At 46.5% G+C, this 117,145-nt stretch overlaps 1 protein-coding gene and 1 pseudogene across 2 annotated transcripts; both read left to right on the forward strand.

The window, feature by feature from the left end:
• The first annotated feature begins 4,998 nt into the window (after positions 1-4,998).
• LOC113981009 (ATP synthase subunit alpha, mitochondrial-like) lies at positions 4,999-13,119 on the forward strand. Of its 2 annotated transcripts, none has more exons than XM_027708242.1 (12): positions 4,999-5,146; positions 6,156-6,234; positions 7,334-7,503; positions 8,306-8,479; positions 8,561-8,727; positions 8,873-9,021; positions 9,959-10,110; positions 10,242-10,466; positions 10,573-10,680; positions 12,140-12,284; positions 12,512-12,662; positions 13,035-13,119. In XM_027708242.1, exons 1-12 carry the CDS (start codon positions 5,087-5,089, stop codon positions 13,114-13,116), a joined length of 1,662 nt encoding a protein of 553 aa, XP_027564043.1. In that variant the 5' UTR covers positions 4,999-5,086; the 3' UTR covers positions 13,117-13,119. The 2 variants fall into 2 exon arrangements, with proteins under 2 accessions (XP_027564043.1, XP_027564044.1); XM_027708243.1 differs by having other exon boundaries at positions 5,087-5,146; positions 8,306-8,413.
• An 11,131-nt stretch (positions 13,120-24,250) lies between these two features.
• LOC113981010 lies at positions 24,251-79,398 on the forward strand (annotated as a pseudogene).
• Positions 79,399-117,145: the final 37,747 nt, after the last annotated feature.

The following is a 117,145-nucleotide window of genomic DNA, read 5'->3' on the forward strand; positions in this document are numbered from 1 at the left end:
CAAAGGAAACGTAGAAAGTTCATGGTGATGAAGAGGAGCAGAGACTCTAGACTCATGGGAGTAAGACCTAAAACCCCTACCAGAATTGAGTGCCAAGAGAAGCTCCGCCTGCACTCTGCCTATACTCTGCCTGTTATTAATATGTATAGATAGATGTTGTAATCATATGAATATGCATTTAATCATATATGAAAAATGTATAAAACCCCTGATTTTGTGTGAAGCCTAGGAGCAAGTTCTCTGTGACGTGAACCCCGCTTGCTCCCGATGTCAGCAAATAAATACCTTTGCTGCTCAAAAGATCCAAAAGTCTCTGAGCAGTTCTTTAAACCAGATTTTTCAGATTCAATGCAAAAGACTTAAATGGGTTATTTAAATCACTGTTTTTTTCAGGCAGTTTCACAGAGTTTGAAGTGATTACTGAAATAATCAGCATAAGAAACATTGCTGAAGCATCATGTTTGATACAACACATGCCAAAATGGTTGAGGTTTTTTCACTTAACCTTTCGGTTTCCAGAAATGTCTGCTGGGATCTGTCTTTACCAACCTGTCTGGATTACCAAGGAGACACCATCACACTGTAACTGCCTGAGTTTTGGCACTTTCTCCCTGGCAGACTGTAAGTGTAGAAGACCCTTCTGGAAGATTTTACTATGAGGAGATTAGGGTTTTTTGCTTAAGGAAGCTTTCCTGCCTGGAAAAAGACATCTTTCCCAGAGACAGTTTTAGATGTTTTCTCCTCCTGCATTCCAGAGGAGCTGGCTCCCAGGTAGGAGAGAAGATAAGTACTTTCAGACATCTGAAGGCCCCACAGTGTGTGTGTGTGGGGGCTCAGAGACAATAAAAGCCCTGAGATGAACATGGGGCATGTCTTTTTTAGGCCAGGTGAAGCTTTGTACTGAGAGAAGTGTTTTTGACTCTTGGAAATAAATTCTTCTAAATCCTTCCACTGCCTGGTATTTTGGGGGTACCTGTGTGCATTTGACCCTTACACAGACTAAATCCTGAGTCTCCCATATGAGACTCATTGCTGAGCGCACTGTTCCCACCAGGTTAGGCCTTGGCAGACAGCTCATGAGAACGGAGAGATCCCCATGGACTGTAAGCAGGTCAGCCTCTTGCAATGACTTTCTCCTCAGCTTGTGATGCTGCTGTCCTGTCACCATCACCTCTGATGGCACTGGTAAGGCCAACTTTCAAGTTTCACTTATTATCAGTAGCCTGGTTAAGAAGTTTAAGCTCCTCTGTAGCAACAATAGGAAAGCCAACAAGGTGCTGCACAGCATGTCCTTTTGAAACAGGAGCCAGGCCTAAAAGAGTTAACTATCTTGGCCTGCTAAGAAACCCCAATACCTGTTTTGCTAGAAGAACATTTTAGGAGCACTGGTTAATATCATGTTCTGTTCTGCTCACTGGATTAAGGCCTTATTATAGAAAGAATAGGAGTAGACACTAATAAATTAGGTAAACTAGATGTCTGAAGACAACCTGGATGCACCCCAGGTCTAAGCATTGGCACCTCATTGATTATGTCTTGGTGCAACGGAGAGATGTCTGCGATGTCCTCCACACCCGCGTGATGCCCAGCGCAGAATGCCAAACAGACCATCGGCTTGTGCGCTGTAAACTCAACTTCATTCTCAAATTCAAACCCAAAAGGGGCAGTATCCCAAGGAGAAGACTTCAAGTTAACGATCTCCAATCAGCCACAGTAAGAGAAAGATTCCAGACAAATCTTCAAACCAGGCTCGAAAACCATCCCACAAATCCTGCAGATTCCTCTCCTGAAACAATTTGGCATCATATTAAAAGCTGCATCCTGCAATCCTCTGAAGAATCCTTAGGGTTCTCCCTCAAGAAGAACAAGGACTGGTTTGATGAAAACAATCAAGAAATCCAGGACTTGTTGAGGAAGAAGAGAACTGCCCACCAAGCACACCTTGCACTGCCATCCTGTCACGCAAGAAAAATAGCCTTTCGTCTTGCATGCAGCAAGCTTCAGCAGAAACTCCGTGACATCCAGAACAAGTGGTGGACCGATCTAGCTGCAAAAACTCAACTATGTGCAGATACAGGGGATCACAAAGGATTCTATGAGGGCCTGAAAACAGCATATGGGCCTACGTACCAAGTCCAAAGCCCACTACTCAGTGCAGATGGTCAAACGCTTCTGACAGATAAAACCTCCATTCTGAATCGATGGTCTGAACACTTTCAGACTCTTTTCAGTACCAACCGTGTAGTACAAGACTCAGCAATTCAATCCATCACACAACAACCAGTGAAATTCGAATTGGATACTGCCCCCACTTTAGGAGAAACCCTCAAGGCCATACAGCAGGTGAAAATCGGCAAGGCAGCTGGGGTTGATGGAATTCCACCCGAAGTCTGGAAACATGGGGGCCTTGCACTCCATGCTAAATTTCATGAGCTTGTGGTGCGCTGTTGGGAACTAGGCGAACTACCTTCAGACCTTCGTGATGCAGTCATCATCACCTTGTATAAGAAGAAAGGCACTAAATCAGACTGCTCAAATTACCGTGGTATTACTCTGCTCTCCATTGCTGGCAAAATCTTGGCAAGAATACTCCTGAACAGACTAATACCCGCTATAGCAGAAGAAATTCTACCTGAAAGTCAGTGTGGCTTCAGAGCCAACAGGAGCACCACAGACATGATATTTGTTCTCAGACAACTGCAAGAGAAGTGTAGGGAACAGAACAAAGGTCTCTATGTAACCTTTGTCGACCTCACCAAGGCTTTCGATACTGTGAGCAGAAAAGGTCTTTGGCAGATTTTGGAACGTTTAGGTTGTCCCCCCAAGTTCCTTAAAATGATCATCTCACTTCATGAGGATCAGCACGGTCAAGTCAGATATGGCAACACACTTTCTGAGCCCTTTCTAATAAAGAATGGTGTGAAACAAGGCTGCGTTCTCGCTCCTACCTTATTCACAGTCTTTTTCAGCATGATGCTCCAAAGGGCCACGGCAGACCTCGATGATCAGGACGGTATTTACATTCGATATCGTACTGATGGAAGCCTATTCAACCTAAGGCGACTGAAGGCCCACACTAAGACCCTAAACCATCTTGTCCGGGAGCTACTTTACGCTGATGACGCTGCCCTTGTTGCCCACACTGAAGCAGCCCTGCAGCGTTTAACATCCTGCTTTGCAGATGCTGCTGAGCTCTTTGGGCTGGAAGTCAGCTTAAAGAAGACAGAAGTTCTCCATCAACCTGCACCTCAGGAAGTCCTCCATCATCCCCACATCACCATCGGCCAGTCAGAACTCAAATCAGTCCAACAGTTTAATTACTTAGGCAGCCTCATCTCCTCAGATGGTAAGATCGACGGGGAGATAGACAATAGGTTAGCGAAGGCATATAGTGCCTTTGGAAAACTCCATAAAAGAGTATGGCGTAATAAACACTTGAAGAAAAGTACCAAGATCAGTGTTTACAGAGCCATAGTGCTGTCTACTCTTTTATATGGTTCCGAATCATGGGTCATCTACCGCCACCACCTGCGTCTCCTAGAACGCTTCCATCAACGCTGCCTCCGTACAATCCTGAACATCCACTGGTCAGATTATGTGACCAATACATCTGTTCTTGAACAGGCAGCAATCACAAGTATTGAGGCCATGTTACTGAGAACACAGCTGCGTTGGGCAGGGCACGTCTCCAGGATGAAGGACCACCGCCTCCCTAAGATCCTGCTTTATGGTGAACTTGCCTCCGGCTGCCGCAAGAGAGGAGCTCCGAAGAGAAGATACAAGGACTCCCTGAAGCAACAACAGCCTCGGGCATATTGATCACCATAACTGGTCTACTCTGGCCTCCAATCGGGAGGCCTGGAGACAGACCATTTATAACGCTGCTGATGCTTTTGAGAAGGCACGCAGGATCACTCTTGAGGAGAAAAGACAACGCAGAAAGAATCGAGCCTTGCAGAACATACCATCTAAGGAGTCTTTCTGCTGTGTCTTTTGCAACCGGACGTGTCTATCTCGTATTGGCCTTTTTAGCCACCAATGCGCTTGCAAAAAACGTGGGTAGAGCCCTTCCCAAATCTTCGTTCGCGAAGCCTAGCCATGATGATGTTTGAATAAGATCTAGAAGGCCCAGAGCCAGGATTTTGCAAGCTTAAAGAATTCAGGTCACCTAATTGAAGAGGTCAAATTGAGGAAGATGTTCATGGCGACCACCAGAGGGATGAAGGCTTGAGGAGAAGACCCCCACAGTAGAAGACTGCGCATGTCTGGAAAGACTCCGCCCAGAGACTAGCCTACTTATTAATATATATGTTAGATGATGTAACCAAGTATCCAAAGTGTATAAAATGGTTTAGTTTTGCACTTTGAGGTCGAGCAAGTTTCTCCAGCGTGAGCTGGCTTGCTCCCAAAGTTGAATAAACAAATACCTTGCTGCTTAAAGATAAAAAAGTCTCTGAGCAGTTCTTCATACCAGATTTTTCGGATTCACTTTTTACCCATTTCCAGAGCACAGGTGAGATGCCAGCACTTCTCTGCCACCCTTTTTTTCTGCCATTTAGCTGCTACATCGAGACAGGGTGACCAGAAGTGCAAGCACTCACAGCTCCCAGAAAGCAGGGGGTCACTCCTCAACTACCCTCTGCCCCACACCACCACTCTCTGCCTCACAGCCCCTCACATTCCTGCCCTGTACACCGGCCCCTGCCCTTCTCATGTCTTCCTGTCCCCAGCCCCACCCCACCACCACTCTCCCCCTTTTCCGCCCACCGAGGGCCATTTCAAGGGTACATACCACAACAGGGTATTTTTCTAAAAACACCGTTTAGCTTCTTTTTATTTTTACATATATATAAATATGTATCTATTCCCCCATCGCTCAGAGGTGCAGAAGGGGGAAGGTACCACGACGCCTGAGGGAATCGGCGGGGGAAGCACTTCCGGACCGCGCATCACCCAACCCCGCCTCCTAGGGGCGGCCTCGTCGTAAAAATAGGCGGAGCGAGCTGCCGCCATTTCGTGGAGAAAGCGGAGGGTCGGTAGCTGCTTCCTGTCTGCTTCAGCCTTCCCCGAAGGAGCCGCCATCGCCATGCTCTCCGCCCGTGTGGCTGCCGCCCTCGCCCGCTCTCTGCCGCGGCAGGCCGGCCTGGTGAGCGTGCTCTTTCCTCCCTGAAGTGAGCGGAGGTGGTGGTGGGAGGCGGTCGCCGCCGCCATCTTTGGGGCCGCAGTGACATTGATGGGCTGCGGCATCCCGCTCTCAGGAGTTTGGGGGGGGGGGGGGGCGCTCACCTCAGCGCTGGGTGTCAGCGGGGTCAGACCTACTGCTGAAGGGAGCGGGGGTGCCCTCACTTGGGAGATGGGTGGGAGGAGGTCTAGGGGACGGCCTGTCCTGCCCCGGTAATGCTGCTTGACGCTGGGGGTTCAGGTTAATGTCTGAAAGCTGCCAGATCCCAGTCAAGGTGAGGGATTTAAGCTGTGAAGCTTTTCTAGGTAGTGGGGGTTTTTTCCCCGTGTTTGTAGGGAGAGCGAGGGTGTGAAGATCTGTCCCGACCCGTTCCCACTGGTGTCCCTTGGGAAGGTGAACGGAGGAGAGGCCTGCCCAGGCGTTCAGAGAAAGAGCATTAACGGTGCATGGAATTGCACTGGCAGCTTTACTTAGGACGTAGGATTACAACCTTTTATTACATTCATTATCACAGATTTTTTTTTTTGGTCGTCGTTGTTTCTGCTATTGTATATGTTCTAGCCGTACCAGACTTTTTTTTTAGGAAGGCCAACCCTTAGAAGACAATCTCATTTCTCCCTTGTGGAGAACAATGAGGGGTGCGGTGATGTTCAACACAAAGGTGGCAAACGAGAGGAGGTGTTGCTTTGGGATCAGCTGCACTGCTGTGATGGTGACATCAGTGCAATGCAGAAAAATGCAGCGAGTAATTCAGAGCAATCTTTTACCATCTGTCCTTGCTTAGTAGTGCTGGATTTAGTTCTATAACTACAACTTGTGAATGGAGTGCTGTGGGGCTAAACTCAAAACTGAGACACATTAAATGTATAAGCTAATGATAAAAAATGTCAGTGTGTTGTCTCTTAATGGGTTTTTTTTGAATGATTGAATGAGGAAATTTCACTGTTTCTGAAATAATTACTTCTTATTTTAGATTTCCAGAAACACCCTAGGTGCAGCACTTGTTTCTACAAGAAACCTCCATGCCTCCAAAATGTGCTTTCAGAAAACTGGTGAGTCTGAGAAAGGTCTTCATATAACAGTGTGGTTTAAGAACTTGCTCTATCAGACAAAAGGGAATTTGAATATGGTGTGTGTGTCAGTTGACAGAACACTTGAGGACATTTATGTACTTACAGTATTTAACAGTGAACTGTTACATGGTCACATCCAGCAGACTTCACTTTAATAACTATTCAAATAATGCCCAAACCAAGGAGTGGTCACATGTCAGCTTGCACAGCTTACCTGCTTCATGAGGATTCGATTCAGAATTATCTTATTCTGATATTTAGAACTCTTGCAGAATTATTTGAAAAAAAATGCTTCTAATTCTAGTTTCCTGTCTTGTTTGTAACAGTATGAAGGAACAGATGGCTTTCCCAGGCCTGCCAGGGTTTGACCTTGTATCCTTGAGCATAACTTCTTTGCTGCCAGCATTTTGGTGTTTAGAGAAAACAGCAGCACTGCATAGCTGTGTTTTTGATAGTGGTTCACATAAAATTTTTGAAGTGGTTTAGGGTTATTAAAGGTATTATTAGGAAATAGAAGTTTCACAATTTTTTCTCAGCTAGGAAATAGTAAATAATAAAGGATTGTTGGAGGTACCCTGACAAATAAATTTGAGGAATATGGAGAATACATTTTTACAGCTTATATTGAACAACTTGCTTCTTAAATGTATTGAGTTCCTTTAAATGTATTTGGATCTTGGATTACAAATCAGTTGACAGGGTGTTTTGATGCCTCCTGTCTAAGTAACTGCTCTGCAAGTGGAGAGAGCATGTCTGTTACTGAGCTTAAGACTAATTATTTAATCTAATTGCTTTCTACGGGGAGAGATTGCTAATAGTGTAGGACATAACGAAGGAAACTAGTAACTAAACAGCCATCAATGTTTTAATTGAAGCTGTCTTGTAATGATGTGTTGAAGCTGCTTTTATTAGCTGAGAATACAGAAGCTGTTATTTATCTTATACATCTAGCACGTTGCTTGCTAGACCTTGTGGCATACCAGAGAAAGGGCACCTTGGCCTGTGAATTCAAGACAAGATTACTAAATTTATATCATGCCTTAATGTGCTAAATCTGGTGCGAAACATCTCTTTCCAGGTTCTGCTGAGGTATCCTCTATTCTTGAGGAACATATTTTGGGAGCTGACACCTCTGCTGAACTTGAGGAGACTGGCCGTGTGCTCTCAATTGGTGATGGTATTGCCCGTGTGTATGGCCTAAGAAATGTCCAAGCAGAAGAAATGGTTGAATTCTCTTCTGGACTGAAGGTAAGCTTTCACTAAAGCACTTTTTTTATCTTAGAAATATATTTTAAAAAAGACTTTTAAAGGAGAATGAGACTATGCTTGGAGGTACCCATGTGGACCTCTTGCAAACTTCATTGCAACTTTAATAAGTAGTAACTAGTTGAAATAATACTGCAAAAAGCAAATATTCTTTGAATTCATAACACTTTGCTTTCAGGATCTGGTTCTTGGCTAACATTTGAGTTCTATATGTCTTTGTCTAGGAAGTAGAAGAACTAATCTGGCACTGGATTTTTTCTTTGTTTTCAGGCTGGCTTTTATGTTTACTGTTGAGTAATAGTCTCTCTGCTTCAATAATGTGCAGTTTGCTGACTTCTTGTAGGTCTAAGAGTAGACTAGAATTAAAAAGCTGTCTGACTGTTCTGAGAGTACTGCAATAGCTTTTCCAATATTTTAATGACCTAACTCAGCTTGGGCAGAGAACAAGCTAGTGCTTTTCCCTCATCCAATTCCTAGGCAAGAGATAAATGTTGTATTTGAACCCTGCTTATCCTTTCTGATCTGTTTAGAGAGATAAATGACAATGCTAGATTGCTTCAGTACAATTATGTGGTAAGTTGAAGGCTTAGGCAGGTTTTCTAACCAATATGGAAGAAAATAGATGCACTGTTCATAAATGCAGACCATTGACTATTGTTACAAATAAGATTGAGGTAATTATGTTGCATATTCTACACTGTAAAACGATCACATTGGTATTAAACTGACAGTTTTTGTAGACATCTGTATGTGTTTTCTCAGGATAATGTGATCTTTGTCCTAGGGTATGTCATTGAATTTGGAGCCCGACAATGTTGGTGTTGTCGTGTTTGGGAATGACAGACTGATCAAGGAGGGGGATGTTGTGAAGAGGACTGGTGCCATTGTGGATGTTCCGGTTGGGGAAGAGCTGCTGGGCCGTGTTGTAGATGCCTTGGGCAATCCAATTGATGGGAAGGTAAGTGTAACTAGATGTTTACTACCTCTGCTATGTATCTATGTGATACAGACTGCAACAGTTTCTTTCCTCTTTTTTAAGGGTTCTATTGCACCTAAGACACGTAGGAGAGTTGGCTTAAAGGCCCCTGGGATCATTCCCAGAATCTCTGTGCGTGAACCTATGCAGACTGGTATTAAGGCTGTAGACAGCTTGGTGCCAATTGGTCGTGGCCAGCGTGAACTGATAATTGGTGACAGGCAGACCGGGTAAGTTAAATGTCCAAGACAAAAAATGTTTCCTTAAACAAAGACTTGAGTGCAGTGTGCACCAATGTACAGAGCTGAACACAAAACTGTATAGAGGTTGGGAGAACTGTAGGCAGCTTAACTTATCAACCTCTGTGTTACCCAGGAAAACTTCAATTGCAATTGATACAATAATCAACCAAAAACGATTTAATGATGGAACAGATGAGAAGAAGAAGCTGTACTGTATCTATGTTGCAATTGGCCAGAAGAGATCTACTGTTGCTCAGCTGGTGAAGAGGCTCACTGATGCAGGTACAGATTTTTGAAAATGGTTGAACCTGACAACTAGTGACATCCTGTTCTCATTATAATGCTGAATAGTGCTGTGACCTCTCCTAGTTGCAACTATAGACAGAATTATTTTTTTATTAAATGAGTGAACTACTTGCTTTTGTGGACGAGAACCTTTCTAGTTATCGGGGGGGAGGGGAAACCCCTCATTTTTGCTACATCGCATTAGAAGATTATTTTGAGGTCTCAAAACTGCTGAATTGCTTCTGGAAAAGTCAGGGCCTTTTTTTTTCTTAGCAGAGTTGAGAGCTTCCTCTTGGTAGTCACACAGGCCTGGTGACAAGCTATGGCCTACAAGTATTTATGGACTTGATGTGTTTCATATGCATGTAAGTCAGTGTGAATGGCAGTTACAAATTTAAGTAGAGAGACTTTACTGCCCAAACATAAGGGATTAAATGATAGTGCCTTTTCAGAAACAATGATCTCATTGACCAAGGCTGCATATGTAACAGAGCTTGCAAGAGATCAGGCACCTTACCTCTTTGCCTGCTGGTCAAGCAGAGTCATATGTAGCAGGAAAAAAAACCACATTTTAGGACTATAATTTGTTTGGGACTGTGAAACAAAGGGTAGTATTGCCTTGCAGCAGCCAGAAAACCATGGACTTTCAGGCTGAGTTAGTTCTAGAACAAAATTGTGTCTTAGTTAAAGTTTAAACTTCATTTTAAATGGGAAAGTCTGCGAGTGTTAGACACTGGCTGCCATGGACTTGCTCTTGAAACTTCTTGAGTTAGTTGAGCTAACAGGCATGTTACAGTGGGCTTTCCTGTAACAATGTAATGATGCACTCTGGGCTTGCTTCAGCAACTTAGTATTTCTCATGTGTGTTGTATTTGCTGATTACAGGCATGATGAGGTAATATACTCAGTGGTGTGTGTCTCCAATTCTTTCCAGATGCCATGAAATACACTATTGTAGTGTCTGCCACAGCATCCGATGCAGCACCCCTTCAGTATCTGGCTCCCTATTCGGGCTGCTCCATGGGAGAATACTTCAGAGACAATGGAAAACACGCATTAATCATCTATGATGACTTGTCCAAGCAGGTCAGGAAACATTGTTTATAGGCCTCATAGTCTTAACGTTGGTGTTTGTAGCTGTAAGATCACCTCAAGTTTAGAAATTCAAAATGTTAAATGAGCTACTGAGGTCTGAAAGCTTTCTTGATACCGTGCAGGCTGTTGCCTATCGTCAGATGTCTCTGCTGCTGCGTCGTCCACCTGGTCGTGAAGCCTACCCAGGTGATGTGTTCTACCTGCACTCTCGCCTGCTGGAGAGAGCAGCCAAAATGAATGATTCCTTTGGAGGTGGCTCTCTGACCGCCTTGCCTGTCATTGAAACTCAGGCTGGTGATGTGTCCGCTTACATTCCAACCAATGTCATCTCCATCACTGATGGACAGGTAGGACTTCTTCACATCCCAGTGTACTTCTGTGTAATTTATTGGCATGTCTCTGAGGAGGCTTCCAGGCTTCTGATCAAGATAATAAAACAATTCTCTCTTACAGATTTTCTTGGAAACTGAGTTGTTCTACAAAGGTATCCGTCCAGCCATCAATGTTGGTCTGTCTGTGTCCCGTGTAGGTTCTGCTGCTCAGACCAGGGCTATGAAGCAGGTAAGCATAAAACTGCTGCTCCTCCTCTTGCTAGAGATGAGCAGTGCATAGGCCTTCCAACCCATTTCACTCTAAAGAGCTGTGAATAGAGAGGGAATAATAAAGCTTGGGTTCATTAGTGTTATGAAACTATAAAAGAACAAACTGGGGGTCTCTTTGATATTTCCATTGTATGTTGAGAGAGGTGGGGGAGAAAGGAAAATGGTATCTGCATAAAGATGTAGGATAAAGTTTCAGTATGCTGAGCTGGGTACTGATCTAACTGGAAATAGAGAATGCTCTCTTAACCCCATACTTTTACTCCATATATGGAATTAAAGAGGTTTAATATCAGTGGTCACGGTTTTGGGGGGGGCATGCTTATATTAAAAGGTGGGATTTTTAGAAATGCATATAATCACAGAATATGCTGAGTTGGAAGGCACCCAGAAGGATCATCGAGTCCAACTCCCAACCCTGCACAGGGCCATCCCCAAGAGTCCCACCACGTCCCTGAGAGTATCATCCAAACGCTTCTTCAACTCAGGCAGGCTTGGTGCTGTGACCGCTTCCCTGGGGAGCCTGTTCCAGTGCCCAACCACCCTCTGGGAGAAGGACCTCTTTCTAATATCCAACCTAAACTTCCACTGACACAACTTCAGGCCATTCCCTTGGGTTCTGTCACTGGTAACCACGGAGAAGAGATCAGTGCCTGCCCCTGCTCTTCCCTTCGTGAGGAAGTTGTAGACTGCAATGAGGTCTCCTCTGTCTCCTCCAGGCTGAACAGACCAAGGGACCTCAGCCACTTCTCATACAGCTTTCCCTTAAGGCCTTTGACCATCTCTATTACCCTCCTTTGGATGCTCCCTAATAGCTTAATATCTTTCTTATATTGCAGTGACCAAAACTGCACACAATATTCAAAGTGAGGCTGCACCAGTGCAGAGTAGAGCAGGACAATCACCTCCCTCGACCGGCTGGCGATGCTTTGCCTGATGCACCCCAGGACACAGTTGGCCCTCCTTGCTGCCAGGGCACTGCTGACTCATTCAACTTGCCATCAACCAGGATCCCCAGGTCCCTTACCACAGTGCTGCTTTCCAGCCTCTCATTCCCCAGTCTGTATGTACATCCAGGGTTGTCCCATTCCAGGTGCAGAATCCAGCACTTCCCCTTGTTGAACTTCATATGGTTGGTGATTGCCCAGTCCTCTCATTTGTCAAGATCTCTCTGCAGGGCCTCCCTGCCTTCGAGGGAGTCAACAGCTCCTCCCAGTTTTGTGTCATCTGTAAACTTGCTTAGTATCCCCTCCAGTCCTGTGTCCAAGTCATTTAATCATCTCTTAGAATACTGAGATTCACTTGTCTGGTGTGGAAGGCAAAGCTGACTTGTGACAGCTGTCACCTGAAGATAACCTGCAAACTCCTAGACACATTTAAAAGGTGATCAAACTCAGTCTGATCTGTATCTTGTGTTGTAGGTGGCAGGTACCATGAAGCTGGAATTGGCTCAGTATCGTGAAGTAGCTGCCTTTGCCCAGTTTGGCTCTGATCTGGATGCTGCCACACAACAGCTGCTGAACCGCGGTGTACGTCTGACAGAGCTTCTCAAACAAGGACAGTATGGTGAGTGTCTTGAATTTAACAAGTTTGCATTTCATATAAGTCTCTTCTGCTAACGAGATTTGTCTTTGTGGCAGCACTTACTATGTCCATTCTGTGCACATGGTAAATGCAGACTTACTTGAATCATGTTGTATATGTGCAGTTGATTTTCAAAGAAAGGACTGTGTAGTACTGATGTGTCCTGATGTGAGAGTTACTTGATGGCATGAGTGCTCTCTTTTCTGCAGTTCCCATGGCTATCGAGGAACAGGTTGCAGTCATCTATGCTGGTGTAAGAGGTCACTTGGACAAGCTGGAGCCCAGCAAAATCACTAAATTTGAGAGCGCTTTCCTAGCTCATGTACTGAGCCAGCACCAGGCCCTCCTCTCCACAATCAGGTATGATGATTTATCTTGCTTCATTCCAAGGGTATTGACTTGACGACTGGAGTGCAGATAATGGTCACTGAACTGTTAATTTAGTGTATCCCAGAACATCAGGCCTGTACCAGAACTGGAAGTTAAATGAGCCTTCCTGCTGTCTAGAGCTCAGCTTCATGACTTTAGTTCTTAGGAAGTCCAGCTGATGCTTAAAAAGGAGAAGGGGTGTTATGTTAGTGGTACAATTTCATGCATCAAACAGAAATGCTTTAATTCATCTGCTAATTTTGTTAGAAATGGGAAGGTTTGTTGGGAAGCTATTTTCTTTGTCTTAGGGATTGACTACATATCTACTTCTGCATCAGAAGTTTAACTAAATTCTTTCAACAGGACTGAAGGGAAGATCTCTGACCAGACAGAAGCTAAGTTGAAGGAAATAGTCACAAGTTTCCTGGCTACTTTTGAGGCATAAACTTAAAACTGTTCAAACAGACCAGGCTCTTGTGCTCCAGTGCTCCAGCTCCATCAAAGATTTAAAAGTATGTGTGACTTGAGTGTACAGATGTCAATGAGAATAAAAGTTCCCATGTAAAAAGGCTCGTATAATTCTGATTGCCTTCTGGTTGGCTGCTTGCACCTTTAAAACCACAGAGGACTCCCAGTGGCACACACTTGCTTAAAGGAACTCTGAAAAATCAGGGACATCTTAACTCCTCAGGTGGATCAAACTCCCCTTACATGAACAAGGAGGGGTAGTAGTTGGGTTCTGTGGCTATGACTGCAGTTCCCATCATGACAAAGCTGAGGGTTACTCTTCCAGTGTTCATACTTTTTGCCAGGCAGCTGATCTCTGAGAAAGGCATGCAGCTGGGGAAGCAGTTTAGGCTTTCTTGTCATGGGTGGTAACTAGTTGGACCTCACAGGAATCTCTAACAGCCTGATACTGTGACAGAGTATTTCTTAGAATTGCTGTCTAACCCATCCTGGTGCCTGGCTTTTGGAAGATGGGTTCTCTTGGAACTGAGGTCCTTGTGTCTCAGGACAACTGCACGTTTAGCTGCTAAAGCAGTAACTGCTAGAGGATTTAAAGGCTACCATCATCTGTAGTTTACTCTAGTTCTGTCAGTAAACTGTCAGCAAGCGTTTAGTGAGTTGGAGGGAGGGAGGTTATATACCAGAGTATTGCTTTTATTTCCCAACTTCTGCACGCCATGTGTTAGATCTATCTGGGATGTGGGAAAGTTCAAAGTTGCTCTGCTTTGTGTGGTGTATTCAACTTCACCTGGTACACTGGAGCTCAGTCCTTAATCCTTGGTGAGTTTTTATACCGCAGTTAGCTGTGATCAGGACTGTTCTTGAGGCTGTTCACTCTGTCCCCAGTTAACTTCCTTCACAGGAGCATCCTGCCTCCCCGTTCAAACCTGCTGTGTTACAAGCAGTTGGAAGCATTCTCACACAGTTCCAGGCTAACAAGCTTCTCTGTTAATGGCCTGAGTGCTTTGAGAGTGTGAGCTCTGCAGTACAGAAAAAAAAATAAACACTTTTAGTCCAGGAGTCTCAGACATCTTTCTGGGAAGAGTTGGCATGTTAGAGTAGGGAGGCCTGGGAAGGTCATCTGTTCCTTCATACTGTTAAAAACAAGACAGGAAACTGGAATTTGAGGCAATTTTTTTCAAATAATTCTGTAATAGTTTAAGTCTTCCAGGGTAGATCCTTTGGTCTTTCACCCTCTTGTTTCTTCTAAGCACAGTTCCAGAAGAGGTGATTGGGGGGATGCTTCACAGGTGTGAAGGAATACAGTCATGGAGCATTTTTACTCTGGCTGCCCAACATCACTTGTCCCTTCCAGGAGAGCTTTTACAGCTTGTGACTTTGTTCTTGCACAGTAACTAAACCTCAGTTACTAGTTGGTGTTGCTGTGCCATGTTTACTTACATGCTGTTGTAGTTTAAAAGTGTGAAGTTCAGGTGTGTCTATGCAGTTTTGGACTGAGATGTATTTCTAGTAACATAAGAGATTAAATATGCTTAAGTTCTGATTTCTGCCTTGTTGCTGCTGTGATGTAGGAAGGTGATAAATTCCTCATTAAAGCACCATGTGGTAAATGCATCCAGTCTGGTCAGAGTGAAGGTCAGTGGGACTGGTTTTGGAGGATGGGTCATGGGTCCTGAGCAGTGCCATGGGCTCCCTTGGCTGTGGGGGATGGGGTTAGAAAGCTAAGAAATACTGAGTGGAATCACAGAATGGTTTGGGTTGAAAGGGACCTTAAAGACCCATTTAAGTTCCAAGACACCTTCCTCTAGACCAGGTTCCTCCAAGCTCTATCCAACCTGGCCTTGAAGACTTTCAGGGATATAGGGCATCTACAGCTTCTCTGAGTAACCTGTGCCAGTGCCTCACCACCCTCACAGTCAAGAATTTCTTCCTAATACCAAATCTAAACCTGTCCTCTGTCATTATGAAGCCATTCACCCTTGTCCTGTCACTCCATGCTATTGATGGAGGGGCATAAACATAAGGCACACAGGCCAATGTGGTCAGCCATATGTTCCATTTATTATTTAATTAAGTAAACTTTTATACAGTTTAGTTTGTTTTGGGCACATGCTTACAACAAGGTGATTGGATAGCTCAGTCTGTACACGCGCCTCATGTCTCCAGTTCATTGGACCTGATGTTCTGTCCACGCGATCTGAAGTCATACTTGGAATGTAGAGGCCTTCATAATTAGGAACTTTCTGAAATCTGCAGGTGCACCCTTATCTATACTTTCTCAAGGCTTTCTTGCTCTAAACATACTATGTTCTCAAACCTTATAATTAGACACACAGCTAACAAGTATAAACATTGCACATTTTCACACAGTCTATAAGCATAAACATTACAGCTTACAGCTTCTAGTCATGTCAAGCAAGGCCTACAGAAATGCAATGGAAATTGTTCACAATTTGAATCCTGCAACACCATGCCCCTGTAAAAAATCTTTCTCTGACTTGTAGCCCCTTTAGGCCATTGATGCCTCGGAGATTTTTGGATTTTTTAACTTTTGTAGATTTTAGAAGTAGTCGTGTAGTAAACGTAGATTTTAATGTAGCTGTGTTATATCCCTTACCCTTAACATAGCAGTTTAGACATACCCAACCCTATTACCCCATTTCATATCAATCCCTCTAAATTCCGTTAGTGTGTTTAGTTTTCCTTTCAAGGTAGAATTGTAGAAAAACACCTGTTTAAGAACATCGCACCCTAGGCCTGGACCAGAAGATATCATGCAGGCACAGCAACCTTCAAGCCCAGAACTTTGGAGGAGCTCCAAGGACTGTACGTGCTGTGAAGAAGATGAAGATGAGGAAGAAGGGGTCCCAAAGACCCCAAATCCAATTCCTGAGGGGGCATACTGGAGCAGAACTGGGCAGAACCGGGGACTGGATAGATCTGGGATTGGATGGACCTTATTATAAAATAATAGAACCACTGTCTGGGTACGTGCGTGTCGTATATATTCCCCTGGGCCTGAGGCCTGATTAAAGGACCCCCTCCTTTTATCTTATACACTAAATTGGCCTGGAGTCTTTTTCTCTGCAATCTCTTTAGGCAACACCATGATGGTGTGGATTTGTAATGAGGGTTTGTGCCCTCTTGGGAATGGGCACAGGGTTAGTCTGGCTAAATCAACCTCAGGTAAAAAATAAACAGATTTGTTTCTGTAAGTGGAAAATGCTTGTTTTTATGTTACTGTTTTAGCTGTCTGTATTAGGGAGGGGTTCGAACATACTGAAATCTTGAAACCATGACACCATTGCAAGCTCAACAAAACTGATATTTATTACCAAGAGGTGGCCAACAAAACGAACAAACCCAAAAGGGAGGAAGGAGGACAGAAATAAGCCCCCAGCATGACCTCCCCAGTTACCCAACTGTTGCCCATAAAGTTATCTTACCGACCTAGAATGCCTATAATTACCCATAGCAGAAGCTGCATCCTTGAAGAGTCAGTAAGTTCACAAACTGGCAGGCGTCCCCACCAAAGGCAGCGTTGTCCTTGAGGTGAAGCTATCTCCCTTCCAAGAAAGCGTCATTTGCTTTTATATAATTAACTGAGTGACCTCAACCTAGGCAGGAGTGGTCATCACCGCCAAGCCAGAGGCCCTCCGTCCCACCCCCTTGGTTATATAAGTGCATCTCTTCTGCGCATGCGTGGCTTTCCCTGCGCCTGCGTACTGCACTCGGGGGTCTTTTCCAAATGAGTCTGGGGGCACTACTTCATCCTCTCTTCTTCAGTGTCTCCTTCAAGCGACCTTGGAGGGCGATTAGCCAATCACAGAACACCAATTAAAACAGTTTATACAAGAAGCTCTCTTTCCAAGGACGAGGTACCCGTTTATCAGTACGTGTTTTCTCAAAACTTGGCAGGGAAAGAACAAAACTTTTCTGGTTGTCTGGGCCAGATACAGACCAAAAGTATCACCATAAATTCACCCTGATACACTGTCCTTGTGTTAAAAGCAGAGACAGCAGGTCAGGGCAGCAGGTGTGATTCAGGCTTTCCAGCACAGTGTCCTATCTCAACTGCTTTCATCTTTAAGCACTGCTCAGAGATTGCTTACCTGGCATCTCCTCTTGGGCAGTGGCCCGTGATAAGCTATGAGTAAGAACAGGATGTGTATCATGAAGGAGGGTTGTGTCTTATGAGAAGTGGCAGAGGGAGCTGGGGGTGTTTAGCCTGGAGAAAAGGAGGCTTAGAGGGGCCTTTTTGCGCTCTACAACTACCTGAAAGGAGGTTGTAGCCAGATGGGAGTCAGTCTCTTCTCACAAGTAATAAGTGATAGGATGAGAGGAAATGGCCTCCAGTTGCACCAGGGAAGGTTTATATTGGATATTCTTCACTGAAAAAGTGGTCAGGCATTGGAACAATCTGCCCAGGGAAGTGGTAGAGTCACCATCCCTGGAGGGCTTTAAAGGATGTATAGATGTGGTGCTTAGGGATGTGGTTTAGTGGTGGACTTGGCAGTGCTGGGTTAATGGTTGGACTCAATGATCCTAGAGGTCTTTTCCAACCTAAATAATTCTGTGATTCTATGAAACCTTCCCAAGATACTCTGGCAACCCCTGTCCAAGCCAGCTGGGGAAGGCACTGCAGGTTGCATGGGCATGGCTGTGTAGCCACTGGCTGTGTTGCTAACCCTCTGCTTCCTCTTTCCTTTGTGAAACCATGTGAATCAATTGGGTTTGGCCATCAGTAGTGGGTTTCTCCCATGGCGTGGTGATGCCATACCTTGTGCTCCCCCGATCTCACCTATCTACAGCAGTGTGCCCTGCTCCCCCAACCTATGGAGACCCAGGAGTGCACAGTGAAGACCCATGTGGCAAGTGGGGTGGATGTAACCATGTGTGGGTGGAGACACTGTGCTGCAGAGTGGGACCTGCCGGGCAGGCTGGCAGCAGAGTGCAGTGGCAGGATGCGGGAGGCATGGTTCAGGGACCACTTCTGGATGAGGGGGTGCACAGAGAGATGGGGGCAGCAGGGTCAGAGCCAGCCAGAGGCAGGGGTCACCCCTCTGGTCAGAGTTGGTTCCAAAGCTGCCTACATTTGTGGTCCTGGGGTGCCATTGCTGAAGGCTGAACATCCTGGGGCAGTGAAATGCTGGCACAGGTTGCCCAGAGTGGTGGTGGATGTTCCATCCCTAGAAACATTCAAGACCAGATTGGATGGGGCTCTGAGCAACCTGATCTAGTTGAAGATATCCCTGCTCGTGACAATGGGGGTTGGACTAGATGGTCTTTAAAGGTCCCTTCCAACCCAAACCGTTTGATGATTCTACGATGCCCCAGCAGGCACTGCCCATCCACACGTCCTGCAAGCTGTGGCTTTGCAACCTGCCCTGTGCAGCCAAAATACATCCTGGCAAGTGGCTGTTGCTGTGCTGGAGAAAGTCAGTGCCAAGCTGAGAGTTTGATAATATTAATTGACGGATGGTGAACTCCTTGGAGACACCATGGCCAAAAAGGGTTCTTTGATATTAAACTAATTCCAGACTAGGAGCAAGTCGCTTGGTGTGCTGCTGCCATCTGCTGAGCTGCAGAGAAAAAGCCACTGTTCGGGGCAGTTTATTCTTTTGAATCTGAGTTGGGCTTTTGGAAATGGAGAAGCGCTGAAAAGCCACATATCTGCTGCAGAGCATCATTGCTGTGGCTGCTCAGTTCCTCTTGGTGTGCGGGCCTTCATTTCAGGTACTGAATAAACAACAACCCCCTGCAGCACTACAGGCTGGGCACAAAGTAGCTGGAGAGCAGCCAGGCAGAAAGGGAGCTGGGAGTGTGGATTGACAGGAAGCCGAACATGAGCCAGCAGTGTGCCCAGGTGGCCAAGAAGGCCAATGGCATCCTGACCTGGATCAGGTCCAGGGTGGCCAGCAGGACCAGGGAAGTGAGTCTTCCCCTGTACTCAGCACTGGTGAGGCTGCACCTCGAGTGCTGTGTCCAGTTCTGGGCCCCTCAGTTCAGGAAGGATATTGAGGTGCTGGAGCAGGTCCAGAGAAGAGCAAAGAGGCTGGTGAAGGGACTCGAACACAAGTCCTATGAGGAGAGACTGAGGGAGCTGGGGTTGTTCAGCCTGGAGAAGAGGAGGCTCAGGGGAGACCTCATCACTCTCTACAACTCCCTGACAGGAGGTTGTAGCCAGGTGGGGGTTGGTCTCTTCTCCCAGGCAACTAAGACAAGAAGGCATGGTCTTAAGCTCTGCCAGGGGAGGTTTAGGTTGGATATTAGGAAGAAATTCTTTACAGAGAGGGTAATCAGGCATTGTAATGGACTGCCCAGGGAAGTGGTGGATTCTCCATCCCTGGAGGTTTTTAAGATGAGACTGGATGTGGCACTTAGTGCCATGCTCTAGTAACCACCGTGGTAGTGGATCAAGGGTTGGACTTGATGATCTTGGAGGTCCTTTCCAACCTGGCTGATTCTATGATTCTGTGACAACCAGGAAATAAATTACAAAATTTTGTCTTTTGGGGCTGAAAATCCCCATCTGTGAATGGCACTTGGGTTTTCCCAGATGATGCCTGGGAAGCAGCTCCCATCTTGCAGGATGGGGGAAAGGTGTGTGGGCCCTGGGAGGAGCAGGCTTCAGGTTTGGGGCATCTGCATGTTATGGAGTGAGTGGGGTAAAGTGCAGAGCACCAGGCTCACTCAGCATCATTAGTGTGTTATCTGTCATAGTGCTGTCAAATATGTAAATCTCACATTGGTATCAAACCTGGCTTGGAAAATAAAGCCAGCTTTGCATCTGGCAGCTGCTTCTCAGCTATTTGTTACCAAGAAATTTTCCACAGAGCTCCCTTTGCTTTGCAAATGTACATGGGGGGAGGAATGTGAGGATGGTGGTAGCATCCCCTAGGCTGGGTGGAATAACTGTGATGCTAGGAGAGCTGAGTAGACATCGTTTGTTGTGCTTCAGTGGTGCATTGGATTGAAGAATAGGTCCTCATCACAGGGCTGACTTCAGCTATCTCTGGTGGGCTTGTTCCTCTCCTGCTGCGATGTGGTGCTTTTTGAAGGAGAGGGCTTGGTGGGAGAAAATACTGGGGCAAGAGCAGCCCCAAGGTGAGGAGGAGCTCTTTTAGTTAAAACCCATTACCTCTTGTCCTATTGCTACAAAGAGCATGGGTGAGGCACAACTTTCATCTTGGGTAGTTTCTTCACCTGTCAAGCAAGACAAGGTCAAGATAGTCATCATGAACCTGGGCAGGTGGCAGATGCTTCCACATGTACCCCTCTCTTTATTGGTGATGCAGAAACATCTCTGCTGGCTCAGTTTCAGATCTGCTGGTCCAACAAAGTAGTCAGGTCTTTTTTCCTAAAATTAATTCTTCATATCACCCTGCCTGCAGAATCCCTAAATACTGATGAAAATCTACGTTACTATGGTGGGGGCAAATTTTGCAGTGGTCAGGACAGTCCAATGAGAAAGGGGAAACTTTGGGAGGGCTCCAGAGGAGGGATGCTCCAACTGATGGGACAAAACCTAAAAAATAACCAAACCCCCCCAAAAGCTGAAATAGTTTTGGTATTGCATCTTCCAGCTTTGAAATGCAACTGGTCGTGAATGGCGACTGCTGAATTTCTTTGTGTAGATAAGCTGCAGTCCTCCCTTGCTCTGCTGGGGTGATGGGGCTGTGCCTCAAGCTTTATCTGGGGACTGATTTAGCTTTAAAACCCAGCAGTTCTGTTCTTTTCAGTGGGCGTGTCTGCCCCTGCACTGGAACCTGGTCCCTGCCAAAGTTGATGGCATGATGCTTATGATGGGCTGCATTGGTAAAGCATGGGGCAACTTTGCTCTCTGCATTCAGGTTTGCTTATGCTCTTGGGTCTCAGCACAAGATGATAAATTTCCTTAAATAAAGAGGTTTGCTCTTTTGCACCCTGCTGCAGCTCCTGTTCACCCAGGGACCGAAGACTGGAGATGCCCAAACCTGCACATGCATTGCCCTGAATGCCCCCTCTTGTGTGTCACTACCTCCCACAGCCCATGCTACCTGCAGCTGCCTGCAAAAGAGCTGTGTAAAAACAAAAATATGCCAAAGATCATGTTTGTTTCCCCTTGCCCTTCCTGTAGTGATTGCCACGAGTTGAACAAATGTGGGATTTTGTTTTCATATGCTTTTGCAACCTGCTGTTCTTTCACTATATGTGGTGTCTTCTTTCACTTTATTCATTTTTCTTGGTATGTGCCTGGTTCTCTCCAGGCCTGCTCTTGCAGAGTATTTTGGATAACCCAACAGCAAAGCTTTGGGTCTCATCAGAGCACTTTGGTCCTGTAAAACTACATGGGAAAAATAGAAATTATGATAATGCTAAAAACACTTTAGATCTGATCTATGGGCTAACAGCATGCAACTGGGAGAGTGGATTTTTGGTCATTTTGCTTTTAATGAGACAAAACCAATGCTCTTCTCTCTGCAGTGTATTTAGCAATGCTGCTAAAACAATCCATGGCTCAAGCAAGTCATCTGCAGTAAAAGCTACCCTGGCATATTAAATTTTCTAACAAAGCATGTAGCAAAGTATCTGAAAACACTTTACCCCCCCAATGCATAGGAAAGAGCTGTTGCATCTCTTTTTGCAATTGCACAAATGGAGTGTGAGGGAAAATAAATGCTTTGCCCCTCACTGCAGAGCAAGGGAATGCTGGTATCTGCAAAGGAACTGGCGGTTCCTCCCTGCTGGCCCCTCTACCATGGGTTACAGGTGATATTTTGTCAGTGCTGCGACTGGCTGTAATTCTTCATTGCCATGATGCTTTTTTAGGCTCGTGTGGAGGGATAAACTCCTTTTCTTCTGTGTTCCTGCTGTTGGGGGACAGAGGGGGCTGCCAGTCCTGGGCTCCTGGGTTCATTCACTGTCTGATGACTAATAATGTGATATTGGCTTGGCAGTTTCACTTCCCCTTACCTCTGCTTGTCTTCTAAATGAGGACTGGCTTGGTAGAGTGTGGAGTATTTACAAGATAATGGACACCTTGTGAACAATCCATACTGCCAGCTCTGAGGAGCAGTAGGCCTCGCTTGACATAACTTTGGAGGTTATTAAAAGAATAGTTTATAGTTGCAAACTGTGTGAAAACTGTGTGTTTATAGTTGAAAGTTGTGGGAAACTGGAGATAAAGAGAAAACTGGAAAGTCCCTGGAAAGTCCCTAAGGTGGATCGATAGGAGGGACTTCAGGCAGCACAAATGACATCAGGACACGTGGACAGAGCATCGGGACCAATGAGCTAAAGGCATGAAACGCGTGCACAGACTGAGCTATCCAATTGCTTTGTTGTAATCACGTACCCGGAAAGAGCTAACTGTATAAAAGCTAACTCATTTAAATAATAAATTGAACATTGTTTGATCATATTGATCGTCTGTGCGGTGTTTCCTGAACTCTTGCCATCCATAGCAGAGTTTATTGGCAGCATTATGAAATCCTCAGGTTGTCGTTTGAAAGGAACAAGGTGGGGTTTGTGGGAAGAAGTAATTGAATTGAGGCAGGATGGTCCGTTGCTTTTGGTGTCTCTGGGATGAGCAGGGTAGCTGCATTGGTGTAGGGGACGAAAACTTCAAATGGAAAATTATTAATCAAAAAGCTGCTTTTTATAGGATGCCAGTCTCAGGTGGGTGAATTTGCAGTGTATCCTTTTCCTCCCTGCCATGAGTTTTGTCTGTCCTGTTGTACCCACCTGATTATGGGATGGGGAGGAACTGCAGCCTCTTGCAACATCTCCTGCTCTCCTCACCCTGCTCCCTGCAGGCACCAGCATAAGCATTTTTCTTCATCTCAACAACCTCTGCAGGACCGTGAGTGATTTTGAAGCTGTACTGACTGTGAGCAAGGATAGCACAGCCATTTATTGTTGCACAGTGTTTCTGACTACTAAAATAGTCATCCAGCTTTGCTGTGTTTCTCCAAGTGGATAAGGCTGAGGAGAGATACTAAGAGCTCTGAATAAATAAAGGTCTTTGAAGTGGTGGTCCATGAGTAGTGCAAGTGCCCCAAACCTTTAATTTTTGGGAAGGTTGGGACAGACTGCTGGAGAGTAGGAAGGCTCTGCCGAGGGATATGGACAGGCTGGATTGATGGGCTGAGGACAACTGCATGAGGCTCAACAAAGCAAAGTGCCAAGTCCTGCACTTGGGTCACAACAACCCCATGCAGCATTATAGGCTTGGGGGAAGAGTGGCTTGAGAGCTGCTTAGCTGAAAGGGACCTGGGGGTGCTGTTTGACAGTGGCTGAACAAGAGCCAGCAGTGTGCCCAGGTTGCCAAGAAGACCAATGGTATCCTGGCCTTTATCAAAAATAGTGTGGCCAGCAGGACCAGGGAAGTGGCTGTCCCACTGTACTTGGCACTGGTGAGGTCACACCTCAAGTTCTGTGTTCAGTTTTGGGCCCCTCACTCCAAGAAAGACATTGAGGTGCTGGAGTGTGTCCAGAGAAGGGCAACAAAGCTGGTGAAGGGTCTGGAGCACAAGTCTGATGCAGAGCAGCTGAGGGACCTGGGGTTCTTTAGCCTGGAGAAAAGGAGGCTCAGGGGAGACACTGCTCTCTGCAACTCCCTGAAAGGAGGCTGTAACCAGGTGGGGGTCAGTCTCTTCTCCCAAGTAACAAATGACAGGGCAAGAGGAAATGGCCCCAGGTTGCACCAGGGAGGTTTAGATTAGCTATTGGGAAAACATTTTTCACAGAAAGGTAACGGATCTGAGTGTGGACTCTCCGCTTGAGGTTTCCCGGAGAAGAATTCAGTCACACGGTCCCCCTTTGGCAGGAGGAGAGAGTGACCAAGTTTCCTCTCGGTGTTCCGTGGCGAGAAGACCTTTATTTCGAAACTCCCGCGGTTTATATGGGCTCGGGGGGAGGGCAAGAAGAAGGGCCGTGACTGAGTTGAGGTCCGGGGGGAAGGGAGTGGCTTGAGGGCTCCACTGACCAATGGGAGATACAGGAGGATCGCATTCCAGTAACAGAACCAGGGACTTGGGGAAAGGCGGGCGAGACAGCCTCTCCTGTTTGTGCAGGGGAGGAGTCCGCGATCGGGGAGGGGAGACAATATGGCTCCGAGTGGGGGGGCCATGCGGGTCGGGGGAAAATACACAGCTCAGGGAGAGAACCCGTACAATAAAAATCGCAAGTAGCCGTTGTTTTTCTGCTTCGCTCGATCCCGGGAAGTTGCCGCTGCCACGGACCTGCTACTGAAGCTGCTCTTTCCAAGCTTCATAGTCCTGATGTTCGCCTACAGAAAGGGTTGTCAAGCATTGGGACAGGCTACCCAGGGCAGTGGTGGAGTCACCATCCCAGTGACAGGACCCGAGGGAGTGACCTGAAGTTGTGTCAGTGGAAGTTTAGGTTGGATATTAGAAAGACGTTCTTCACCCAGAGGGTGGTCGGGTGCTGGAACAGGCTCCCTAGGGAAGTGGTCACAGCACCAAGCCTGCCTGAGTTCACGACAGGGACATGGTGTGACTCTTGGGGATGGCCCTGTGCAGGGCCAGGAGCTGGACTCGATCCTTGTGGGTCCCTTCCAACTCAGCATATTCTGAGATTCTGTGATTTCTTGCACCAGGTATGAAGTCCTGAGAAATCCCCCCTTCTGCTGCCCACACTTTCACGCCAGTTCTCTGCATACTCATATCCTGGTTTCAAACTATTTCCCAAATCTCTCCATTCTGCCATTATTGCTCCTCAAGTTTCTAAAGTTTCTCATTTTTTTGTCCTAAGGTGTTTCTGGGCATGGGAATGAGGAAAGAATGGGGTAGAGTTAATCAACCTTCATCCTAGCTCACCTACACATTGTAGCATGTATCTTTTTCTTTTTTTAATAAGCATCAGTACAATATATGTTTTTAAGAAGTAATTTGCATGAAAGCAAATTTTCCTTCAGAAAGTCTATGGGAAGTATGAGTAGCATTGCAGAGCTAAGAGCCCTGGGTTGGAAGATGGGACTTGGCCCCATGGGTGGTGGAAGCAGGACTTCTCCATGGGGGTGATGTTTTGTGGGGAGTGAAGAAGCTAGCCCTGTGCGATGTGTTGGAGGGCATACAGTGGTAGTGAAGGAGGACCTGGTACTGAGGGAAATGATCTTTGCAGTAGTGTTTTGAATTGATGTGTGGGACAGTGTTGCTTTTTGCAAGGCCAAAACAAAGGCTGTTGCAGCAGTGGTTATTGGATGCATCCATCCATTACTGTGAGAGCAGGGATTGAAGCCCATAGCTCAGCAGTCCTGTGTGCAGAAATGTCTGATAAATTCACTTCCAGCCCAAGTGTAGGCTCCTATAGCTATATGTGAGGGTGATGCCCAGAATAGTGCAAGCCAATGCTAACCAAGATCCATCTCTATGTCTGCAGAAACTGGGAGTAAGCATCTAAAAGGGGCTACAAGGGAGCTGGAGAGGGACTTAATGCAAGGACATGTAGTGATAGGAAAAGAGGGAATGGCTTCAAACTGACAGAGGGGAGGGTTAGATTAGATATTAGACAGGAATTCTTGACTGTGAAGGTGGTGAGGCACAGGCACCGGTTGTCCAAATAAGTTATGAATGCCCCATCCCTGGAAGTGTTCAAGGCTGGGTTGGATGGTGCTTTGAGCAACCTGATCTAATGGAAGGTGTCCCTGCCCATGACAGTGGGGTTGGAACTAGATGGTCTTTAAGGTCCCTTCCAATCCAAGCCATTCTATGATTCTATGGGAGAAGCAGTAGTAAGATGGGCTCTATCTAGAGACTTGGAGGGTTTTTAGTGTTTGATTTCATGAAGTTAGAGCTGACAGCTAAGCTCTTAGGAGGAGATGCCATGTGGTGGGGGGCCAGCTGTGCTTAGGCCAGTGGGAAGCAATAGAATGTGGTAGGACTGAACTCTTCTGTGAACTCTTTTCTCTGAAAATCTTGTCCCAAATTGCCACCATTGTTCGCATTCTGGAGCCTCTTACACCTCTAAAAGAAAAAGATCTTATTTCATAAAGAGGCACTTACACACGTGCTCCTAGCTGAACCATTGCTTGTCCAAATGCTACTGGAAATGGCACTAGCTGTGGACTGCACTCATGAGGATGTGACTCCTGTTCTTGTGTTTTCAGAGTATAGATCTGATGAGCATAGTTGGCTATGACAGCATCATTCAACATCTGAATTATGGCAGGAAGAACTGCAAAGAGTTTGAAGACTTTTTGAAGGAAAGGTAGGGAGCTGCCCCAAACCAGGTTGGGTTGAGCCTGGGAAGTAAGGTGGTGGCACTACTTCTACTCCTTGTATTCCTATTTTAGTTTCTGTCATGTCCAACTGTTTGCTATGTTAAAACACCTTTGATTTCTGATTGATGAGGAACTTGTTTTCTTACACTGTCCTTTCCTTGAGTGGCTGGTGCTGTGGTATGAAGTCCATGCCCGGGAATCCTCAGCTGTGAGGCAGCAATGGAGCCCAGGGCTCGATGCTCACATTTTGAACTCTGTTACAAAGAAAGAGGAATCAGGAACAGTTTAATAATTCAGTCTTATATGTTGTCAGACATCTGTAACGATGCATTTGCCGCTGTTGGTGGCCTGCCCAGGCCACATGCTCTCCCATAAAATTCACCTTGCAATTCAGCTTGCAGAAGATCAGGTGAAGGCCTTGGCATAGGAGAGGCATGACTTTGTCCTGAATTGGTACATTATTGTCGCGGTTTGAGACCTCCAAATATCCAATTTCCAAATTTCCAATCCTCCTCCCACAATTTGCTTCAGTGTGAGAGGGTTTTTCTAGACATAACACATCTACTAGCATGGCGAAATTATATCAAAATTTATTGCTACACAATAAATACTATAATACATTATATACAACAATTCTAACTATCTCTCCTATGGTAAAGCAATATATTTGCATAAGATCAAGTCCTTCCTCTCCTTCCAATAAAAGTTCAGAAGGAAAGAAGGTCTTTTCCACTTTCAGGGCAGCAGTGTCTCTCCTCTTCAAGGCAGCAGTCATAGATGGAGTTGTTGTAGCTGGAAAATATCTCTCTCTCTCTCTTTATTACAGTGCAGGGGTTTTTGCTCACCCCTCTTGGCCCTTCGGCTCCAACCAAAGGTCTCATCTATGGGCTTCAAGGGAAACAGCTCATTATCACCATAGTCAACATTCACGAGATACAGGGGTTAAAGCTCAAAGTCTTTAATCCTCCGCTCCATGAAAGGTTTCCAGCCCCCAGGGACAGACTCTCGGGAGACTCCTCTGGGGATTTCCACCCCTCCTCCCCGGAGTCAGAACGTTTAGTTTTTGCCCCAAGAGTTCTACCAGAACTCCTTTGCTCTGTCTCAAACTGCCAACGTGGCAAAGGGCGGGGGGGAAGGAAGACCACTTCCCCCGCATTCCTTCTGGCTGTCCTGGTCCAGCTCCAGGACATCTCTGCATTTTAGGACTCCCTTCAAATGGAAGTCCACCCCCTTCTTCCAAAGGGGTCTCAAGGGTTTGGGGAAATAAAGCCAAGTCTCACCCCAAACAGTCTCTACTGAGCTTGGTCCTCTCTCTCTCCGTCGGACAGCTCTGTGTCTCTCAGCTTGGCTTCATGCCGTCTTTGCTGCTTCCCTCTTATCTTCTTGGCTTTCAACCACAGCTCTCTACTCAGTGCTGCTTATGCTGCTGCTTCAGTGTCTCTGGCTGTCCATTCACAGCGAAGAAACTTCCCCCAGCTCTTGGCCACAGTACTCGGCCCAGTTTAACACTGTTCCGAGTTTCTGCAGCCCCAGCCGGGGGCTGGGGGGCCTTGGCCCCCAGCGGGGCTCCCTGGCCCCTCTCTCCTCGTGGTCTCAAAATATGGCTGCCTCTCTTCCCAGCTACGTAATCTCTTCTTTTCCGGCCTGTTGTGATATGTTTAATTTTGCAGGGGCGCTGATTGGGTCAACACCAAGAACACCATCCCCTGGGATTAACCACTTTCCAACTCCAGGGGAAACCCCTTTTTAACCCACGACAATTATGGACAGCCCACAGATTTTATGTTAAAACAAGTAGTAGCATTAGATACCGCATTTATTAATCAGAGGATATGACCTAAGTAGAGGTTCTGTGGCTAAAAAGGCACAACTGAGATGGTCTGGCCATGTATTTTGACTTTATGGTTCACCTGGTTAGCAATGGCTAAATATGAAGAGCACTGTAGAACAACCCTGAATTAATGTAATTTTGGTATTGAGAACTGGAGAAAACCAACGTCTGACTACATGACTTGGTACAGAACAGCCTGGAACAAATGTAATGGGGATGAAGAGGAGGAGAACCTGCAGTTAAAAGTGTCTAATACACCTACATCTGTCTAGGCTGTAATCCCGTGTTCCAGGAAAATTTGGGCTTTTCAGCTGCCTGAGGAACCATCCACTGAACCCTGAGAACCTTTACCCTTCCTGTATTGGGTCTGGCTGAGCTGGAGTTCATTTCCCCACAGTAGCCCTCACAGTGCTGTGCTTTGTGTATGTTATCATAGAGGCATTACTATTACTCCTAATTGGCTTGACCTTGGCCAGTGGCAGGAAGTTCGTCCTGGAGCTGGCTGGCATTGGCTGCATGGGACAGGGGAAGCTTCTAGCAGCTTCTAACAGAAGCCACTCCTGTAGCCCCCCCCCGCTACCAAAACCCAGCCACAGAAACCCACTACATTCCACCCCTTGCCTCTGTGAATCACATATTTAAGAATTTTAAATTCCACATTCATCACATAACCTTCCCTTACATAAACAAAAATAACAACCTACCAAAACAGAATATAACGAAAATTCCCCCCACCAAAAATCAACATCACCATAACACCAAACTTAAGTGGACAATTTACACAAAATCCACCCCTTGTACCTTTAGCACAATTACAGCAAAAATTCCCCACGATCATTTCATTCTCTAACATTGTTCAGTACTTGTTTTGCCCGTTACCTCTCCCAGTTATTATCCTTATCTCAAAATCCTCATGACTTCCCCATACAGGCCACCAAAAGGACTGTAGTGGGTTGACCCTGCCCAGATACCAGGTACCCACTAAAGCTGCTCTCTCACTCTCCCTCTGCAACTGGACAGAGGAGAGAGAAAAAAAAGCAGCTAAGAATTCATGAGTAGAGATAAGAGCTGGGAGAGGTCAGTGACTGATTACCTTCAGGGGCAAAACAGACTCCAAGTGGGGATAGTACTTAAATTTATTACTAACAGGATCAGAGCCAAAGAGTGAGAAATAAAACAGTCTTAAAAACACCTTCCCCCCACCCCTCCTTCCTTCCATGTTCTCCCTCCTCCCCCCCAGCAGTGCAGGGGGACGGAGAATGGGGGTTATGGTCAGTTGTTGTTTCTATCACTGCTCAGAGAGAGGAGTCCTTCCCCTGCTCCCATGGGGTCCCTCCCATGGGAGACAGTCCTTGATGGACCTCTCCAGCGTGAGTCCACCCCTCGGGCAGCAGTTCTTCCCAAACTGCTGTCCCATGGGTCACTCCTCCATGGGGTTCAGTCCTTCACAAATGAGCTGTACTGACATGGGTCCCCCACAGGGGCCACAAGTCCTACCTGGGAAAAACCTGCTCCAGTGTGGGCCTCCCTCTCCACGGGCTGCAGGTCTCTGGCAGGACCCTGCCCCATCCTGGGCCTCCCACGGGGTCACAGCCACCTTCATGCATCCACCTGCTCCAGCATGGGCTCCTCCATGGGCTGCAGGTGGGTCTCTGCACCCCAGTGGTCCTCCATGGGCTGCAGGGGGACAGTCTGCTTCACCATGGTCTTCACCACGGGCCGCAGGGGCCACAGCTCTGGTGCCTGGAGCACCTCCTCCCCCTCCTTCTGCACTGACCTTGGTGTCTATGTTGTTATTCCCATGTTCTCACTCTGCTCTTCCCTGGCTGGAATTTCTTCTGCGCAACAATCTTCTGTTCTTAAATATGTTATCACAGAGGCATTACTATTACTCCTGATTGTCTTGGCCTTGGCCAGCAGCAGGAAGTCCGTCCTGGAACCGGCTGGCATTGGCTCCACGGGACAGGGGAAGCTTCTAGCAGCTTCTAACAAGCCACCTCTGTAGCCCCCCCTGTTGAGAGTATTTTAGACAATACAGGACATAACATGTTGCTTCAGGCCTGCCTGCACAATCCAGCCTACATGCAGATTGGTGAGAACCGTGTGCCTTGAGCAGATGTGAGTCCTTGAGCAGCAGATATGAGAAAGCTGCATGGAGGTAAACAAGAAGAAAGAATGTTATCCAGGGTGTTAGAAACCAGAGGATGGGAGGGCCTGGAAATGTCGGTGTGTACCTTGGATAGGTGAGCCAATAAAGTTATAGCTATAGTGTGTGAAAACGGATGTAACCAAAGGAGAGTTAGGATAGAGTGTGTGAACCCTGTAGGACCCTATATACTGTGTGTGATTTTTGCAATAAACAAAGCATTGACTATACCTCCGTGAGGAAGTGTCTTTGACTCTGGAGCTCCTTTTTTGAATCTTCTCGCTAAACCCCCCTGTCGCTGTTGGAACAGACGTGCGACACAAAAAACGGTTCCAGCAAAGTTTATTCCCAGGAAAAGACAGCACACTGGGGCTGCTTCGCAGTCCCTTAAGTACAGTTTTTGGGCACACGTAATCCACACGGATAGGACAGTTCAAACTCTCACACCAGAATTCTTACTGCTAATAGGTGCATTTTCTAAACTCTACTTTCTCACAACAACTTTGCTCTTTCTCAAAACAGCCCTGTGAGGTTCCCACAACAGTCCCGAGCACCTGCTCTTATTTTTCTCTCATGTTGATGTTTTTCCCGACCACTCTCGTTCAAAACACGTCTCTGTTCTCATGAGACAATGTTCCTGTTCTCATGAGACAGTGTTCTCTGTTCCCACGGGACAGCTTCTTCAGGATGCGTCAGTATGTTGTCGGGATCAGGGGCTTCATTTTCAGTCCTCTCTTTCAGTCCATCTCAGGGGTATACTTTGATCTGGTCAACATCGACTGCTTCGTCGATAAGTGCCAGGCTGCTGACAGGTTCTCTGTCAACCCCGACAATTCCCCCTTTTTTTTTATTTTATGCCGCAAAGATGGCTTTGACAGTCTGTTGCAGGGCCCTTTGCAACAGGCTTATCAAACAAGGCAGCAACATTGGCAACCCCTGATCCAAAGCCAAAAAGAAACACAGCATTCTGCAATAAGGATAGACAACAACATTTCACCAAGAAAGAATCCAGAGAGCTCGTCCACCATTCAGAACAAGGATTCATTATAGTCCGAGAGGTCCATGTAATACATTCCCCCAAAGTCTCAACACTCCAATACAAAGGCATTGTTAAGTTCGCACACACATATATTGTAACATATGTATATCTACACAGTCTCTTTCTCTCATACAATCTCTCTTCAGTCATTCATTGGTGGCCACCTCAGTCACTCTTCACTCACGCATAGCTGGAATACCTATTATACTTTTACATTTTAATTGACACAGTTTACATTTTTAAGTAGTTATTGGCTGTGTACTTCTCAGTTTGTCATTTTTGATAGTCACATCTAACAACTGTATATAAGGCCTAAAAAATTTAAATGAGATCTATTCTGATTTAGCATCTGTTTATGTGCCTTCATAGTCTCTTTCCCCCCTTTTTATATTTTAAAATGTTCATTTGATGTGTAAAATGTTTTCTTGACAACAATTTGTTTTATGAGTGAGTTAGGAATTTCTGCATATTCGTATCCTGCAGTAATTTGATTTTTCTATGCAGCACAACAAAAACAATGTCATGTGAGTTAAAAGAATATAAGAAAGTAATACCCGTACACCTTCAATTTCCAACTGAAATGTACCCAATTTGTTTCACAACTCAAGTTCCACTGTTATAACCATTATTTGTTATTGATGCTATTTCATTGTGGGTACTAACTTCCAGTTAAGTCAAAGTTAAGAAGACAGTATTACATACAGAGCATCTTAAAGGAGATGATTAAGGAACATCAAGAGAAATCACACATCATGCATTACATACACTACTTGATCCTATTTTTAGTTCCACTTGTCCTGTGGGCTTATTTGCATAGGTGTTTAAGTCAGTTCACTGTGGAGACAACGTAGTTCCGATACTCAGGCCACACAGCTAATCTAGTTATGCAAAAAAAAAATCTTATCATTTGGCTGAATAGACTTCCTCAATGAGTTTGCTGCAGGAAGACACCGGACTGCAGTAACCTGGATTAGGATGAAATTTTCTGAATTACTCTTAATTATTCTTTTAGTAAGCAGACATATAGGAGGGCAAAAAGAAAAAAAAAATCAACAATTTAAACCTTTGAATTTAACTGCAACGAGTTAAAGAACTGTTTGAATAATAAAAATCTCAGGAGTTTTTAAACATCAATAATTTAAGCAGAAACTTTCTATTCATGTGTAAAATTCAGGGTTATGTCATTCTATTAGCACATCATCTAATTCTATATTTTTGTTCATCTTTTAGCAACATGCTGTAAGAGCTGTAAAGTAATACAAATGGTACTTCACTTCGTGAATTTAGTTACTCGTAATTCGCATCGTGATTGAACTGAAGGAATATTGTATCAAATATGGATTAATTAGCCTGTACAATACGTTATCATGGGATCATCTACTCAACAGTGTTAACACTGAAAAAGAATTTCTGAATGTTTACATTAGGTATATTAAAAGAAGCTTCACAGCAGTAGTCACTAAAGGAAAATAAAACAGTTATTAGAATTCATGCAGTACATTGCAAATAATTCTGTTAAAGAGGTTCATGCCCCCTCACACTGAGTATAATGTAACTTTTAGAGATTTATGCTGGATGTCTGCAGTGTGACATGCACTTCAACCTGCAAGAATTGTTTTAGCTGTGGAAAATTAGCAAATTACAACATTACTTGTCCTTACAGTTTTTTCAAAACTTCCCAAATCGTGGAGAAGTTAAAACCAATGTCTGAGCTACGTGAGTAATGTGTGATTGGCAGCAACACATGATTTTTTTTTATAGCCGGCACCTAGAACAATGAATAGATAAGTCACTATTACAGTCTACTAAACAGCTTGAAATTCAGGGTCCTCTGTGAGAAGTCAGTCCAAGTTGTATCTGATGTCTGGGATGTAGTTAACTCTCAGCCCTTGTTCATCTGCTTCTTTTAGTTGTTCTTCACCTTTAATAAAAAACTCACAAATTTGTTATTAATAGTTCAGTCAGTTTTAAGTGGGTATCATGGGTAATTTTGCAGTTTTTCTTTGAAGCTGAAGGCCTAGTGATGATTCTTTGCAGTGTAATTCTCTCTGTTGGAGATAGGTTCCATGGCTTGGTTCTTTGAATTTTTCCTGGAGCATTCTTCAATCCTGCTTCTCAAATAACATTGGTTAGAACAATCACATTTAGTTTTAACTCATCTTTTTAGGTCTCTAACTTCTGTATTTTCTTTTACTTGTTTTTATCGTTTTGAGCAGCATTTTATCATGTTGTACTGCAGAACAATTCTCTCCTATCGTGAAGTAAAACACACTGAATCACTGTAACTTCGATAAAAGCAAGTAACAACTTTCATTAAGAAGAAACGATTGGCTGTTCAAAATCCCAGCATATGGAAATCTTTCAGAGGATGGGATTACGAATTTTGATAAGGATTTTAGTTGCATAATTGGATTAAATATAGTTTTGCACTTTTTACTTTTCTATTATCAAGCCACACATGGCTTGGGATTTGAACAGGATTCACAAATTCATAGAGCAGATCCCTGTCCCTCTGAATGTAAAAAATGAAACTGGAGAACAGTCACGTCTTTTTTTTTTTTTTTAAATTGAAGCAGTCTCACCCAGCTTCTGAAACTATATGATCAGCTAGGATTTATAAACAGCCAATTCTGAATTTTTGCTGATATTTATATATTTTTCTGGAATATGTGTGAAAACTTTAAACATCTTATTTAAACAAAATAGGTGTAACAGTTTAACTTACATCAATGTATGTAAGAAGTTAACACTCGTAAAGTAGCTTTCAACTTTAGCAATTTACATAAAGTCACAGTAAAACTCACTCAGGTTGCTTTAAACTAGGGTTTTGCTCATAAGAGTATACCGGGGGATCCAGGATGCACACCTGGCAAAGCAGCAACAGTTCTGGTTTAAGTTTGTCACCTGATAACAGGGACAAAACCTCTGCTGCCTAGCACAGAGACTAGGATAGATGCAGTTTAAACTTGAAACACTCTCTGTTGTTAGGCAATTTCCTGTATTATATCTTTAGATTTTATCTCTCTTTTCACAAAGGTGGAAACTTCCAGTTAGAAACAGTTAATTTATTTTTCCTTTTTTCTCTGGCAAAAACTGCCCCTGTCAAATAAGATATTTTTGAGCTAGGTATTCCACCAAATAAGTCTACCTTAAAGCTTCCCCAACAATCTCAAAAAGCCTATCTGTAAAATAGAGAAGCAACGAAAAAATGTTTACAGAGCTGTTTGAGCAGGGGGGCGGGGAGAGGGAAGGTAGAGCAGCTGTAGTTAGCAGCTCTGTCGGAGAATCACTCCCCCACATGCCTTGGAATTTTCTTATCACAGGCAAGTGTCAATAGTTACTTTAGAAACTCTATTTCTCCGTTACATTTATATATGTATTTTAAAACAATTTTGGTTATTTTAATGAACGACTTCAGAAAACAGTTAGTAAGACTATGTTATGAAATTGTAAGACAATTTCTCTCTCCAATCAGAAGGTTACAAAGTTGCAATTTTACAAAGTAGGAGAGCTTCACTCCTGCTTAGTTGCTAAGCAACAGACCGTCTTTATCAGGCGAAATACACTCTGCCTCTCTCCCTGGCAAGGGAGGGCTTTTTACTTTTCTTTTTCCTTTTTCTCCTGGCAAAGAACTTTGTTTCTTCACATACACACACACAGTAACAATAATATTGTGAGCTCACAAAAACACATTTGACAGACACTAGAGTTGACACGAGAACCAACAGAAGCGGGAGAAGGCAGTTTCTGCCCCCCCTTTTCCTCCCCCGTGGTAAGGGTAGTCTTCTTTAGGCTTACACGACATTAAACTTAATCTGTTGCATATCTCCTGTGTTTAGAAAAGTGCCCTGGCTTTCCACATCGGCTACAAGTAACTTCTGCCTCTGTTGTTTTATTTTTCTGCTTGTTCCCCTTTTGCTTGACTGGGCATTCAGCCTTAAAATGTCCTTGCTTTCCACACCCATGGCATTTGGGATTAGGTCGAAGGACAGCAGCTAATGCAGTCATTTTATGAGCCACCGATCCCACCTTAGAGCATGCTGCCACCATTTCAGGGATGGATGGATTCCCAGGCATTGCCTCGATTATTCTTTGGCAATCCTCGTTAGCATTATCCTTGGCTAACTCCAGGCAGAGCCTTTGTCTGAGATCTTCATCATCTACCTGCTTTTCCAGTGAGGTGGCTATGCGTTCTACAAATTGCAGGAACGGTTCCTTAACCCCCTGTTTCACTGTGGTGTACTTAGACTTTGGAGCTGCCAGCTCCATTGTTTGTATGAGTGCTGACATTCCCATACGTTGGCATTGCTCTAGCAATGCAGGGGACCACTGAGCTTGAATTTGAGAGTTTGAAAAAACTGGACCCATTCCCATCAATGCATCAACGCCAGCCCCTCTTCTCGGGTCTCCTTGAGGCAGCTGCATGTTATCTAGTGCTGCTCTCTCAGTGAGCTTTCTCCAATTTGCTAGAAATACTTGATACTGAATCGGTTGAAACAGAATTTGTGCAAGATGTGAAATATCACAGGGTGCTAATAGATCTGTATTTGCCACCCTTATCAGTCTCATTACCTCTGCGGAATTTATCCCGTATTTAGAGGCACACATCTGCAAATCTTGTACCACTTTCCACGCAAATGGAGTGTACTCATCCTGTCTTCCCGAGCCTGGCACTGCCTTGAAAACTGGGAAAACCTCAAGACCTGTAGATGCAACTGCATCACACGTCTCAGAGGGATAACCAATCCTGTCCAGCAGATTCCAGTCCCCTATTTCTGCTGCCTTTTGTTTTACTTGATTCCAAAATTTGCCTGGATGTCTAGGCAGCACAGTAACAGTTACAGGGGGCAGAGTCCACGGCTCTGCTGCTTTCCGAAGGGGCCGAGAGGCAGTTCTTTTCTTCTGATCAGTGACAGGGGACTGGCAAGTAGCTCTCTCCGTGTTATCAGTGACAGGATGACTAACTACGGCCTCCTCATCCTCATCACTACTGGGCAATGCAGTATGAAGTGGATCATCCTGAGCAATATGAGAAGCAGAGGGCTCCGGGCATTTGTCCTGAGCTTCAAACTCTGCAAGCTGCTGCACAGGGGTCCTATAGGGAGACGGAGCGATATCTATAGGGGACGTCCAATGCTGAGGCATTTTTACTTGCTCGTTAGGCGTAAGATATTTACAGCTCGGCTTAGACTGATGTTTACTGTCAGCTACTTGCTTGTTAGGTGTAGAATATTTACGACTTGGCCCAGTGCCAGTTTCGTTATTAGTCAAGCCTTCTTCCAAGCACTGCGAAGCCTGCAAATGGCCTGGACCGCTGCCAACTGAGTCTCTATCTGAACTTTTCAAGGACTCCGACTGTTCTTTTATAGCATCAGTTGAGCTCCCTTCCTTGAAACCCGAAGCATTCCGCACTGGAGCTGACCCAGCCTCACTTTCTCCTGTCTGCTGCTCTGCCTGCCACTCTTTCAGAGTATCAAACAGCAAACACCAGGTGACTGCTAGATCATTCGCGTCTTTCGATCCCTTAGATATTTCATCCCATAGCTTATCACCGACTTTTTGCCATGCAGATATACTAAACGCGGTACTAGATGTGGCCTCAAAGCCCTGCTTCCTGCACCATAATAGCACGCGTCGCAAAGCAAAGTCAGTAACCTTGACATTCTTTCGGTTAAGGAGGGATTTCCACGTAGATAGAACTACACTTTCCTCCTTCGTTATATGCTGTCCCATTGTTAAAATATTGTTCCCGGTGGCACCCCCGTTAGCTTACCTAATCAGGGGTCAATAAAGTTCAGGTCCGGACCAGGCGGGAACCATCCCCGCTCTCAAGCTTCACCGGGCTCCGTTCCCCCTATGCCTCATCCCGCAGGTCCCTTCTCCCTCTTGGAGAGAAAAATCTCTGCTCTTTCCCCCTCTCAGGAGGGAAGTCACGGCAACTCCCTCGGAGTCTTCTTCAACACTGTAATCACGTCGGCGTCTCCAGATGTCGCTGTTGGAACGGACGTGCGACACAAAAAAAGGTTCCAGCAAAGTTTATTCCCAGGAAAAAGACAGCACCCCGGGGCTACTTCGCAGTCCCTTAAGTACAGTTTTTGGACACATGTAATCCACACGGATAGGACAGTTCAAACTCTCACACCAGAATTCTTACTGCTAATAGGTGCATTTTCTAAACTCTACTTTCTCACAACAACTTTGCTCTTTCTCAAAACAGCCCTGTGAGGTTCCCACAACAGTCCCGAGCACCTGCTCTTATTTTTCTCTCATGTTGATGTTTTTCCCGACCACTCTCGTTCAAAACACGTCTCTGTTCTCATGAGGCAATGTTCCTGTTCTCATGAGACAGTGTTCTCTGTTCCCACGGGACAGTTTCTTCAGGATGCATCAGTATGTTGTCGGGATCAGGGCCTTCATTTTCAGTCCTCTCTTTCAGTCCATCTCAGGGGTATACTTTGATCTGGTCAACATTGACTGCTTCGTTGATAAGTGCCAGGCTGCTGACAGGTTCTCTGTCAACCCCGACACCCCCCCACTACCAAAACCCAGCCACAGAAACCCACTACATTTCCTTACATTTCTGCTCAGCCTGACATTGTTCCATGCATTCCACAATTTTACCTTTCCGAAACCTTTGAACCCACTGCTTCCCAGCCTGGGAAGGGGCACATTTGTATTTTTGCAGCAGATTATCCATGACAAGCCTGGTCGCTGCACCAATTTTAATGTCACCTGAAAACAGGGGGGCTTGTCCAACCCTTAGAGAGGGGAGATTTTCTCGACCCTCAGTAATTTATTTGTCTGTCAGTGCCCCAGGGAAGCTGGAACCCTGATGTCCAACCAGTCTGTCCGCATCCCGTAAGGGGTACCCTTCACCAAACATATTCACAAGATTGGAGGGTGATTTGATTGCCCTTTTTGGGGGGACTAAGCCAACAGTGTAAGGGAGACCACTTAGCAGGCCTTCCCAACGTGTTATCCATCACTGGTAACTGTTAGCACCTTATAAAGGACTCACTCTAACAGTTTACGGAATAACACTCTTTATTAATACAAATTGTGACAAGTTAATAAGGTTTGTAGGTAGTTGGTGAGTGTCTGACTGCAAAAACATATTTAAAGCAATCTACTAATCAAACACTAGCTCTAATACAAAGCAGTCTACTAATATACTATAGAGCAAGCAGAAGCTCTAGTCCTAAAAGCAGCATTTAATGCATGTAGAATATGATTCTTACCCAATAGGCATCCCTATGGGGGGGAGACAGATTCAGCCCATTGACTGATCCCAGCAGTTTCGGTGGAGTCTTCATCCAATTTCCCCCTATTCTCAACTTACTTTTTTACTATCTTTTTAGGTTTAGGTGGAACTTGAGTGACTTTAGTCATAGGTACTTCATTGGGTAGTTGTCCTTGGCATCTATCTCCCTTGGTGGACAGATACTGTATGGTCTTTGAACTACAAAGTATCACCATGTTCCCCTCCCTGCAAGGATGTCTATGAAGGGAGGCTGCGGCACCTCCATGCTACTCCCCCCTCTGTTCCATCCTCCATAGCAGGTGTTTATCATTGTTTAGGGACCACGTTCCATCCGGGGAGCAGCAGCTCCATTTTACCCTGTAATTCTTAGTCTCCTCTAATTTTTAACCCTATACATCATTCCACAAAGGCGAAGTGCCAAGTCCTGCACTTGAGTCATAACGGCCCCATGCAGCACTACAGGCTTGGGGAAGAGTGGTTTGAGATCTGCCTGGCAGAAAAGGACCTGGGGTTGACAGCTGTCTGAACATGAGCCAGCAGTGTGCCCAGGTGGCCAAGAAGGCCAATGGCATCCTGGCTTGTATCAGAAATAGTATGGCCAGCAGGACCAGGGAAGTCATTGTCTTGCTGTACTCAGCACTGGCATTTTGCCAGGGGACAAGGGTCAGCACAATAAACACAGACACCAACTTTAAAGAATAAGTGTATAAATTTACTATTGTGCAAACCAGCAAAGAATTACAAAAGAAGCAAAGAATTATAAAAGGATAAGCTTAGCAATGCACCTAATCATTACGACAAAGAGTGTCTATAGTGATTAAGAAAGATACATCACCAGTTACCGCTTTTAATACATTACTATATGCATAATCCAGACCCACGCATCAGCTGGGGAGCCCCTGATCACAGTGAAGGGTTGTAGAACCACTCCTGGTAACTGGGAAATCCTATGCAGTGCGTCCACTCATAGGTGAGGTCTCTGTCTTTGCTGAGAAAAGGGTCCAGCTTTTATATTGTTAAACAAACAATCGTACATCACTTATTTAGTGTGGAAAGTATCTGGCTTTCTTCTCTCTTCGATTTTCACCCAAAGCCTGGCCAGGGCTCAGAAGAAAATCAAGGCAGTCAATTGGGACCATCTACTATCAAACAAGGCCAGTCATCTACTTCCATGGCCTTGACTAGTCTCTAAATACAGAAAGATGGATACATCCATATCTCATTAATGAACAGATACAAATCTTTACTAATAAGCGAATACCAATATATCTTACAAACAAAGCATACATGTTTACATAGGTGTAGTCTTACGTATTTTACTGATGATTATACAGAACTTTGGCTAATAAGCAGATACATGGTTAAATATAACACTGGGTTGGAAGGTTCTCTAGAGGTCATCTCTGGCTCAGGGCCTGATGTTCAGGCCTCAGCACTTCAACCGGTGAGGCTGAATCTTGAGTCCTGTGTTCAGTTTTGGGCCCCTCACTCCAAGAAAGACATTGAGGTGCTGGAGTGTGTCCAGAGAAGGGCAACAAAGCTGGTGAAGGGTCTGGAGCACAAGTCTGATGAGGAGCAGCTGAGGGACCTGGGATTCTTTAGCCTGGTGTAGCGGGGAAGGATGCTGAAACTGAAACCATACACTGTTGAAAGCTCAACACAAAAAATATTTATTACCAAGAGGTGGCCAACAAAACGAAAAACCTGAGAGAGAGGAAGGAGGAGAAAAATAAGCCCTCAGTATGACTCCCCAGTCAGCCAGGTGTTGCTTATGAAGTCATCTTACCGACCCAGAATGCCTAGAATTCCCCATAGCAGAAGCTGAATTCTCGGAGAGTCAGCAGGCTCACAAGATGGTGGACGTCCCCACGAAAGGCAACGTTGTCCTTTGATGTGAAGCTTGCGTTTCCCCCAGCATGAGCCATCTGCTTTTTATCCAATTTGCTGGTGACATCGACCTGGGCAGGTGTGGCCAGCACCGCCCAGCTAGAGGCCTTCGGTCCCTCCCCCCGTTATGCAAGTGGCATCTCTTCTGCACGTGCGTGGGTACTTTGGAATTTCCCCACACTTGCGCGCTATACTTCAGGGGGTCTTTCCTAAATGAGTCTGGGGGCGTACATCATCATCCTCCTCTTCACTTTCTCCTTCAAATGCCCTTGGAGGGCCATCAACCAATAGTAAGATACCAATTAAGTAGTTTATACAGGATGCTCCCTTCAAGGACGAAGTTCTAGTTTATCAGTGCTTGTTTTCTCATAACTTGGCAGGAAAAGAATAAACTTTCACAAGTGGCTGGGCCAACCAAAGCCCAAAAAAATAGCAGCATCTAATTAAGCACGAATACACCTGGAGAAAAGGAGGCTCAGGGGAGACATTGCTCTCTGCAACTCCCTGAAAGGAGGCTGTAACCAGGTGGGGGTCAGTCTCTTCTCCCAAGTAACAAGTGACAGGACAAGAGGAAATGGCCCCAGGTTGCACCAGGGAGGTTTAGATTAGATATTAGGAAAAATTTCTTTACAGAAAGGGTTGTCAAGCATTGAGACAGGATGCCCAGGGCAGTGGTAGAGTCGTCATCCCTGGAAGTGTTCAAAAAACATGTGAATATGGCACTTCAGGATGGTTTAATGGTGAACACGGTAGTGGTGCTCAGTTGGTGGTTGGACTTGATCTTAAAGGTCTCTTCCAACCTTAACAATTCTATGATTCTATGATCATGCGACCTTGGGTTCACTCATGACTGGTTTTGTGGCCAGAGGGAAGTACAGGTACTTCCTTGAATCAAAGCCATGCAAATCTTCAAAGCCCAGTGTGTTACCACCCCACAGAAGTGCTGTGAGTGCTGAGGCCGCTGTGGTTGGCTCCCTGAGTGCATCTGCATTTCCCAGTGTAAAGAAAGATATATGCAGGTATCCCCCAAAAATGCGAAGGCAGTGGAAAGAAGTCAAAAAGGTTTATTTCTAAGTCCAGAACACAAAAAAACTTACAAAGGAAACCTGCACCAGGTTGCGAAGCAGTGCTGGGCCTGGAAGAGACAGAGAGCAAGAGCGAGACGCCTCCTCCTTCTTCTTCCATTTTATTATCTCTGACACCCCCCACTGTGGGGGTCTTCAGACATGTCTGCAAGAACTTATCTTCTCTTGTACCCAGGGAGTCAACTTCTCTGGAATCCAGGAAGAGAAACAACTAAAACTGTCTCTGGGAAAGATGCCTTGTTCCAGGCAGGAAAGCTTCCTTAAGTGAAAAACAAGTTCTACCTTCTCGTTACAAATTCTTCCAAAAGGATATTTACTCCTACACCCAGTGACCCATGGCACCTTCTGCTTCCTGCTTTGTTTCTATACTTTATACGTGCCCGGTCTGATATTCTCTGGTCATTTATTTACAGTTTTATATTGATGTGTCATATAAAATGTTTCTGAAATCTTTATCATACAATACTAATAGGGAGAAAAGTTGTCAACATTTCCAACCACTGGCCAACATACCATGTAGATGTTCGTATGTCCCAAATGATACTTTTAGAAGGTTGCCTGAAACATTTATCATGAAACTCTGAATTTTTAATAACATAACATCCAGTGTTCCAGAAGATGTAATGTAGATCTCAGATCAAGTGAGCTGTGTTATATTTGCTGAGAGGAAAAAAGCTGGAGGTGTTGTTGTGGTTTAGGAATGGTACTCCTCAATTTAGTGTTCCCACTGAAACACTCCAAACCATGCGCCACTCACTCTCTCCCCCTCCCCCTTCCTCTGTGGCAGGATGGAGAGGAGAATTCAAGGCACAAAAGGGTAAATATCACAGGTTAAGAACAATTTACTAGAAACAGCAATGAAATAAGAAAATGAACAGTAACAACAACAATATTAATAACAGAGTGTACAAGATAGGTGAACGATTCACATGTGAGTGCTCACCACACAGAACTCAGTGCTACTCTGACCGCTCACTCTGCCACCAGCCCGACCAGAAGGGACCCATCCCCCTCTGCCCCCTGCATATGGCCTGAGGTGGTATAGAATAACCTCAGGGTCCTGGCCATGCTCCTCCTGGCTACTGCAAAAATTAACCCTGTCCTGGCTGGAACCAGGACAGGTGTAAAGAAGGTAAATAAACCTATTTTGAGCCACTTTGTCTAACACTGAGTAAGGAACTTGCTATCTGGTTTGGGAGAGGTGCTCTACTGATGCCTGTGCCTGGCTGTGCTTTCTCACTGTTTTTAATGCTCTGATTGTGTTTTTCAGTGCACTGAAGAGTTCCCTGGATGTTTTCAAGCAATGTAAGTCATTCTTCATGTTTGTCAGGACACTTGGCAGCACCAAAGCTTTCAGGCAACTGCTTGGGAGGAAAATAGCAGAGAAACCTCTAAACCTGTGTGGTGCTGGGGTCAGGCGTAGGCTGTACTCCTGGTTTGGCTCATCCCAGTCTGTGGGGTTTGGGACCAAGTGCTCCAGGGCATGTGTGGGAGAGGGGACCCACAGGATGTCCTTTTGGGGATCTCTTGGGCTTTCAGGGCTGGCTGCAGCTCAGAAGTCATGTTTGTGTTGTACATCAGAAGCTGTGCATGGGAAGCTCATCTGGAGTTTGCTGGATCTTGCCCTCTGCACATGCATACACAGTAAGTAGCACCTCAAATCCTGTGTTTGATTTTGGGCCCCTAACTCCAAGAAAAACATTGAGGTGCTGGAGTGTGTCCAGAGAAGGGCAATGGAGCTGGGGAAGGGTCTGGAGCACAAGTCTGATGAGGAGCAGCTGAGGGAGCTGGGGGTGCTTAGCCTGGAGAAAAGGAGGCTGGGGGGGGCTTATTGCTCTCTACAACTACCTGAAAGCAGGTTGTAGCAATGTGGGGTTGGTCTACCAATTAACAAGTGACAGGACAAGAGGAAATGGCCTCAGGTTGCACCAGGAGAAGTTTAGATTGGATATTAGGAAAAATTTCTTTACAGAAAGGGTGGTCATGCACTGGAACAGGCTGCCCAGGGCAGTGGTAGAGTCATCATCCCTGGAGGGATTTAAAGGATGTATAAATGTGGCACTTGGGGACCTGGTTTAGTGGTGGGCTTAGCAGTGCTGGGTTAATAGTCAGACTCAATGATCTTAGAGGTCTTTTCCAACTTTAACAATTCTGTGATTCTAATTTGAGCATCTAAAAGATGATGCTTTGGCAACCTTACATTGCATGTTTGTTGACATGTGTCACAGCCTGCTGGGGTACCTGCAGCCCGCACCCATACATTCTGCTGTCTTGTGCAGAGTCCACCCTCTGTCCTAGCCAGGTTTGTCTGCTGTCCCATCCCTTGGTGGACCTCCCTAAGGTCTGCCCTCACAGCAGCTGACTATTCATAGCTCTGTGTTTGAAACAGCTCTGGGGGTTGAATCATGACCTACAATTCGGCTCAGCTCCCTTCATGAGTTTTCTAGGGTGGTGTTTCACGGTATGGCCGCTCGCCTTCAGCAACATGAGCCTGAGATTTTTTTAGCATTAGTTTTTCTGTGCCCAGCTAGCAGCCTGGGGCAATGCTTCCTTCGGACAGCCACTTCGGGGTGCAATGTGTTGAAATATGTTTGAATTCACCTGGGTGAGGGGGAGATGTGACTGTTCCTGTTTGAATAACTTCTCTTGATAGGATTTTTCTTAAACTAGAGGGGAGGTCCCAGCAAGACTGATCCTTACATAGGCAAGCACTGCTTGGAGGCTGCTTTAAAAGTGCTGCTGCTTTTATATGTTTCTGCAAGGGGATGTATGATGTGGGGTCAGTTTGGTGTCAGCTACAGCAATTGACTTGAGCAACAAAGTCTTTTTAGGAATATATATTTATTTTTTTCTTTGCAGAGATAGACAGTGTGGGACAAGGTCACATCCAGCTTGCGCAAACCCTTCTGGAGGAAGCAAAGGAAATGGAGGATTTCAGGAAAAAGCAAAAACTGCATTGGAAAAAGGTCAGGTGTCGCAGGAGCATGCATCTTTGCCACAGGGTGTTGATCCTGCCCCAGCAATGGGCTGCTTCCAGACGATGTCTCCCACCATGCCTCAGTTCCCTCCATTCCCCTGGTGCCTGCTGTTGCCAGGAAGTCCTGAGCTCCTTCCTATGTGTTCCAATCGTGTTAGCAAACTGTGCAGCAAGCTCTGACTTCCTTCTTCTCACTGTCCCATCTTCTCCTTTGGGTGCTTTTTGGGGCCAGCCATAGCAGGGGCTCAGCTCCAGGGACACCAGCCTCAACCAGGAATGTTTTTAAAGCATATCTATAGTGTTGTATTGTCGCTGTTGGAACGGACGTGCGACATAAAAAAGGTTCCAGCAAAGTTTATTTCCAGGAAAAAGACAGCATCCCGGGGCTGCTTCGCAGTCCCTATAAGTATAGTTTTTGAACACACATAATCCACACGGATAGGACAGTTCAAACTCTCACACCAGAATTCTTACAGCTAATAGGTGCATTTTCTAAACTCTACTTTCTCACAACAACTTTGCTCTTTCTCAAAACAGCCCTGTGAGGTTCCCACAACAGTCCCGAGCACCTGCTCTTATTTTTCTCTCATGTTGATGTTTTTCCCGACCACTCTCGTTCAAAACACGTCTCTGTTCTCATGAGACAATGTTCTCTGTTCCCACGGGACAGCTTCTTCAGGATGCATCAGTATATTGTCAGGATCAGGGCCTCAGTCCTCTCTTTCAGTCCATCTCAGGGGTATACTTTGATCTGGTCAACATCAACTGCTTCGTCGATAAGTGCCAGGCTGCTGACAGGTTCTCTGTCAACCCCGACAATTCCCCATCTTTTTTTTTTTTTTATTTTATGCCGCAAAGATGGCTTTGACAGTCTGTTGCAGGGCCCTTTGCAACAGGCTTATCAAACAAAGCAGCAGCATTGGCAACCCCTGATCCAAAGCTAAAAAGAAAACACAGCATTCTGCAATAAGGATAGACAACAACATTTCACCAAGAAAGAATCCAGAGAGCTCGTCCACCATTCAAAACAAGGATTCACTATAGTTCGAGAGGTCCATGTAATACATTCCCCCAAAGTCTCAACACTCCAATACAAAGGCATTGTTAAGTTCGCACACACATATATTGTAACATATGTATATCTACACAGTCTCTTTCTCTCATACAATCTCTCTTCAGTCATTCATTGGTGGCCACCTCAGTCACTCTTCACTCACGCATAGCTGGAATACCTATTGTACTTTTACATTTTAATTGACACAGTTTACATTTTAAGTAGTTATTGGCTGTGTACTTCTCAGTTTGTCATTTTTGATAGTCACATCTAACAACTGTATATAAGGTCTAAAAAATTTAAATGAGATCTATTCTGATTTAGCATCTGTTTATGTGCCTTCATAGTCTCTTTCCCCCCTTCTTATATATTAAAATGTTCATTTGATGTGTAAAATGTGTTCTTGACAACAACGTGTTTTATGAGTGAGGTAGGAAGGAGATGATTAAGGAACATCAAGAGAAATCACACTAAGTTAGTTCACTGTGGAGACAACGTAGTTCCGATACTCAGGCCACACAGCTAATCTAGTTATGCAAAAAAAAATCTTATCATTTGGCTGAATCAACTTCCCCAATGAGTTTGCTGCAGGAAGACACCGGACTGCAGTAACCTGGATTAGGACGAAATTTTCTGAATTACTCTTAATTATTCTTTTAGTAAGCAGACATATAGGAGGGCAAAAGAAAAAAAAATCAACAATTTAAACCTTTGAATTTAACTGCAACGAGTTAAAGAACTGTTTGAATAATAAAAATTTCAGGAGTTTTTAAACATCAATAATTTAAGCAGAAACTTTCTATTCATGTGTAAAATTCAGGGTTATGTCATTCTATTAGCACATCATCTAATGCTATATTTTTGTTCATCTTTTAGCAACATGCTGTAAGAGCTGTAAAGTAATACAAATGGTACGTCACTTCTTGAGTTTAGTTACTCATAATTCGCATCTTGATTGAACTGAAGGAATATTGTATCAAATATGGATTAATTAGCCTGTACAATACGTTATCATGGGATCATCTACTCAACAGTGTTAACACTGAAAAGGAATTTCTGAATGTTTACATTAGGTATATTAAAAGAAGCTTCACAGCAGTAGTCACTAAAGGAAAATAAAACAGTTATTAGAATTCATGCAGTACATTGCAAATAATTCTGTTAAAGAGGTTCATGCCCCCTCACACTGAGTATAATGTAACTTTTAGAGATTTATGCTGGATGTCTGCAGTGTGACATGCACTTCAACCTGCAAGAATTGTTTTAGCTGTGGAAAATTAGCAAATTACAACATTACTCGTCCTTACAGTTTTTTCAAAACTTCGCAAATCGTGGAGAAGTTAAAACCAATGTCTGAGCTACATGAGTAATGTGTGATTGGCAGCAACACATGATTTTTGTTTATAGCCGGCACCTAGAAAAATGAATAGATAAGTCACTATTACAGTCTGCTAATACAGCTTGAAATTCAGTGTCTTCTGTGAGAAGTCAGTCCAAGTTGTCTCTGATGTGTGGGAAGTAGTTAACTCTCAGCCCTTGTTCATCTGCTTCTTTTAGTTGTTCTTCACCTTTAATAAAAAACTCACAAATTTGTTATTAATAGTTCAGTCAGTTTTAAGTGGGTATCGTGGGTAATTTTGCAGTTTTTCTTTGAAGTTGAAGGCCTAGTGATGATTCTTTGCAGTGTAATTCTCTCTGTTGGAGATAGGTTCCATGGCTTGGTTCTTTGAATTTTTCCTGAAGCATCCTTCAACCCTGCTTCTCAAATAACATTGGTTAGAACAATCACATTTAGTTTTAACTCATCTTTTTAGGTCTCTAACTTCTGTATTTTCTTTTACTTGTTTTTATCGTTTTGAGCAGCATTTTATCATGTTGTACTGCAGAACAATTCTCTCCTATCATAAAGTAAAACACACTGAATCACTGTAACTTCGATAAAAGCAAGTAACAACTTTCATTAAGAAGAAACAATTGGCTGTTCAAAATCCCAGCATATGGAAATCTTTCAGAGGATGGGATTACGAATTTTGATAAGGATTTTAGTTGCATAATTGGATTAAATACAGTTTTGCATTTTTTACTTTTCTATTATCAAGCCACACATGGCTTGGGATTTGAACAAAATTCACAAATTCATAGAGCAGATCCCTGTCCCTCTGAATGTAAAAAAATGAAACTGGAGAACAGTCACATCTTTTTTTAAAATTGAAGCAGTCTCACCCAGTTTCTGAAACTATATGATCAGCTAGGATTTATAAACAGCCAATTCTGAATTTTTGCTGATATTTATATATTTTTCTGGGATATGTGTGAAAACTTTAAACATCTTATTTAAACAAAATAGGTGTAACAGTTTAACTTACATCAATGTATGTAAGAAGTTAACACTCGTAAAGTAGCTTTCAACTTTAGCAATTTACATAAAGTCACAGTAAAACTCACTCAGGTTGCTTTAAACTAGGGTTTTGCTCATAAGAGTATACCGGGGGATCCAGGATGCACACCTGGCAAAGCAGCAACAGTTCTGGTTTAAGTTTGTCACCTGATAACAGGGACAAAACCTCTGCTGCCTAGCACAGAGACTAGGATAGATGCAGTTTAAACTTGAAACACTCTCTGTTGTTAGGCAATTTCCTGTATTATATCTTTAGATTTTATTTCTCTTTTCACAAAGGTGGAAACTTCCAGTTAGAAACAATTTATTTATTTTTCCTTTTTTCTCTGGCAAAAACTGCCCCTGTCAAATAAGATATTTTTGAGCTAGGTATTCCACCAAATAAGTCTACCTTAAAGCTTCCCCAACAATCTCAAAAAACCTATCTGTAAAATACAGAAGCAACGAAAAAATGTTTACAGAGCTGTGTGAGCAGGGGGGGAAGAGGGAAGGTAGAGCAGCTGTGGTTAGTAGCTCTGTCTGGGGAAAAATCACTCCCCCACATGCCTTGGAATTTTCTTATCACAGGCAGTTTTCAGTCGTTACTTTAAAAACTCTATTTCTCCGTTACATTTATATATGTATTTTAAAACAATTTTGGTTATTTTAATGAACGACTTCAGAAAACAGTTAGTAAGACTATGTTATGAAATTGTAAGACAATTTCTCTCTCCAATCAGAAGGTTACAAAGTTGCAATTTTACAAAGTAGGAGAGCTTCACTCCTGCTTAGTTGCTAAGCAACAGACCATCGTTATCAGGCGAAATATACTCTACCTCTCTCCCTAGCAAGGGAGAGCTTTTTACTTTTCTTTTTTCCCTTTTCTCCTGGCAAAGAACTTCGTTTCTTCACATACACACACAGTAACAATAATATTGTGAGTTCACATAACACATTTGACAGATACTAGAGTTAACACAAGAACCAACAAAAACATGAGAAGGCAGCTTTCTGCCCCCTCTTTTGCTCCCTGTGGCAGGGGTCGTCTTCTTCAGGCTTCCACGACATTAAACTTAATCTGTTGCATATCTCCTGTGTTGTGTCTCACACACATTGTGAGACTGGAACAGCTAATCAGTACATGAACAAAAAATAGGTTACTCATGCTGCGAAGAAGCAAGAAACAAGGTAGGTGCTTACTCTTAAGTTTGATGGCTTATACAGGGACGGGCTTTGCTCTCTAGTTTTCTGCCCAGCCTTCGCTGTTCTAGTTTGTCCCCCTCCATTCGCTTATACATCTTGATTTGAATTTCTTTTCTTAGTTGTTTTCTCGGTGGAGTAATCTAGTGGAAAAACTGTTTTTTCTGCAGCAGTGGCAATGGAGAGGGGGGCTCCTTTCTTATTTTCTGTCTCTGGGAGTGAATTGTTAGATTTTTCTGCATTTTCTGGCTTGGAGGTCTTATAGGGAGACAGGTGATATCTGTAGGAAACGTTCAGTGCTGAGGCATTTACTCTGCTCGTTAGGTGTAGGATATTTACGACTCGGCTTAGTGTCAGTTTCGCTGTTAGTTAAGCCTCCTCCCGAGCATTGCGAATCCTGCAGATGGCCTGGATTGCTGCCAGCTATATCTCCGTCTGAACTTTTCAAGGATTTTAACTGTCTTGTTATAATATCAATTGAACTCCTTTCCTTGGAATTTGAAGCATTCTGTACTGTAGCTGACTTAGTTTCATTTTCTCCTGTCTCCTGTTCTGTCTGCCACTCCTTCAGAGCATCAAACAGCAAACGCCAGGTAACTGCTAGATCATTTGCATTTTTTGATCCCCTAAATATATCATCCCATAGCTTATCACCGACTTTTTGCCATGCAGATATACTAAACGCGGTACTAGATGTGGCCTCAAAGCCCTGCTTCCTGCACCATAATAGCACGCGTCGCAAAGCAAAGTCAGTAACCTTGACATTCTTTCGGTTAAGGAGGGATTTCCATGTAGATAGAACTACACTTTCCTCCTTCGTTATATGCTGTCCCATTGTTAAAATATTGTTCCCGGTGGCACCCCCGTTAGCTTACCTAATCAGGGGTCAATAAAGTTCAGGTCCGGACCAGGCGGGAACCATCCCTGCTCTCAAGCTTCACCGGGCTCCGTTCCCCCTGTGCCTCATCCCACAGGTCCCCTTCTCCCTCTTGGAGAGAAAATTTTCTGCTCTTTCCCCCTCTCCCAGGAGGGAAATCACGGCAACTCTCTCGGAGTGTTCTTCAACGCTGTAATCACGTCGGCGTCACCACATGTCGCTGTTGGAACGGACGTGCGACATAAAAAAGGTTCCAGCAAAGTTTATTCCCAGGAAAAGACAGCACCCTGGGGCTGCTTCGCAGTCCCTATAAGTACAGTTTTTGAACACACGTAATCCACACGGATAGGACAGTCCAAACTCTCACACCAGAATTCTTACAGCTAATAGGTGCATTTTCTAAACTCTACTTTCTCACAACAACTTTGCTCTTTCTCAAAACAGCCCTGTGAGGTTCCCACAACAGTCCCGAGCACCTGCTCTTATTTTTCTCTCATGTTGATGTTTTTCCCGACCACTCTCATTCAAAAACAGGTCTCTGTTCTCATGAGACAATGTTCCTGTTCTCACGGGACAGTTTCTTCAGGATGCATCAGTATATTGTCAGGATCAGGGCCTCAGTCCTCTCTTTCAGTCCATCTCAGGGGTACACTTTGATCTGGTCAACATCGACTGCTTCGTCGATAAGTGCCAGGCTGCTGACAGGTTCTCTGTCAACCCCCGACACTGTATGATCTCCATAGAGTCTGTTAAAATGGCCAAGCCTTTTAACTTCTGGCTTGAGATTCCTTTGTCTGGAAAATGAGGGAGAACTGCTAGAACCAGGAGCTGGTTTGCACCTATCAGACGGGAGCCAGCTTCCCAGTTTTGCCAGACCCTATGGAGATGATACAGTACTATATATTGTTAGGATTTCATTTGTAGAGCTCCATTGCTGTTATACGTTTTAAGTCCCTGCTTGAATTTTCCCATTGCCACCATGTGAGGGCACTCGCCGACTGTAGGAGCAGCTGGACAGACAACACGGGCCACCGAGATGATAAAAGTATAAAATAGTAAAGCAAAATATTGTGGTCTTGAGCAAGCCAGAGCTAAGAATAGCGCGTGTGAAAGCATGACAAGGTCAAGCTGGAAAGCCACTTGAGGCATGATTGCTTCTGTGACTGAAAGCAGTCACGTGGGCATGTGTGGTATGTGTGCTGATGCGAAACATCTGACCTGGCTTGATAGCTCGGATCCCTATCTGTATGATATATATATATATGGGGCAATGAAGAAACGGAATTAGTTCTGCCTGGACAAAGTCTGTCTCCGCTTGAATTCATTCGCCGCAGTTAACAACAAGAAAAAAAAGCAGATAGCGTCCAGCACACATACACACACCCCGCCCCACAGGGAAGGAGCCACTGCTTTAAGGTGTGTGCCACTGCGGGACCAGGGGTGGCAGGGGAGATCAGATCCTGCACGAACTGGTACGGGAATGGGAAGGATTAAAAGGGAGAGCTGTGTCCGCCATAGCTCGCTCACTCTGGCGCGGACTCATTACGCAAGCTCCCCTGGCTTCCTGCTGCCTGGAACCGCCGTGTGTCCACCGCTACTGTGGCTCTTTGTTTCTCCCGACTGGCATTCTGACAAGGAGCTGCCTGCAAGGATTTGGGAAAGAAACCTCTGCCTGGCTTCTGCAGCCCCCATGTCGGCTTGCTGCTGCAGATCCGGCTGTGCTTGCCACTGCCCCGCACCCACCACTGCAGCAATGACTTCGGCAGCTCTGGCATGGCTCTGCCGCTTCCTACTTGCTGTAGCCATCTGCCTTGCACGGAGCTTCCTCACCGTCCTGACCTTCCAGTGTCCCACGCCTGCTGGACCCGCACTGACCATCCCCGGAGCCCCCATGTGTGCCTGTTGCAGCTACGGCAGTTGCCAGAGCCAGAGCCGCTCAGAGCATCCACTACCACTGCATGTCAGCTTCCTCAGCCCACTGCCGCCGGAAAAGCCCGCCAGTGCCACCTTCTGGCTGCAGCTGTAACTGCACCGAAGGAAAGCCAATTACTGGCTCAACAACACAGAAATGGACAAAGTTTTTTTCTGGGTGATATTCTTTCTTTGTTATTGTGTGTTTGTTGTTTCATTTTTGTTTTTTTAGTAAAAATTGTTACTTTCATTTCTACTTTCCTCCCTCGTGAGTCTCAATTTATTTTTAAATTTACATTAGGTCTGGGAAAAAAGGGGCTCTCTATTCCATCTAAGGTCATGCTTCCCTGGCAATATTGTCTTTGACCCAAGACATTTGCATACACGAATGGAAGCTTAGATAGAACCATAAAAGAAGCACTTTGTGAAGATGCTTTGGGTGGATGAAGGTCCTTAAACCAATCTCAGTCTGATCCGTGCCTCTTCCTTTCCTAAGCCATGTAGTGCATCCTGGAGCTTCAATGGTCAGTGATGTGCTGACTCCAGGTCTGTTGTCTTCACAGATAGAGCTGATAATGGAGGCGATTCACAAAAACAGGAATTTGCAATACAAGACCATGGAGGTAAAGCAAATGTGCTGCGGTTTCTTGCCATATGGGTTAATGCTAACACACACATGCACAGCACTGGGGAAGACTTAAATGCAAGGGTCTTCCTCCTCTGCTGTGACTCTCAACACTGTGTCTGCATGAACAGTATGCTGCAGGGTGTGCTCAGAAAAACCAAAGAGCACATCAGGGACATGGCCAGTGCTAATCTTGCAGGGTTGCATATGAGTGATTTAGAATCATAGAATTAAGGTTGGAAAAGACCTTATCATTGAGTCCAACCATAAATCCAGCACTGCCAAGTCCACCACTGAACCATGTGCCTATGTGCCACATCTACATGTCTTTTGAATGCTTCCAGGGATGGTGATTCCACCACTTCCCTAGTGTGGTGGGTCTGGCTGAGCTGGAATTTATTTCCCCATAGTAGCCCTCACAGTGCCGTGCTCTGCATTGGTAGCTAGAGGAGTGTTGATAACATACCCATGTTTTGGCTACTGCTGAGCACAGCACTGTAACATTCCTTCTTCAATCGAGGGAGAGATCCTGGGAGGGGACACAAGTAGGCCAGCTGACCCACACTCACCAAGGGGATATTCCACACCATATGATGCCAACCCAGATATAAAAGCTGAGGCAAGGAGCAGGATCAGAAGCACTCATTGTCTCTGATGGCTGCCTGCTGACAACCATTATGCATGCTGGAGCCCTGCTTCCCAGAGAAGTGGCCGACCATCGCTGCTTATGGGAAGTAGAGATTAACTGCTAGCTTCTGCTTTGTGCACGCGCACGCTGCTTTTGCTTTTTTTTTCCTTGCATCAATATAAACTGCCTTATCGCAATCCATGATTTGTGTTGTTTTCTTTTCCCACCTTACTCTCTCTCCTGTCCAGCTGGGAAGGGGAGGGATAGAGCGGCTGGGTGGGCACCTGGCGTTCAGCCAAGGTGAACCCACCACACCTGGGGAGACTGTTCCAGTGCTTGACAACCCTTTCTGTGAAGACATTTTTCCTAATATCCAACCCAAACCTCCCCTGGTGCAACTTGAGGCCATTTCCTCTTGTCCTATCACTTGTTACTTGGGAGAAGAGACCAACCCCATATTGCTACAACCTCCTTTCAGGTAGTTGTAGAGAGTGAGAATGTCCCCCGAGCCTCCTTTTCTCTGGACTAAACGCTCTCACCTCCCTCAGCTGCTCCTCATCAGACTTGTGGTCTAGACCCTTCACCAGCTTCGTTGGCCTTATTTGAACATGCTCATGGACTTGATTGCCATGAGCTTTTCATCCCAAACAAAGAACAGTTTGTCTTGTGAGGTTGTCTTTGCCCAAGCAGTAGGGCATCTGGGACATTCTGTGCTGTCCTTTGCTCTACTGGCAGCCTGCGCCCACCTCTTCCCTTGTAGGCTGTACTTTTCTCCAAAGCCTCCTGCCTGAGCTGTATTTGCATCTCGTTGCTTGCTAACACACTCCTGCCCCATTTGGTGGCTTTCCTAGGCCAAGCAGTTCTATGAGCAGTGCTGAAGGGATAAGGACAAGGCAGAACATGCTATACACTGTAACGCAAACCTGGTTACACAGAAGCAGCAGGATAAGGTATGGGGAGGTGGGTGGCCATGGGGCAGGGGGAGATAAAGGAGTCTCTTCTTGCTCCCCTGTCCCATGGCTCTTCTCCCAGCTGTGGGTTTTGGGGTGAGGTGAGAGGGCTGGTGATGTTCTCCAGTTGGGCTGCAGTGCTGTCAGTGATGCACCCAGGCTCTCCTCCACCTTTCTTCTCTCTCCCATTTTTGGCAGCTCTTCCTGAAGCTGGCTCAGATGAAATTGGCACTGGAGGACTCTGGTGAGTGTGGAAATGCAGTGTTTGGATGGTGAGGAGAGTGTTTCCTGGGGCAGGGGGTTGTGAAGCCATGGCATGGCTCTTGGGTGAGCTCCAACTCTTTGGTCAGGCATGGCTCCTCAGAAACACGTGCCCAAGATACTGGTGGTGGGCACCTGCCCTGGAGAAGTCTGCATGGCCCCACTAAGGCCATGTACTTCTGTTTTCTCCCTGATGTCCCAGTCATTTCAGGCTTCACATATTACCTTCGAGCAAAGGGTTTTTTTACTTAATATTAATCAGATGACAATGTGATTTCTCTTGCAGACAGGAGTTACCAGCAGAATGTTACCACACTGGAGAAGATCCGGGGAGAATGGCAGAAAGTACACATCAAAGCTTGTGAGGTAAATGCCCTAAAACACCTTCATGCAGCAGCATGGTCCTCTGGATGTGCAGCCCTAGCTGCAGGGGTCGGGGACAGTGCAGATTTGCCTTCTCTGTATTCCCTGGGCAGAGAAGCAGCAGGATGTGTTGCAGCTAATCCTGTGTGTGTGTCACGCTTGGCTTCTGGATTCAAGGTCCCACTACTTCAAGGTTTCCACTAATTTTTTTAATTATTATTTTTAATTTTCTATCACATTTTAAAATTGACATTTTTACTCAGTGACTCAAGGCCAGTATGTCCTAGAGCCTTAACAACACCTAGAATACTGTCTGAAACTCTGAAAGACTTTAAATGACTTTGCAGCAGAGGCTGGTGGCAGCTGGGGATGCAGGCTGGATGAAGCCATCTCCATGTGGACACTGTGTGCCAGGAGCCCTTCAGCTTGTATCTCACAGACCACGCAGTAGCGTGGGAACCCCTCTGAGTGGTTGTATCATCCTAAAGCAGACTGCATACTGTCTCATAGTGAAGTGGTATATCAAGGATTTCTAGCACATGCTGAGGAAATCCAGAGCTGGTGGTGAGAGGACCATGCAGCTGCTCTGCTGTATGGCAGGATAGCCCACCCTGATAAGACTTAAAATCTAACCAGAATGCATACAACACAAGCTATCATGCAAGATCAACTGCTGGAGCCAGGGTGTTGTCTTGGTGTTAATTATGCTAAAACCATCTTGGTTCACCAGACTTTGCATACACATCCTGCTTTTGAAACAGGATTTGACAGATAAGCTTCTAGCTGGCCTGTAAATGTATGACTAGCAGTCAATCACTTTATACTGTAAAAGTCCAGTCCCCTCTCATACAGCCAGGTTCTTCTAACATATGTGTATGTATGGAGATTCCTCCCTTGGGTGGGGACGCCCTCCAAGGATACTCCTTGAGGCTGAGAGAAAGAGATCTCCCCATGAGCGTTGGTATGGGTGAGCTACATCAAATCTCTACTTAATAATTATTTCCTTTTTACTACCTTTAATATAATTGTTTCAATAATTGCTTCAATATAGTGCATTATCCTATCTTATACTATACTACTAGTAGTTTTAGCCTTTATATTGTGTAGTAAATAATTCTGATGAAGATCTTTTGTCTGATCATTTGTAATAATAAATGATTCATTTAATGCAAACATTCTCATTTTGCCAATCATTAAAACCTGCAGGACAAAAGTGGCTCAATCACACCTCTGTAATTCCGTAAAGTTTAAATCGTCAACATAATCTGAGGCTAAGATTGGATTCAGCTGCACCTAGACTCCTCTCTGAGAAGGGGTTTAGAAAGCAAAGGAGTCCTTTCTGCACCTCAGGACTCAACAGCAGGGCTTTGTAATAAATTTTTTCTAAGCCTTCCACTCTCACCCACGACATGCTTCTGGCCTGTGATCTGTGACCAAGGGATGTAAAAGGACTGCAAAGATTGAGGTTTTATCCCAGGTCTGCTGCAATCTTGCAGCCTTCCCGTTCCCAGCTGTGCTGATCCCTTCCCAAGCTGCCTCTCATCAGGCTGCTATTGGCTCAGTTGGTTAGAGCAGGATGCTAATAATGCCAAGGCGGTGGGTTCTATTCCCATACAGGCCATTCATTTAAGAGTTGGACTCAATGATCCTTGTGGGTCCCTGTAAAGAACTGATAGAAGCTATAGCCTTCTGTTTGTCTTTGTTCAAACTGCAAGAGGCAAATTGTTTTGACTGTTCAATAACTGTGAGCCGGGGGACGGCAGCACTTGCACGGGGTGCGTGTTAGACATGCTGTTGCTACGTTGTTACCACCTGCCGTAAGGCACGCTGCCCTTCGACCCTATATAACACACACTGCCCAGCACATGCCGCAGGCACACAGGCTGGTGTCCACGCATGCCGTGGACACGCAGGCCGCTGCCTGCACATGAGCCGTGCCCCGGCACTGCCTGCTCAGCACAGCAACCTGCCCGGCCGGACCCAGGACGTGCTGTGGGGCCAACACATGCTGCAAGAACTCCACTTACGCTGCAGAGACAAAAGACCAGAGAATGACCTGACAGAGACTCCCCCCCATCACCAAGGATGAAATCAAGTGCTGAGTTCATAGTGGTAGTAACACTTTTCTGTGCTTCTTGTAATTATTCGTAGCTTTTCCCACTTTTCTCTATTTTTCCTTCTTTCTCTCTCTACCTCTTTTATAGTTAATTGTGGGGTGAAGCCCCACAATTAAAGTTTGAGGCAGTGCAAAAGTTAGGCCGTGTTCCATGGAAGCAGTGGAGCTGGTTAGATGGTTTCCATGGACACGGCCTTGGGTTGCAGGGAGTACAAGGTTAAGACGGTTTGATAATGTGCAGGTGCTTGGATTCCTGGGTGTTGTTGTGGGAATATGTTTGTGTTGTGTGTGAAGTTGGCAAACTCAATAAAGGCTGCCTGCTGCACTGAGCAGGCAGACATCTCATCTCACTATCCTTGTGTGTCTTGTGTGTCTTGTGCGTCTTTCTTCCCCCACCGGACCAGGCCTCAAGACAAGATACCCTGCGACAATGGTGCGGCCCGTGTGAGGAACCAGAAAATGACTGTCGAGTATTGTCCGTGTCGTTTGGGGTATCACGACCGGAGGTAATTAGGCTGCGGGGCGAGGCGCAGCGAGGTCCTGGTACTCAGGAGCTGTTAGCAGCGGGCGTGCTGCAGGATCCGGATCCGATTCTTTCCTACACCTGAACGCAAGTGTTTCTGCCACACTTGGAAGGCACAAGTTGCCTGGAGGGCCCGGGTGCGTCTCTGGCACTTGGTAGGGCACAGGTGAGCTCCTGAGAATTTTTTCTAGTCACTATGGGGGCAGACCATGAGTGCAAACGAAAGGCGTGTTTTTATCGCCTGGAAAGCTTTGTTACGACGTCTTGGTGTTAGACGTGATCAAGCTAAGTTTCGTTGCTTGTTACTGTTGTGTCTTCGGAATGGGAGAGAGGCTGCTTTACCTGGGAGGACATTAGAGTGCTAAAGAAGAGGGGCCGAGCGGAGCCGACGGGAGCCGAAGCAGGATCGGAGGTCGCGGAGCGGGGCCGGGGGCAGCCGAGCAGCCCCAGCGGGATGGGCGCGGTACCAACGATTCGGCAGCACTTGTCCAAGATAATCAAGGACAGCTACGGCATGAATGTGCTACTGATGGACCGAGAAACGATCTTATGAACGCTGTGACTGATTTCCACCTTCAGAAGCTTCCTGCATCTCGTCTGAGCTGTGCTACGGGACTGCGCAGCCCGCTTGCTGCTGTGTTCCCGGCGCCGGGCTGTGCGGCCGTGCCGGGTCCGCCCGCTCCGGGTGTTTGTGGGGTGGCACTGGGTCCGGACTCGGCGCTGCCGGGTCCGTCTGTGCCTGCGCAGGCGGCTCCAAGCGGGCGGTGGGGCCCGCGGCCCGGCGGGCGCGCAGAGCGGCTCCTCCGGTGCCGGCTCCGGGCGGACCGGCTCCAGCCCCGACCCCGGCCCTGGCCCTGGCCCCGGCGTGGCCGGGGGCTGCGGAGCCGGGGGGCGGCAGGTCGTCGACATCGGCAGCGGCTCCGAGCGCGGCTGCGGTGCCGTGCGTGGCCCCGGCCGGCGCACTGCCGCGGGTTGCAGAGCCGGGGGCCGGCGGGATCGCTGCGGCAGCCCCGGCTCCGAGCGGCGCGCCCACGTATGCACCGGCGGCAACTCCGTGTGCAGAGGCAACTCCGTGCCCGGTGCCCGCGGCGCCGACCTTAGGCAGCGCTGTGCCCTGTGCGGCGCTGGCTACGGGTAGTGCGGCCGCGGCCCCAAGGGCCAGCGCAGCGGACGGCGGGGGGGTCTGTTTCCCCCGCGCGGCTGACAGCCATGGTCCCGAGCGGTATGAAGGGGGGGGATCCCTCCCCCTTCTTCAGGCAGCGTGCCTGCAGCAGCGCTGAGCCCGGGGGGGGGCGGTGGGCTGGTAGCGGCGGCCGCAGAGTTAGGCGGTGCAGTGGGGGTACTGTCTGTCTTCTCCCCTGTTTTACACCACCACCTTCTCCCCCTCCCCCCCTCCCCAGAACGTGTCCATCTGCAGCTGTTCCTCTCCTCCTATGTATCATTCTTTTTCTGCAAACCACATAGCTAAAGTTGCGACATGAGGAGAGCAAAGGCAATTTAACTCCTCTTCTTGATTTTTCTCCGAATGAACCCGACCTCTATTCCCCCTCCTCCCCCTCCCTCCCTCCCTCTCCACGGGAGACGCAGGGGGGGCAAAGAGCAGGAAAAGGTGAAGAAAGGAAGACAAAAGGGGGTAGTCCTGCCCCCTGCAGAAGTCGCCTAGAGATCCTGGTTCTTTTTGGAAAAGTGTACGTACCCTGAGTGGAAACTGGAATTTTGTGATGAAATAAGGGTGTCCTTGTTCTATGAAATGGTTTGAAACTTCCCAGGATGGTATCCTGGCCTTTCCTGTTGTACTTGTCTTTTGCATGGAAAGTTGTACAAGATTTCTAATTTAATGTTACCAAATGTGGCGTACATTCCCCTCACAAGTTATGAGACTGATAAGAAGTACACAGCTAAAAATATTTAAAATGTGTGTGTGAGTGATGGATGACTGAGGTGGCCACCTATGTATGCTGGGAAAAAGACTGTGTGAGAGAGAGAAACTGTGTGGAAATGCAGACTTACAAATACTTCTGGTAAGTGTCAAGATTAAAAAAAAAAAAAAAAAAAAAAGAAGGTGTGTAACATGATTCTGTTGAATCATAGTGAGTCCTTATTCTGGATGGTATATGAACTCTTCAAATTCCCACTATAAGTAATTCCACTCTTATGGAACCTGGTGAGGTTTTGGTTATGTTCATCAAGAGGATTCTCCTCAATCTGTGGAACTTCGAGTTGTAACTCTTGCTTTTCAGTTATTTCCTAATCAGCCTTTAAATGTTATTACTAATTTTACATATGTTGTTAATTTGTAATAGCAACTTAGAACTCCTTTGTAGAAATTAGAATCTGGCCAGGAATCCCTGCACAGCCAATAGGAGGGACCTTGTACTTCTGGAAGATTGGTGATTGTGGTTGTGTTGCTGATGCTGCCTTGTTTAGTGTTGTTCCTGCAAAAGGGCCCTGCAGGATACGATACGGGCAGTCTTTGCTCCACAACTACAGAAAAGGGGGATTTGTGGGGTGAAGCCCCACAATTAAAGTTTGAGGCAGTGCAAAAGTTAGGCCGTGTTCCATGGAAGCAGTGGAGCTGGTTAGATGGTTTCCATGGACACGGCCTTGGGTTGCAGGGAGTACAAGGTTAAGACGGTTTGATAATGTGCAGGTGCTTGGATTCCTGGGTGTTGTTGTGGGAATATGTTTGTGTTGTGTGTGAAGTTGGCAAACTCAATAAAGGCTGCCTGCTGCACTGAGCAGGCAGACATCTCGTCTCACTATCCTTGTGTGTCTTGTGTGTCTTGTGCGTCTTTCTTCCCCCACCGGACCAGGCCTCAAGACAAGATACCCTGCGACAGTTAATAACATTGAATTATTATTTTGAATACCAACATTTAACCTCGTTTGTGTCTTAATCTTGCTTTCAGGTATATTCAAACTTAATTCCTCCCTGCATTTACGGATAGAGGCACACTTCACCTCTGTACCGCAGAGGGTTGGAACAGTCCCTTCCAACTCAGAATATTCTGTGATCTTACTTTTTCCTTTTGAAATGGAATTTGCTGTCTGTTTTGTCTTGTGTGCGTCAGTGTCTCAGTGCGTGTCCAGGGGCTCTGGAAACCTCTATGATGGGGACCTGGTTCAGTGGTGAACATGGCAGTGCTGGGTCAATGGTTGGACTTGATGATCTTAGAGGTCTTTTCCAACCTTAACGATTACATGGTGGGGAGTGGAAAGCAGTAGTTTCACTTTTGCAGATGGATCATGTGAAGGTTTTCCCCTCCATGTGTTGCAAAGGTCATAACTGATAACAAGTGCATATGTACACTTGGGATGAAAGGTTGTCTTTCATGGAAATGTGTAAAGGCAGGTGAAATTGAGGCATACCAGACAGCAGATTTCAAAAGACTTGGGTTCAAGCCTGCTTGGAAAAAGGCTGGGCAGGAAAGAGGGAGAAGACCAACCAGTCAATGCACCTCTGTTTTCATACATCTCCAGTGTTAATTTATCACTCCATACCTGGAACCTTAAAGTGTTCAAAAAACATGTAGATGTGGTGCTTAGAGACAAGGTTTAATAGCTCTGGATGAGCTGGAGGACTCATGGTTTCCATGTTTCCTGTAGAAGACCAACACCACCTACTCCTTGCTGAGGACAGTCATCTTTGTAGTGGCCCTTGGGGATGAGAAGCAACCAGGATAAGAGATTTGCCCTTGTTTTAAAGATGTTAGGTCCATTTTGTCTGTGTCATTTCAGTTCTTTGAGACTCAGGAGTGCAAGCATATCAACTACTTCCACAATGCCCTCTGGCTTCATGTCAACCAGATCTGCATCTAGAATGATGACTGTAGCGGGTTGACCCTGGCTGGATGCCAGGTGCCCACTAAAGCTGCTCTCTCACTCCTCTCTGCAACTGGATAGAGGAGAGAAAGTATAACGAAGGATTCATGAGTTGAGGTAAGGACCAGGAGAGATCACTTACTGACCACTATCACAGGCAAAACAGACTCAAAGTGGAGATATTAATTAAATTTCTTACTAATAGAATCAGAGCAGGATAATGAAAAGTAAAATAAATCTTAAAAACACCTTCTCCCCACCCCTTCTCTTCCTCCTCCCCACCAGCCATGCAGGGAGATGGGGAATGGGGGTTATGGTCAGTTGTTTCTGCCACCACTCAGAGAGAGGAGTCCTTCCCTTGCTCCCCGTGGGGTCCCTCCCACAGGAGACAATCCTTCACAAACTTCTCCAGCGTGAGTCCATCCCACAGGCAATGGTTCTTCACAAACTGCTGCAGAGTTGGTCACTTTTCGACAGGGTGCAGACCTTCAGGCACAGGCTGCTCCACCGTGGGTCCCCCACAGGACCACAAGTCCTACCAGGAAAACCTGCTCCAGCATGGGCTCCTCTCTCCACAGGTCAGCAGGTCCCTGCCAGGACCCTGCTCCAGCATGGGCCTCCCATGGGGTCACAGCCTCCTTTGGGCATCCACCTGCTCTGGTGTGGGTCTCCTCCATGGGCTGCAGGTGAATCTCTCGACTCCCATGGTCCTCCATGGGCTGCAGGGGGACAGCCTGCTCCACCATGGTCTGCACCACGGGCTGCAGGGGAACCTCAGCTCCAGCACCTGGAGTACCTCCTCCTCCTCCTTCTCCACTGACCTTGGTGTCTGCATAGTTCACATGTTCTCACTCTGCTCTTTTCTGGCTGCAATTTTCATCTGCCCAATAACTTCTTTTCCTTCTTAAATATGTTATCACAGAGGCATTACTGTCATTCCTGATTGTCTTGGCCTTGGCCAGTGGGAGGTTTGTCCTGGAGCAGGCTGGCATTGGCTCTACTGGACATGGGGGAAGCTTCTATCAGCTTCTAACAGAAGCCACCACTGTAGCCTCCCTGCTACCAAAACCTGGCCACAGAAACCCAATACAATGAGGTGGGTCAACTGAAAACCTTTTTTTTTTCTGTTTGGAAAGGAAAGCCCAATTTGCTCTCCTGTGAACTAAGCTCTCTTATGTCTGAGTTGGGCTTTGACCCTTGATCAGCCACCAGACACCAGCATGAGTGCGCATGATGCACTCTTGCAGATGAGGTTTGCTCTGGGATTCCCACATTTTTTGAGGGTGGTGAGGCACTGGCACAGGTTGCCCGGAGAGGTGGTGGATGCCCCATTCCTGGAAGTGTTCAAGGCCAGGTTGGATGGGGCTTTGAGCAAACTGGTCTTGTGGAAGGTATCTCTGCCCATGGCAGGAGGGGATTGGACTAGATGGTCTTTAAAGGTCCCTTCCAACCCAAGCCATTCTATGATTGTATGATATGGCACTGGGTTCACAGACCAACCAGATGGTGTGCAACTGGTAAATCCTCTTATTCGCAGGCAAACATGCCTTTATATATCTCCCATGACATCACGTATTTCCCACAGTTCTTAGCGAGTCCTTCCAGTGGGCATGCTCTGTAGAGTCCTTCTCCTGGGGCTTGATACAAAGACTACATTTCCCATGCTTCCATGTGACATCTTCCTGTATAATGTTAACCCTTTCCCCTACATATCCCCCTCTTTTATTATAATAACAAGTTATAAAACAGTATAACTCTAAAAACTTTTCTTAATATAAAACAATCTTATTTTAACCAGCTGTATACTCAGGGCCTAAACCAGCAAGGCCTTTATTAGAACTGGTTACGCTTATATATTAAATGACTTCATTAACTGTGCAACCTTCAATAGTTCAGGGTTTATAAAGATGGTTTATGTAAGACTTTTTATCTGAGGGTATTTATGTAACTGGGTGAAAACCTTCAACTTTTTTTTTAAGGGGAAGTGTGTTAGGGTATGGATATTGTGCTTAACTGCTATTTGAGGACATTGGTGTGGTTGAGGTAGTGTTGTTGCATAACTGTGCCTTTATTTGAGGTATTGTTGATATCGAGTGTTCTTGAATTCTCACACATGCACACACACACACTTTTCCATGCTTCCATGTGACATCTTCCTGTGTAATGTTAACCCTTTCCCCTACGGTATGATTCTATGATTCCTCAGCCATTGAAGCTTGTGTCATGGGTGAGCATTGGGCTTTCATCCCATGTGATAAATGATTGGAAAAAACCTCGTATTTTTTGACCTGATGTATAGAAATGCTTATTATTTCCCTTTTGCAGAAATATGAGGAAATCCGCAAGAGTTTACAAATGTGAAGCATTGAGAAGGATGTTGATTTTTTTGTAAATTTACGCAAAACTGGAAGTTTGGCTCCAGGTAAGAGCTCGGTACAATCTCACAAAGTAGTGCTGACTGCCTTGTACTCCTCATGGAGCTGCTGCTCTGGTCAGCATCAGTTTGGATGAAAAAAACATTGGTTTTACAGCATCCCTCCTTTCATTCACTGGCATGCAGCACTAGTCTCTGCCACTTATTGCCAGCCCTTGAAGATAATCTCCCCTTTCTCTAACTTTTAATTTCCTGAACAGGCACTTTCCCATAGAGGGGAAAGACTTAGCAGCCAAATGTTGGGATGACAAGTTGTCTCAGTTTAATGAGACTGAAGTGTTTTGCTAAGGAGGATGAGTTATGAGGAAGACCAAGCTCCTCCCTCTAAGCAATTGTAAATCTGAAATTAACAAGCTCCAGTTGAGGAAGTATGGAGAAAGAAAAAAATAACAGCCTTTTATTAAAGGATATATGTGTATTGGCAGAACAACAAAAGAACACAAAAACAACTAAACAATAATCCTGTATCCAAAAGTCCCCTTCAGAAAGGAAACAGTTCAGTACTTTCTGCCTTTTGGCGCAATTCTAACCACAATCAGGAGGGGGCAATATTGGATCACTTGAGGAGCAGAGCCTGCAGTTGCTCTGTGGTGGTTGGCAGGGGGTGCTGTTGGTCTCTGGCAGTCGCCGTGTGGGGGCCCTGGTGTGTGGGAGAAGCCGAAATTGAGATCTCCCCTCCCGCCGGGAAGGGGAAAAGGGGAAAAAAGGGGGTCTTCCCACAGACTCATGCTGTTGACAGCTGGCTCGGGCCGGGACTCCCCCAAAGGTTCCTTCGCAAAAGGGTCAAGCCTCTCCAATGAAATCTGAACAAGTCTGGGTTGGGGGCAGAACTGGGCGCAGGAGAACGGAGGCAAACTGGGGCCAGAAGCAGCCAGATGACCCCGCCGAAAAACAAAACAAACTTTGCAATCCCTCCACACACACACACCCTCCCTGAGTCAGGGCAAAAGTGAAGTGTCTCCCAATTCCCGAGGAGAGGAAAAAAACCTCATCACCCCCCCCCCCCCAGTCTTCTGAGGGCTATCAACCTGGAATGTGGGTCTGCTAGTTAGTTCTTTTGTGTGTGCTAATCACCCTAGGCAAATGTGGGGATTAGAGCCTGGAAAAAAACCAGACCTTTGCAGAGAACAGAGCAACTCATTGCAGGAATGAGTTGTAGCTCCGAAAACTGCTGTTTCCCCAGGCGACAGCTAGCAGCCAATCGGATGCTGCGGTCACACTTTTTGCCTTATGAGGCCTTACTAAGACTGAAAAAGAGAACTATAAGCATTTGAAGAACTTATTGACTTGTAACGGCAAATCTACTAACAAAAAAGCCTTAAAATGCCTTTCTAAAGTTATGGCAAAGAATGATTTTAAGCTCCCGTTTTGTTTAACACCCAAAGATTGGGACTTATTAGGCAGACAGATTTGGATGGCTGCAAATTCCAACGATGAAGCAGCAGTACATGCCAACATAGCTTGGACTCATATCTTAACAATTCTTAAAATGCAACGAAAAGATTCTGAGCCCCTGCAAGAAAACAACGCAGCTTCCCTCGTGGGTGCGGGAGAAGGGGGGCGACTGCAGTTGCCGCGGGAAACAGGCGAGGAGGGGCACGGAGATCCCGTCCGGCAGCTGCGGGCGGGGGTCCACCGCCGGCCCCCCCCGTCGTGGTCGGGACCCGGCAGCGCCGCACACCCGGTCCCTGATACAGCAGGAGGCTTTGGAACTGGCCAGCCTCAGCCCCCTGCGCAGATCGGACCCGGAGCGGCAGCCCCCTCCCGGGCTCATCTGCCACGGCCGCCGGTGGAGCGAGGGGAGGAGAAGCCGCCCGCGGCCAGCTCCAGCGAGATCCCTGCCCGCACCCCCCCTCCTCCCCCTCCGTGAACGGGAGAGCCCGTCCCGCCGTTCCTGACCCCGGGCTTTCCTCACCCGACTAACAACTGCGCTTTAAGTATTCATCCAGAGACACAGAACTTTATTTCATCGGCTCAGCAGCTCTCAGCAGGAGAACACCGACTGCAGTTTTCCCAGACAGTCTTGCAGCAGCAGCCTCCAGCCGCCATCACGGCGTGGTCAAACAAAAGAGGCGGAGACCTTCCAGCCTCCACCCACGCCGGAGCAGCGGCCGGAATTTCCGCGTTCCCTACGGATGCTGAGCGGGACGAGATGACGTCACCGAGCCCCCAGCCCTGCCTCTGCTCGGCACCAGCGACAGACAAACACCGGCTTTGCAGTTTTAACTCCTCTCAGCCACCTTCTGCAGCGTGCTGCGACATGCAAACACAACAACTTCAGAACACCTCCACGACCGGACATCAGACTTCTTACAGCGTACAACTGGCTTCAACTGACTCAACAGAACTAGACTCATCAAACAACTTTAACGAATTTTCTCCCAATAATCCATTTGCATATATGCCAAATAATTTTAACAATTCTGTTTCTCCAACTAACCCTTTTCTTTCTTCCACAGGAACCAACCATGCCAGTAATTACAATGGTATTAATAATGTTGCTAGTCATGCTAATGGTTTAACTTTATTGCAGGCATATCCAGTATTCTACACCCCCAACGGACCCCCTGTATGGGACCCCTTAGCCATACCCATTATTAAGGATGCAAAAGAGGCAGTAACTACTTATGGTTTAAACTCAGCCTATGCAATGGGAATTCTGTCATCTTTATTTTCCAGCTTTATACTAACTCCAAATGATATAAAAGATATAATGAGAGCTTTGCTAAATAAGGTACAGGTATCATTGTTTTTAGATGAATGGCAAGCCTTAATTAGAAAATATGCTCATGAAACTAGTTCTACTACACATAGACCTATAAAAACGACCATACAAATGCTTTTTGGTGAAGGTCCTTATTCTGCAAATACAGATCAGGCCAAAATTCCCAAACAAGACTTAATTGCTACTAGAAATATGGCATTACAGGCACTGCAATCAGTAGCTGATGCCTCTCAAACAGCTCCACCTTTCCATAATATAATTCAAAAACCTGATGAATCTTTTATTGACTTTGCAGAGCGATTGAAGGAATCTATAGAAAAACAAATAAATGGGAAAGAAGCACAAGATGCCCTGTTCTTGAAGCTAGCTATCTCCAATTCAAATGCACAGTGTCAGCAGATACTCAGAAATCTTCATGACCCTACCCCCGTGGATATGATAAAAGCTTGTAAAGATATTAGCCCTACTGACAAATTAGCAAATAGTTTGGTCCAACCCCAAATGTCAATGTCCAGCAAATTAACTGAAGCTAACACACAATTAGGGAACCAAATTGCAGAAGCCACTCAGCAGATAGGAGAAAAAATGACCCAAGCCTTAACAACAGCTTTAGACCACTCCAAAATTATATGCCATAATTGCAAACATCCAGGTCATAGGAAGGCTAACTGCCCAAAATATAAAAACCCCAATTCTCAAAATACCACTCCTTCAAGCATGTGCCCCAGATGTAAAAAAGGGTTTCATTGGGCTAAGCAATGCAGATCCCTGTTTGACAAAAAGGGAAACCCACTCTCACGTAAGAAAAACACTAAACGATCTGCACTCTCTTTTGGGAAATCTCAATTGGATACAATCTTTTTTTCGTTTCTCAACAGGTTTTTTACATGTTGTAGAAGTTGTGAGTTGCATACTTCAAGGATTTGAACAATCAAAAGTTGTTTTCACTGTTTAAAAAATTATTATTATTAATCCTACAGAGGAAACATCCTTTCTGCATGAGGATGTTTCGCCTGTTGAACATCATTTTGGAGCTGAAAATTAAAAACGGGGGAGGCTAAGGTAAAATACAAAGATTGATTCAGTCCTGTCCCCCTAATTGTTTGGGGAAGAGGGTACATTTTGCGTTTTCACAGGAGCAGATTCAAGATGGTTACCATCCAGACTAGTAAGGATCCACCAAGAAGTCTCCCTTCCAGTTCAACCAGCAGCAGATCCAGCACCAACGGATCCAGCACCAGCTACAGGAAGCGATCCCCCATCAGCATCAACCTCGGGATAATCCTGTTTTTTGCATGCAGCATAACATCAGCAAGTCAAAAGGACTTAACATCAGGAGCCCTTGCTACATCTCCTCCAACAATTCCAAATTGGGTAATGCTCTCTGGCCAAAATGTATGGCTAAACCTGGCACAATCCCTAAATACTGACTCTATCTGTCTCTCTACCTTAGATCCCTCTCACCCTTTTAAAACCTGTCTGGTAGGAATCCCCTGGACACCCAGAGAATGGGGTGATTTTAGAAATCAATATATCCCCTGGTGTGATGACCATGATCAGTTTAGAAATCCATTCTTAGACTGTCTCACACGACCAGCAAAAACTTCACATGACAGACAGACATTTAGCTATCAGTGGCAGAGACCTGAGGAATTAGAAATCTTGGGGAGTATTGTATCTCCTCTCTGTTTTTACTTCATTCACAACAAATATGTGGTCTCCTCTGAATTAATTAATGTCACCTCTTATGGACCTTTTTCAAATTTCAGTTTCTGGTGCAAGGAAGAGGTCCCTTACCAGATACATGCTACCCCTGATTCAGTTATCCTTCCAAAAGGAGTCTTTTTAATTTGTGGACTTAGAGTCTGGAATATGATTCCTAGATTAGCTGCTGGAGGCCCCTGCACATTTGGAAAATTAGCACTGTACAATCCAGCTACCCTTATGAAATCTTTACCTGTAAAGCCTCCCAACAATCGTGCAAAAGGAAACAGTAACCTCCAAAGAACCTCACCCTTCTCACGTCATAGAGTGCGCAGGCAATTCCAAGGTTTACACCCGCCTCTTAACTTCTATCCATCACAACCAAAACCCCTTTCTCCACCTAAAGCAGTGCAGGTCCCTGTGGCTGCAGCACCCCCACCTCCAGATGAAGAACATCCTTTAGCAAAATTACAGTCCTTGTATGAATTCACAGCAGAGTGCAACTCCAACATGCATTTTTGGTCAGACACCGCAAACATTCTAAGTGGTATACTTCCAATTGTCAGCTCTACAAAAGCCTTAACTCTCCTTACCAGAATGGGATGTTGGCTAGCCAAAGAAGCTAATGCCACCAGTGCTGCTCTTGACGATCTCTTACAAGATACCCAAACCAATAAGAAAGCTTTGTTACAAAATCGTGCCGCAATAGATTTTCTCCTTCTAGTAAATGGTCATGGGTGTCAGGAGTTTGAAGGCCTCTGCTGCCTCAACTTCTCTGATCACTCCCAATCTATCCACTCCCAGATTAATCAGCTTAAATCCTTAGTTCATGAAATCAAACAATCTGATCCTCTGACCTTTGATGATTTTTTCAACTGGCTACCCTTTAAAGGCCTTTCCTCCACTGTTAAGAAAATTATTGTGGTCATTATACTGGGACTTTCCGTAGTGTTTCTCTTTATGTGTGTCTTTCCATGTCTACACAGTTGTGCCAGAACCTTTCAATCAGTAAAGGCATATCCTGCTTTAGAAAACAAAAAGGGAAGAGATGTGGCAATGGATGTTTGGAAAGAGTCCTGCCAAAGGTGGATTGATGAATCAGAAGTTTTTAATGTTGTTTAAACTCATGTTAAGAGGGCTCTTTACAGAGCCACTGCGTTTTCCCCTATACCTCCCCTGTAAATCCCTTACCTCTCGGGCAGGAGTGTCCTGGGAAGATGTCCCAAGGTGTTCTCATTGGTCCTTTGTTAACCCCTTCCTTATTGGCTGTAAACCCCTTACCTTGATTGTGACCCCTCACCTGTGATTGGTCCCCAAGGGCTATATATAGCCCCCTCCCAAAATAAACTTCCTCTTTTGTCCTCTCTCCCCTGGTGCTCTGGTGAGTGCTCCGTCTTGGGGTCACCCGGCCACGTGGTGGGGGGAGGGTGGAAGGGCATACTCCTTCCAGGTAATGGACTGAAACGAGGCCTGAAGGATCTCCCCCATCCCAATTATCTACCGTTAATGAGGAATGTTTTCTGTTTGTATTTGGCTATAAAAGGCTGCGACCTTTGAATAAACTTGTCTCAGTTTTTCCCCATGCTAAGTCCGTGTCCTAATGCTCTGCAGGCAAACACCCTCCCCCTCCCTCATTCAACATCTTTCTTTTACAGTAATGCAGGGGAAAGAAAAAAAATAAAATTCCCAGCTCATTTTTTTTAGAACAAGTAAACCTATGACACAAGTATTTTATGGCTATAAAAAGTCTGTACTTTACTATTGTTTACTTTTCCTAGCTCCTGTTGTTTATGAAAACTACTATAATACACAGAGAACTGCAACTCCTGTGAGAAGTCCAGTTCCTGTACCTATATCAAGGTAAGGGACATAACATGTACAGTTGCAATTGCTATTGCAAATGATGCTCTCCCCACCATCCCCCACAAAAAAAAGGCATATTTTGTTGCTTTCAGTCTATTGAAAGCTTGACTTGGTGTCTCAGTTTAATGAGATTGAAGTGTTTTGCTAAGGAGGATGAGTTATGAGGTAGACCAAACTCCTCTCTCCAAGCAATTGTAAATCCGAAATTAATAGGCTCCAACTGAGGAAGTATGGAGAAAGGAAAGATAACAGCCCTTTATTAAAGGATATATGTGTATTGGCAGAACAACAAAAGAACACAAAAGCAACTAAACAATAATCCTGTACCCAAAAGTTCCCTTCAAAAAAAAAGAAACAGTTTGATGCTTCCTGTCCTTTGGCGCAATTCTAACCACAGTCGGCAGGGGGCGCTGTTGGATCTCTGGAGGAGTAGAGCCTGCAGTTGCTCTGTGGTGGCCAGCAGGGGGCACTGTTGGGCTCTGGCAATCGCCGCTTGGGGCCCTGGTGAGCAGGAGAAAGCCGACAAAGGAGAGTTCCCCCCCCCCGAGGAGGGGAAGGGGAAAAGGGGAAAGAAGGGCAGGTTCTTCCCATGAAACTCACGCTGTCTGCAGCTGGCTGTGGCCGGGACTCCCCCCTCTTCGCCAATGAGCGCAAACCACTGCCAAAAACACGGGGGCGGAGGATGGAAAAGCACGACCCCCTCCCCATAAAGTTCCTCTGCAGGTGGGCCAAACCTCTCCAATGAAATCCGAACAGGTCCGGGCTGGGGGCGGAGCAGGGCACAGTCAAGTCGAGGCCAGAAAACAGACAGATGACCAGGCTGAGAGCAAAATGGCCTCAGAGCTTTGCCAACACCCACACTTTGCCTGAGTTAAGGCAAAAGTGAAGTCCCCCTCCGAAGAAAAAAAATCTCATCACTCCCTCCCCACAGTTCCCAGGAGGGCCATCAGCCTGGAATTCAGTTCTCAGTTCTGCCAGCTAGCTCTTTTGTGTATGTGAATCACCCCTTCCCCCTCCCTCGTTCAACATCTTTCTTCTACAGCGAGACGGGGAAAAAAAATTCCTGCTTGGATTTTTAGAACAAGTAAACCTATGACACTTGGGAGTATTAGAGGAAAAATATTTCCCATGCTATGTAGTCCAACACTTTTCACAGCAGGAGCTATGCCAGTGTGCTGCCTACTAGAAGCTGTTCAAGGACCCTCTCAAGCCCAGTCAGAAGTTTTTGCTTTCCCTTTTAGAGTCATTTCTCCCTTCTCATGGTTGGGAATCTGATTCTCAAAGTGCTTGTGGTGGGATTCTGCTCAATTTTGCTTGTACCAAGCCTATTCCAGAAGTCCTTTGCATGGAGGTGAGGGGCTGTGATGCTTGGACCACAGAAAAGCAAGGCAGCCTGGGGAATACTGAATTTCGTGTCTTGCTTTCTCTGGGAACTATCTGAGTTCCCTTCTAGAGCAGCCTTTGATACCAAAATGAAACCTTCTGGGCTTCCCTGCATGGTTCTCCATGTGGTCTGTCTATCTGAAGAGAGATGGTTCAGTTAAAAGCATGCATGGGTAGAGGGAGGAACAGCAGAGATGAATTCACTCCTCCAGGACAGAAGCTGGGCAGGGAGGACAGGGTGAAGGGTGTTTCTGCCAGGGGGAAGATGAGGATTCAGGGCCAAAGACTCATGCTAAAGATGAGTGTGCCACTTTGGCTACCACATTGGGAGAGGAGTCATGTCCAGTTCTGGCTTCCTGATGTCTCACTCTGAAAAAAGGCATGTAAAAAGGCATGCCCTGAGGCTCACTTGTGAATGTTTCCCCAGTTTAGTTCTTTTGGGTTACTTTTTCCTCTCCCCCACCATATCAGCTTCAATTACCATGTTTGCCAAAGCAGGCTGTGGGTGGTGAGTCCACCATGACATGCCTTGGTGTCAGGTCTCCATAAAGCCCAGGCTGGCCAAACCTCCTACCCTCCCACCAGTTCTGGGAGGGTAGTTGAAGAGTCCAGAGTCAGGGCAAGGGAGCCCTGTAGCCACACAGATTCTCAGCTCTGTATTTCCTTCTGTTCAGGAGGGGACCCCTAACCACCCTGACCGGTGCACCAGGTGAATTACTTGTATGAAAAATAAAGATACGGTTTTTATTACAAACAAATTTTTAGAAAACCTTTAGGCATATTGTGAAGTTGTAAGGTACCCAGTCCCCACTTGGGCATGGTGCCAGGGCTCCTTGCGGCTGGGATAGGGAATTTTTAGGCAAATATAACACTCCTAAAAATGAAAACCTTTTTGGCCATTTGGCCATTTTTGAGCACAGGGGCCTCTCCCCATGGGCTGAGAACAAAGGAGGATCCATCATTTTGACAGGGGATGCCTTGCAGCCAATCGGGAGGAGGGGAATATCTCCCTTTTCAGAGAAAAAACCTTTTTAGGCAAAAATGAATATATTAAACTGACCTGAAAGAGTGGGACTTTGTAAAACTATAAAATGCACGAAATTTAAACACAAAGGGTCTTTCCTCTTTGGGAGATCGGTGTGAGGTGGACCCAGTGTGAGCTGCAAATAAAACTTTCCTTGTTGTTACAGTTCCCTTGTTTCACAGGTAATTGAATCTTTCTAAATTAAATAACGAGACATTTCTCACACTTGCTTTATGGAGTTTCTGGCCCCACGGAGGAACTCTGCTTTTGCTCTTCCCCATCAGATCATAAGCTTTGGCTCCCTAAAGGGATGGCTTTCGGTGACACTTCTACTCTAAGTCTGGTCCCCACTGAAAGATGCTGGGAAGTTGGGCACTGACTTTGGAGGCAGGGTTTCACTCAGGAGAAGTTCTGATCAAAGCCCTGTGTATAGGCATTTCTGAAGCTTAGGGATTTCTAAGCTTGGGATCCCACCAGTTTGCAGTTTGGACCTTTCTCTGCTTCAACACCACAAGCTATATCATTCCCAGGACAACTTCAGTGATGGGATGCTGCAGCAGGACTCAGTAAAGTGAGGTCCTGTTTTGACGCTTTGGCAAATCCTAGAATGGTTTGGGTTGGAAGGGACTTTAAAGCTTATCTTGTTCCAATTCCCCTGCCATGGGCAGGTGTAGGAGGCATGTCCAAAGGTACAGGGGACGTACCGGGGCAGAGAAGCCCAAGGGAGCATGCGCCTAAATAGACAACCCCATTGGTTAGAAGGTCACATGGCTTTAGGGGATAAAAGGAGGCACCGAATGTGAAATAAACCTCTGATTTCCACCTCACGAAGAGCGTACAGCATTCTTTATCATATAAAGGCCCCCACGTTACACGTAGCGCACCGAACTTGGACTGAAAACCTACATTAGGCGAGTTTAGCATACCCAGAATCAGGCAAAACATCGGTAATTCCGTTTATCGTCTCAATTGTGTGGAGACGGGAATTTTAACCGAAAAAAACTAAGACGTCTGTAAATCGTTGTCTCAGCGGGATCTGAGAAACGCAGTTAGTATAGTGAGCTCAAATATATTAGGGAAAAGTGCACAGGAACAAAGAAGAAAGAAAAAAGAAGAGAAGAAGAAGCCGGGAGACCGGGACGGCAACCGGAGCCAGCGGAGCAGAGTCCAACATCTACGGAGCCGTGAGTGAGCTGAGAAAGCAGCGCTAGCACCTAACATCACGACTAGGACTGCTCCCTGAGGGGCAGCGTGCCCGCAGCTCGGAAAACCTGGGCAGCGGAGCATGCTAAAACCGCCGGGAAACCCCTGCCGCCCGCCGCCGCCGCGGCTGAGCCGACCGCGCCGAACCGGCGCCGCCGCTGCTCTAACACCCCCAGCCCCACCGCCAGACCGCGCACCTTTCCGCCCAGCGGAAAGCGCTGCAGCTCCGCGCTGCCTGCCGCCGGCCTGCGTTCGCCCGTCACCTCCCAAGGCCCCACACCCACGCCTAAAAGCCGTGCGGGACCCGCCGAAGCCGCGCTGTGAATGCACGCCGGCACCCGGACCCTCCGCACCGCCCAGCGGACCGGGGGAGCCCCGCAGCCACCTTCTGCCGACCCACGCATGCCTATAGCCACTGCGTGAAGCCTCCACACCGAGGAGAAACCCACCAGGAGCGGCGCAGACCTTGAAGGAACCTTTCGCCGCTTCCCTGCCGCTTCCTGCCGCCCCCACACCTCGTGCCGCGCGGAGGGACCCCCCCGCTGCCATCTGTAGCCATACCCAAGCCGCCGGAGCAGCTACGAGAGCCGGAGATGACCAGACACCGACAGAGACGCCGAAAGGAAAAAAAGCCGCCGAGAAACAGCCGACCGAGAAACCAAAACTAAAAGCAGCCAAACAAAGTAACCCCAGCCACGTGCGTCTTCAGCAGCGAGACTAAGGTAAAAAAAAAACATGGGAGGCTTTGTCTCCATGGAAACCTCACAAGACATTGTAACATTAACTCTACTGCTACACAGCCACTAACAGAAGTGTTACGTATAGATACATGAGAAACGCTGGGACACATTCTGAACCAAACGACCGAGGCAGGCAATCGCCAAGCCTACAACATACTTCCAGCTTACACAATGATAATGTCTGCCCTCCACAAGGCACACGAGTGAACGAAACAATTATCCCACCCCCCACCCACACTGCTAGCAGCAGCCCGACTTCTAGGCATAGGAACACAAATGCACGAGTTCCACCGGGAGGGAGCGAGAAGGCAAACAGGGGAAGGTCAGTTAACAAGTGGGAACAATATCGGGATGAGGCATTTCGAGTGGGAGGCTTGGAGGTTATTCATGCATGCCCAATCGAATTTAGCCAACGTCAGCCCCCTCAATTCCAGCCTCTGCCATATGAGGTTACAAAGAAATTGAGGCAGTCGGTAAGAGATGCTGGCGTATCCTTAACCAATACTTTCAAGTATTTGGAGACGTTGAGTTCCATCTATTTTTTCACCCCCCCTTACTGGAAGAATCTAATGAAATTAGTTCTTAATAACACCCAATATACAGTCTGGTTAGCTGACTATCGGGAGAATTGTGCTAAGTATGCAACCAACACCCAAGCAGGCATAACAACAAACCAATTAACCGGGGAGGGAAGTCACAGCACAGCAGATAATCAACCTATCCCCGGGAGGTGTACAAAGTAATAGCCAAACAGGCCCTGAAAGCCATGAGAAAGCTTCTCACTACAGACCAAAATAGCAACCTATCCTCCACAAAAGTGTTACAAGGTTGTACTGAACCAAATTCACGATGCTTAGATCGGCTGCAATCTGCTTTAAACAAGCAAGTTGAGTACAATAAAGCCAGAGAGATGCTGTATAGGCAATTGGCTTTTGTAAAGGTGAACACAGGCTGTAAAATAGCTTTGCAAGCCCTTCCTGAAAGGGAGAGCTACAGCATTGCTGAACTAGTTAGACCCTACCAAAGAATTGGCTCTGTGGAGCACCAGTCTGCCCCTTTAACTACAACCCTAAGCACCCAGCTAGGAGTACAAGAAGAGGTCAGACATAGAACGAGTTGTGTTAGATGTGGTGACCCTGACCACTTTCAAGGGGATTGCCCTTGGAGACCCTTAGCAGCAACATCCCACAAGTACCTAAACAGCAGGGAATGGGCTGAGTTGTACCAAGGGTGCCGTGGGCAGGGCAGGGGCCACGCCATGAGCATCGCACTGCTTGCTGCCGTGCTGCTCGCCATCCTCCTCCTCTTTGCCACCCACTTTCGCGAGCAAGAGAGGAAGCAGCTTGAGGCAAGCCACAATGTGCCAGCAAACAACCCTGAGAATACCCCTGTATTCTGCACCCCCAAGAAAGGTGAGAGGTGGAGAATGCTGTAAAATTTAAAAGCGGTAAACGCAGTCATAGAGCTTACGGAAGCATTGCAACCTGGACTTGCCTCACCTGCTATGCTTCCAGCAAAGTGACCACCACTAATCATTGACTTAAAAAGCTGCCTTTTTACCATCTTCCTACACCCTGAGGATGCGCCAAGGCTTGCTTTTTCCATCCTGGCCTTGAACAATGCACAGCCCATGCAAAACTATTGCTGGGTTGTCCTTCCTCAGGGGATGCAAAATAACCCAATGAGATACCAAACAGCCATCATACACCATTATGTAGATGACATACTAAAAACCACGGCCACAGGAAATGAACTGCCATTTTATTATTACTGCTCTAATCAAAGCCCTCCAAGATGCAGGGTTACAGGTTGCTCCAGAAAAAATCCAGCGATCGCAACCCTGGACTTACCTTGGATGGAAATTCATGCAGCAAGAAATTTCTCCACAGCCACTGCAGCTCGAGGTAAAAAACACTTTAACTTTACACGAGTTGCAAAAACTTCTGGGAGCCATCAACTGGTTAAGGTCTATTTTAGGCATAACCACAGAGGAACTACACCCTCTATTTGAGCTGCTAAAGGGGGACTCCAATCTAATGTCTAACAGGTCTCTGACAGCAGAGGCAAGCAGGCGTTAGACATTCATGCCAAGGCAGTAGAAGGCAGACAGGGCAGAAGAAGAAATCCTGAACTGCAAATCTGCCTGGCCCTTGTTCCCAGCAGGTACCAGCCATTTGCAGTTTTGTTTCAGTGGGATCAGACTGAAAAAAGACCCACTGCAAATTCTAGAGTGGCTGTTTCTGCCCCACGAACCACCTAAAACTGTGTGAACTACTAATGAAGTGTTTGCCAAGCGTGTCATTAAAGGCAGAGGACAATTACAAGAACTGGACGGGAGAGGTCCTGCCACCATATTCACCCCAGCTGCAAAGGACAACTTCGATTGGATGCTAGCTGAGGATGCAGGATTCCAGGCTGCCTTGACAGGCTTTGACGGTGACATTTCAATTCATCTCCCTAAACACAGATTGTGGGCAGAAATTGGTAGTTTACCTTTAAAGGCCACAACCAGATGCAAACATGAACCAGTGAAAGACCTCACGGTTTTCACAGATGCATCTGGAAGAACACGAAAAGCTGCAGTGACTTGGATAAACCTTGACTCAAGACAATGGGAACGAGAGGTACAGACCATGAACCAAGGCTCTGTGCAGGTTCTGGAACTGACTGCCATTCGTATTGCCTTGGGGAAATTTTATGAACAACCTATTAATATGTAACTGATTCCTGTTATACTGCAAAGTTAGTGTCCCGTCTCGAGAGTTCGTTTCTTCGAGATATCGTTAACCCTCACCTGTTGTTTGAAATGCGTTCTGTATGGTTTCTTGTCAATCATAGAAAATTTGATTTCTACATAATACACACAAGGTCACACACTGACATGCCAGGGCCAATAACTGACGAAAACCGAGAGGCTGACAAAGCAGCAATGTTTAACACCATACCCAGAGTCTTGGAGCAAGCAAAATTGTCTCATTCATTTTTCCATCAGAACGCACGTTCTCTGAAGAGACAATTTCAAATAACACTCAATCAGGCTCGAGACATCATCATGTCATACCCAGACTGTCAGAAAATCACACCCGTGCCATCTCAGGAAGGCGTTAACCCCAGAGGGTTAATGGCAAATGAGATCTGGCAAACAGATATCACACACATCTCCAAATTTGGCACATTAAAATATGTGCATGTAAATAGATACACATTCCCAATACATAACTGCCACAGCACCTACTGGAGAAAAGGCCAAGAGTGTAAAATACACTGGCTTAGTTGCTTAGCAACCCTGAGTATCCCAAATCAAATAAAAACTGACAATAAACCATCTTTACTTCCTATCAAATAGGGAAATTTCACACATCACAGGTATTCCGCAGTCACCCACCAGACAGACAACTGTTGAAGGGGCACATCGCACACTGAAAGACATGTTAGCTAAACAAAAAAAGGGGGAATCTCTGTAGCCTGCAAGAGCATCTGTGGAAAGCCACGTATGTTATCAATTTTTTAAATTGTGACAGTGCTAAAAGAAGCAGGTATGAAAAGCAGCACAGGCCTCAGGCTTTCGCCTCTCCCAAACCACCGGTCATGGTAAGAGATTTGATTTCAGGGCAGTGGACAGGACCGTTAGATCTCGTGACTTGGGGAAGAGGCTACGCCTGTGTGGCTGCAGGAAAAGAGGTGAAATGGATTCCTTCCAGGTGTGTTAGACCCTACCTAGGTACACAACCACAGCAGCAAGAACCAGAGTAACGCAGAAGTTATAAAAAAGTTATGTTTATGTTTATGTTTCAGGTTTACATTTAAGGACGACCAGTGTGGCAAAAAGCAGTCTATAAAAAATCCATGAATGTGTGTATGATGAATGAATGACGACCGTCAATGAATGAGAGTGTGAATGAATAAGAGAGTTGTTTGACTGGACAAGTGTATTAAACACAAAGCACCTCACAAAATAACACTACCTCCGCCACATGGTCACTTTAAGAGAATTTAGTTTTGCTAAGCTTAGCCTGTTTCTTAAATAAAGTTGAACTCCCCGGTTATTTAAAACCCTCAGATTAATAAAGATTATAAGTCTATGCATGGTTGGGCTAAGGCCCCTAGGTTAATAAAGTTATTTCTCCAAGTTGCACTACCCTTTAGGAATATAAGAAAGTTTTAAAAGGTTTACAATAGATGTGTAAGAGGCCAAGGCAAGCGATGTGCTGGGTCATTGCAAGCTTTGGTAGTTTACAATGTACTGTTCTGATTGTTTGCACTGTTGTTGTTGCACTGTTTTCGTGACCTTCTTAAATAATTGAGAAGGGGGTGATGTAGGAGGCGTGTCCAAAGGTACAGGGGACGTACCGGGGCAGAGAAGCCCAAGGGAGCATGCGCCTAAATAGACAACCCCATTGGTTAGAAGGTCACATGGTTTTAGGGGATAAAAGGAGGCACCGAATTGGAAATAAACCTCTTTGATTTCCACCTTACGAAGAGCGTACAGCATTCTTTATCATATAAAGACCCCCACGTTATAGGCAAGGACACCTTCCACTAGACCAGCTTGCTCCAAACCCCATCCAAACTGACCTTGAACACTGACAGGGATGGGGCATCCACAGCTTTTCTGGGCAATCTGTGCCAGTGCCTCATCACCCTCATAATAAGGAATTTTTTCCTAATATCTAATCTAAACTTGCCCTCTGTCAGTTTGAAGCCATTGCCCCTTGTCCTATCCCTCCATGCCCTTGTGAAAAGTCCCTCTCCAGCTCTCTTGTAGCCCCTTTAGGTACTGGAAGGTGCTCTAAGGTCTCCCCGAAGCCTTCTCTTCTCCAGGCTGAACAATCCTAACTCTCTCAGCCTGTCTTCATAGGACATCTCTTTGAACCTCATTCACCCTTGCCTCCCATCCCTTTAACACATGTCCAGTAAGTAGTGTTTCTGAGCAGACCTAATTTTTTTGTGCTCTATGTTTCAGGGGAGCCTGACTATGCCACATTTGGTACATCACTAATAACCACAATAAGTACTCGCATTTAATGAAGAAAGGGGGCTTATAAGAAAGAGGGAGAGTGACTTTTTACACAGGCAGATAGTGATCGGACAAGGGGGAATTATTTTGAACTAAAAGAGGAGAGATTTAGATGTTAGGAATTCTTTACTGTGAGGGTGGTGAGGCACTGGCACAGGTTGCCCAGAGAAGCTGTGGATGCCCCATCCCTGGAAGTTGTCGTGGTTTAGGAATGGTGCTCCCCCAGTTTAGTTCTCGCACCAAGACTCCAAACCACGCTGCCACTCACTCACTCCCCCTTCCCCTCCCCCTTCCTGCTCTGGTGGGAATTGGAGGCACAAAAGGTCAAAATAACGGATTGAGATAAGAACAATTTACTGGAAACAGCAATGAGATAAGAAAACAGTAACAGCAACAATATTAATAACAAAAGTATACAAAGAGAGGGGAATTTACATGCAAAAATGCTCACTGCAAACCTCGGGTGACAATGAACAAATGGTGGATGGCTTCCCCTCTCCTGCCATGCTTTTCTCCTCCAAAGCGAGAGTCCCTTACTCCCACCCTTGCAATGCAGTGAGGTGGTATAGAATAACAACCTAGCCATGCCCACACGACTCCACCCACTCATGGCTACTGCAAAAAATTAACTCTGTCCCAGCCAAAACTAGGACAGGACTGTTCAAGGCTAGGTTGGAAGGGGCTTGGAGCAAGCTGGTCTAGTGGAAGGTGTCCCTGCCCATGGCAGAGAGTTTGGAACTAGATGGTCTTTGAGGTCCCTTCCAACTCAAACCATTATGGGAGTTTATGATTCTATAAGAAAGGATTTAATATGAGATTACATACACAGAGGATTGACAGTGGAAAAAGAAAGGCCACCGGTTAAGGGATGACATTTTGAGGTGACCAACTGCGGGCAATGATCATGTCAGCTCTCCTATCACTTGTCTGAGCTGGAGCTGTGGTTTAGACATTCTTGATCCCATTCTCTAGGTTCTCCAGGCAGAAGACGCTGTTGGTGCCAGCGTGGCAGAGGTGGTATTTCCAGTTGTTCTCAGTCACAGAGAGCTGAAGTGCTTTCTCCATTTTTAAGAAAGTATTTGAGGACTCTGATAATTACTTGTACATTCAGGAAGTGCCTACTAAAAATCTGTGCCTTTGATCAGCAAACTCCTTGGATGGATATCCCATCTTTACACTCAGGGGAAGAAATGGACCAGACACATGGGTGATCTGTGTTGGAAGAAGTTTTTGATTTGATGTTCTTCTAAAGTGCAACCATCTGGGAGAGGCTGGAGCCTCCCACTCTCCAAATAAATAAAAGTCATATGTGCTGAGGGGATCACTGCGTAATGCTTTGGACATGCTGACTTGTGTTCAGGTCGTGTATCCCCCTCAGATCTCAGGTTACACTTTTGCCTGTTTCTAGAGTCTTTCATTAATGGTGATTAAACTTGTCATTTAGGTTTAATTTTGGTCATGTCTCTTGGGGATCTTACTTAGAGGGGGGTCTTACTCAGAGGGGCACCAACAGTTACAACCGTGTGTCTGGCTTAGCTGTGGATGTGCTCCAGGCTTAAGGACCAATACTGGAAGCTGATTTACATCTTGCCTGGTGCAGCAGTCCACAGCACAGCTACCTAGTGAGAGACTGTGCTGCCACAAATGTGCTGGGAAGTTCTGCACCCTACAGCATTGTTGAGGATGTTAAGGAAGTCAACCATCTCTTCCAACTGGCTGATGGAGGGATTGCAGTATTTTACGTTCATGGTATAGCTTGTAGGATCTGAAGACTCCTATTTGATTAATTTCTGTGAATCTCTAAACTTTGGACTTGTTCTGTGCACCGCTGGAAACAAACTTAGCTACTGCTGGAGCCATGAAACTTGCTTTCTGATCAGGTCTCCTCAAAGTTCGTGCCCTTTTAGTTACCATATTGTGGGAGTAAATAACCCTTTTCTGGAAGATTTTGCTACCGAGGAGTCAGTTATTTTGCTTAGGAAAGGCTTCCCTTGCCACTTTCTCAAAACAGTGCTGTTCTCACCCCCCTGCTTTCCAGAAGCTCGCTCTCTGATGTACAAGGAGAGAGCAGATGCCATAGGCCCTTGCATTCCAGCTGGGAGAGAGGGGGGAGCAGAGATAATAAAAACTTGAAGGAGAAAGGAGGAGGTGCCTTTCTCAGGTCCGGTGGTGTTTGTAGCTGTAGTGGGTTGTTTTTTTGGAATTTTTAGGCCTTCCTTAGCAATGGGGTCAGAAATCTAAGGAAGTATTCCATATCATCCCTTTCTGTAACAAAACATATAAAAAGGCGCAGATAAGAGAGTTTGCTGCTCTTCTCTCTGCCAGTGGCTGAAGGCAACAGGTCTCTCTGTAGACGGTCTTTGCTTGTATAGGCCAGGGCCTGCTGCTCAGACCTGCCGTTATCTCCGGTCTCTCCAGGAGGCGTGGGGGAGTTGGTTGGTGCTTCGCACAGTTCTGCTGTCTCGTTCAGGGAAGTATTTAATCCGGGTTTTTTTGTACTTATCCGCTAGCTCTCTATTAACGGGTATATTTGGAGGATATTTGTTTTTAGTTTTTATCCCTGTTTCCCCCTCCCTTTTCCCTTTTCCCCCCTCGGGAGCTCCCTATTGTGTGTACAATATATATATTCAAATAATATATATAATTGTAAATATATGTAAATATATATTTCTGGTATAATTCAGTTGGTTTCAATTTCTCTCAGTTTCTATAGTTTTTTTACCTTTGCCTAAAGGGGGAAACAGGGGAAAGGCTTGCACTGAGCGTTGGAGATTTTGGCAGGAAGCCAGCTCAAACTTGCTCAGGTTGTTAGTAGCAGAGGATGGTTCTGATTGGTTAAACTTGGTTTTTTTTGATAAACATTGTCCGGGAAGACAGCCAAGCTCAGTCTTGTTTTAGAAACAAATCTATTGTTTTGACAACAGAGTCCAGGAATGCCACCAGAGTCCAGGAAGACTGCCAAGCGCAGTCTTTGTTTACAAAACAACTACTGGGAAAGCAACCAAGAAAGCTTTGTTTAGATAAACAAGGGTTTGTTTAGGAACAAAGAAAGGATAATATAAACAATGGCCTTTTTACTAATTTTTTTCATGATTCTAGCTGTTTTTGTGCCTCTCCTAGGATATCCTATAGGGGACCATTCAGATGGATGAAACGAATTGCTTCCATTCCTTAATTTCAACATTTACGGCCTAGTAACCAGTCTCCTTAATGGTGACATTCAAGGTTTGGTAGCAAAGACTCCTAAGATCAACTCTAACCCATACCTAAATTGTTTAGCTACAATGATACTAGTGGTGAAGGCAGTGAAAATATTACTTAAAATTGGAAAGGTGGTGCTGCATTGGTACCCTTGTTGTAAGAAAGGCCAAACCTCAAAAGGAATAGCTGGAGCTTTGGGAAGGGGCTTGGAAAGGCCAGTCTTTGGATGGCAAGAAGCATGGGTGGATTTTGGTAAACTGGTAGGATGTGTGACACCTCCCATTACTTGGGACTTTACGCCAGAACAAGTGTTCTACCCTGATGAGATGACACATTGTTTAAGGGAAGGATGTCTTTCATATGACGACCCAAACATGCAATTCTTTGCTTTGTACTGAGGCTTGGCTTCTGCTTATCGAGCTGCCGTAGATCACTCTCAGAAGGTTAAGGGCGAGATAGAAACCCAAACCATGCCACCTGAAACCAGTGATGTCCCTATTAGGTCCACAGAAATTGGGGTCCAAACACAACTTGAGGTCAGGGCCGTTTCTACTAAGTCCACTAGAACTGGAACTCAAGTTAAAAACCGGAAAGTCATTGTTGCCCCTATAAAGAAAAAGAAGACGTAGGTAAAGGAGACCGTAGAACTTACAGACCCATCTCCATGACTGGAACGCATGGAAGAAGAAGAAAGAGAAGAAGAAGAAGGAGGAGCAGAAGAACCTATCCCATCCATGCAGGAAGTAGCAGACGAAGGAGCAGCAGCAACGGACGAAGGAGCGACTGTGAGAGAGGAAGAAGTGGCTGTGACAGAGGAAGGAGTGACTGCAAGAGAAGAAGGCATGACCGCAATAGAGGAAGAAGCAGCTGCCAGAGAGGAAGAAACGGTTGCAAGAGAAGGGGCGTGCCCAAAAGAACTAGGGACGCGTCCAAAGGAAAGTAGAGCAGTATCAAGAGAAAAAAAGGAAACAGTACAAACGACCCGTGGTATATTGTCACTTGATGATTTATATCCTGACTACACATTCAGTGTTTCGGAAGACACAAAGAAGGGACCAAGTGTTCCCCTCAACCTGAGGGAGAATTATCCCTACCCCTCCAGACCCAACCTTCTCCTGGAGGCGTGGATGATTGGATGAGGCCCTTATCTCATCACCCGAAAGACTACTCGCTACCTCCACCCGCTGGGTATGGCGAACGACGTAGAAGTCCATCTCCATGGTGCGAATGACATAGAAGTCCATCTCCACAGCATGAACGACATAGAAGCTCATCCCTACGACATGCCCAGTCCCCACCTCCATGTAAGAGATACAGAGAGGAGGCGGGAGCAGTTCCACATAAGAGCGGAAGAGTAAAAAGGGAAGTGGAAAAGATTCTATGCGGGAGAGATGGACAGGAAATAATGCAAGAAAGCGAAATTTACATAATCACTGACCACAAGAGAGCTTCGAGATTACATTCGCTTGCCTGGTGAATGAATCCTCACCTGGCTGGTGCGATGCTGGGACAATGGGGCTAATAGTCACGTAATTGAAGGTCATGAAGCACAACAATTGAGATCCATTGCCCGAGACCGTGTGATAGAACAAGAAATGGGAAGGGAGACAATGGTGTCCAGTCTTTGGATCCGAATCCTCCATGCTGTGAGGGCGAGATACCCATTTAAGGAGTATCTGACGAGCTCTCCAAGAAGGTGGAATACTGCGGAAGAAGGCATCCAATACCTACGGGAAGTGGCCATGCTGGAGATCATCTATTCTGATCCAGACTATTATGACATCCAAGTTCCAGAGAGTGTCCTCTGCACGCAACCAATGTGGAAAAAGTTAATTAAAGGTGCCCCTAAGCCATATACCTACTGCTTGATAACCACATATCATCCAAAGATGGATGAACCAAGTGTGGACACTATGTGTTATTGGATAAGGAGCATAGTGGAAAATCTGGAAGACTCGTCTGATCCCCTATACCGACCCACCTACGATAGGGAAAGAATGGAGAGAGATTATGAATACACCAGATATGAGGACGACCCTAGAGACAGAGATGGCAGATGTTATAGAGATTACAGAGAAAGGCCGATGGAACGATCACGGCAGGATCGACAAAGACGACCTCGACCTAGACCTTGATCCTGGTCTCGGTCTCGCTCACAATCTCCGTCATTTACACGTCGAAGGAAAGAAAACCCTAAGCGTCGGTCACGTAACCAACTCTGGGCATATCTACTTAGCAAGGGAGAAAACATGAAGAAGTGGGATGGTGAACCCACTTCCAAGCTCGAAGCTAGAGTGAGGGAGCTGAAACAAAAGGACACTGACAAGAAAGTTGTCTACGTAGTAGATACAGACTTTTTAGAAAAGAAATTGCAATCGCCGAAACACAAGAAGATGGAGGTCCTCTTCGACGATGACATAAAGACCTCCAAGAAACCAAAGTCAAAGTCCGACGATGAATCCTCTGATCAAGACCAGTAGAGGGGCCCTGCCTTCTGCCAGGAGAAGGAAAGGGACCAAGAAGATAACCGGGTTTACTGGGCTGTGAGGGTTTGATGGCCTGGCACATCGGATCCTCAGAGATACTGGGCCTTGATAGATACTGGAGCCCAGTGTACTTTAATGCCTTTGGAGAATAAGAGTATCGAGACTGTTTCTATTTCTGGAGTGACAGGAGGGTCTCAAGAGTTGTCAGTGGTAGAGGCCGACATGAGCTGGACAGGAGACCAATGGGAAAAGCATTCCATTGTGATGGGGCCAGAAGCCCCTTGCATTCTTGGTATGGACTACCTAAGAAGAGGATACTTCAAGGACCCGAAGGGGTACCAGTGGGCTTTTGCTGTAGCCACAGTGATTGGAGTCCAAGCAATTGTCTGCCCTTCCTGGCCTCTCAGAAGACCCTTCCGTAGTGGGACTACTGTGAGTTAAAGATCAAGAAGTGCCAATAGCCACGACAACCGTACATGGGTGACAGTATCGGATGAACCGAGATGCTGTGTTCCCCATCCATAAAATGATTCGGAAGTTGGAGAGCCAAGGGGTGGTCAGCAGAACCCATTCACCCTTAAACAGCCCCATCTGGCCTGTATGTAAGTCCGACAGAGAATGGAGACTGACTGTGGACTATCGTGGCTTAAATGAAGTCACACCACTGTTGAGTGCTGCCGTGCCAGATATGTTGGAGCTCCAGTACGAGCTGGAGTCCAAGACAGCAAAGTGGTAAGCCACCATTGACATTGCCAACGCGTTTTTCTCCATTCCCTTAGCGGCAGAGTGCAGACCACAGTTTGCTTTCACCTGGAGGGGCGTTCAGTACACCTGGAATCGACTGCCCCAGGGGTGGAAACACAGTCCAACCATTTGCCATGGACTGATTCAGGCCACACTAGAGAAGGGTAAGGCTCCAGAACATATCCAGTACATTGATGATATCATTGTATGGGGGGACACAGCAGAAGAAGTTTTCAAGAAAGGACAGAAGATCATCCAGATTCTCCTCGAGGCTGGTTTTGCCATCAAGAAGAGTAAGGTCAAGGGACCTGCCCGAGAGATGCAGTTCCTAGGGGTGAAATGGCAAGATGGATGGCACCAGATACCAACAGATGTAATCAACAAGATTGTAGCAATGGCTCCACCGACAAACAAGAAAGAAACCCAAGCTTTTCTGGGAACCATAGGCATCTGGAGGATGCACATCCCAGAGTACAGCCAGATTGTGAGTCCTCTTTACTTTGTGACCCATAAAAAGAACAACTTCCAATGGGGTCCTGAACAACAGCAAGCTTTCAGGCAGATCAAGCAAGAGATTGCACATGCTGTGGCTCTTGGACCAATTAGGACGGGACCAGATGTAAAGAATGTACTCTACACTGCAGCTGGAGATAAAGGTCCCTCCTGGAGCCTCTGACAAAAGGTGCCTGGCGAGACGCGAGGGCAACCACTGAGTTTCTGGAACCGAAGCTACAGAGGATCTGTGGCCAATTATACCCCTGTGGAGAAGGAAATCTTAGTGGCGTACGAAGGCATACGAGCAGCTTCAGAGGTAATTGGTACCGAAGCACAGCTCTTCCTAGCACCCTGATTACCAGTGCTGAACTGAATGTTCAAAGGGAAGGTGCCCTCTACACATCACGCCACCGATGCTATGTGGAGCAAGTGGATTGCTTTGATTACACAGCATGTCCGAATCAGGAACTCGAATCACCCTGGCATTTTGGAGATTATAACTAATTGGCCTGGAGGTGGGAACTTCAGTCTGGCAGATGAAGAAGAAAAAGAGCCAGTGATTTGAGCTGAAGAAGCTCCGCCATATAATCAGCTGCCAGATGAAGAGACATGCTATGCCCTTTTCACCGATGGTTCCTGCCGTATTGTAGGGAGGAGCCAGAAGTGGAAAGCAGCAGTTTGGAGTCCCACCCGACAAGTGGCGGAAGACACTGAAGGTAAAGGCGAATAGAGTCAGTTTGCGGAACTCAAAGCTGTCCAATTGGCCCTAGATATTGCAGAAAGAGAAGGATGGCCAAGGCTCTACCTCTACATTGATTCATGGATGATAGCCAATGCCCTATGGGGATGGCTAGACCGGTGGAATAAGATGAATTGGAGGCATAGATGAAAACCCATCTGGGCTGCCGACTTGTGGCAAGACATCACTGCTAGAGTGAAGAAACTGAATGTGAGAGTCCGCCGTGTAGATGCCCATGTGCCCAAGAGTCGAGCTAGTAAAGAACATGCTAATAACGGACAGGCAGACTGAGCTGCACAGGTCGAGGTGGGTTGGTTTTTTGGAATTTTTAGGCCTTCCTTAGCAATGGGGTCAGAAATCTAAGGAAGTATTCCATATCATCCCTTTCTGTAACAAAACATATAAAAAGGCGCAGATAAGAGAGTTCGCTGCTCTTCTCTCTGCCAGTGGCTGAAGGCAACAGGTCTCTCTGTAGACGGTCTTTGCTTGTATAGGCCAGGGCCTGCTGCTCAGACCTGCCGTTATCTCCGGTCTCTCCAGGAGGCGTGGGGGAGTTGGTTGGTGCTTCGCACAGTTCTGCTGTCTCGTTCAGGGAAGTATTTAATCTGGGGTTTCTTGTACTTATCCGCTAGCTCTCTATTAACGGGTATATTTGGAGGATATTTGTTTTTAGTTTTTATCCCTGTTTCCCCCTCCCTTTTCCCTTTTCCCCCCTCGGGAGCTCCCTATTGTGTGTACAATATATATATTCAAATAATATATATAATTGTAAATATATATTTCTGATATAATTTGGTTGGTTTCAATTTCTCTCAGTTTCTATAGTTTTTTTTCCTTTGCCTAAAGGGGGAAGCAGGGGAAAGGCTTGCACTGAGCGTTGGAGATTTTGGCGGGAAGTCAGCTCAAACTTGCTCAGTAGCACAGCTAGTTTTGCTTTGTAAGTTTTTTAGTGTTCTTGCCTTCGCAATAAACCTTTTTGAATTCTTTCACTGCCTTGCCATTTTTGGGGGATACCTGCATATGTCTTACTTTACACATATATATGATTATGGCTTTGATTCAGAAGCTCACTTGCCTCAGAGCTGATGGTCTTTCTGATGTCCCTGTGTGCAGTGTTGCTTAACCACTCCTCAGTGCCTTACAACACCGAACACAAGGACACAGGACGTGGGGACCAGCCTACAATTTAGCTGTCTAAACCTGGTGCCAAGGTGACTAACTGGAGCAACAGGAGTTGCTAGTTGCATGATGTTTTTCAAGTTAAATCTGCATTACTTCAGTATGTGCCTAAGCCTACTAGTCCCTGGGGCTTTTATTGTATTTCCTTGTGTGGAGAAGATGACGGTGAACTTTAACATCTGTCCTGCTGCGTTACAATTGACTGTGCAAAGTGTACATCAAGGAATCAGTTGTCCTATTTTATTTCTGAAAGACCAAGTGTACAAATATTCTTCTGAAGAAGTTTGCTGTAGTCTTAATTCTTTAAATGCATATTTTAAAAATAAGTTTTGAGTTTCATGTGCTGGATATGTTTGGGGTTTTTTTAAAGGTTGTCACATTCACTTTCTGATGGGGCAGGGGTTGGGAGACCTTCAAAGCACCCTAGGATGTTCAGGTGGTGTGAGTTGTCTCTTGTGGAAGAGTACAAGAGTATATCCTTGCTCAACCTTTATTTCAGTACTTGCTTAGTACCAAGACAGCTGTGGGAGAAAATACCCCAAGGGAGACTGGCATGGGAACAAGTCCTTGTGATTAACCATGAACTACAGACCATGTAGGAATGTTTGCGCTGGAAGAGTATCTACTCTACAATACATTTCACAGTTTCTTTATTGGGATTTTTATGCTAATTGACCACAATAATAGATGGTGTTAGGCTTTTCTGGATGCGGAGGTTCCCCAGTGAGGCTGAAACTTGGCTTGCACATTCACTAAATGCACAGAAGAAATCCCAAAATAAGGGTGCTGGTTCTGAATACACCAACTGTTTGAATAGATCTAAAGCCAAGCAAATCCCAGCTTGGAAGAGGAGTGTCCAGACATGGAGCTACTGGGAGGTGAGTCTGTGTGCCCACGAGCGCTGAAATGGCTTTTTATCTTCAGCATCTTCCCTTGCCTCATTGCCTTCCAAGTGGTACAGAAGACTTTGACCTCCTCCCAGACTCCTATGGAGGAGCCTAGCCTCCTCCTGGGCCACTATAGTGAGGCTGGGCTTCCTCACAGACATCTATAGAGGGGTCTTGCCTCCTCACAGACCCTTCCAGAAGGGCCTGGCCTCCCTACAGACTCCAATAACCAGCTGCGCAGCTCCTGCCTTCCCTCCCCAGGGAAAGAGAGGTAAATGCCTTAAGAAAACAACTGTTTTAATAAGACAGAATAACAGGAGGAATGCAGATGAGTAAATCTTACACCCCTTCAGGTGCTAGGCACCCTGCCTTTGGGCAGAATCAACAGAGCTCTCCCTTTTTGGTCTGTCTCAGTTTAATGAGACTGAAGTGTTTGCTAAGGAGGATGAGTTATGAGGAAGACCAAGCTCCTCCCTCTAAGCAATTGTAAATACAAAATTAAGAGGCTCCAGTTGAGGAAATATGGAGAAAGAAAAGATAACAGCCCTTTATTAAAGGATATATGTGTATGGGCAGCACAACAAAAGAACAAAAAAAAACCCAAACAACAATTCTGCACCCAAGATTCCCACCAAAAACAGTTCAGTACTTTTTGCCTTTTGGCACAATTCTAACCACAATCAGGAGGGGGCCCTGTTGGATCACTGGAGGAGCAGAGCCTGCAGTTGCTCTGTGGTGGTTGGCAGGGAGCACTGTTGGTCTCTGGCGGTCTCCACGTGGGGGCCCTGGTGCGTGGGAAAAGCCGAGATTGAGATCTCCCCCCCACCAGGAAGGGGAAAAGGGGAAAAAAGGGATTCCCCCAAAGGTTCCTTCGCAGAAGGGTCAAGCCTCTCTGATGAAATCTGAACAAGTCCGAGCTGGGGACAGAACAGGGCGCAGGAGAACTGTTGGGCTCTGGTGGTCTCTGCGTGGGGGCCGCAGTGTGTGGGAGAAGCCGAACGGAGATTCCCTGCCCCCCCCCGAAAGCGGAAGGAGAAAGGGGAAAGGGAGTTCTTCCTATGAACTCACGCTGTAGACGGCTGGCTCTGGCTGGGATTCCCCCCCGCCTTCATCGATGGGTACAAGTTGCTGTCAACACGGGAACGGAGAAGGGGAGGGGCGGCCTCTTCCCTCAAAAGTTCCTCTGCAGATGGCCCTAGCTTCTCTGATGAAATCTGAGGCAGGTCCAGGCTGTGGGCAGAACAGGGCACAAGAGAACCGAGGCAGACCAGGGCCAAAGGCAGCCAGATGACCTGGCCAAAACCAAAATGAATTCCGGAGCTCCCCCTCCACACACACCCCTTCCCTGAGTCAGGGCAAAAGTAAAGTGTGTATGCTGTTTCTGGAGGAGAAAAAAAACTCACCTTCCCCCCCAGTCTTCTGAGGCCCATTAGCTTGGAATGTGGGGCTGTTGGCTAGTTCTTTTGTGTGTGTGAATCACTCTAGCCACCCGTTCAACACCTTTCTTTCACAGTGGTGTAGGGGAAAAAATTCCAAGTTGGGTTTGGTTTTTTTTTTAGAGCAAGTAAACCTATGACATGGTCTTATGAGCTAATACATAATTTATCACAAGAAAACAGCTCTATTCATAAAGGAAGTTCATATGAGAACTTTTTTCTGCACTTCCAGATACAGTCAGGACCAGGCAGATGGCGTAAGGGCCAGTAAGAGGCGGGAGCTGCCCACAGGCCCCCGGTTACCATTGAGCTGTCTGACCTCATCTTGTGGCCAAGGGACTTGCGCAGCATAGCACAGCCCTGTGCCTGCTGAGGGGATCACTGGCTCCTGAATGTGCAGTGGGCTCCTGGTCAGGGTCAATGCATCCCATTGACCTACATACAGTTTACCTTTCCCACAGATGTTATAAATTACAGATTACGTTAATAACATATGGGCTTCTCATGCCCTAAGTACAAGGTCCAATAGAGTGAACATTGCCTGTTCAAGATCATTAACTGCTCGACTATGGTGTCTTCTGCAAGGACCCTCCACCTTACAACTTTCACGATACGCCTAAAAAAACCTTTGGAACTAAATGAAAAAAGAAAACCCCGCCCCCTTCTGTTTTTCCACTAAATTCATTTGCTTATAATAAAACCAGGTTATTTATTTCTCATAGCTGGGCACTAGGACAGGGATCAGAAGGGTAGTAGTGAGAGAAAAAAATCTCATTTATTGAATTTAGAAAGATGGTAAAAGTTGCAAAACAAAAGGAACAAAACGAAAAGGAAAAATTACAACACGTGTTGGGTGTCCTAGGCACGCAGGGTTCCCAGGAACACACCCTTCAATTCAAAAGTCCCGCTTTTTAAACATTCTTAAGGTTCAACCCCGTTTACGTCATAGAAGAGGCATTCCCCTCTTTCTGGTTGGCTGTGTCGTACTGGGAGGTGGAGTGTCCAGCAGCATGGCAGCTTCCAGTACCAGCCATGTGGTATAAGGGGTTTCCTTACCAATATTCATTTACAGTTCCCCTATTCCCATTCGCATGTTTCCCTGACACCGGTTCCAGGCTGAATCCGGCGTCTTACAACTCCGCGATACGCCCTATAGGTTAGTAAAGCAGAACTCCTACGTTAGTGATTTGTTTAATTCATTTACTTGTAATAAAACTGATTCTTTATTTCTCACAAGCCCTCCTTTTTCTTTTTATTCATGGTTTTATTATAAGCTTTTTTATTGATTGTCCTTAGGCTTTTTGGGTTTGTTCTTATTCGGTTATTAGATCTTGTGTTTTGTCCATTGCTTTCGTTTGTTTGAGGGCTGGCCGCAAGATCATGATGTTCTGGATTCTCAGGCTTCTGGTTGTAGTGGTCTTTGGATCCATTGGCATAGTAGTACATTGTATTCTTTGGACAACACTAGAAATTAATCTCATAAAACATGGGATTAAGCAGGGTGGAAACAATAATTCAGAGGTAGCTCCTAATAAGAAGAACTTCACTTGACTTTTTCTGCTTTGCTTTGGGTTTGTTGGTGAGACAGTAACTCTGAATTTTTTGTATTCGGTTAAGTATAGGAGGTATTTTTGACTGCTTGTGAAAAAGGGGTTCCCATTTTTCCAAACACTTCATTCTAATTGATGTAAAGTTTCTTTATAATAAGCATTGTGGTAACATTTTGGATAGTCGCTCTCAACTGTAATAATTATCAGTTGTAATACTATTATAGTAAGCAGAGGTCCAGTATGACATGTGCCTCCACTCCCCATTGCCTATTGGTTTGCAGCCAACAGCAGGGTAAAAGATCTTCTTTGTGGCAGGTACAGAGGCCAATCTGGTCTTGCCCTCTACTATATTCTTTTTAATGGTTGGTGAGAGCTATTATATTCCTTGCCCGCATAAGTTTTCTCTTGTGATAACTGTATTATTTAGTTCGCAATGCTTCATATAAAGAGGTAATGTATTTGCAATTATTACGTTTTAATTCCACTGTGAAATGTAAATCTATCTTTTGTGTTTATATCTTGTTCTCCAAGCTCAGCTTGTATTTATTTTACTAATTTCTTTATTGGTGACTTTTTTCTATGAACTAGAGATCTCACTTTGTTCTACAGTAAGATGATGTCTTTTTGTAATGTTATTTCCTAGACACTAACGTCTTTATAAGTGCTAATTACAGTTAGTATCAAAACAAGAAAACTCTCTCCGCAGCACTCAAGACAGTGAGAAAACTTCTCTCACAGCAATTACACCAAACATCTAAAGGTATATTTCACACACTCTGCACTCACCAAACTCTTGGAATCAAAAGACCATTCACACAGTTCATATCCCTCTGTGTCTCCCGCATCGGGAGTAGTAATTGAATTACGGGAAAAATCTCGCCCCCTCTAGGAGCTACGCCACGGGACCACCCTACCCTAGGGCTGTACTGCTGCTCCAGCCCGTGCCTTGTTGCGTTGTGGGGGACCTCTGCGGGACCACCCCGCCGAGAGGTTACTTGTGGGACCTCTGCGGGACCACCCCGCCGAGAGGTTACTTGTGGGACCTCTGCGGGGCCACCCCGCCGAGAGGCTACTTGTGGGACCTCTGCGGGACCACCCTGCCGAGAGGTTCGTTGTGGGACCTCTGCGGGACCACCCCGCCGAGAGGTTCGTTGTGAGACCTCTGCGGGACCACCCCGCCGAGAGGTTCGTTGTATCTCTCATACAGCACTAGAACTTAATCTTATAAAACATTGGATTAAACACAGTAAACAACAGTCTTCCCTCAGGCACTATGAAATTCAATGTTTACTTTTTCAGTTGGCTCAATTTACTGCTAGTGAGTTACTTTTAAGTATTTCTTGAGTGTTTGGGCTCTTTTCTAGGGTCACTTTTCTGCTACCTTTTTATCAGATTGAAAAACAAAATTTTTGTTGAAGTACTTTGACAGGTGGTTGTAAGATTATTTATATGATTATTCTCAGCATCTATCAACAGTAATGACTCCAACCTAGAACTTGATTAAGGCGAACAGAGGTCCAGTATAGCTTATACTTCCACTCTCCATGCCTATTGGGGTGCAACCAATAGCAGGGGAAAAAGGATCTTCTTCGTGGCAAGTACAGGGGCTAATCTGGTCTTGCCCTCTATCGCTCTAGCGGGTGGTTTTGTAGGTTGGCTGATCAGGCTCTAAGGCTTTGCTGCTGTTTGACTGACTGCTGAGAAATTATTTTTATACTATGCATTTTAGTATAGAATGCAAGTCTATTTTAACAGACAAACAACAACACGATTTTTATTTCACTCTTACGGTTTGGTTTGCGTTTACACTATTGACCTTTGTATCGATGGCTCGTTTCTTGAGCTGGGAGCTCCGCTTCTTTTGCTGAAGGTCATTTTTCAGGGTTGATTGCTTCTTAGTTACTGTAAAAGAACTTGCTTTCAAGTTACTTTAAGTTTTAGATATTTCTTTAGGCGTTTCTTTAACACTTTTCAACAAGGTATTAATTGTTATTTTTGTTCTAAACATTAATTTCAGTCACTTTTACTGGAACAGGTTTGCCCCAGCTACTTCTCTCGTCTTGCATTGGGCTTCTCACTCAGATGAGAGTTAGTGGGTACGCTCACAATACTTCTTTCAAATTTGCTGTTAAAACCATTTGCCCCCAAGCATTCAGGTGATACTTTGCTCATCATATTATCTCTTTCACTTTTGCAGACTTCACTCTAGCCAACATGCTTATACACACTTTGGGATTTACACTCAATTTTCCTTTTTTTAAAAAAAAACAAAACAAAACAAAAAAGTTCGACCCCCAGTTCATCTTTTGAGGCACTATTGCCACCAGATCTCCACTTGCTAAGTCCATCTCTGCTATCAACAGGTCCCCCAACAGCTCCCACACCAAAATTCATTGTCTTTTTGGCAGGATGTTCCTGCCGCATTTCTGAACTTACCCACTTCACATGCTTCCCATGGACTCTTTCTCAAAGCATTCTAGTAAATTCTCTGCTATTACTATCAATAAATTATTCACCAACTATACAACACCACATGCTAAACACACGTCAAGTACGTTCACCCCACCCCCAGGGCCTGAGACACGGCTCAGGTCTGGTTAACTCAATCACAGGACACTGATGTCTCTCTTGGTTGCTAAGGCACTGTGGACTCTACTTGTCGTAGACCAGGACCTCCAGGGCTCCCCCTGCAAACGCTCTCTAGTTTCTCGCTGCTTAGTCTATACACACAGACAGGGCTGTTCTTGTCAAACTTCTTACGCTTGTTGATTGCTTAGCTTTTACATTTGTCAAAGTTTTTTCTGCGGGGTTTTCTGCCCCCAGAGCCAAACTAGAATTCCGGCACCGCCTCCAGGCACCACCCCTTGGCACCGCCCCCGCGGCGCCCACCTGCACTGCAGCCAGCAGGGTCAGCTCCCCACCGGGGCATGCCACCGGCCCCTTGCCTTGGGAACAGCTCGTTCCGGCTTTTTTTCTTTTTATCTCAGCCGCTTGTGGTACCGCCCCTCTGCGCTGCCTCCCCGCCCTGCGGCGCCTGTCTGCGCCGCGGCCAGCGGGGCCGGCTCCCCGCGCGCTGCGGTCAGCGGAGCCGCTGTGGTCTGCCAGAGCTGCCCCGCTCGCAGCCCGTGCCGCTTGCAGTTCGTGCCAGCCAGCGCCGCAGGCATTCCGGGCCGCCCGCAGCTCACGCTGCATCGGCGGAAGCTGCCGCTACCCCCACCGCTACCCCTAGCACCAGCGGGGCCAGTTTGGCGGCGGCTCTGCCTCCTCTCCGGTCAGGAACTCCCCACGCCGCTTCGGCAGGGCTATGTCCCCCCGCCTCTCCCGCTATGGGGCAAACCTGCCCCCGCCCGTGCTCCCAGACCGAGACTCTTTCTGTTCCGCGCGGCATCGCGCCACGTGACCACCGCCATTTTTGGTGACCACTCCGCTCCCGGTACTATGCAGTCTCGGCACTGCTTCGCGGCTCCTACGGCCGCCGCTTCGCCCTGCTCCGCCGCTGCCCGGGGCACTTCGCCGCCCGGCGCCGCTCGCTCCCTCGGCACCGGCCCCTGATCAGTTAAGCTGCGGGAACCCCCGCCCCACAGGAGCCGTGTATTTCCGTCTGGCGCCGCCGGCCCCCCGGCTGGTGGTGCTGCCGGATCCCCGTCCAGCGCCACCTTTCGCTTTAGTGTACCGGCGGGCCCTTGGCCGGCACTTTACGCGTTCGCACACACCGCCAGACTCCCGGCTGGCGTTGCCTCCCCTACACACACGCTACCGGACTCTAAAGCTCCCGCGAGCGCCGTGCCAACTGCTGCCGCTGCGCCGCCCAGCTCCCGGCCTGCCCGCCTGAGATTAGCCCGTCTCCAGCCACGGGGCCGACTGGGTTCCGCCTTCGCCCCTGCGCGGCTCCTGGCCCCGGGCCGGCCCCGTGCCGCTTGGCTCCGGCCCCGGGCCGACCCCGGGCTGCTGCTCAGGGCCTCTCACTCCTGGCCCCTGGGCCAACCCCGCCGCGCCGCTCCGGGACACCCACGGCGCGCTGCCGCCGCTCACCGCTCGAGCGTGCCGCCACTCCGCTCTGCTCCGCCTCTGCCCAGAGCACTTCGCCGCCCGGCGCCGCTCGCTCATGGACCCCAGCCGCTCTGCCTGTTCCTGCCCCGCTGCGCTCGCAGCAGCCGCCTGGCTCTACTGCAAGCCGCTTGGCTCCGGCCCCGGGCCGACCCCGCCGTGCCGCTCCGGGGGTCCGAGTATTCCCTGGTTCTCCGCTCTCCCGCGCTCGCCGACGCTTTCATTTACATTCATACACATATACACACACACACATTTCACCCAGCCCGCCCGGTAGAATTTAAAGATTGTTAGTTCCTTACCGGGTTCTGTGCACAGAGTTTTAAGGGCTCCAGAGTTTTAATTTGTATACCGGCCGGGATTCCTTTAGCTTCCTTTTGTTCTACAGCCGTTCATCCTGGGTCTTTGCCGCAACCGACTCTGGCGAGGGTACAAAGCCTCCTGGGCCGCCAAAATCAGGGCGGAGCGCGCTTTCCAGGGGGTCTTGGCACCCCCAGCTGTGGTCGGCGGGCAGTTATCCCGGACGAGCCCCCAAATTATGAGAAAAATCTCATTTATTGAATTTAGAAAGACGGCAAAAGTTGCAAAACAAAAGGAACAAAACGAAAAGGAAAAATTACAACACGTGTTGGGTGTCCTAGGCACGCAGGGTTCCCAGGAACACGCCCTTCAATTCAAAAGTCCCGCTTTTTAAACATTCTTAAGGTTCAACCCCGTTTACGTCATAGAAGAGGCGTTCCCCTCTTTCTGGTTGACTGTGTCGTACTGGGAGGTGGAGTGTCCAGCAGCATGGCAGCTTCCAGTACCAGCCATGTGGTATAAGGGGTTTCCTTACCAATATTCATTTACAGTTCCCTATTCCCGTTCGCATGTTTCCCTGACACCGGTTCCAGGCTGAATCTGGCGTCTTACAACTCTGCGATACGCCCTATAGGTTAGTAAAGCAGAACTCCTACGTTAGTGATTTGTTTAATTCATTTACTTGTAATAAAACCGATTCTTTATTTCTCACAGTAGTGTCTAGCCCTCCGGGCTGAGCCAGCAGTCCCACTGTGGCTGGAGGTGCCCCAGGTGCTGCAGGACAGGCTGCCCCGCTCCAATGGCACTTCCAGGTCCTGCCATGGCATGGGTAGAAGAGACCTCATACTCCCGATCCTCAGTAGTAGGGGCTTGGCTTCTCACTCCACATTCCCTCCAGTGATATAAAGGAACTTTCTAACACTCTTTGTGAGTATTAGGAAGCAACATTCTTTATTTACATGAATGCATGAGGAGATTAGATCCTCCAAAAGCATGCATACCAAGTTACAAAAGCGTCATGCCTTTATTTAGCAATCTAATGAATAATTCATGCAATCCCCCGATCTGTCCCTCCCATTTCAAAGAACCGTTCCTCCCCTTGACACGCCTCCCATTTTGGATTGGTGGCCCTTTAGGGTGTTCGTTCTTTAGTCTTCCTCACACTGCCCTTTTCTTGAACTCTTACTTTTGGCACATCATCATGCCCTTTAGAACCAGCGTCCATGCCCTTTGGAACAGTGTACAACCGTGAGGACAGTTTTGATTAGTTTGATAGCTTTATGTTCCTTTTATCAATTCTGCTTCACAGAATAAAGACGCCCTCTATCTTTTGAGAAATTCCTGTCTGTTGAGAAACTCTTGACCTTTACATACCTTAAGCTACAGTTGCCTAAAGAAAATTCAGGGAGAAAAAACCTCCGAGGCAAATTAGTTTTGGAGGTGAGATAAGGAAAGGATTTTAATTTGTGCCTCTGAGGCATAAGGTTACAGGACGCGCACATGCCCCCTGTGTACAGATGGTACAATTTATAATATTGTCTGTCCAATCCCAGATGTTTCCACCCTGTGGCTTTTGCCCTGATCCACCCTCAGTCTGCCCCTTGGGAATTAGGGCTAGGGGCTTTTCAAGACCCCCTTTTCATCAATCATCATCTTCTTCAGAGTACAGGGGGCATATATTCACCCAGTTCTTGACTGTACTTTTGCGGTTTAGGCCAAGGTACAAGTGTCCTCTAAACAAAATAGGCCTACTTTGACAAGAGACTAAACATTTTCTAATGGAATTCAGGGGTAGAATTGATATGGGGAGCATGGAATGGGGTGATAGGGTTGGGGAATGTGTGTAGTTACTATGCTAAGGGTAAAGGAATAAGGGCTGCTGCTTCTAAATCTACTTTTACTATATAACTACTTATAAAGCTTATAAAAAATTAGGAAAATCAAAAAACCAGATGGACCTTAAGGCATCACTACGCTAATAAGCTACATAGTCTAAGTTGCATGGTTCTATACAGCTACACTAGCGGCAGCCTGGCCTACCTGCAGGTCCTTACAGGAGGGTCTGGCCTCCTTCCAAGCCCCTACAGGGCTGACGCACCCTGGCTTGGCTTGTTCCTCCATCCCTTCTGTACCTGCCACGCTGCTGATTTGACAAGCATGCCTGGGGGGTGGGAGCAGACTCGCCGCTTCTGCCACCACCCTGAGCCACTGGGGTAGTGCCACGGTGGGTGGGAGCGCAGTGCGGGGTGATGGACAAGGCTCAGGGTGATGTCAGGGCCCCCCATTAGGCCTGCCTCAAGAGCAGACCCAAGGTAGGGGGTGCCGGGGATCACTTTAGGGTGTGTTTCCACTGGCCCACGTGTTGCTGCCGCAACTCATTTGTGGCGACTCGGAGAGGCAGTTGCAGCAGTGAGGCAGGTTCAGTGCATGCCGTGGGCCTTTGGCCAAGGGGTTTGTCCCCTATTTGGGATTACTCATTTTTTTGCTTGTTTTTTAAATCAGGAGAAAGGGTGGCTTCTCCAGGCTGTGTTTATATCAATGTTTGTCCCTCCTCTTCTGCTGAAAGCAGTTAGATCGGGGTGCTGTTTTTTTGGGGTTTTTTTAAGGACTTCTTTATGTCTGCACTTTTCCAATGCAGTGTAAGCAGATTTGGAGCACTTGGCAGCCAGGTGAGGCATGTGATAGGCCTTGTGCTGTGAAAGGATGGAAACAAGCTTTTTATTTTTCTAGTATATGGCCTTCTCAAATACGTCCATCAAGACAACTGGAGTTGCCTCTGCAGTGAAGCCATAGAGCAATAGAACTTATTGCATCTAGCAGTGTTTTAGTATAGACTGAGATGACAGTCTTACAGAGAGAGTTGGGGCTGTTCAACCTGGAGAAGATAATGCTCTGGGGAGACCTTAAAGCACCTTCCAGTACCTAAAGGGGCTACAAGAGAGCTGGAGAGGGACTTTTCACAAGGGCATGGAGTGATAAGACAAGGGGGAATGGCTTCAAACTGACAGAGGGTAGATTTAGATTGGATATTAGGAAGAAATTCCTTATTGTGAGGGTGGTGAGGCACTGGCACAGGTTGCCCAGAAAAGTTGTGGATACCTCATCCCTGTTGTCTTAGTTTAACAAGTTTACAACTTAAAAATTAAGAGACTTCAGGTGGAAGTGTGGAAAAGGAAAAGAAACAGCTATTTATTAACAAAATCTGAATAAACAACAAATGGTGCAATCAAAAACTTTCAGAAGAAACAAAACAAAGTCCCAAATCCCCAGGTGGGGGGGAGAAACCCACGGCAACCCGGGGAGGGGGTGGAGGAAAAGCAGGACTGTCCCGGCAGTTCAAAAGCTGCTCGCAGCCAGCAATGAAAAAAAAACAAGTCCTTTTCCCACAGGCAGTCTTGAAAGCAGAATACCTCTCTCTGAGATGGGTCGGTCTCTCTCTCTCTCTCAGTCGTCCTCCACAAGGTGTCCCGTGGGGAAAAACTTCCTCTCAGGAAAAGAGAACGAGGTGACCAAAAACCAGGCTCCTGCTCTGTCCAGTCCCGGACCAAACCTCAAAAGCCCCCGAACAAAGCACTCCCAGCCCTCCCCGCGTTGCCCAGCATGTGCGGCTTCACTCTGCCCCCACCCCCATCCTGGAAGAAACAGATGGGGGGGGCGGACATTGGGAAAAAATTCCAACATCTCTTTTCAAACCTATGACATATATATGCATGTAGGGTTTATTTTAGAACAATTTTGTTTCAAATTTAGAAAGGTATGTTGCTGTTTTGGGGTAACACTTAAGGAAATGTTTAAGGAAAGGAAGATAAAGAAAGGATAAAAGTGGAAAGATATGTATAGTCACCACCCATTAGATCCAGCAATGAAACTTGGTAGTTTCAGCTTCGATGTCTGTTGATTGAAGTGATGGTCTTGATCTGTTGGGGGTGGGGGGAGTCCTCCCCGAAACTCAAAGATTTCATGAGTTATTATACACTTCAAGCTCAGGTGGGAACACCTAGTACCTCCCCTGGGGTGGGGAGTTTTACAATGGATAATGTCAAGGGACATGTCAGGGATCTTTGATGCTCCCTGGAGGGTTCTTCACAGCAAAGCCATCATGTAAGGGAGTGTATTGGGTCTGGCTGAGCTGCAGTTCATTTCCCCACAGTAGCCCTCACAGTGCTGTGCTTTGCATTGGCAGCTAGAAGGGTGTTGATAACACACTGGTGTTTTGGCTACTGCTGAGCACAGCATCAGCACTGTAACATTCCTTCCTCAGTTGAGGGCAAGATCCTGGGAGGGGACCCAAGTAGGCCAGCTGACCCAAACTGACCAAAGGGATATTCCAGACCATATGACATCAGCTCAGATATAAAAGCTGAGGCAAGGAGCAGGATGGTGAGCATTCATTGACTCCAATGGCTGCCTGCTGAGAAACCGTCATGCGTACTGAAGCCCTGCTTCTTGGGAGTGGCCGACCATCGCTGCTCATGGGAAGTAGAGAATAAACCCTGCTATCTTTCGCTTCTGCGAAAGGCAGTTATATATATATAAATAGCATGCTATAGTAATAGTAGCTATTGAATAGCAAGCTTCTGTGCGGGACATGGAGTTTGCTGGTTGCACTACTTATCACTTTATTTTGCTAAATTTTGGGAACATGCTAATCTAAACAATAGCTCCATGCTTTGCTTTTACACTAATGGGCTTGTTATGCTTGGGGAGTTATCTTCTGGGGGGTTATCTGGGAATGATGGAGAAATGCACCCTTCCCCCCCTCCCTGGCATTGATATAAATGGCTTTATAATGAAGTCTCCCGTGCTCCTTGCTAATCCTGAACTGTTTGGTAATGTTACTGTTACTAACTTATACTGTCAGCACATTACGGAGTTTTTTGAATCTGGTGTTATCCTGGTGTAGGAGAAAACAAACTTCAGGTGATGATATATTGGGATGCACCCTGAGGTGCCCAGTTCATGGGTGGCAGGGTGTGTGTAAGGATCTGGGCAGGTTCCTTCCTAGGGCATTTGACACCTCCCATTACCTGGGACTTCACACCTGAACAGGTATTCAACCCTAGCAAACTGACACGTCACCTGATGGAAGGGGGTCTTGCCTACCCCAATCAAAACCAGCAGCTTCTTGCCCTGTACTGGGGCCTGGCCTGTGCTTATTGAGCCACAGTTCAATACTCTCAGAAGACTGTAGTGGAGACAGGGACTCAAACTGCAATGGAGGACACTATGGCTGAGATAGGGACTCAAACCACAACAACTACAGTCACCGTCCCAGTAGTGAAAAAGAAGAAATGGATAAGGCAAGCTATGGGTCCGTATCAGCGATTAGTAAGGGAGGAAGAGGAGGAAGAGGAAGAAGGAGAAGGAGTAGAAGGAGGGGAGGGGACAGATAAAAAAGCTGGTCCTTCAACAAAGGAAGTCAGACAAATCAAACAGGAAACCAAACAGGAAACCAAGGTTACCTGGTCCCTGACCTCATCAGAACTCCAGATTACAGCCACCAGCCTGGTGAACAGATTCCTACCTGGCTGCTTCGATGTTGGGACAACAGGGCTGATAGTCAACAACTGGAAGGTCATGAAGTCCAACAGCTGGGATCCCTTGCCAGAGATTGCCAGGAATTGGAAAGAAGAGAACAATTTGCAGTCTTTGGAGATGGCTCCCCTCAAGAGTGAGGGAAAGGTACCCATTCAAGGAAGATCTAATGAGCTCCCCAAAAAAGTGGGCCACTGCAGATGAAGGTATCCAGTACTTGAGAGAATTAGCAGTGCTGGAAATCATCTATAGTAACCTAAGAAGGGATGACACCCCCAAAGACCCAGAAGATGTTCCTTGCACGATGGCCATGTGGAGGAAGGTGGTTCAAAGTGCCCTTGTGTCATATTCTAAGAGTCTGGTAACATTATATTACCCGAAGATGGATCCACCAACTGTAAAGGTGATGTCTTCCTGGCTTCGAAATGTAGAAGAAACTCTGGGCACTTCTTCGTTACTATGGGCCAGCACTTCAGCTTGCAGGGGCAGCTCAAGAGATCAGTCCCCTCCTGCCCCAGTCAGAGGGAAAGGAAGCCCCAAGCGCAGGCCACGTGGTGAACTCTGGTTCTTTCTGTGTGACCAGGGGGAAGACATGAAGAAGTGGGATGGTGAACCCACCTCTAAGCTGGAAGCCCGAGTACGTGAATTAAGAGGGAAGAGAACTGTTAAGAAGGGGTCACCCAGGAAAGCTGTCCATGTAGTTGCCGCAGAGACCCAAGAAAGAAATCAGCGACCTCTCAGATATAAGAAGACTGAAATCAACTTCTCTGATCCGGGTGAGGGGACCTCTGGTCTGGCATCGCAAAGGTCAGACAGTGAATACTCTGATCAGGAATAGGAAGAGAGGGTCCCTGCCTTTGGCCAGGAGGAGGAAAGGGATGATCAGGTCTACTGGACTGTGTGGATTCGATGGCCTGGCACATCAGATCCACAGAGGTATAGAGCTTTGGTAGATATGGGTGCACAGTGCACACTGATGCCCTCAAGGCACAGAATTGCAGAACCCATCTGGATCTCTGGAGTGACGGGGATGCCAGGAATTATCAGTGTTGGAGGCTGAAGTGAGTTTAACAGGGGACAAGTGGGAAAAGCACCCCATTGTGACTGGTCCAGAGGCCCCTTGCATCCTTGGCATTGATTACCTCAGGAGAAGATACTTCAAAGATCCAAAGGGGTATCAATGGGCTTTTGGTGTTGAAACAAGAAGCTAGGCCCAAAGGAGTTAACTGAGAAATCTGGGCCTGCTAACGAGCTACCAACATCTAAACAATCTGTGCTCGTTCTGTTCTACCTACTGGACCAAAACTTTAAAGAATGGTAAAAGAAACATATAATAGGCCTAGAGGTAATAAATTAGGATGCAGTAAGATAAAGTAGACATTTGAATAGAAGAAACAGGCCTGGAGCCAAGGCTTTCTCCAAGCTTCAGTGAGCGGTTGGAGAACAATAGAAAAGAAGGAAGGTCAAGCTGAGGAAGATGAGATTAAGCCCCCAGACCCATGGGAGGAAGAGCGGATGTACCACCAAAATTGAGGGCCAAGAGAAGCACCACCCCAAGCCCCACCTGAACTCCACCTATACTCCACCTGTTATTAATATGTATAGATAGATGTTGTAATCACATGAATATGCATTTAATCATATATGAAAATTGTATAAAAACTACTGGTTTTGCATGAAGCCTTGGAGCAAGTTCTTTGTGGTGCAAACCATACTTGCTCCTGGCTCTGTCAATAAATACCTTTGACGCTCAAAGATCCAAAAGACTGTGAGCAGTTCTTTATACCGGATTTTTCGGATTCAGTGTAGCTACTGTAGCTACAGAGAAGATCAAACAATTATCTACTCTGCCTGGCCTCTCAAAGGATCCTTCCATTGTGGGATTGCTGCAAGTTGAAGACCAACAAGTGCCCATTGCCACCAGAACAGTGCACTGACGGCAATATTACACCAACTGAGACTCCATAATTCCCATTCAGGAACTAATTCAACAACTGGAGAAACAGGGAGTGATCAGCAGGGCCCGTTCACCCTTTAACAACCCCATATGGTCAGTGCAGAAGTCTCATGGGGAGTGGAGGCTGACAGTGGACTATCATGGCCTGAATGAAGTCACGCCACCTCTGAGTGCTGCTGTGCCGGACATGTTTGAACTTCAGTATGAGCTGGAGTCAAAGGCAGCCGAGCAGTGCCACAATTGATATTGCCAATGCATTTTTCTCCATTCCTCTGGCAACAGAGTGCAAGCCACAGTTTGCCTTCACCTGGAGGGGTGTCCAGTATACCTGGAATCGACTGCCCCAGGGGTGGAAGCACAGCCCAACCATCTGCCATGGACTGATCCAGACTGCACTGGAACAGGGGGGAGCTCCAGAGCACCTGTAATATATCGATGACATCATTGTATGGGGCAAAACAGCAGAAGAAGTTTCTGAGAAAGGGAGGGAAATAGTCAAAATTCTTCTAAAAGCTGGTCTTGCCATAAAACAAAGCAAGGTAAAGGGACCTGCACGGGAGATTCAGTTCTTGGGAATAAAATGGCAGGGTGGATGCTGTCATGTGCCCCTGGATGTAGTGAACAAAATAGCATCTATGTCTCCACCGGCTAACAAGAAGGAAACACAAGCTTTCCTAGGCCTTGTGGGTTTCTGGAGGATGCACGTTCCAGGTTACAGTCAGCTTGTGAGCCCCCTCTATCGAGTGACCCAGAAGAAGAACCATTTCAAGTGGGGTCTTGAGCAACAACAGGCCTTGGAGCAGATCAAACAGGAGATAGCCTGTGCAGTAGCTCTGGGGCCTGTTCGAACAGGACCAACTGTGCAAAATATCCTCTACACTGCAACTGGGGAGCATGGTCTCACCTGGAGCCTCTGGCAGAGAACACCAGGAGAAACCCGAGGTCGACCATTAGGGTTTTGGAGCCGGGGTTATCGAGGATCAGAAGCCCACTACATGCCAACTGAAAAGAAGATATTAGCAGCCTATGAGGGGGTTCAAACCACCTCAGAAGTTGTTGGAACAGAAGCATGTCTCCTCTTGGCACCACGTTTGCCTGTGCTGCACTGGATGTTCAAAGGGAACATCTCCTCAACACATCATGCAACCAGTGCTACATGGAGTAAGTGGGTAGCTTTGATCACACAGAGAGCCCGAATGGGAAAACCCAATTTCCTGGGAATCCTGGAAGAGATTATGGACTGGCCAGAAGGCAGGGATTTTGGAGCACTGCCTGAAGAGGTGACTCGTGCCCAAGAAGCACCACCATATAATGAACTACCAGAAAACGAAAGAGGCTATGCTCTATTTATTGATGGATCTTGCCGTGTGGTAGGAAAGCATCGGAGTTGGAAAGCTGCTGTGTGGAGTGCAATATGGTGAGGCCTGGTATACTGACTACGTTGGACCACTGCCATGAACACGCCAGGGCAAGAGCTACATACTCACCATGGTGGAGGCAACAATTGGCTGGCTGGAAACATATCCTGTAATCCAGGTCACTGTTTGAAACGCCATCTTAGGTCTCAAGAGGCACATTCTGTGACGACATGGGACCCCAGAGAGAATTGAGTCAGATAATGGGACTCATTTTCAGAATAATCTCATAAGTTCTTGGGCAAAGAAATGTGGCATCGAGTGGATCTATCATATCCCTTATCACCCACAAGCCTCAGGGAAGATTGAGAGGTATAATGGACTGTTGAAAACTATGTTAAAAGTGTTAGGTAATGGGACATGGAAGCATTGGGAGGCAAATTTAGCTGAGGCCACTTGGCTGGTCAACACTAGGGTATCCGCCAACCGCCCTGGTCCTGCCCAAACAAAACCCCTACACACTGTGGGAGGGGATAAAGTCCCGGTACTACACATGGGGAAGTGACTGTGGAAGTCAGTGTGGGTTTCTCCTCCCATGAGAAAAGGCAAACCCATCCATGGGATTGTCTTTGCTCAGGGACCAGGGTGTACCTGGTGGGTAATGAGGGAACATGGGGAGACCCGGTGTGTGCCTCAAGGAGATTTAACCTTGGGGGAAAGATGATTTGTGTTCTGAGTTGTATGTTGTAGGAAGTAAAGTCGCAGGACAACGAAGAGCGAATTCTGTGAGGAACAACGACAGTGTGACAGTGACCTGAACCGGGCTGGTGTTGGTGCCCAACGATCAATTGCCTCTCCTGTCCTGAGTACCCATGCCAACGGAATGGATCCCAAGACCTGAAGGGATGGAAGAAGGCCATTAAACGAGATTTGCACTTGACGTAAATGGTATGGAATAGGGGGTGGAGATTGTATTGAGTCTGGCTGAGCTGGAGTTCATTTCCCCACAGTAGCCCTGGCAGTGCTGTGCTTTGCATTGGGTGATTTGGCTACTGCTGAGCACAGTATCAGCACTGTAACATTCCTTCCTCAGGACATTGGCATTATCCCCCTTAGCAGGATTTGCCTCTTCCCTTATCTGGCAATCTAGTTTGTAGCTTCAGGTATGCATGCCCTTCGGCACCCTGGATAGTTGGACAATAGCACCCACTTATCTCATCTGAAGGTCGTTTCCTAGTAGGCATATTCACAGAGGGATAGTCTTTGCTGGTTGTGCAGCTGTTTCTTTGCAATTTGACAAAAGTCTCTTGGTGTTCTTAGCAATGTTTAGGCCATTAACTATTTCAGTCTCTGACAGCAAGTCAAGGGAGAGATAGGAAAGGCAAGGCTATGGAGGGGTAGGCAGAGAAAGGCAAGGCAAGACAATGGTAGGCAAGGCAAAGCAAGGGATGGGTCTGCAAGGAAAGGCAAGCAAGAGATAGGCAATGAAAGGCAAGGAAAGACAAAGGAGTTGTAGGCAAGTTAGGCAAGTCAAGGCAAGGGAGTGGAAGGCAAGGGAAGGCAAGGCAAGGGATGGTCAGGCAAGGCAAGGAAATGCAAGGTTGGGTATGCAAGGCAAGGAAATGCAAGGTTGGGTATGCAAGGCAATGCAAGGCAAGGGAGTGGTAGGCAAGGAAAGGCAAGAGGTGGGTTTGCAAGGAAAGGGAAGTGACAACTAGACAATGATAGGCAAGGAAAGGCAAAGGAGGTGTAGAGAAGGCAAGGAAAGGCAAGGGCGGGGTAGGCAAGGGAAGGCTAGGCAAGGGATGGTCAGGCTTGGCAAGGAAATGCAAGGTTGGATAGGCAAGGCAAGGCAAGGCCACAGCAGACTTCCCTGTGAGTTGGGTCCGGTCTGCATATCGGGTCCTCCGTTCCTCTTAGAAGGGAGTCTCCTATTCAAACTACCCTTCTTTTTCTGTTAACAGAGGAGGTCTTGATGCGGGGTACAAGTGGTGTTTTTTTTAGGAGGTCCCACTATCCCAGAAGGACCTTGGCCAACCTCATCAGTTGTCTGACCTTCTAGTTCCAGAACCTCATACCTATTGTAGAAGGTACCAGTAATACCTCTCAAATTTTGAGAAGGAGGAGGAACCTTCCTCCTGGGACGTGCAATGACCTGCTTCCAGCCTTCATCTTTAACAGACCCTTGACTAACAGTCCTTTGACTAATTACCCTGCAGGGTTCTGAGTCCACCTGCTTCTCTACTATAATGGAGGATCAAGACTCCCAAGGGTCTTGAGACTGTAGTGTCTCTGAAAATAATCAGTCTTTCTCTTACTCATTCACCAGAATACTACAAAGCCTGTTCACTTCTTCTTCCCGTAACTCTCTTCAACCATGGCACACCTTCTGCAAAATAACTGTTTGTCAGTCCCAGCCTCACAAAGAGGCATCAGGCACTCCTGGCAACCTGTGACCCGGAGAACTGGGTTTACCATCAGCAGGTCTGTCTGGATGGAGACCTCTGACATGGTTAGTACAGCAACTCCTGAAGCTACAAGGGATTGAGCTTTACAGCATGTCAACACCATAACTGAGGAAGGTTAAACTAATACGCTAATAAGACTTGGGCTGAAAGGATCTCTTTGATCTTCCTTACCAGCTACTGAGTCTGTTAGCTGCCTCTATTGGCTGCTCCTGGATGGTCAGAAAGGAGCCCTTCCTGCTCACTCTGCCTGCAAGAACTGCCATGCAAACTGCTGTGCCATGCCCTTACTGACATGCCACGCCCCTGTTTGCCTGCTCCTGTTCACCATGCTCCGGGTTACTCACGCTCCCTGGAGCTGTTTAAAAGTCCCTCAATTGCTCTCGGCACCACCCCCTCCTTGCCTGCTTGGCTGCCAAGGGTTTCCAGCTTGTCACGAGGCTGCAGTTTTGTGCTGCCTTGCCGACTTTGCCTCAAGCTTCAATGGCAACCTCTCTTCTCACACCTCTTGAGTGGATCGACAGCAGGATGGGGACTAGGGAAGTAAAGTCTCTCCCATTATGCAAGAAGATCATGTTCCTGTAGTGGGTTTGTGTAGTTAAATAACACTTCCTTTTCCCAGGAGGAACAGGATATTCCATACCATGTTAAGTCATCCTGGCTATAAAAGGGGAAGGGAGAGTTAGCTCGGCCATTCTTCTCCTTCCGGGATGACCCGATAGACAGCTGCGCCTGTCCGAGACACCACTCCATGGGGGAGGTAGAATTTTTACTGTTAGTTTCCTTTGCCTGCGTGTTTGTAGCGCTATTAGCCTCTTCCTTTTTTTCTCCGTGTAAATATAAACTTTCTTTCTTGGTAAGCCCCGGGTTTTCATGGTTTTTTCTTTCGTCTCCCCTTTGGGGAGGGGGAAGGGGAAAATCTGCTCAACCTTGGTGGACACCTGATGTTCAACCAAAGTAAACAGCTACAGTTCCTGACCACCTGAGGCACCTGTATGTACATAAGTCTATGGGACCTGATGAGATGCATCCGAGAGTCCTGAGGGAATTGGCTGATGTAGTTGCCAAGCCACTATCCATGATATCTGAAAAGTCATGGCAGCCAGGTGAAGTCCCAGGTGACTGGAAAAGGAGAAACATTGTACCCATCTTTAAAAAGGGTTGAAAGGAGGACCCTGGGAACTAACAACCTGTCAGCCTCACCTCTGTTCCTGGGAAGATCACAGAACAGATTCTCCTAGAAGCTATGCTAAGGAACATGGAGGATAGGGAGATGGTTCAAGACAGACAGCATGACTTCACCAAGGGCAAGTCCTGCCTAACTAACCTGGTGGCCTTCTATGATGGGGTGACTCCATCAGTGGACAAGGGAAGTGCTACAGATGTCATTTATCTGGACTTCTGTAAAGCCTTTGGCATGGTGCCCCACAACATCCTTCTTTCTGAATCGAAGAGAGATGGACTTGATGAGTGGACTGTTAGATGGGTAAGGAAGTGATTGGACGATTGCATCCAGAGAGTAGTGGTCAATGGCTCAGAGTCCCAATGCACATCAGTGACAAGTGGTGCCCTCAGGGGCCTGTACTGAGACCCGTGTTTTTTAATATCTTCATTAATGACATAGATGAAGGGATCCAGTGCACCCTCAGCAAGTTTGTCAATGACACCAAGCTGAGGGGTATGCTTGACACACCTGAAGGATGGTGGTCTGTGACCAACCCTGCAAGTGGGGCTTCTGGTCTGATAGCCATTTTGGGGCTACATAGGGGCTCCGGGGGTGGGTTGTGAGTCATTGCTTCAGCTGTGCCAGTGACTGGCAGCTGCTCCAGAGCTAGACTGGAAGCTCCAGGAGCAGGGTATGGGAGCAGTGCACCATCACACTTTTGCAGAACTTGCCCTGCTCCCCCCATCCACTTTAGTTGTTTTGAACCATTAATAATATTTTCTCTCACACCACCCCATGGGTCGAAACAATGACTGGGAAAAAAGCAATTGGACCTTCTTCTTCTATAGTGGCAGTGGTGGGATCCTAACCTAGCAGACAGAGGGAGAAAAGAGGAGAAAAGAAAGAGGAAAGTATACGAGAAATCATAGAGCAGGCAAATGCTATTTCAATAATCAAAAACAGAAGTCTGATCAATATCAAAATTCCATTCTATGCAAGTCATTGTTCCCCACCCCGTGAGTCTCAAAAATTGCAAGCAAGATGCAATGCAAACCAGGATCCAGGGGGAGAATTCATTAAAACAGTCTTTCGGTTGCAGTGACTGTAAGAGTTGGGCAGACTGGTCAGCAATTTCCTTCACTTTTGCTTCTGCTTCTTAATGCAGTATTCTCCTTCAGTGAAGTTCAGCATTTCACATATTCCTTCCTCATTTAATAACAGCATATCAAGGATTAGACCATTATATAAAACCATTTTTGATACTTTCTGGACTTGTAAGTTGAGCTCCAAAATGGTATAGTGACTCCAATTTAAGATTTTCTATTGCCCATTAATATTATAATGCGATTGCACCCCTCGCCAAAAAATACAAACCTTTAGGATAAGCCAATTTTCAACAGTTAAACCACCTTATATTGTTGTCTTAGTTTAGCAAGACACAAATGTCCGTTAAGGAGGACGGTCCACAAAAGAAGAGCCAACCTCCTTCCTCTACGTTATTACAACTTTGAAATGAAGAGGGTTCAGGTGAAAGATCTGGAAAAGGAAAATAACAGCTCTTTATTAACAAACCCAAATAAACAACAATGGTGCAACCAAAACTTTCAAAAATCAAAGTCCTAATTCGCCAGGTGGGGGTCCCCGTGGCAAATCGGGGGGTGGAGTGGGATTGTCCTTGGCAGCTCAACAACTGTTCACAGCCATGTGAGCGATGGTGGCTCCATGGCCAACAATGAAAGGGTTTTTTCCCACCAGTCCCATGGCTATGGTGCAGTCCCCGGGTTGGGTAGCTGCTGCGGGAAGATGCTCTGATAATGCAGCCCCATGACCTGGGGCAGAATACCTCGCTCTGAGACAGTCGGGGACTGGGGGGCTCTCCCAGTCATTCCTCCACGGTGGTACCAGGCAGGGAGAAAAAGAAATTTCTCCTCAGGGAAAAGAGGGGGCAGCTGAAACCGAGAGTGGCTGCCGCTCTGTCGGTTGGTGGACAGCAAGTCCTACAGACAAAAGGGTGTCTGAGGCATGGCGCTGGTTGATTTTATAGAGAAGCTGCCCCCACTCTGGTGTCACTCTGTGTGCAACGTGGCTCCTTCCCCCTTCCTGCCTCCCTGCACCCTGTAAAAAATGGATGGGGGGGGGGAAAGGAGGGGGGGGGGGGCTTTTATTTCATTGTAGGTGCACACTGTCCAGTAATTGATATTGGGAAAAAATTCCAACATCTCTTTTCAAACCTATAACAATTGAGGAGCTGGTAATCTTATAGGTCCAGGTATTGTTCTAACCCAAACAAATAGACATGTCCCGGATTACCACCCTTATCCCTCCCACCAACCAGGTTTCAGGGGGGTCCCCGGGACCTGTATTACAGTTCTATACCTTATTACAATGCTATAGGCGTACTCTGGGAAAGGGGGAGTGTCAGAGTGTACCATGGGAAAGTGACATTCAGTAAAAATTCTACTGCATAGTAGTCTGGTTTCCTTAGGAGGATCAAAGGTATAATAAACCTGGAGCCATTCCTACCTACTCAGCATATTAGTCCAGTCAGGGTCCTGGATTCGGACAAAATACCTTCCCAACCTTACTAAACCCTTCCTTGGTTTCCAAACCCGACATCCTTTCTTCTGTTCCTCTGTTATCTTGACAACTTATGCCTTCCTTGCCTACACCTGGAGAAAACTTCCCAGTTGCCGCTTCAGTTCCTTTCTCATCCCCTTTTTTCCCTTCCTCCAGTGGCGACCAAAAGTTCAACATCCTCTTCTGCATGATCATGCTTCACACATCACTTACTACTATTACATAAGGATCCTTCAGTGTAGTTATTTTATACTTTCCTCTGAGGAGGTAGGAAGAGTGTCTCAGTTTAATGAGATTGAAGTGTTTTGCTAAAGAGGGTGAGTTATGAGGAAGACCAAGCTCCTCTCTCTAAGCAATTGCAAATCCTAAATTAAGAGGCTCCAATTGAGGAAGTATGGAGAAAGAAAAAAATAACAGCCCTTTATTCAAGGATATATGTGTATTGGCAGAACAACAAAAGAACACAAAAACAACTAAACAATAATCCTGTACCCAAAAATCCCCTTCAAAAAGGAAACAGTTCAGTACTTTTCGCCTTTTAGCGCAATTCAAACCACAGTCAGCAGGGGACGCCGTTGGATCTCTGGAGGAACAGAGCCTGCAGCTGGTCTGTTGCGGCCAGCAGGGGGCGCTGTTGGGCTCTGGCGGTTGCCGCGTGGGGGCCCCAGTGCGCGGGAGAAGCTGAAAAATGGAGATCTCCCCCCCCACCGAGAAGGGGAAGGGGAAAAGGGGGGAAAAGGGGCTCTTCCCACGAAACTCACCCTGTCTGCAGATGGTTGTGGCCGGGATTTCCCCCCCTTTCATTGATGGGCACAAGCCACTGCCAACATGGGAGTGGAGGAGGGAAAGGACGACCTCCTCCCCGAAAAGTTCTTCTGCAGATGGGTCAAGCCTCTCCGATGAAATCCGAGCAGGTCTGGGCTGGGGGCAGAACAGGGCGCAGGAAAACGGAGGCAAACCGGGGCCAGAAGCAGCCAGATGACCAGGTCAAAAACAAAGTGAACCTTGGACCCCTCCAACACACACTCTCTCTCAGTCAGGGCAAAAGTGAAGTGCCGTTTCCTGAGGAGAGGAAAAAAAACTCATCACCTCCCCCCCGTCTTCTGAGGGCTATTGATGCAGAAAAACCTCGGAATAAATAAATGCTCAGAGACTTTGCATCTTTAAGCAGCAAGGTATTTGTTTATCCAACGTTGGGAGCGAGCCAGCTCGCGCTGGACAAACTTGCTCAGCTCAAAAGGGCAAAATCAAGCCATTTTATACTTTTTAGATACACGGTTACACCTTCTAACATACATATTAATAAGTAGGCTGGTCTCTGGGAGTAGACTTTCCAGAATTTTCCTTGACACATGCACAGTTCTTCACTAGGGCGGTCGCCACTAGAGCCTTCATCCCCTGGTGGTTGCCACTCTTGTTCTTCCTCGATTTGACCTCTTCAATTTCTTTGTTACTTGACCTGAATTCTTCAAGCTTGCAAAATCCTGGCTCTGGGCCTTCTATATCTTATTCAAACATCTAGTTTTCCCAATTTATTACCTTGTGGTCTATTGTATACTACTCCTTAGTTTTCTTTCCATAATAAGGACTTTGGTCCAATGAGCAGAACAGAACATGATATTAACCAGTGCTCCTAAAAATGTTCTTCTAGTAAAACAGGTAGACCAAAAAGGGCAAGGTATACCAACTGAGCCATCATTAACTCTTTTTGTGCCTTTTTGCCATCACTATCAGTCTGGAATGTGGATCTGCTCGCTAGTTCCTTTGTGTGTGTCAATCACCCTAGGCAAACACCCTCCCCCTCCCTTGTTCAACAACTTTCTTTACAGCTATGCAGGGAAAAGAAAAAAAATTCCCTCTTGTTTTGTTTTTTTTTAGAACAAGTAAACCTATGACATTATCCACTCTTAATTTTTTTCCTTTCCCGTGCCCCCACACTCTATCAAATTAAACCTTTGAGCTACATACGTACATGCACTATCCTAACTATATACACATTCACAAATATGTAGATACAAATACAGATACAGATACAGAGTTATGACCAGTTCACCAGAAGATAAGATCCCCTTGAGGTATACACCAGGTTTCTCCATCTTCCTACATCACCCACCATGTGCAACCAAGTCCTTGGGCAAACACAATGCCACAAATGGGTTTGCCTTTGCTCGAGGCAGGATTAATCCAAATTGTTTTAACTAACATACCTCTCAAGCGGATTACTGGGACTTTGTCCCCATCTACTGTGTGAAAGGGGTCTGATTGGGCAGGGCCGGCTCAACTGACAGAGCCTCTAGTGTTGACTAACCATGTAGCCTTTGCTAGGTGCTGATCCCAGTGCTTGAAAGTCCCCCCACCCAATGCCTTCAGGGTGATTTTCAACAGTCCATTACACCGTTCAACCTTCCCCACGGCTGGTGCATGGTATGGGATGTGATACACCCACTCGATGTCATGCTCCTTCGCCCAGGTGGTAACTAAGCTGTTCTTGAAATGGGACCCATTATCTGACTCAACTCGCTCTGGGGTGCCCTGTCGCCACAGGACTTGCTTTTCAAGGCCCAGGATGGTATTTCAAGCAGCGGTGTGGGGCACCGGATGCGTCTCCAGCCATCCAGTGGTGGCTTCCACCATGGTGAGCACATAGCGCTTACCTTGGCGGGTCTGTGGCAGTGTGATGTAATCAACCTGCCAGGCCTCCCCATACCTATACTTACTCCAACATCCACCATACCACATGGGCTTCAGTCTCTTAGCCTGTTTAATGGCAGCGCATGTCTCACACTCATGGATAACCTGAGAAATAGTGTCCATGATTAAGTTCACCCCTCGGTCTCGTGCCCATCTATAGGTGGCATGTCTGCCCTGATGGCCTGAGACATCATGGGCCCATCGCATTAGGAACAACTCTCTTTGTGCTGCCAGTCCAGATCCACCTGTGACACCTCGACTCGTGCGGCTCAGTCTGCCTGTTCATTGTTGCGATGCTCCTCATTGGCTCGACTTTTGGGCACATGGGCATCTATGTGGTGGACTCTCACAACCAACTTCTCTACCCAGGTAGCAATGTCTTGCCACATATCAGCGACCCAGACAGATTTTCCCCTATGTTTCCAATTGTCCTTCTTCCATCTGTTCAACCACTCCCACAGCGCATTGGCCACCATCCATGAGTCAGTGTAGAGGTAAAGCTTTGGCCACTTCTCTCATTCAGCAATGTCCAATGCCAACTGGACAGCTTTGAGCTCTGCGAATTGTCTCGATTCATCTTCTCCTTCAGTAGCTTCTGCAACTTGTGTGGGGCTCCATGTATCTGCTTTCCACTTACGTTTCATCCCTACAATGCGACAGGAACCATCAGTGAAGAGGGCATAGCGTGTTTCGTCTTCTGGTAGTTGATTGTATGGTGGGGCTTCCTCAACCCGTACCACCTGCTCTCCTTCTTCTTCATCTGCTAGACCAAAATTCTCACCTTCCGACCAGTTTGTGATAATTTCTAGGATCCCAGGGCAATTCGGATTTCCAATACAGGTGCGCTGTGTGATCAGAGTGATCCACTTACTCTGTGTAGCATCAGTGGCATGATATGTAGAGGGTGCCTTTCCCTAGAACATCCAGCTCAGCACCGGCAATCGAGGTGCTAGGAGGAGCTGCTCTTCTGTACCAATCACCTCTGAGGCAGCTTGTACTCCTTCATAAGCTGCTAGGATCTCTTTCTCTGTTGGGGTGTAGTTGACTTTAGATCCTCTGTAGCTTCAGCTCCAGGATCCAAGTGGGCGGCCTCAGGTCTCGCCAGGCACCTTCTGCCAGAGGCTCCAGGAAAGACCCTTTATCCCCAGCTGCAGAGTAGAGTATATTCTTCACATCTGGTCCTGTCCTGACTAGCCCAAGGGCAACAGCGTGGGCAATCTCCTGTTTAATCTGTTCAAATGTTTGCTGCTGTTCAGGGCCCCAATGGAAATCATTCTTCTTTTGGGTTACCAGATAGAGAGGGCTTACGATTTGGTTGTACTCAGGGATGTGCATCCTCCAGAAACCTATGGCACCCAGAAAAGCTTGCGTTTCCTTCTTGCTGGTCAGTGGGACCATTGCTGTAATCTTATCAATGACTTCTGTCGGGATCTGACGACGTCCATCTTGCCACTTCACCCCCAGGAACTGGATCTTTCGGGCAGGTCCCTTGACCTTACTCTTTTTGATGGCAAAATCGGCCTCTAGGAGAATCTGGATGATTTTCTTTCCTTTCTCAGAAACCTCCTCTGCTGTGGAGCCTCATCCTTCTCTAGTGTGGCCTGGATCAGTCCGTGGCAGATGGTGGGACTGTGTTTCCACCCCTGGGGCAGTCGGTTCCAGGTATACTGCACACCCCTCCAGGTGAAAGCAAACTGCGGCCTGCACTCTGCTGCTAAGGAGATGGAGAAGAATGCATTTGTAATGTCAACAGTGGTGTACCACCTCACTGCCTTGGACTCCAGCTCCTACTGGAGCTCCAACATGTCTGGAACGGTGGCACTCAGCAGTGGGGTGGCTTCATTCAGGCCATGGTAGTCCACAGTCAGTCTCCATTCTCCATCAGACTTATGCACAAGCCAGATGGGGCTGTTGAAGGGTGAGTGGGTCTTACTGATCACCCTTTGGCTCTCCAGCTCATGGATCATCTTATGGATGGGGATCACAGAGTCTCGGTTCATTTGGTACTGCCGACGATGCACTATTGTGGTGGCAATTGGCACTCGCTGTTCCTCAACCTTCAACAATCTCACAGCAGAAGGGTAACAAATTCAACTGCTTAGTTGCCTCTATCTCCACAGCAGCTATTCCAAAAACCCATCTATGTCCCTTGGGGTCTTTGAAATACCCATTCCTGAGATAGTCAATGCCCAGGATACATGGGGCATCTGGACTAGTCACAATAGGGTGTTTCTGCCAGTCCTTCCCAGTCAAGCTCACCTCAGCTTCCAACATGGTCAACTCTTGAGACCCTCCTGTCACCCCAGAAATGGAAATAGTCTCTGGTCCCACATGTCCTGAGGGCATTAACGTACACTGAGCGCCAGTATCAACCAAAGCCTGGTATTCTTGTGGGTCTGATGTGCCAGGCCATCAGATCCACACAGTCCAATAGACACGGTTGTCCTGTGCCTTCACCTGGCTAGAGGCAGGGTCTCTCTAATATCGGTCTTCATCCTGCCAATCACCGTTTTTCTCTTGTGAATACCGATGGGAGGTACCTTCTAGCGGGTCAGATCCCTGCCCACAGGATACCCGTACTGCACTCACTTTCACGGACTTCCCTTTTCCGCTCTCTTTCATCTCTTGTGCTTGGGCTGCTAGGGCACGGGTAGGTTTGCTGTCCCACCGTCTCATGTCTTCTCCATGGTCAGCTAGGAAATACCACAACTTGGTTCGTGAGGTCTGTCTGCTCTCTCTAGCTGGGGGCCCTCTGGTTCTCACTGGTGCCATATGGAAACTGTTTCCCTCATCCTCTCTTTCAGTCTCTCCTGTTTATCTTTCACCTCTGTAGTTAGTGTCTTGAGGTCCTTAATCAGTGTCTCTACAGTGGAGATGCGGGCCTGTAGTGGGCCTTCGATCATACAACCAAAGTTTATTTATTATAGACATCACTGACTCTCGCTT

This window comes from Neopelma chrysocephalum, unplaced genomic scaffold (genome assembly GCF_003984885.1).
Source record: "Neopelma chrysocephalum unplaced genomic scaffold, ASM398488v2 Primary Assembly neopelma1_95826, whole genome shotgun sequence".
In the NCBI taxonomy this organism is placed as follows: Eukaryota; Metazoa; Chordata; class Aves; order Passeriformes; family Pipridae; genus Neopelma; species Neopelma chrysocephalum.

Coding starts and splice junctions, on each gene's coding strand:
- LOC113981009 (XM_027708242.1), top strand. CDS start 5,087: ATGCTCTCCGCCCGTGTGGCTGCCGCCCTCGCCCGCTCTCTGCCGCGG. Junction 6,235..7,333: donor AATGTGCTTTCAGAAAACTG/GTGAGTCTGAGA, acceptor ATCTCTTTCCAG/GTTCTGCTGAGGTATCCTCT. Junction 7,504..8,305: donor AATTCTCTTCTGGACTGAAG/GTAAGCTTTCAC, acceptor TCTTTGTCCTAG/GGTATGTCATTGAATTTGGA.